The 121,896-nt window shown below is 39.6% G+C and overlaps 1 protein-coding gene across 13 annotated transcripts; it reads right to left on the bottom strand.

The window, feature by feature from the left end:
- Positions 1-3,599: 3,599 nt before the first annotated feature.
- CAPRIN2 (caprin family member 2) lies at positions 3,600-47,241 on the bottom strand. 13 transcript variants are annotated; one of them, XM_055395528.2, is made up of 19 exons: positions 47,049-47,241; positions 45,677-45,942; positions 43,634-43,696; positions 35,806-35,892; positions 30,373-30,611; positions 29,093-29,175; positions 26,907-27,074; positions 25,943-25,986; positions 24,378-25,055; positions 21,472-21,594; positions 20,199-20,280; positions 17,094-17,149; positions 14,751-14,855; positions 13,318-13,464; positions 10,432-10,600; positions 8,738-8,920; positions 7,905-8,005; positions 5,643-5,706; positions 3,600-4,522 (listed from the first exon to the last, which is right to left on the bottom strand). In XM_055395528.2, exons 2-19 carry the CDS (start codon positions 45,926-45,928, stop codon positions 3,954-3,956), a joined length of 3,213 nt encoding a protein of 1,070 aa, XP_055251503.1. In that variant the 5' UTR covers positions 45,929-45,942; positions 47,049-47,241; the 3' UTR covers positions 3,600-3,953. The 13 variants fall into 13 exon arrangements, with proteins under 13 accessions (XP_055251503.1, XP_055251504.1, XP_055251498.1 ...); XM_055395529.2 differs by having other exon boundaries at positions 8,738-8,860; XM_055395523.2 differs by having other exon boundaries at positions 3,600-4,519; positions 47,049-47,181.
- Between the last annotated feature and the right edge of the window lie 74,655 nt (positions 47,242-121,896).

The following is a 121,896-nucleotide window of genomic DNA, read 5'->3' as shown; positions in this document are numbered from 1 at the left end:
ACAAAAGATGAGAAGATTAAATAACTGGCCCAATGAGGTTTACCTTTGGAATAGTCAGATTTCCAGATACAGATCAGGAAAACAGAAGTGTGATAGAAATCAGAGAAAGAACTCAGAGATTTGCTCTCAGCAGATGAAATGGATAAAACTGTTACTGATGTGTCTGAGCATTCATCTTTGTATCCCCTGAGTCAGGTACAAATCAGATAAGCCAGCTATTTGAAAGACTAAATTAATCACTTATTTCAAAGCATAAGGCCCTTGAAATAAAATGAATAAAATAATAATGCTTACAAAACTTACAATTAGTGAACCTAAGGCTTCCTGATATTGAAAATGGGTAACTATTTTATCATCTGGCATTCAGCGTCTTGCTGTAGTAGCAAGTGAGCTGTCCCTATCAGTTTGTCAACACTCGCCAAAATCTAAAAAGTGAGGATTAAAGGTATTGACCTATCATTGAAGTGGCAATTAAAAATACCCCTGAGATACATTAGCAAGTGGAGGACCTGGAGAGACAACTCAAAAATCTTTCATCAAAATAAAGTGTCTGTCATGGGAGCAGAGTGGAATTCATGTGAAAAAACCTTTAGTCTACATGCCAAAAATTATTACACCTTATAAAACACATAAAGTATCATCACAAAGATCACAACAGAACATCAGTCAATAAGAAAGAAACTTTGCAAACAGGGAAGATTAAAGTATAAAAACACAGTATGTGATGTCAAAGCACTGTAAAATTGTAGCTATCACAGAGTTTGTGTATGTGCGCAAGCACGCTCAGGCAGTCATGTCGCTCTTTGCTACCCCCTAGACTGCAGCCCTGGAGAAGGAAACAGCAACCCACTCCAGTATTCTTGCCTGGAGAATCCCAGGGACGGGGGAGCCTGGTGGGCTGCCGTCCATGGGGTCGCACAGAGTCGGACACAACTGAAGTGACTTAGCAGACTGTAGCCCATCAGGCTTCTCTGTCCATGGAAGTCTCCAGGCAAGAATACTGGAGTGGGTAGCCATTCCCCTCTTGAGGGGATCTTCCCAACCAGGGATTGAACCCATGTTTCCTGCATTGCAGGCGGATTCTTTACCATTGAGCCTCCAGGGTGGAGTTTAGAAAGTTTCAATTTAAAAATGGAATGGGTGACAAGATACTTGGTATAGGAGATAAGTGAGCAAACCTCTCAAAAATATTTCCTTCTTTAAATACCTGCATTTACTCCCTAAATAACTTTAGAGGAGATAGGAGTCAGTTGCTCACAATTCTTAAGGGAAAATTCATTTAACAAAAGACTAAAAGATTTAAAGTGGAAAAAAAACTCAAGAGGCAAACTTTTAGAAAATCTATAGAAAATAGAAAAACCACCTCCCCTATCTCTATCTCCAGTAAGACAAGTAACAATCTATATATTCAGAGCTATATTGTAACTTTATGGAATGCCTTTCCACCTCAGTCATACCAACAAGATCCTCTCAGTAAAATATAAATTCCTTATACAAGGTCCCTAAATGTGCTTTTTCATATCTATGGATCCCCATCATCTCTTGCAAAGGTATCTAAAATCTGCTTATGTACATCTTTCTGTAAAGACATCTGGACTTTTACTAAAAGATTCCAGAAGAACTGTATCTTCAAAAGTTACAGTGTTTCAGAATGAAAGATCTTGTCCATTCATTCCTTAAGTCTACTGCTACTGCTGCTGCTAAGTCGCTTCAGTCGTGTCCGACTCTGTGCGACCCCATAGACGGCAGCCCACCAGGCTCCCCCGTCCCTGGGATTCTCCAGGCAAGAACAATGGAGTGGGTTGCCATTTCCTTCTCCAATGCATGAAAGAAAAAGGGAAAGTGAAGTCACTCAGCCGTGTCCGACTCTTCACAACCCCATGGACTGCAGCCTACTAGGCTCCTCCACCCATGGGATTTTCCAGGCAAGAGTACTGGAGTGGGGTGCCATAAGAACTGTTAATTTTCTAGTTCATTATCTTTACACTTAGAAAAATAGTATTTCATTTAAAATACTCTCCTAAAACATGAGTTTCATGAGGGGATACCCTAGGTAATGAATCTCTTCTTGTTGGACACGTACCTTAAAAAATATAAAGTCATTCACAATATTTTAAATAAACATTGCCTGGGTGCAGGATAAACGACTAAACTGAAGACCCTAGTGCAGCAGAAAATAGTGGCTAAAAAGGACTGAGAAAGGCCTCACTGAACTTGATCAACAGCTGTTATTAAACATCAAGTTTTCCACTCAATCAATCATATTTCTGCTTTCCTATGCAGGGGCTTTCCTCATAGCTCAGTTGGTAAAGAACCCACTTGCAATGCAGAAGACCCCGGGTTGATTCCTGGGTTGGGAAGATCCACTGGAGATGGAATAGGCTACCCACTCCAGTATTCTTGGGCTTTCCTTGTGGCTTTCCTATATATTTTTCAGTTTGTGTTCTGGACGTAAAAGCCATGAACCAACTGGAATACTGGTATCTCTAACTCACAAAGTACATCATGTGTTGAAAAGTTCTGTTAAATAATGAATCACACTACATCCTCTATCTTGAGAGCACTATACTAACATTTACCACCACATAGGATTTAATTGCTAAACCCACACCTAGCTCAAAAATTAACCATAATTTAATGCTCTTACACCATCTTCCTGAGATTATTTAACAACAGAGTGAGTGGAGGATCAGAACAAGAACTTTCCAGCTCAGCCAGTGACTTGCTTGGTTGCAGAGAAAGAATGCCCTTTCTCTGACCCTTAATAAATCCTAGCATATGCAATCAAAATGTTTATTTTAAAATACTATTCTTTAAAGTCACTGAGAAACATTATCAAGTTCCTATTAGTGAGAAGCATTTACAAACAAATTAAGACCTGTGATGATGTATGTCCAGATGGACACTAAACTCTGGCTATACTGCATGCAAGACAGTATATACACACGCAGAACCCGAAAGTTTTCAGAATGAGAAAAACACAATTACAGCATCTAACATTTATTAAAGGCTTAAGTGTCAGTTACTGTGTTAAGTCTTTTAGATGCATTAAACTGTTTATCTGAACTTCACAACTGCCCTATGAGGCTGATCTATCATGCCCATTTTACATCTTGGGAAATGGTCTTTTAAAAAAATCTTAAGATGTATAACTTGCCCAAGATCAGTTACTGCCTGACCACAGACCTATGTGTGCTTTTTGATGACTAAATATTTTACCTACTAAAATTAAGAATCCACTAAAAGGCATAAGCCTTATTGACAGTGGACCAGTAGTATTATCTATGTATCTCCTGCTCTATTTTGTATTCATATGGTAGGAACTTGAAGATAGCTAAATAAAGGGTAACACACTACTACAAAATAGCTTCAAGGAGAACATGTGATTTGGCAGTGGAAAACAGATGAAATATTTTGATGAATGATATGTATATTAACAGAAAAGTAACTCAAAGGAGCTCTCATAAATAAAAGGCTTATTTTAAAATAAACAATATGAACCCATGAAGATTCCCATCCAAGACTTTCCAGTGATGAACACTAAAAACTAAACATCTTACCTCTTAACTAAATGTTTAATCAAATAAGAACACCAAAGGTGCAGGTAACTTTTTTATTGAGGCACAACAAGGCATTATAATTTGCCTAAACGTGAGGCAGTTAGTTTAGTAAGCTGAACATTAATACAGTTAAGGATTAAGTGCAAACAATATACATTCACAGCTTGACTAGCGAGGCTACATCACAATTTATAAAGTGCCAGATTAGTGCTAATTGTCATTCAGCTTGAAATTTTTCACCATGAGGAGGAAAACAAAAAGTAAGGACCTCCTCCTCCTTCTAGGGATGAAAACATCTTCCTTAACCAATCAGTCACAAGGACAAGAACTACTTTTCCTTATTCCCACTAATTAGAACACCATATCCTTTCATTGTCGATTTTGTACTGACTTTCAATCTTGGTAAAGCAGATAGCCTGAAAATGTAGAATATTTCCAGCTACTTCCATAAATTGCTCCTCTGTGCAAACGTAACCATATCTGGTCTCCCTGGAAGAGCTGAAGAATTGCGTGATTACTAGCAGTTTCGTGGTCTGGAGCACCATCATTGGCATAGGCAGATACCAAGACCTCTTCATTCTTCATGAGGTTGACATACAGTGGCACATTCACTGCCAACTTTAGCATATGAAAAATGAAAACATAAGTGCCATTCACTGGGCAATTAAATCTACCAAGCTGAAGATCAAAAGTTTCTCCCAAGTTGTTCAAAAGAAGATCAAACACAATAGGTTGGTCTAAAGTCCCAGGGGCGAGATTAGAGGTTCTGGCTGCTGAGAAGGCAACGCGCATCTGCTGAGGCAGGGGGTACACGTGTACTGGCAGTATGGTGGCTGCTGGGTTTGTCACTGGCACATCCACAGGGGTCATGCTACGGGAGTCTCCTTGTCCAGAGTCACCACTGTTAAAGGTTTCGTTGTCTCTTTCTGGGCTGCTCACCTGAGAAGAATCACTCCACCCTGCTGTTTTATTAGCAACAGTGAGTTTCTCATAATGAAGCAGTTAGCTTTGAACACAATATTTAACATTAGTCGGCTACTGAAACACAGATAAAAATGCATTTTATAGTAAGTTTTTTAAAAAGCAATAAAGTAGAGCTACAGTATACTTCTCTAGATTTCTCTGACAATAGGTTTGTATACTACTATTCTAAAGTCAGAAAGGATCTAGATGATTTTGTCCAGTATCTTTATTTTTTAATATTAAGAAAATGAGGCCCCTAAAAGGTTGGATAACTTAACACTAGTTACAGCTGGCAAAGTGTAAAACCCAGATGTGAATGAACACTCTATCTTTTGCCCATATTTCTGAGTTATTAATTCCTCAGTGATAAATCTCCAAGTTATCTAACAGAGAAGGACTCAAGAAAACTGAGATTACATAAAAGCAGCAACTTTTGGAACTAGACATTGAAACATTTTGTTATGGTACTAAGTTCCATAATAAATGCTTATTCTTTATTTCTAAGTTAATGTGATTTCATAAAATGTTTTCAGTATTGTACAAAAACACTGCTCAGATAGAAGGCAAAGATAATGTGAATAGTGGCTACTTTCTTAAAGGAAAAAGCTTCCTTTTTCTTGTGACAAAGTTAATCTTCATTCTTGATTTTCTCAGTTACACTGAATCTTTTAATTGTACCTTCACATTTTAAGTATTAAAGTATCCTGCTTTTGTTCAAGTCATGGTGTCTTAATCATTGTTTATTCCTATCTATCAATGTACTAAGGGGCACTAGAGTATCTAGGAGTGCCCATTATTCCACAACCACCATCCTGAAAATCACCCAAAACTATACCAAGTCGGTATAGAGAATATGCACCTAAGGTTAAATTATGCTCTGGTGTCAAACAAATTTAAAACATACACAACACCCATATACACTTAAAAGTGACAAATGATCTCCACAGCCTTTCTAGTAGTCCAATATATCTCCCTTGGGTCTTCAGTACTACATTTAAGCAAACCAAAAACCTCAAAAGATAAATGTTGAAAACAACATACTTTGGGGAGAACTTGACAGAGAATAAAGAAAGATCTAGAGGTACGTTTTGGGTAAATAAATTCCTCAATTATCCTTACCTCTCGAATTTGCCCGAGGACCACCAGATGTCCCTCCTCGCTTGTAACACTGCTGGAAATTATCCTAAAATGAACACATAATATTTACCTCAGCAAAAAAAATGCAAAATAGTTATTACTAGCAAATAAATCTGTAAGACTAAGTCCTCTGAGCCTTTGATCTGGCCTTCTCCAACAACCAACCAAAGGGGCTCAGATGACACCAAGAAAAACAAAACAAGGGTCAGAGTAACATATATCTTCATCTGTTAATTAACCTGACAGGCTAGATATGTTAACACTTGCAAAAACAAGAAAGTGTTTAGATAACACTACATAGAAGACACAATGCTAGGTTATGAAGGAAATTCAGAAATATGACCTGGTCCTCTGTGCCTCATCTCAATACAAAAGGACATAATAAAGCAAAAATACAGACTAATTCAGTCTATTTATAAACCAAAGGGTGATGACAACTATTAACTCTGTTAAGGGTTTTGTTTTGACAGGGAAATTGGTAAAAATTATAACACATGAACATATTACTTCCTGGAATCCTTACCAAAAAATGTCCAAAACACAACATTTCAATCTGACTCCCAAGTATGGCAAAAGCCCCCGTACAAGTCATAAAAAGAATAATTAACAATGTCATTAATTATTAACGTGTAATAAAAAGTTTCAATAGGACAAGAACATACACAATAAAAATAATAATATTCCTACCCCAAACTCCTCATCCTCTTCCCAAGAACACTACTTTCATTGATATCATATGTTTCCTCAATAAGAAACTGAAAACAGCACCAAAAAATACTAGAATACTGGTACTGAGAACAGATGTGCTATTATTGAAGTTTGTTTTAGTCAACATATTCTCTTCACACACAGTATTGACAATCAAGTAATAATAGTTAGCATTTGAATCCTTGATACATGCGTGGCATTTTCATACAAAGCACTTATGTCTATCACTCCATTTAATCCCCAGACTCTCTCAGAGTAATCCTCAACACTTTAGATATAAGTAACTCAAACTGATGAGTCTCCATCTAAAAGATTAGGAACTATGGAGAAGGAAATGGCAATCCACTCCAGTACTCTTGCCTGGAAAATCCCACAGATGGAGAAGCCTGGTAGGCTACAGTCCATGGGATCACAAAGAGTCGGACACAACTGAGTGACTTAAAAAAAAAAAAAAGATAAGGAACTAGAGCTCAAAAAGTTTACATAACATGTCAAAGGTCACACAACGAGGGGAGTGGTGAGATCCGGGGTCAAACCCAAGTCATTCACGTGACATGGTGTGTTCTCCAAAGTGTGTTCTTCAATACTGCTTCTGTACAGACATCTATCTTACGTTATGTAACTATAAGCGCTTCAAGCACAGATCCTTTGTATATTAACAACAGAACTCAATAAAATACCAGATATATAATTGAAGACTTGTAAAGCTTCAAAACTTAAAATGCTAATGTAGTATAAATTCACATCCAGATATGATCAGAGATAGGGAGTTTCCAAGGACAGTTAAAGTGGAAAGTTTAACATCTTCCTATCAATTTTTTACCACATACAGTAAAGAATATCTGAACTATTCAAATAAAGAATTAATAAAAAAATTAAACTTTTAATAAAAAGGATTTTCCTAAACTTGATATCTAGAAAAGTTAAACTGAAGGCAATATAGTAAAGCCTATGGGCTATGGAGTTAAGAAACTTGCGAAAAATATCTACCATTTATTCGCTGAGTGAACTTATACAAGTTACTTGTTTCTGAACTCCAGTTTCCCTTATACAGTGGTGAAGTAAATGAGTTAATGCAAATTTAATCAAGTCCTTAACACATCCTGGGCTTCCCTGGTGGCTCACACGGTAAACAATCTGCCTGCAGTGGAGAAGGCCCAGGTTCAATCCCTGAGTCGGGACGATCCCCCGGAGGAAGAAATGGCTATCCACTCTTGGACAGTGGAGATCTTGCCTGGAGAATCCCATGGATGGAGGAGCCTAGCAGGCTACAGTCCATGGGGTCACAAAGAGTAAGACACAACTGAGCAACTAACACACTTAAGACCTCCTAACATGTAACAGGCAGTTGTCTGTTCCATGTAACAGGCAGTTGTCATGCATCCTTCTTGGGTTATTAGAAAAGCTCCCAACTCAACTCTCCATAGTAATAAAAGTGCCATTACAAAACAAATTATGACTCTGCTATAGGTTAATCACTAGCTTCACATCAACTGTACTTCACATCAATTGTTCAATTATGACAATTATTCTTACCCTTTGGGAATAAGGTGTTCCAGGATACTCTCTAGCTTGGAACTGTAGCTGGCTATAATTTCCATTGGAAATTGAAGGAGGTCCTCTATAAGTATCAAAACCTAGTAAATAAACAACTTACATTAAAATTATGGCCAAAATTACACTAATCTTTTAAATAGCCTGTTCTATACCACTTAAAAAGTTAAACTGATCTTATAAAGCCATCACTAGATTTATGCCTTCTTTAAGCAAACTCTTTAATATTATTTCCACAATAAAACACACATTTATAAAAATATCACAGGCTTCAAATAAGCCAACTGTAGAATTTTACTATTGCTGGAATACAGATGGGGTTGGGAAAGGATGGTGGTTAAAGCCTTGGTCTAGCATACTTTTGCTAATATCATGCAGTGACTAGAATACTTGGAACCATATCTAACTTAAAAGAGTATCACTATTATACTCTCAAAATTATCATCTGTGGTATACTCTGACAAAAAAACTAGGAAATGGGGATTGTCTTAACTATAACATGTTTTGAGCCAGCCAGGTCAGTTAACAAAAGAAAGAAATTATTCAAATATGAAAACCAAAATTAATTCCTGGAAAAAACAAAATGTTCAACCTTTTACTTCAGTAAGTCACAGGATCAATCTGTTTTTCATACAAAAAGTTCCTCTGTTATAGACAAAAGATATATTAGAAATACTCTATTTTGCAGAAATAAGGAATTTTCTACTACATTATAAACAGAAACAACAAAAATGAACAAGGTAAAGTAAAAACAACTTGAGTCAAGTAAATATATAGACAAAATAATTCAGTATAATTATTTATTCAGAGCATACCTTTATAACCACCAGGGGACCGATACGAATTGGTTAGTAATCTCCCACCACGAGTACATCCTCTAACAGATCCCCGGCTATTGACAAATGGTTGAGAGGGTCTGGGAAATACATTCGTCTGTGCTGGGTAAAAGGCAAGGCTACCATTGCTTACTTGAATAGTTCCATCAGGAAAACTTGCTGCTTAAGGAAACAGTTTTAGAGTCCAAGAGTTAAACGGTAATAAAAATTTAATATTCTTTATACTTAGAAGTCAGTGTAGAGCAAACCTTTAATACAACTTTCTCCCTTTTTAAAAAAAATAGGTGCCATAGATATGCATGTGTATATATAGAGATGTTTAAGTAATAAAATATTATTCAGCCCTAGAAAGAAAATTCTGACACACTCTACAATGTAACATGGATAAATCTTGAAGATATTATGGTAAAAGGAATAGGTCAGTTACAAAAGAACAGATATTGTATGATTCCATTTATATCAGATAAGTATTTAGAGCAAATTCAGAGTAGAATGCTGGCTGCCAAGGTTAGGAGGAACGGGAAATGGGGAGTTAGCGTTAAATAGAGAAGATGAAAATTTTCTAGAGATGAATGGTGGTGTTGGCCACACAACAACTTGGATTAAGTTTAATGCCATAAAACCTATACACTTAAAAATGTTTAAAATGATGAATTTTATGTTATGTATATTTTTACCACGAAGGAATAAAAAAGGCTAAATATTTCACCTTATGGAGAAAATGAAAGTGAACTTTTATTAACACTTTAATTGAAAAGGCATATAACAATATCCTTTACGTACATCGCCTGTCCTATGTTTTCACAGCACAGGTGAGAACAGAAGGAGGTCATCTGTGGCTAGGTCCAAGCATTTACATTCACCACCTCTTGCAATTAACCAAGTACTCAGAATGCTCAATTCGTTTGCTCAGGCTTAAGTTTTAGAAAACCCAACAGGGGTCTGAAATACCAACATTAAAAATCTACAAATGCTTCTTATGATTGGGAAATGACTACAAAGTCACCTGCTCTTTCATGTACCTATAGCATGAAAGACCAAAAGGGCCTCCCATCTCTAAGCAAAGAGTGGAATAAGCATAATAAGTTAAATATATATCTTCACATTAATCAATGCTCTATTTCAAGAGAGAAAAAAAGAGAAATGGTCAGACAGCCATCTGTCTGTGACAACACAGAGTTAACAATGATTTCAAAACCTTCATAAAAGCAGCTGGATAGTGCCTTATGCACCTCTACCACTGCTGATAGTAATCAAAGCAATCACATTTAAAAATTGAAGCTCCAAGATTAAATCAGCCACCTAAGTTCTACCTCCACAAAAGTTAAAAGTAACAAGTGAACTTAACTAAAGAGAGGAAAAGGCATTAAGCATTTCTCAGCACTTGAACAGGAGAAAAGATAATGCTTACTAGTCAGGATTCTCCAGGCAAGAACACCGGAGTGGGTTGCCATTTCCTTCTCCAATGTGTGAAAGTGAAAAGTGAAAGTGAAGTCGCTCAGTCATGTCTGACCCTCAGCGACCCCATGGACTGCAGCCCACCAGGCTCCTCCATCCATGGGATTTTCTAGGCAAGAACTAGTCAGGAAAGAACCACTCAAATGTCACTACAGACTTGCTTTCCATTTAATTAGCTCTCATCTAAGTCTTCAAAATATACACAAAGATCTTACCAGTCTCTTGAGAAAGGACAGTTTGTTCTACGTGGATAGCTGGCAGTTGGCACTGGGGTGGTGTTTGTGTACTTGCTGTAGTAAAACTTTGATTGTAGCCAGGTGAATAAGGGGATTCTTTTATTTCTTGTTCTTTCCGTGGAGGCAGAGGTGCATTAACATTAAATACCTTAAAAGACAAGAGTACACTGAGTCATTTGCAAAGTTTCATAGAAAATAATGAAGGATGACATTTGGCAAAACTCTGCAACATTCAAAAACTTCTGTCTGATGGGCGAAGGACTTGAACAGACATTTCTTCAAAGACAATAAATGGCCAATAAGCATATGAAAAGATGCCCAACATCATTAGCCATTAGACAAAAAAATAATCAAAACCACAATGAGATACCACTTCATACCCGTTAGGACAACTATTACTTAAACATAAAACAAAAAACAGAAAATCTAAGTATAACTGAGGGTGGGGTAAAATTACAATCCTCATGAAATGCTGATGGGAAGGTAAAGTGGTACAGCCGACTGTAGAAAACCGTATGGTGGTTCTTCAAAAAGCTAAATGTAGAATTAACGTATGATCCAGCAATTCCACTTCTAGGCATACACCCCAAGAACGGAAAGCAGAGATTCAAAGAGATATGTGTACACCTATGTGCATAGCATTATTCATAAGAGCTAAAAGGTGAAACAACCAAGTGTCCATCAGCAGATGACTAGTAAACAGAATGTGATATATGCATATGATGGAATGTTATTTCATAATAAAAAAGAATGAAATTCTGATCCATGCTACAACAGGGATGGATGAACCTTGAAAATACTATGCTAACTGAAAAGCCAGGTAGAAAAAGGACAAATATCATGAGTCCACTTATATGATGTACCTAAGAATAGGCAAACTCATAGAGACAAAGCAGAATAGAAGTTACCAGGGGCTAAGGAGAAGAAGGGGATAATGAAAAAGTTCTGAACAAAAACAGTGGTGATGGCTATACAACACTGTGGATGTACTTAATGCCACTGAATTACACATTTTAAAATGGTTAAAACAGTAAATTTTATGCACATTTTACCACAGTAAAAAAAAAAATTCCTATTTGATTTCCGACAGAAGTTAAATCAAGTACAAAAACTAACTCTCCTGATACTACATTATCATAATGCTGCTTACTGAAAATGAAAACTTCATAGGGGAAGAGGGTACTTTTTCAGAAACTGAGGATGAATGAAAATATCTGCCATTGACTGAATTTCTACCACGTGGCAGGACAATGATTTGACCAGACTCTGGTCACTGAGTATAATAAAGCACTTTTGTTACTCTCGAGCCCCCTTATCCTGCTCCATTTTTCCTCAATACACATAACATATGATATAATATATATTTGAGTATTTTTCTCTCTAGCCCTCCCACCTCCATAATAAAGTATAAGCTTCTTAAGCACAAAGACCCATCTATTCTCCATTGTTAAAACCCAGGCATTGTTGAACAGTGCCTGGCTTTGTAACTACCTGTTTGTTGAATAATAAATCAGTAAATGAACAAATAAGAACCAGCTTGTACTGAATAGGAACCAAACAGGTAGAGAAGACAGACCGGGGTGAGCAAAAGAGGTATTTGTGATAAGAATGTACAGGGCAAGTCCAGGGGACTAGTCTGGCAAGTTATACCAGGCTTCAAAAGTTACTGAGTGTCAGGTAAAGGACATTCAATTTCATTTAATAAAGGAACAATATTTGCTTTTAATTAGGAATAAGAAAAACTTAATAAAACCAATGTAGCTTGTTTTTTTGTGTGTGGATTTTTTTGTTTTTACTAAAAAAACAGTACTGTGTAGGATGGGTTGACAGGCATAGAGGGAAAGCAAGAACACTGAGCTTTTCTAGGTGGCCAAGCAGGGAGTAATAAGATTAGTGAATTCATGTGTCTGAATTCACCAGCCCACCTCCCTGCCTTGTGTCTGCTTCCCACTGCCATTCCACAGGCCCCATCTCACCACTGTCACTCAAAAGGACGTGAAGTGGGACATTAAGCATCATCAGGAAGAGTACTTATTGGCTAAGACTTTGTGTTCTTCTAAATAAAAGTTTTATATTTATTCTAGGTTTAGAGAATAAATATACAAACAGTTGTAACACAATCTTAAAAAGTTTTAAACTACAACTTGTAGAAAGAAAGAAAGAAAGTAAAGTCGCTCAGTCATGTCCAACTTTTCGCAACTCCACGGACAGTAGCCTGCACCAGGCTCCTCTGTCCATGGGATTTTCTAGGCAAGAGTACTGGAGTGGGTTGCATTTCCTTCTCCAGGGAATCTTCCTAACCCAGGGATCGAACCCGGGTCTCCCGCTTTGTAGACAGATGCTTTACCATCTGAGCCACCAGGGAAGTAGATTGTAATTCAAAATACCATACAAATCTTGAACAATTCTCCAAAACCCAGCATGAGATGAATGAAGATGAAATCAAATGAAAGTTTCAACAGTAATAGAACACACAAGTATGTGTCCTATATTTCAGGGTATTGATATCGTGGAATACCAGAACTGTGATATTAGTAACTGTTAGTATTATTAAGCTATTTATAGAAAATTATGTTTCTCACTTACATTTCATTTCTTTAATATGGGTCTCTTAAGCTTTGCCTAACACTAATTTTCAGAAGGGTAAATGCCCTGACAAAATAGTCATTCAAAATTATTGAGGCTTTGGATTTAATACTCTTCACTCCACAAACAATATTTCCATTGAACAAATGCAAATTCTATCAGTCCAAATAAGAGTAATAGAAAAGGCAAATTTTTTCACATAAGTACCCAATATTAAAGAAACAGTAGTTTTTTAAATGGAATAATGAACTGCAATCATCATTCATGTTTTATACTCACTGTCTGCATGGCTTGAAAGGGTGCTGTGTTAATGGTTACTGAACTACTACTTGCTGGAGGTGACTGGAAGCCCTGTTCAGAGCCCTTTGACATGGGAGGATTTGGAGAAGCTAGTGAAGACGGTTGCTTGCTTGGGGAAACTGCTGCCTAGGGAGGAGAAATGCAGTATCAGCCAATCACCTGCCATACAACAAGCAGTTAACTTAAACTAAACCCCAGGATGGCATAAGTCAGCAAGTCCTATAGGATGACATTTGGACATAGGAATGCAAAAGAACAGCTTCTGCTTACAATTTCAAATCTCAATTGCTGAGCATGCACACTAGTATTTGCTTTGCACAGCTTGCTGACTAAGTGAGAATCTTACTATTAATCAGTCTAAGAGACGAGGAGTTGAACTTTTTATGAGGACCCAGTCCCTTTCAAACACTGTAATGATATTTTCTAGTTCAGAATCTAATATTACTCCAAACTTATACAGAAGAATTAGGCTTAAGAAAAACCCTGGGTGAGTTGCTTGGTCAGTGTTAACTTTTTTCTATTTCAAAGTCTTACTAGTGGATTCCTTAGTCAGCTCCCTTTAAAAAGAAAACCAAACCTGAGCTAATATAAATAACTCTTAACTAAGGGAATTAGCAACTCCTTGATACAACAGATTATAAAGCCAAATACTTAAAAGATAGGAAAAAACAATCCCAGTGAGGTAATGAAGCAAACAGGTGTGACTCATTAGGTGGCAAACACTTAATTTAAATTTAGACCAAATCAACATTATAAAAACTATTTTCTTATATAATGAATACATTTTCTTATGTAATAGTTAACCAAGAAATAATAATAAAACCTGAGTTGCTAAATTAATAAAAAAAAAAATCTACCTATCATGTTATATCTATCTCAAGGATTTGCTCAAACACAGTAAAAACTATCAAAAGCACAAACATAATACTATCAAAATGCTTTCACAAAATTAGCCGAAAAGAGAATGGAACTCATTCTGATTGAGTCAATGATAATATTAACACTATAAAGTTACTGAGTCTTCAGTTATATGTATAAAAGATTTTTCTCCTAAGGAGTCCTTCAATATAAATATAATGAGAAACTTGAACTAATCGCTAATCCTACCCCTACCTAGAAATTTTCATCCTTCTGACATTAGCATTTCGGATATAATTTATTGTATCTGAAAAGGCAATACATTTGCCTTTTCAGTCTATTTAATACACTATTAAGTCTATTTATATGGTAAAGTCACAATAAAGTTAAAGTTACCTGTGTAAGTTCCAGGACTACAACATCAATAGAAAGCAAACATTAGTAAAGTACAAATGTTCAGTCGTTAAGTTGATCGTGCCTATAATTCACACGTTAAGCTGGTTCTGCTATTCTCTAAGTCAGAAATGAAATTAAGACAATTGGTCTCTTATTACCTCAGGAGTCTCTGAGGTCATAAACTCTGTTTCAGATCCTGAAGAAGCCTGATCAGTAGTAACCAAGCAAGCATTTGAGCTACAAGTAACTGGAGAAGCAGCAGCCTAGACACAGGAAGATATAAAACATTGTAAAAGGCACAATTTGTTCACTTTATATTACATGGGCCCTGACCTTCCTAACACATTACTCTCACTGAATACTCAGCAGTGCCAATTGCTATGCTTAACACTTTTAACACATATTAATATATTTACTCCTAACAATAACCCTGTGCAATAGGTACAACTATTCCCATTTTATTCATAATCAGGCAGAAGCAAAGAAAGTTAAATAATTTACCCAAGATCACTCTAAAATTAAGGGGTAGAGTTGAGATTCAAAGCCAAGCAGCCAGCTACACTGCCTTTCCAGGCCTAGTCACCAAAGCTACACATCTAATCCCATCCTCATTTATCAAGATTCTTGGCCCTGGAAATCTGGGGCCAGATTTTCCATCAGGCACTCAACAGCAAGCTCCCTGGGCAATGAGCCCAGGGTACATTCACGCTCTGAGCACGGGTCTGCCAGAATCATGACACCTATCTTTTACTCTGAGTGCTCTCAGTGTCTTATAGGAGTAGGAAGAAGTATAAATAAAAAGGATAGGCTCTACACAAATCACAATGGCACCAATATCCTAACAAAAATCAAAGCTAATATGTATAAAATAAAAGTTGGGAGAAGGCACTTAGGAACTAAGTCTGACAACTGTAACTGATAAAAAAAGCTATGAGAGCAGATAGGAAGGAATTCTATGGCATAACAGGTATTGAAATATAACAGAAATCCATAAAATTCTAGCAATCACAAGGTCCGAAGTGTCAGTGAATCCACTCCTTTTATCTAAATGCTTCAGTTCAGTTCTCAGAAGCCCAAGTAATAAATGGGTTACCCAAGGCTAACAGAGCAGTTATGTTTCAGTCATCTCCAAGAGTTCATCATGATATGCTGCTTCTTGGGAAGGAGATGGGGACCATGTTTAAAAAGTCTCATGGAAAAGGTCTTATGAAAAAAATTTTGAAATCCTTTACAGCATTTTATATATTTAAATAGGTATAATTTAGATCTGACCAAACTATTATAAAACAGGAGTGTTTTTAAACCTAGGCCTTGCTTCTGGCCTCCTCTTTAAAACAATGAGACAACCACCCAAAATAAATGCTATTGGCTGTTGTAGGAACACAACTTAGTCAGCTGCCAAAAAATTCACAGATACTAAGTTAAGGCAATTTAGCGCACCTGATAGTTAAGCTTTAAGAGACTTTGAATCTTAGTTAAGAAGTTAACAAAAAAGATAAGAAGCATTCTTTACATTAGTATTTATTGGGAAGTTATGGCAGTTTTTGCTTCCAAGTTATTGCTCTTTAAATAGACCATCTAGAGTTCATTTTAAGTATTTCTGAGTAAGCATGATGATGGAGGCCAGTGGTTCCAAAAAATCAACATGCAGATTCACCCAAGAAGCAGACTAAAAACATAGATGAATAGATAACACCCCTGGAAATGCCAACCTTACAGGTCTAAGGTGGTACCTAACAATATAGTCCTCTCTCAGTACCCACAGGGACTGGTTCCAGGACTCGCTGTGATACCAAAATTCGGAGATGCTCAGACCCTACAGTCGACCCTCCGTACCTGTGGTCCCGCACTTTCAGATTAAACCAACATCAGATATGTAGCACTGTATGGATTTAGCGGGAGAAAAAAACACATACAAGAGGACCTGAGCAGGTTAAACTCATATTGTTCAAGGGTCGACTGTATGTATTTTTATTAAAGTGACCAAATAATTCTGATGCAGTCACCCCAGAGGCATGCCTCTGAGAACAATTAGACTAGACTATTGGTTTATCAAAAAAAAAAAAAAAACTCATTGACTGAAAGCCTCATACAGAATCTAATAGCTAGAACAGATAACATGGAATTCTTTAGCTAAAGCAGGCAGTGGGGTGAGGGACTAACCATGAATTAAGAAAAATTCGTTTCTTTCTTTAGACTCTTTACTATGCCAATAATACTAAGTGACTTAGGTGGCTTAAACAGCAAAGTAAGATTCCCAAAGTATCTCTGAATTCTCTAGGCTTGCTCTTTCCTTACTAAAATTTCCTTCTTTGTTGACTTGCCCATGTTCAGTAGGGAATTTTTTGAGGACCAGTTTTACTTGATCTAAAAAACGAGATATCCTTAAAACATTTTCAATAATTTAGTTAGGAATATTAGAATCAGTGAGTCTGACCGTTCATACCAAAGCAAGAGTTTCTCCTGAAAGAGTAAATGAAAGATGAATCTGGAGAAGTTACCTGTAATGGCTCTTGAAGAAAATCACTTTGATTGGATAGATTCTGTTCTGTAGATGCTGTAGAGAGTGAAATCAACAGTAAACTACTAAGGGAAAGAAAAGTTTATGCATACCAACTGGATGGAAACTGAAGTTTATATTTTATAAAACCAAGCAGTATCTAGAACTGGGTCTCAAGTCCTTCTATTAGAGCTTTAAAAAGTCAGAGAGGATTATAAAGGAAAAGGATCCTAGTTCCATCCATGATAGTTAATAATGTTTTATGGTTAGACGGACAAAAGCAGCATTTCAAGGCTTCCAAAAGAAAAGAACTGACTTTTTAAAAACCAGCAACTGTAATCTGGAAGATAAAATCTGAGCTATCATGAGTAGTAACTGGCTGATACACATCAAATTACAAGTTTCAAAATAAGTCCTTGCGGGAGTCATCTGTCTCTTCATTTTTCTCTTTGATCATGTAAATTAAATATACTTTCCAATTACATAGTTTCAGTTTGGTTTATTCTTGTTAATGTCTATTACTTTTATTAATTACTCTCTCTTCCTTCTCCTTACCCGACCCAGGAATTACTGCACCACTCTTCTGGTTGGTGTATACTGCTTACTACGGCTGAACTATGGCTTTGATTATGTCATTCCACTCCTAAGATAAACTAATGCAGAACAAAAAGCTTGAAGTCTGAAGTGTCAGACCAGATTCAGATTAACCAGTGTTAGTGCAGTGTTAATCAGTTCAGTCAGTTCATTTCAGTCACTCAGTTGTGTCCAACTCTGCAACCCCATGAACTACAGCACACCAGTCCTCCCTGTCCATCACCAACTCCCGGACTTTACTCAAACTCATATCCATTGAGTTGGTAATGCCATCCAACCATCACATCCTCTGTTATCCCCTTCTCCTCCCACCTTGAATCTTTCCCAGCAAAAGGGTCTTTTCCAATGAGTCACTTCTTCACATCAGGTGGCCAAAGTACTGAAGTTTCAACACCAGTCCTTCCAATGAATATTCAGGACTGATTTCCTTTAGGATGGACTGATTGGATCTCCTTGCAGTCCAAGGGACTCTCAAGAGTCTTTTCCAACACCACAGTTCAAAAGCATCAATTCTTCTGCGCTCAGCTTTCTCTATAGTCCAACTCTCACATCCATATATGACTACTGGAAAAATCATTGCCTTGACTAGATGGACCTTTGTGGGCCAAGTAATGTCTCTGATTTTTAATATGCTGTCTCGCTTGGTCATAACTTTTCTTCCAAGGAGTAAGCATCTTTTAATTTCATGGCTGTAATCACCATCTGCGATTCTGGAGCCCAAAAAAACAATGACTGTCACTGTTTTCATTGTTTCCCCATCTATTTGCCATGAAGTGATGGGACCAGATGCCATGATCCAAGTTGAATGTTTTAGCTTTAAGCCAACTTTTTCACTCTCCTCTTTCACTTTTATCAAGAGGCTCTTTAGTTCTTCTTCGCTTTCTGCCACAAGGGTGGTGTCATCTGCATATCTGAGGTTATTGATATTTCTCCCAGCAATCTTGATTCCAGCTTGTGCTTCATCCAGCCCAGTGTTTCTCATGATGTACTCTGCATAGAAGTTAAATAAGCAGGGTGACAATATACAGCCTTGACATACTCCTTTCCCTATTTGGAACCAGTCTGTTTTTTCATGTCCAGTTCTTTTTTTTTTAATTGGAGGCTAATTACTTTATAATATTGTATTTGTTTTCCCATACATTGACATGAATTCGCCCCAGGTGTACATGTGTTCCCCATCTTGAACCCCCCTCCCACCTCCCTCCCCATACCATCCCTCTGGGTCATCCCAGTGCACCAGCCCCGAGCATCCTGTATCATACATCAAACCTGGACTGGCGATTCGTTTCACATATGATAATATACATGGTTCAATGCCATTCTCCCAAATCATCCCACCCTCACCCTCTCCCACAGAGTCCCAAAGACTGTTCTATACATCTGTGTCTCTTTTGCTGTCTCGTATACAGGGTTATCGTTACCATCTAAATTCCATATATATGCGTTAGTATACTATATTGGTATTTTTCTTTCTGGCTTACTTCACTCTGTATAATAGGTTCCAGTCTCATCCACCTCATTAGAACTGATTCAAATGTATTCTTTTTAATGGCTGAGTAATACTCCATTGTGTATATGTACCACAGCTTTCTTATCCATTCGTCTGCAGATGGACATCTAGGTTGCTTCCATGTCCTGGTTATTATAAACAGTGCTGCGATCAACATTGGAGTACTTGTGTTTCTTTCAATTCTGGTTTCCTCGGTGTGTATGCCCAGGAGTGCGATTGCTGGGTCGTATGGCCGTTCTATTTCCAGTTTTTTACGGAATCTCCACAATGTTCTCCATAGTGGTTGTACTAGTTTGCATTCCCACCAACAGTGTAAGAGGGTTCCCTTTTCTCCACACCCTCTCCAGCATTTATTGCTTGTAGACTTTTGGATAGCATCCATTCTGACTGGCGTGAAGTGGTACATGTCCAGTTCTAACTGTTGCTTCCTAAGCTGCATACAGATTTCTCAGGAGGCAGGTCAGGTGGTCTGGTATTCCCATCTCTAAGAATTTTCCACAGTTTGTGGTGATCCACACAGTCAAAGGCTTTGGCATAGTCAATAAAGCAGAAATAGATGTTTTTCTGGAACTCTTGCTTTTTCAATGATCCAATGGATGTTGGCAATTTGATCTCTGGTTCCTCTGCCTTTTCTAAATCCAGCTTGAACATCTGGAAGTTCACAGTTCACATACAGTTGAAACCTGGCTTGGAGAATTTTGAGCATTACTAGTGTGTGAGATGAGTGCAAATATGCGGTAGTTTAAGCATTCCTTGGCATTGCCTTTCTTTGGGACTGGAATGAAAACTGACCTTTTCCAGTTCTGTGTTAATCAGCGTTAAGCAGTGTTAAGCAGTGCACTAAATACCACTGATATAATTTCACTCACAGGATGCAAAAGCCTCAACACTAGATGTACAGAGTTGAAAGGAGTCAAGCAAGTCAAGAGTAAAATTATTTATAAAAGAAACAATTGGAACAAACAGCTGTAGGTATAATAAGTCTTAAGAATGAGGACATACCTACTGGGCTACCTGAGGTAGCTGAAGGCGGCTGTGATGATGGAATTGCACTTGAAGGTTTGTCAAAATCCAGAATAGATTCCTAAAGATAAAATTTTAAATAGTGAGTGGAAACAAAGATCACCGTTTGTTTGTAAACCTATTACCATTAAATTATTTATGATATTGTCATAAACCTCAGCTTATTAGCTATAGGAATTTATCTAATAACTATCTTAAGATGTTAATAACTTAAGTCTTTTAGGAGAAGAAATTAAAAGTAAATCTAAAGTAACTGTCAAACCTTAAGACTATCAAGTATTAAAACTCTAATAATAATTCTAAGGCCAAGTTAGGAAAACTCCTCACTTGAAGGTTTAAACATAAACATTAATCCTAGCATAGACTGAACCCTCATTTTTATTATAACCAATGAGAAGTTCTAATTATTTTATCTCAACCACTAAACTAACTCATGCTTTTAGATACTTTCATGACAAGAAGCCATTCTCTTCTCCCATGTGCCTATCTTGGTTATCCTGGAAATATTTCCAACGTTTTGAGTACTTAACTTACACACTTGTAGTGATCATTTTAGGTCCTTTATTTATCATCAAATAATCTGAAGAAGTAAGCAATTCCCTCACTTAATAAAAAAGTAGAAGGTTGGGAGTTTGTCAGATTATATAACTGGTAATTGGCAGAAGTGGATTTACATGCAGGTCTAACTCCAAAGCAAGATCTTTTTACAATTAACACATAAAAATCTCTATTTGCCTACTTCCAAGCTCAATAATATCACAATATTTTGAAATTCTGCACATGTTTATATAACACAATTTAACATTTAACTATTGACTTAACTCAAGTTTACAATCTTATACAAATGAAATATAAACTCTTTGAGGGCAATGAATGTCATGATTATTTACACACAATGGCATCTATCAAATACCAAGCATAGTACACGTTCTCACAGTCTGAGTAGAAACTACTGAAGAGCTACAGCAGCAATATCATTTGAGCACTTTAAGCTTCTTACATGTTTAATTCATTTCATTACTCACAACAAACAGGAACAGGAACTATTATCCTCATTATTTTTTCAAAAAAGAAAAACTGAGGCAGAAAGTTAAGTAACTTCCCTAAACTCTCAGAGCAAGTGGCAGAGCCAAGATTTGTACTCATTCTGAACACCAGAATCTATGCTCTTAACAACTTCATTTAATGCTTCAGATCAGAAGCTAGTAGCCCCATAACTAGCATTTAAGATTCACTTAATAATGACTCATACTTGCATAAAGTTACAAGTTCCTTGAATCTGGGTCATCAGATCCTGCAGTTTCTCTTTCCTCAATACTGGATCCTTTGGAAGGGTAGAGGAAGAACCTACAGGCTGATGCATAGGCTTAGGCACCTACAAGATAAACCCATAATGTGTAAGAGTGAAGTTCAAATTCAACAGCTTGATTCAGGAAACTTAGCTTATCACTGCATCTTAATGTAATCAAAACACATAGCAGTGTTCATTTATAGGTTTATCTCAGGTAAAGAATTTCCACATAAATGCCTCTTCTAAGTAATTTCAACAAACTTTAAATGTTTCCCCCTTCAGTACAACTTTAATGGGAACTATTGCTAAACATCATCTTTTTAAAAGGAAGGCCGATAACAGCAGAACTTCCTTGATAAAAAGTTCTTTCATTGTGGACATCGACCTTACGTCCTCCACAAGATGCCACTGCCTACAATATAAAACATCTCAATGGCCTTTTTCCAAGGAAAAAAGTTACTATCACATTAAATATATATCCCATTTTTAATATATATCTGATTTCAGAAACATTAAGGTATAAAAATGTATACACATATATCCTAGAGTTTAGGAAATACAATGTTATATTTTGTTATAAAGTAAGTATACTTTGGTGGGGCTACTGATGTTTAGAATGTGGTCCCCCTCCAGCTAAACTTCTTAAGATTGCTGAAACAGACCTCATGTTTATGGTTATTTCTTACAGGTATCAGCAAACCGATCCTTACCAGCTCCTCCTCTCCACCTTCTAATTCACTAAGAAATCACACAGCTAAGCTACATCAACAGCATCATAAAAATAATAGTTAATAGACCCTAAGGAAATATATGAAAGGCTCTTTTAGGAGAAAAGTATGAACTCTGGTGATTTATTTCATGTATCTAGTCTTTTGGCTTTGAACTCTTTTTTGCCCTTGACTGTACTTAGTCATATTAAAGACAATGGAGATTGCAATACAGATAGAGGCAAATACAGTGTTTATACAGACACACATCCTCACAGTCACTGAGAGACCCTATAACTTCAATATGATGTCGTCTGTGCCATAAGGTACAATAAATGAGTTCTGACCTTTACAATTAAACACTCTTGATTTTAAATACTATTCAACAAACAGCAGGGTATCAATATTTCGTATGGTCAAGGCTCAGCACTGTTATACCTACTAGAATTTTTAACTGTGTTTTTTGAGCAACTTTATCGAAGTATTAAATGTGGTTTATAAATATAAATTTCCCAAAATATTGATAGCTATCATGTCAAAATTACTATCATATGATATCTTGTTAATGAAATAGGCTATTAATCTTCTGCAGGGTCAGGATGAAGCTAAAATTACATTAGCACTTAAAGAGGAAGAAAGGAAAATAAAAGGAGACAAGTAACACTAAAATTCTCTTCCCAAGAGGTAGAATTGAGGCAGGCGTAATTTATAAAATGCAATGATCTGAATTCCCTAAACAAAATGTTTTCTGCCCCCTCACTTTTTAAGTGAAGTATAGTTGATTTATGATAATACAGTATCATGTTAGTTTCAGGTGTACATCACGGTGATTCCGTTTTATATATATGTATGTATGTGCATTCTTTTTCAGAGTCTATTCCTTTATAGGTTATTAAAAACTATTGAGTACAGTTCCCTGTGCAACATAGAAAAATATTCCTCAAACTGTTAAAGGACCAAAGATATATGGTCCTCAATACACCTGGGTTCGATCCCTGGGTGAGGAAGATCCCCTGGAGAAGGAAATTGCAACCCACTCCAGCATTCTTGCCTTGGGAAACCCCATGGACAGAGGAGCCTAACAGACTAGTCCATGGGTCACAAGAGGTCGGACACGACTGAGCAACTAACACTTTCACTTCTGGCTGAAATGTCACGGAAGTTCAGGAACACTATGAGATGGACTTGGAGAACACCAGGAGGGTAATGAGTTCACACTTCTTAGCAAACAAGGTGATAACAAGTCTTCAAAAAGTCTGCATTGAAATAGTGGTTCAGTTCAGTTCAGCTGCTCAGTCGTGTCCGATTCTTTGCAATCTCATGAGTCACAGCACGCCAGACCTCCCTGTCCATCACCAACTCCCGGAGTTCACTCAAACTCATGTCCGTCAAGTCGGTGATGTCATCCAGCCATCTCATTCTCTGTCATCCCCTTCTCCAAATAACTTTTAATAAAAGACAAGATTAACTAGCACTGTGTCTAAGGATTATTCATTATAAGCCTTATATTATTGGCATGGGTTATTTAACAAAATGAGGCCTCATATTTGAATCAAATCTCATACTCCAAAACCTAATTACAGAATGCTAAACACCTATACTTTTCATCTGCAGAAAATTTTTATTTTGAAACAGAAACAGACAACTAATCCAACTCTCTCCCCAACCACTAATCTTCAGAAACAGGACATGAAAAATTCCCATTTCTTCTCCTGTTCATTTGTTCCTTATTCAAAGAGGACAGGCTAACTGAATGACTACAAGTCAGTGAAAGAGAAGGAAGAGAATACAGAAAAATGTAGCTTGCATCAGAAAAAGGTCTCCCACCTTTTGATATGCATTTACATATCTCACTTCACATTATAGTCTTCTCTGAACTATCATTATTTTGATGTCATATCATGTCATTAAAACCTGAGCATTAAAACATTATTTTCTAATTGTAGAAATTTCACTTCAGGTTAGGCACAAAAGACAGACTAAACCTGCTTCCAATCTTCTAGGAAAAACAAACTATGCATTAAAGGGTTAAGTGAAATACTTTATATATTAACATGGGTTATACTGATTTTTTTCTAAAGAGAAATTTTAAATTATCACTATCACAAATCTCTATTTATGCATACAATGACAGGAACAGACTGATACAAATCAACTCACATCTTTGGGTTCTGTATTAAACTTCCTGGGAAGGAGCTGGTCATTTGGTATGAGGCTTGCTGCAGCTACTCCCCAGGACTTTGGAGAAATCTGTGATTGTGGTGTTAAAGGGTGTTTCTGACTCTCAACATTGTTTTCCCAGGATTTTGGAGTCTCTGGATGCCTTGAATCCTGTTCTTCACACGTGGGAGAGGTCCATGACTTGGTGATGTCCTGGTCACTCTGCACAGATGGTGTCCAAGACTTTGGCGTTTGCTTCTTTAGCTCCTGTTCTTTCTGTGGTTGAACTGGCCAAGGCTTCAGTGTTTCCTGCTTCTTCTGTTCCTCTTGAATGTATCCTGCTTTGGATTTGGAAGCTTCCTGCTTCCACTGGCCAGGAGTTGGTTTGGTTTTGGAGACGTCCTGTTTCTTCTGCTCTTCCTGCAGAGTGGACCTGAGTTTTGGAATCTCTTGTTTCCTCTGTTCTAAGGAAACCGCAGGCTTTGATACCTCCTGGTGCTTTACAGAAGACTCCCAGGACTTGAAGGTTTCCTGTTTCTTCTCCTGCCCATCTGGTTCGGTAAGCATATCCCAACATTTGGGGAGATTTGGTTTTCTAGCATAATCTGTTTCCCAAGATTGCTCTTCATCTTGTTTACTTGAATAATCTACTTCTGTCATGTAGCGTCTGTTAAGAAACTAAACCAGAGGGAAAACATGTTCAAGTCAGTCTGTAGACCTTGGGAGCAGTACTAAACTCCTGTGTCCACTGGTCTGTATGACTGTGCAAACAAGAAATTTCTGTCCTTAACCTACTTGAAGAGAGGCTCCTCCTTTTTGGTCCATTCCTTTCCCCTCAATTAACAGAAAGACAAACTTCAAAAGTAATGATCTACATTTGACTCACCTAGGACTGGTAAGCAGTGCACATCACGGTGCCACATCTGCTTGACTCAGGCTCTTTTACCAAGGTTATTCTGCCTCTGCCACCTTCAGGACCACCTGACTCCCTTAAATGTTAAGGCAGAGGATAGTTCAACTACACAAAGTTATTCTCTTTATACTGAAGCCTTATGTTCCCTGAATTACTAGTCTTTTCTTTATTCCCATTATGTATCAATCATACTGTGATTCTGCTTCTTCCATTATTTTCAGGCTCCATTAATTAAAATGTCACTTCAGAAAGAGGACAAATACCCTCTTCTGTTACCAATATGAGTAAATTCTGGCAAGAGCAAAATCCTACTCATTTTCAAATTCCAGTACAGAAGCCAAAAACAGCAACAGCTAACACTTGTAACTTGTATGCCAGGCCAAAATGTAAGTAACCTAGAATTTAAGTGAACTCCTTCAAACCTCACAATAACTATGTAAGGCAGGCATTATCGTTATCCCCATTTTATGCAGGAGAATAACAGACACAGCTGAGCTAAGTGTCTCACCCAAAGTCACTAAAAAACTAGTAAGCTGCAAGGCCAGGATTCAAGCTTATGCACTCTAGATCCAGAGCCTCCGTTTCTGACCACAACACTATCCGAAAGTCTCAAAACCCAAAGTTGACTGAAAACTGCCTTTTAGTACCTTACCTCTTGTGGCTGTATCTCTGGTTGTGCCAGTTCCATAAGAGACTCTGAGAAAATAAAAGAAATAGTCAATAAATACCAGGTAAACTGTAAGTTTTTAGACTGATTACACTATAATTCATTTAAGAAACAAATTTCAGAAGGGTAACAGAAAAAGGATGGTGCAATTAAGTATATTTATGGAAGAAGTAATTCTCACTATTGGGTGTTGGTCAAAAGCATATGGGCTGAGGCTAGTTGCTCTCCTTACGCAAGACAGTTTTCTAAATTCAAGCTGCAGTTACAAACTGATTTCTGACTGAAAATAGGACTATCTCCCCTTACCCACAAACACCAGCTTCTTTCAAGATAGAGTTATAGCTCTGGTGTCATGGGGTATAAATGAGAAACACTTGAATCTTGCTAGTGGCTACCAGAAAGCTGCTTGGACTACCTCCTTACAAGTAATATTTCTTTCCAGCCTCAACAATCATTAGTAAACGTGTTACTTACTTAAAGTATTTCTTCTCCAAGAAAAGTAGAATTTTGAAAAACGTATTTCTTTAACTGATCTTGGCATTTTTTTCCTTTGATCAGTATGTTAACCTTAAGATTATTTATATTCTTGGCCTACAGTAGAGTATTGAACTCTACTATAACTTACATTTAAACAGTTTTAAATGGAATGATCCTAATAGTTTAACGAAGAGATTCATTCAAATTCCATAAATGCCTCATTTTAACAATATACTCTCTTGTAACAAAGTATAACCTAAAGTTTCTATTGAAATTCACTCTGCCAATCATGGTAGTAAAGCCTAGAGATGTTTCCTAAACCTAAGCTTATCTTGGGACTAGTAAAGATTTCTATGCATGCAAAAAAAAAAAAAAATTAAAACAAAGCAATCATTTTACAATGATCTGACTCATTTGGTTAAGTGTTAAAAATGCAACCACTATAAAGAATTTCAGAGATCACACAACAAACCTGACTCTTTAACAGATTCAGTCTTCAATAATTGTTTTTTCTTCTCCGATTTTATTAGCATTTCTTCCTCCAATGATACCTCTTTTTCCTTAGCATTTTTTGGAACTGGGATACTTTCAAAATAGCCTGAGTTCAGCAACTTAGAGAGTAGATCTTTCATGTGTTTGTCTAACAAAAAGTGACTAAGAGTTAGTTATCACATAGATGAATAGTTCATGGAAAATTATTTGAAATAGAAATCTTAATGTAATTTTATCGTAGGTATGTCATTATAACATTCTACACTGGGGATACTTAAAGAACTGGTCATACTACAAAAAGGATATATGCAGTCCATCATTACCTCATACTGAATGAATATAAATTTTAAAAGTCAAAATCCCAAAGTTTTAGAAAGTCATTTAAGTTTCTCTGGACCTCCATTTCCACTATTTGGAAAATGACTAAAAATCAGAGATTCCAGTTGAAGACTCTAGTATGTCATAAAAAACACATACTTATTCCCTGAGCTGGAAGAAAATAGAATTTTCCCATCCACCCCCAAGACATCACAATAAGCAATTACTCTACCTTCCCCAAGTAACTACAGCTTTGGAGAAGTAAAATAACAGCTCCTCAAACATAATCTTTAGAAAAACCTATCTTGGACAATCTCTAAAGAATGTTTAAAGTACAAAATTCCATGATTAAGATTTTACTCTTGAATTATGCTGTATTTCACTCCTACCACACCACCATATGATAATCAAGAAAAACCTTAAAATGACGTTAAAGATCATAAACAGATCTAAAGTCTATTTCACTTCTGATAGCCACTAAAAACATAATTCCCAAATAAAGCAGAGTTCTCAAACTTGATTTGGGTCTACTATTCCTTTCAGAGGAATACTATGACACAGATTACCTTTCTTTTAAGATCAACTTTGAGGTAAAATTTACAAGAAAAAAAATTCACATTTTAAGTGTACAGTTTTAGCAGGTGTGTAATAGTCACGTTACTTCCACCATAACCATAATATAGACTATTTTAATCCACTCAAAAAGTTCCCTTACTTCTCTTATGTAAACAATCTCTTACCCCTACTCCCTAGCAACGAATGACCCACAATCATTCACATTATGTCTTTTCTAGAATTTCATATAAATGGAACCACACATTATGCACTCATTTTTTGTCTGCACTCATTTTTTCATTCAGCATAATTTATTTTGAGATTCACACATGCTGCTACAGTATCAGTAATTCATTCCTTTTTTACAGCTGAAATGATTTCACTGTATGGATATATCACATTTTGTTTATTAACTATCAGCTCATGTACATCTGGACTGGGTTCAATTTGGGACTGTTCTGAATAAGCTGGTATGAACATTCATGTACAAGCACTTAACTGAATGTATGTTTTCAATTCTCTTGGGTACTAGAAGTGTAACTGATTGGTGATATAGTAAGTATACACAATTTTATAAAAAAAAACCTGACAAACTAGTTTCCAAAGTATTTGTATCACTGTGAATTCTAACCAAGCAATAAATATCTGTGATTTAAATTTGAAAGGACTTAAGAAATTGAGATAGTTATTCATACTCAAATATTTTTAAAAAGGAAGTAACAAAAATGTTTACCAGCTTCCAGTGAGTTTTCATTATCCTAATCTAGTACACAAAATTATGTACTTCATGTACAGACATTTGTACTTGGTCATCTGGTCAAAGCCTACTTACAAAGCCAAAAGGACTCTTTCTCTCCAAATCATTTCCAGATCAGTAGACAACAATGTTTCAATAGACTATGGAGCCAAACCATCCTATTTTCTTAAGCAGGTCTGGTAAATAAGCTTTGATATTAACAATGTGTGGATTTAAGTTTCCTAAACAGAATGGGTACTACCACGCAGACAGAGAACTGAACCCCAAAATGGTCAAGCACTAGTCTATAGCTCTGTTCCCAAATCATAGTGAATTGTCACCTCAAAACTCACCATAGGTTCTATTTTAGTGAGTACAATTAAACAAGAGCTGTTTCTAACAGAACAAAACAAAGCTATCATTCTGCCAGTGAATCCAGTATTGTCAGACATGTAAGTTCTGATGGACTGACAGAGTTTTGGCCCTTGATATCATACTAAACTCCTAGACATAAATTTTAGTATTTACTGCATAAGTCCAGAGTAGAGAAAACTCACATGTCGTTCCTACCACTGCTTTCTCACTACCTTCCAAAAGGTCCCAAAAGTACAAGGATGACTGCTCCATCTGGTCTTCAACACTGACAAGGAAAAGCAGCAGCAGAAAAAGTGGTTTTAGAAGCACATGGAGCAGAACAATTTATAAAATATAACCCATCAACAATTAAGACATTCAATGTTCATTTTGTGTTTTTTACTCTCTGAAAATAAAAAATTGAAATTTTATAAAAGATGACTAAATGCCCATTTATGGACTTCATATATAACCATTTTTCCTTAAAACAACTAAAAGATTTTACCAAATACAGCTATTAAGGAATACACTCAAAAAGAGTTTAAAGCAATCAATATGGTATCATTCATTACCAAGTATACATCCTAGATAAAAGAACAGTGGAATGGAAATATTAAGAGCTACATCAGATTTTAAAGAGGGCGGCTCACTTTTCAAATTAGGTTTCACTTACATTTCAAATATTAAAGTAAGCTTTATCCCCTGGATCTATCAAAGTGAAGTATCAGAAGGAAGAAACCAAATAGATGATAATGATGGAATAGATTATCGGGTAGGAATGAGTAAATAAATAAATATATGGCTATATATAGGTAATTAAAGAGTTTTATAAGGTTTCTTCCTGAACTGATAGGGTAATTTCTAATAACAGTTGAAACTAACTCTGCTTTTGCATGGCTAAACACAACATTGAAACGACCTGAATCTAACAAATCAAAAGCACAGAGCTCTGCTCATTAGCTGATTTACGCCATATTCCATTTAAGCAAAAACAGCAAATAGATAGCTGTAGAAGAAAAAAATTGAGATGCCTCAATTTGCTGGTTTTTTTATTTTAAATTACAAAATTTATTTCTCAGTATTTATTCACAGCAAAAGAAGAACACTAAATAACTCTAACTTTGACAGCTGAGTGATACGGATCAAGTTAAATTTCATTTACCTGCACTTATGTACAGCAGTAAGGAGGCAAAGACTGTCAGGTCATACAACAGTCTGACATAATCACAAAAAAAAAAGTTTAAGAGTATACATAATTAGTATTATGCTTAATACTGGTATAAGGCTAAACTATCAGACATTTTAAAGATCAGTGTTACAATAAAGAAGTAGGTTAATGATTCCATTCAAATTCACTTTCCTACTAGACAGTCTATCAACCTTGTGAGAGCCTGGACAGCCAATGTTTCCAATGCTGAATATATACACTGAAAAGCTAAAGTGTCATGTGTCTTGTTTTAGGAAAACATTTTTATTAACTTACCTCAGACTTTCATTTCTTTCAGGACAGGTCAGTTTTGAAAATTTAATGAGGTAGTCAAGTTCTTTTAAAGGCAAATACACTGCACCATTCAAGCCCCCTTTGAAGTCTTTCTGTACATGTTCCTGCATCAGGTTCTGTAACACATACTGAACTTGAAGTATAGTGCGAAGCTTTTTCTTCTCAGCCTCAAGTTTTAGCATGTGCTCCCTTCTCTGGGCTTTCTTCTGCGCTTTAAGTAGCTGTTAAAACAAATGTTAATTAAAGCGAGCAACTCTCCACAATCCATATTAGCAATCTATAGTCTGTGCTGTGCGTGTGCTGCTCAGTAGCTTCAGTTATGTCCAGCCCTTGGCAACCCATGGACTGTAGCCCACCAGGCTCCTCAGTCCATGGGATTTTCCCAGGAAGAAGACTAGAGTGGGTTGCTATTTCCTACTCCAGCGAATCTTCCTGACCCAGGGATTGAACCCACATCTCTTGTGTCTCCTGCCTTGGCAGGTGGATTCTTTACCACTGTGCTACCTGGAAAGCCTTCCATTAAGTCTACAAAAGTCTAATCCCAAAGAGTTGATACTGGATGATAAATCTCTAACACTGACTGTGAAACTGACAAAATCACTGGGTACTAAGCTGATTTGTCTCAGTGCAATAGAGCTGAGGAAGTCCAAATACGTGACTCCCAACTTCAGGCTGAGTCCAGTACCTCTATTATCATCATGATGAGAAGCAAAATATCTATCATTAATGTCCATATGATCCCAAGGTTTTACTTTTCCATATCACGTATACCAAGCCTTTTTAGGCTAAATATTTTAAGAAAATGCTTCAGTTTAATTTTGGGGTTGTTTCTTTAATCTCATTTTCCAGGGGAAGTATATTTAAACTAAAGTGGCTAATTTTCAACCAACCAAAAATGACTGGCTAAAACATGAAGAACTGAAAACCAAACAGAAATAAAATGTCTTACAAATGCCAGAAAAACAGCCACAGCACATAGGGATTTTTTAAGCAAAATTGAGAGATATTTTCAAACGTTGTCAGTCTGGATAGAGCTGTATCTTCCAATATTTAGTTGACAAAATACATATGGAAAATTAGCAGAATGTAAGTTTTCCCTCAAATGAATATGTGTGTATGTATAGAATGAGTCGCTTAGAGTCTACTCGAAAGCTCACAACTATAAAACTTTAAAGTCTGACATAATATGTGGGTCCCCAAAGTGACTGCTCATTTATAAAACACCAATAATAAAAAGTACCATCTATTTCCTCTGAGAAACCTAAACAGTCTTTTCTCCCCATAATTGTTTTTCTGTCTGTAATGCTTCCATCATACTGGATATTCTCCAAGGTATGAAAATTAAGAGAACAGAAAAAAAATCTTTCCGATTTTTCCTATAAATGAATTAAAGTACTTTGATTCAGCATCAATATTCAAAACTCTACAAAAAAGATGTTCATAAATCCTAATCAACTAAGATGGTGGTAAAAAAAAAAACCCTCACGAAAAAGATTCATTATGGCATTATTAATTCCTTTCTACAGGGTACGAACACCAACTGTGACTTGCACTGCTACCAGGGATAAGAGACAACGGGTGAAGATAAAACACTGAGAGTGAGAAACGGACTGGCTGGGGGTTATGGGAACAAGGGAATTTTCTCCAGGATGGCAAAGGCTCAGCAAAGTTTTTTCCAAGACCTCAATATGGACTTTTTCCAAGACCTCAATATGGACCTCAATAGCACTTATCAAACTCAGTTTCTGCTTGAGACGGGGAAAGACAAAAGAGGTAGTAATTCTAGCTTGCCAAGACAGTGGGATTCCCTTGGACACAAACTCATGATGTTATAAGAAAACACAAAGGTGCTGAGAACATTTCGGGACTGTATCACATGATTACCTCAGATCTCTCTTTAGCCACCTCCCAGGGTTGGATTAGGTGTTCTTATCTCTCAGGTCACACTGAACCTCCCCTATCAAAGTATCTATTGCATTAAATGTTTATCTTTCTCTTGCACTGCATCCCCCTTAGGCTTCAGCTCCATGATGACAGGGACTCTATCTCTGTTGTTCACCAGTATATCACTAGGATCCAATGTAGACTCTGACATGTGACAGGACCTCAGATATTTATCAATTTAATCAAGTAAGAAATATGTTGTCTTCCAGATCTCCTAGGAAGAAAAGCTGTGACAAATCTAGACAATGTATTAAAAAGCAGAGACAGAACTTTGCCGACAAAGGCCCATATAGTCAAAGGTATGGTTTTTCCAATAGTCATGTACAGATGTGGGAGAAGGAAATGGCAACCCACTTCAGTACCCTTGCCTGGAGAATCCCCATGGACAGAGGAGCCTGGGAGGCTACAGTCCATGAGGTCACAAGAGTCAGGCACAACTTAGTGAGTAAACTACCACCATGTTCAGATGTGAGAGTTAGACCATAAAGAAGGCTGACATCAAAGAATTTTTGCTTTTGAACTGTGGTACTGGAGAAGACTCTCGAGATTCCCTTGGACAGCAAGATCAAACCAGTCAATCCTAAAGAAAATCAACCCTGAATACTCATTGGAAGGACTGATGGTGAAGCTGAAGTTCCAGTACTTTGGCCATCTGATGTGAAGAGCTGACTCACTGGAAAAGACCCTGATGCTGGGAAAGACTGAGGACAAGAGAAAGGGATGACAGAGAATGAGATGGTTGGATGGCATCGACTCAGTGGACATGAGTTTGAACAAACTCTGGGAGATAGTGAAGGACAGGGGAGCCTGGCATGCTGTAGTCCACAGGGTCAAAAAGAGTCAGAATGACTTAGCAGCTGAACGACAACCAGGTCATAATCAGATATCATGCAAACCACTAACAACAGCCTATTTCTCCTTATTTATGTGGAAACTAGTAAGTCAGGTTACTTATCATCTTTCAGTTGAGGACTGGTTAAAAAGAAATGAAGTAAATTATTATCAACCAATAGTACCAAACCATAAAATTTATTTTCTGAACCATGACTCTGAATGATAAATCCCCATCAAAGGACAAAGCTCACATCAAAAAAACAAAGAGATGTGGACTGAATAGGAAGGCTCCCAACTCGAATTTGAAGGGAAAGAAGAAAATGTTACACAAACTGCAAACAGGCTATCTCATAGAAGATAACAAAAGAAAGATTTCATTAAAAAAAAAAAAAAAATCCCCCAACAGGCTGAAAGGTACTTCATTATAAAAATAAGTGAAACTCCATAGTATCTGGCACATGGATGATGTAAAACAAGATTTAAATCTAAAAAGAACATCATACACTGAAAAAAATACCCGGGTAGAAAATTAAAATTCGATAGGGTTAACTCTCAGAAAAGAGTTAACAGAAATTATTAAGTATTATAGAAATATACTTCTAACCTCCAACCAGAAGGTAAACATAAAGATCTTTTTTTCAGCACAATGGACTAAAACTAAATAAACTCACATATTGGGAGAGGGATAAATCAATCACATGTATCAGAAAAAAAAAAACGACTTAAAAACACTGTACTGAAAATAGCCTAGAGGAATAAAAAGTTTTTAAAATAATAAAATAGTCTAGAGGAACTTACCTGGCATCCGAGTGGTTAAGACTGCACCCTTCCAATGCAGGGGGCATGGGTTTCATCCCTGATTGGGGAACTAAGATCCCACATGGTATAGCCAAAAAAATAAATATAATAAAATAGCCTAGAAATACTTAACAGATGTGGAACCAACAGAAAGTATTAAAATTAAGTAATGAAAAAGTGAACATGAGTTACAGTGCCCTATGGATAAGAAAGCTAATATCATCTTCAGTTCAGTCACTCAGTTGTGTCCGACTCTTTGTGACCCCATGGACTGCAGCACGCCAGGCTTCCCCGTCTTTCATCAACTCCCATAGCTATTCAAACTCATGTCCATCGAGTCAGTGATGCCAACCAACCATCTCATCCTCTGTAGTTCCCTTTTCCTCCTGCCTTCAATCTTGCCCAGCATCAAGGTCTTTTCCAATGAGTCAGTTCTTCACATCACGTAGCCAAAGTACTGGAGTTTCAGCTTCAGCATCAGTCCTTCCAATGAACAGTCAGGACTGATTTCCTTTAGGATGGACTGGCTGGATCTCCTTGCAGTCCAAGGGACTCTCAACAATCTTCTCCAACACCACAGCTCAACAGAATCAATTCTTCAGCGCTCACCTTTATGGTCCAACTCTCACATCCATACGTGACTACTTGAAAAACCATAGCTTGGACTAGACAGACCTTTGTTGGCAAAGTAATGTTTCTACTTTTTAATATGCTGTCTAGATTGGTCACAGCCAAGGAGCAAGCATCTTTTAATTTTATGGCTACAGTCACCACCTGCAATGATTTTGGAGCCCCCAAAAATAAAGTCTCTGTTTCCATTATTTCCCCATCTATTTGCCATGAAGTGATGCGACTGGATGCCATGAAATATCTAATATCATGATATCAGATGCCAGGAAATCTAATATCATCTTAGACTTGCATTAACAGAAGTATTCAGAAAACAGAAGGAAGTATCTCTATACCAGGCTATTTTAGATTTCACACTACCTTTGAAAAGTCAGACATCCAGAAGATAGCAACTCAGAATTATATAATACAAGGATTAAGATGGTAGATGCAGTCAACTTCAGAATAATATTTTGTGTTTTTTTGCTTGTTTTTGATCCCAGGGAAATGGAGAAGAGAATTTTAATTCACTGTACAAAAAAGTATCCAAAAAGTAGAAAAGCCTATGAGACATTATCCCTACCCCAGAATGAATTCACCAAAATATTTCCTCAGTTGTTAGAACAGGATCTCTAAAGGTCCATCTTTCTAAAATGAAGACTCTAAAACAATGAAGAATACCTATTAATGAAAGCTTAAGATTTCATATTAATTACTGGTTAAATTTATAGGAGAAAAAAACTGAATTCCCAATATAGAGTAATTCAAACTATATCGGTGAGACCACACTTAACTCTTTTTAAATTATGAACCATAAATTTTCCTGGTAATAACTGTCATGCTCTCAAGAAGGATCTACCAATACTATGTTTCATAATATGTCAAATAATGCTAAACACACAAGCCAATATTATATAAATTTTCAAGCCCATATTGTAAAATGCTTTATAAATGAATCTGTCAAAAAGTTTTCATTCCACTTCTCAGTGATTTCTATAATTCCATAGTGAAATAATATACATTTGATAATGAATACTTTATTCACAATGTCTCATATTCAGATAACATTTGTATTGAGTCCTTCAGTAGCTATCCTCCACCCCACCTCCCAGTACAAAAAATCAGCAGGAATTGGATGAACAATAACCAAGCACCATTATCAGACACTAACATTTTCTTCAAGATCAGTAGTTAAGCTGGTTTTAAGAAAAGCAAAAAAAACATACTCACATCTTGGCTCAGTCCAGAAAAGGTTTTCTGAAGCTCCTTGGCAAATTCTAAGTTATGTAGCACTTCTTCATATTTCTCAACTGCTTCCTACCAAGCCAGATAAGAAAACATCAATTCTGTGAATTTCCAAGTACAAATATGTCAAAATAAGTGCTCCTTGATAACAGCAGAAGAGATTTAACACTTTAGGAACTAGCCATTTACCACACATGGGCTTCCCAGGTGGCAGGGTAGTAAAGAATCCACCTGCCAATGCAGAAGACACAAGAGATGCAGGCTTAATCCCTGGGTCAGGAAGATTCCCTGGAGAAAGAAATGGCAACCCACTCCAGTATTCTTGCCTGGAAAGTTCCAAGGACAGAGAAACCAGGCAGGCTTCAGCCCATGAGGTTGCAAAGATTCAGACACAACTAAGCACATATTTACTATACATACTCAAAAAAGTAAGGAGAAAGTATTTAGTAGAAGTTACATAAAGTTAAATTCAAAAATTCAATTTTTATGCTAGAAATCTGAACCATAATAGTAATAATGAAGTTGACTATCCATAAAAGTCTAAGGTCAGAGAGGCCTGAGGGTTTCAAAAGCACTAAACCAACAGGATTCTTCTGTCAATATTCATTCACTACACAAATATATTACACAAGTAGCACAGTGAGAGTCACAGATGAAGCAACCTCAAGGAATTTACACTATGGTAGGAAAAACTTGTAAATAATTACCTATAACAACAAACTATTATAACAGAAATACTGCAAATTTGGAGGGCATGCCATGTGGCTTGCCAGATCTCAATTCCCTGACCAGGGACTGAACCTGGGCCCTTGGCAGTGAAAGCAAAGTCACAAACACTGGACCACTAGGGAATTCCCTGTAAATTTAAAGAGGCAAATTTTTCTTTGCAATTTCACAGATGAAGAAAGTAAATAATTAGAGAAGGGGCAGGTTTCTATGGACTTTACTTGAAATCTACATGGAAGAACAAAGGTCCAATATGAATCAGAACAAGATGGGGAACTCGTCTAATCAGATAAAGATATATACAAAGGCTCTACAGTTAAAATAGTGTAATATTCCACTTCTGAATATCTATCCAAAAGAAATGAAAGCATATACCCACCTAAAGACTTGTAGACAAATTTATACTGCACATTATTTATTACGGCTCCAAATAAAAACAAATATCCAGCAACTGGTAAATGGATAAGCAAAATGTGTTATAACCATATAAAAGAATTCTGGCTAGCAACAAAAAGAAATGAATTACTGATACATGCTATAACATGCATGAACCTCAAAAACATAATGGCAAGTCAAAGAAGATAGATACAAGACTTTATTTTCTATGCAATATTCAGAAAAGACAAATTTACAGAGACAGAAAGCAAACAAAAGCACAAAAGAGAACTTGAAAGGGTTATGGAAATGTTCTACAACTCGCTGCTAGGACTTCCCTGGTTGTCCAGTAGGTAAAACCCCATGTTCCCAATGCAGGGGCCAGGTTTGATCCCTGGTTGGGTAACTAGATCCCTCATGTATGCCACAACTAAGAAACCCACTTGCTGCAACAAAGTTCCCACAAGTCGCAACTAAGACTCAGTGGAGCCAAAAAAAATAATAAATATTTTTTAAAGTAAATAAAACTCAATTGTTGTAATAGTTGCATAACTGCTGCTGCTGCTGCTGCTAAGTCACTTCCGTCATATCCGTCTCTCTGCAACCTCAATAGACGGCAGCCCACTAGGCTCCCCCATCCCTGGGATTCTCCAGGCAAGAACAATGGAGTGGGTTGCCATTTCCTTCTCCAATGCATGAAAGTGAAAAGTGAAAGTGAAATCGCTCAGTCGAGTCTGACTCTTAGCAACCCCATGGACTGTAGCCCACCAGGCTCCTCCATCCATGGGATTTTCCAGGCAAGAGTACTGGAGTGGGGTGCCATTGCCTTCTCCGTGCATAACTCTACAAACTTACCATAAATTATTGAATTGTGCAGTTACAAGGAGTTAATGTTATATTTACAATACCTCAAGAAAGCTGTTTTTAAAATAATCTGATACTATTAAGTCTTTGTGAAGGTATAAAGCAACCGAACTCCTGTGTACTATAACAGAACATAGTTTTAACATAAATTGGTACAATAATTTAGGAAACTAATTTGGCATTTTTACTGTGAAGTTAACTATGGGTATACCCTACAGCCCAATGATAAGTATACACCCTGAAGAAATCTTACACCTGTATCTTACTAATAACTTTAAGACCAATCAAAGTAATTAAGAGCAAACAATGCAAACATCCATCTTTTATAGACTACTATCCAGTAGAGAAAAGCAAATGAAATATAACTACTTGCCTCAATGTAAAAATCTTCAATGTAATGAATGAAAAAAGATAAGCTGCAGAATATACAGTATAACTTTTAGTAAGTTTCAAAAAAAAAGTAACCCTAACAGATTTAAGGACAGTAAGTTCTCTTCAAACATTAGGAAGGGAATGAATGGGGGAAGTTCAAAGTCAGGTTACAGGAAGGTGCTCAGGGAAGGTGCTTCGACAGTATTCCTAATATACTCTGAGCTAAGCAGTGGGTTCTGACACTTGCTTTCTTAAGTGCTGTAACTTACATGCAATATTTTGTATGAACTACATATTTCTTAATAAAACAGGCAGTTCAAAGATTAGAACCAAGAATGTACAGGTAACATAACCATAGTAAACAGTCCTCAAAGGGATGTGAAACTATAAAGGAATACCCCTTTGTGTGTGTGTGTGTGCATGCACTCAGTCATGTCCAACTCTTCATGATCCTGTGGACTATAGCCCGCCACCAGGCAATTTTCCAGGCAAGAACACTGGCGTGGGCTGCCATTTCCTTCTCCAATAGCCCCTCGTATCTGCTCCAAAATAATATTAACTCAACTTCCCATCATTACATGCGAACCCACCCTTTCTTTCTCTCCTTTTTTATACAGCGAAGGAGATATCCTTCCACCTGTGCCCTGGACCCTATTCAATTCTGCATTCACAGGAGACCTTAATCTATGATTCTCTCTTTAATGTCTTAAGCCTCTCCCTCTCGGTTGATGCTGAAACCAGCACTGAAGTTCAAGTCTCCCCCAACCTAAACAAGAAAAATAAAAAGTGCTTTTCTGACAACCACTTCCTTCAAGTCTCAGACAAATTTCAAATGTCTACACAGTCTCCATTTCCTCTTCAGCCCTTATAAACCTGGATTGTTTTCACCATTCCACCAGAACTGTCCTGGCTCGATGCTGGGAAAGATTGAGGGCAGGAGAAGGGGACGACAGAGGATGAGATGGTTGGATGGCATCACTGACTCAATGGACATGGGTTTGGGTGGACTCCAGGAGTTGGTGATGGACAGGGAGGCCTGGCGTGCTGAGGTTCATGAGGTCGCAAAGAGTCAGACATGACTGAGCAACTGAACTGAACTGAATGTCAGTGATGTCAGTCCCATCCTTTAAACCTGTGGATCTTGTATAGTTCTCATTTTGGTTAACTTCTCAGAAGATTTCAACACAGAGGCACCCTCCTGGTCTACAAACAACTCGTTTTTTATAACACTAAACTTCCATTTTCCCCCCATTCCTCCAGCTTCTCATTTACCAGCAATTTTCCCATTAACTGTTGTCATCTCAGTTTTCAAGCACTTATAAAGACAATAGAACCTACATTACAGAAATGTGCAATTTAAATGAACACTTTTAAATGATTTAAAAGTATTGTGGAAACAGACACCATATTAAAAAAAAAAGATGAATAGGTAGAGCACAGAGGATTTTTAAGGCAGTGAAACTATTCTGTATGTTATGATGACAGTATACGTGCCATTATATATTTGTCAAAACCGACAGAATGTACAATACCAAGGGTTGAACCGTAATGTAAGCTATGAACTTTGAGTGATGATGCTGTGTCAACGTAGGTTCAGTTTTAACAAATGGACCACTCTGGTAAGGAACGCTGATGGTGGGAAAGGCTGTGCATGTGTGGGGTCAAGGAACTCTCTCCACTTTCTCCTCAAATTTACTGTGAATCTAAAGCTGCCAAAAAAAAAAGACCCCAAAAGTACCAATATTAAGCTAAGCTGTATACAGGCTTAAAGAAACTCTGGACAGATACAAAACAATCTATCAGAATCATTATTTTATAAATGAGTACTGAACAGGGGAAGGACAGGGTGAAAGAAAAAACATCTTTTTTAACATTTCCTAATTTATAAACTATGTGAATTACTTCCAATTTTAAAAAATTAAACTTAAGGGCTTTTTAATTAAGTACTATACTACTGACAACAGGTCTCTGAGGGCTCAGATTATAGATTTTTTTTCCTTCTGAATTATCTGCATTTTCTAAATTTCTGCCTGAAGTATATATTCCTTGTAGGAGATGTTATTTCTCAAAAGAACCGCTAACTATATACTTAATCACATCTAAGTCAGTTCAGTTCAGTCGCTTAGTCGTGTCCGACTCTTTGCAACCCCATGAACCACAGCACGCCAGGCCTCCCTGTCCATCACCAACTCCCGGAGTTCATTCAAACTCATGTCCATCGAGTCGGTGATGCCATCCAGCCATCTCATTCTCTGTCGTCCCCGTCTCCTCCTACCCCCAATCCCTCCCAGCATCAGACTCTTTTCACATCTAAAAACCTAATATTCAATCATTTTATATTTATTAAATCTGTATGTAATATTTAAATAACTACCATACGCAATAAACCATTCTAGTACTAGGAAAACAGCAGTAAGCAGACAAAATCTCTAACAGAACTTACACTTCAAGGGAAGAAGAGATAAAACTTCAGTTTGTCAGAAAAAGCACTTTTATTAAGAAAATTAAAGCAAGGAAAGGAGCAAAGGAATATTATCAGGACAGGTCTTACTGAGATGACCTTCAAAGAAAAAGCTGAAGGAGGTTGGGAATGGAGCCATTTAGACATCTAGGGAAAAAGCACCCCAGGCAGTAAGAAGAGCACAGCGAAACTGTGAAGTAGCAGTGTGGCTGCGATATGTGAGGACTAGAAGAAGGCCTGTGTTGCTGGGGTGAAGCCAGCAAGAGAGAAGTGTAGGAAATGCAATAAAAATGTAAAAGGAGTAGGCAACATAATTTATTTGTAGGGCCTTACAGGCCATTCTGAGGTTCACTGGTGGCTCAGATGGTAAAGAATCCACCTGCAATACAGGAGACCCGGGTTCAATCCCTGGGTTGGGAAGATCCCCTGGAGAAGGAAATGGCTACCCACTCCAGTATTCTTGCCTGGAGAATCCCATGAACAGAGGAGCCTGGCAGGCTACAGTCGATGTGGTCGCACAGAGTCGGACAAGAATGAGCGACTAACACTTTACTATATATCACAGGACATTCCGCACCATGATGGGAACCAATGGGGGGGACTTCTGAGCAGAGGACTGACATCTGACTTGTTTTTGAACAGAACTACAGAGGGGTGCTGGAGAAGACTCTTGAGAGTCCCTTGTACTGCAAGGAGATCCAACCAGTCCATTCTAAAGGAGATCAATCCTGGGTGTTCACTGGAAGGACTGATGCTAAAGCTGAAACTGCAATACTTTGGCCACCTCATGTGACAAGTTGACTCACTGGAAAAGACTCTGATGCTGGGAAAGGTTGGGGGCAGGAGGAGAAGGGGACGACAGAGAATGAGATGGTTGGATGGCATCACCGACTCTGTGGACATGAGTTTGAGTGAACTCCGGTAGTTCGTGATGGACAGGGAGGCCTGGCGTGCTGTGATTCATGGGGTGGCAGAGAGTCGGACACGACTGAGCAACTGAACTGAACTGAACAGAGGCTACTGGGGTTTCCCAGGTGGCTCAGTGGTAAAAAACCTGCCTGCCAATGCAGGAGATATGGGTTCGATCCCTGGGTCAGGAAGATCCCCTGGAGAAGGAAATGGCAACCTCCTCCAGTTTTTTTTGCCTGGAGAACCCCGGGGACAGAGGAGCCTGGCTGGCTAGAAACCATGGGGTCGCAAAGAATCAGACACGACTGAGTGAACAGGCAGGCACACACACTGAGGCTACTATGTTAAGAACAGACTTGGAGGGAGAACAGAAACAGAAAACCCTGTAAGGAAGCTGTTACAGTAATGCAGATGAAAGGTGATGTGGTGTGCAACAGGAAGGCAGAGGCAGAATTTATAAGAAATGGTCTGTTTCTGAATTTATTTTGAAGGAGGAATTGACCACACACTTGCTGATGGGCTGGATACGAGGTGTGAGGAGGAAAATAAGAAATTCTCCAAGGTTTTGAGTGATACCATCCTTCTCGTAAATCAGGCTGTTAACTGATATAGTGAAGGTTAAAGGAGAACAGGTTTTGCAGAGCAAAATGAAGTAAAAGGCAACTGGACATAGGAATCTAGAGTTCAGAGAACTGCTCCATTGACAATATTAATTTGGAGTTTGTCAGGTATCACTCAAGCAATCAAAGTTAATACTATAGAAGCAACATATAGTAGCTTGTGTAACTCAGACTAGTGAGATTAAAGTTTACCTGGTTGGAGCTCCTCAACATTTCTTAGAGAGCTACCATAAGAATCACCAGCCTCCCCATTCCCATCCCCTATGTTTCCCCAAAGACAAAAACATGTAATAGAACACTTTCTCCAAAGATGTTTAGACAGAGGTTTCACCACTTTAAAAGTTAGTGAACATACAATGACTACTTAAAAACAAAACCGTGTTGAAATGCTGAATGTCCAGCTAGGTCCTTTCACCAGCCATCTGAGCACATCATTCTCAGAACTTGACAATTCAAATCTGTGTCTCAGCAAAACAGTAATTCATCACATCACAAAAATTCTAGGTCAGTGAAGAAAAGCCAACATGGCAAGGAAAAAGTTCTTGAATACCAGTACCTGCGATTCACAACCAAAACGCTAAATAACATAAAAGACAATAGATCCACATGCTAGATCAAATAACTTTTAGATTAATTTTGTGCTGTCTTAGCCAGAAAGTGTGATCAGATCAAAAAGGCAAACATCAATAAAGTGTTTTTAAATTTTTCCATATTGTAAAAACTCTCCTTCATCCCATTAGACGAAACTTGCAATTACTAGGTATACCACAGGCAACATAAAAAGTATTTTTAACTGTCATAAACAGTAAATATTTAAAGGCCCTATATCTATCAGATAAACATGCCTCCTAAGAAGGAACATAGCAATACAGGATAGAAAAGCAGGGAGATATAATCAAAGGAATTAAGGAGAAGCAACTAGAGAAAACTAAGGCAAGCTGTAGTAGTTACCCTTTTACATTTTAGAGCAGAGAGATGTCAGGTTTAGAGTATGTGAGTAAATAGTAGAAAGCTAGGTGATTCCCTGTTCTCCTTCAGTTCACTCTAGAGAAAGTGTAATGAAATCCATACATTAACTCTGTGATTATCTACATCTTCACTGTTATTTGACAACACACACCCCCATCCATATACTATCTACTAGTGCAAAAGTAAAGTCAAAGATATAAGACCTGATAGGTGAAGACAAAGTCTTTGGAAAAACCCAGTGGACTCTCACTCTTCCTCTTGACCCTATCAAATCTTTCAGTTCAGTTCAGTTTAGTTGCTCAGTCATGTCCAACTCTTTGCAACCCCATGAACCGCAGCACGCCAGGCCTCCCTGTCCATCACCAACTCCTGGAGTCCACCCAAACCCATGTCCATTCAGTCAGTGATGCCATCCAACCATCTTATCCCCTTCTCCTCCTGCTCTTTGGTCTCCCCAAAATTCATCTAGAGTTTTACTAAGAAAATAAGTCTGACCAAAGGATCATAAACCACTTACCAACTGGTCTGGATTAAGATGCTCTCCATTTTTCAGGCGATCTTTGTAATCTTCCAGTTTGAGCTGCAAAAGAGAAACTTGTATCTACCACAATCTGATACAAAATTCTGAAACAAACTAAATACCAGACTGTTTCTCATGAAAACAAAGTTTTTGTAGTAAACTACCAATCTATAAGAATAACATTTTAGTACAAGATAAGAGGCAATTGTAGATGAATTCCAGTCAGGGAAAAAAAATATTGCACACAATCAACGTAGTCTGGAATTACAAAAGTTAAGTGGTAATAAACCCTTTTTCTCTTAATGGCCTCTGTAACTAGGTTACATGACACATCGGGATTTAACAAATAAATCATATGCCCCTAACCCAATGGTGCTCAATCAGGGGCAATTTTGTCCCCCAAGGACACATGACAATGTCTGGAGGTATCTCTGGCTATCACACCTCGGGGGATGGAGGAAGTGGGTGCCACTGGCATCCTGTGGGTAGAGGCCAGGCCACTATAGAATGCTACAATGCATCCTACAGTGCAAAGGACAGCCCCCCACAACAAACAACTATCCAGCACAAAATGGCAATAGTGTTTGTGAGGCTAAGAAGTCCTGCTTAAATGGTTACCTGTTGAATTGTGTGAGCATTTGTCCAGTGAAACTTCCTAATGGAAGTACAGAAATGTAACATTTTTTTCTAGAATTATAGTAGCCTCAACGTGAAGCCATTTTTCATTTAAAAAACTCTGATATTTAAGTAAATAAATGACAAATTGCATTTATTGTCCAAATAATGACATGACCCTTTATGGTATTCTAAAAGCAATTTTAGACACCTTCTAATGTTTGCTTTATAGTTTTAAAATACTTTCTCAGAAGCTTGAAATAAATGTATGAGTACTGACCAGACTGGTATTCAAAATTAAAGAGGTACTATAGTTCACCTGAAGAGTATAATTATACATATATGACACATATATATGTAGTTCCTCCACCTGGTAAAACATTAATGAGTCTATCAAAAGATCCCGCTTAGAGGAGATCTTGTTTTGACTCTAACTTCCCACAGTGGCAGAGGATTTGTGCTGATCCAGGCACACTCACCCTATTATGCTCATGATCAACTGCATGCATTCAAAAGACAACTGGTGAGAACTACGGCTACAGAGAAGCTACCAGTAACTGGCCCTTCTTCACTATCTTCCTAGAGTGTGTGGGGGTGGGGGTGGCAGGGAGGGAAATGGGAACGAAAAGGAACAGGGTCAACCAAACTCTTGAAAATCTCTTCACCCTCCTCCATCAAAAGCAACTTTCCTAGATTTAACTAGGTCTTGGCACAGAAATATTCAAAAGTTCCTCGGTCCAGATAGTAACTCACCTACTATCATAAGCAAAAGAGAATCATGACACAACAAAGCTACGTGCAGTACCATTTCACAGGCTACATGACTCAGGAAATGAGGAATGATCTGGATCTTTACATCAGCATTTACTGTCACATCAGGCTGGTTACAACCTGCGTATCTTTACAAGGCTCTCTACAATGCTTTCACGAACCAATCTGAAACAATCACCTAGCAACACAAAAATTAGTGCTAAAACATCTTCTGGCTCTGCCATCGTTAAAGCTTCCAATGACTGCAGCAGTTATACTGCAATATCAAATGCTGCAGAAAGTCACAAGGAAAACAAGCTAAAAAAAAAATACTATTCATTTATGAAAAGAAATATTAATACTACATGCAAGGAATTAATCTAACCTAAAGTAGCTACCTCTTCAATTATTTCAACAGTAGCATACTTAATAATTTTACTATGAAGAATATTTTTATTCAGTTATTCTGGCAAATCAAATATAAAGTGTTTAATACAGTCAGTATTCAGCCCACTTGTACATTTTCAGCCAGCTAAATCTCAAGGTTACTTAAATATTCAGGAAAGAAATCTTTAGGAAGAATACCTATGAGCCCTGATAGAAAGTAAAAATGCAAGTTCCTTAACTCTAATTTGACATGGAGTATATACAGGGCTGGGTGGGGGAAAAAGTTACCTTCTTTTTCTCGATGTTTCTTATTTTGTGTTTAAGGCATATGAGTCCATTATCAATATACGTCTCATATGCTTGGGAAGGAGAGGCAGCAGAGCTGAGAGCAGACTGCAAGGGGCTCATCGCCCTCTGGCTTTCCCCATGCTGACTGTGGTTCACTTGGGGCTTGGCTGACTTCATTGTCCTCTGTTTTCCCTCCTCTGAATGGCCTGAAGGTGACTGGTAACCAAAAGGAGATGAAGAGAGTTGCACCATTGAAACTGATGAGGCTGAAGGAGGGAAGGGGAAAAAAAAGTTAGGAATAAAACTAAATTACTAGAGGCTTTAAATTCCCTGAAAAGCCTAGACCCACGCCCCACAAAATTCTCTGCCACAGAAGTGAGCTCAAAACTTAATGTTGATTTAAATACTGTACTTTCATTTCACTACCTTGAAGGCAGTTCGTGCCAAGCACTGGCGCCTTTGCGTAGGCAAAAATCTACAATATGGGGGATGTTTCCAGAAATTCAATTTCCCACATAGGGAGGAAGAACTGCTAATCAAACAGTGGCTTCAGAGCTGAGGGCGACCCACATTCTGAATAATTTCTATGGTCAAGTGATGACACACACAAAAAATAAGCCTTCCCCATCCGGACAAGGCAGCCAGCCATTCGAAACTCTTCACATTATCGCTCACCACCAGCCCCAACCCTAATCACTAACCACCACATTTAAAAGAAAATCCCAAACACACACAATTCTTTCAGAGCTCTCTTTCACTAAGTGCGGAGAAACTTCTTGAACAAGAATGCTAACTTCCCTTTGATTGCTCTGGGGCCTACAAGGCAAGCTCGTCACTACTGGACACTGGAGCGAGGTACTCTCAAGCTGCGACCTCTTCGAGTTGGTGTTCCGTTTTGTTGAAACTAACCTATAACCACTCACAAGTCAACCGGTTTAAGGGTGCATCCTGGCGAGTCTTACACCGCCCCGACCGTGGCCCTCGCTCCCCCTTCAGCCCCACGCATCGGCGCTATTCTCCCCACTCCCCTTGAGGAGCATCCCCAGAGCAAGGGCAAAACAGGCCCCAGGCCCCCGCAAGGCCCGCGCCAGAGGCGCTTCCACGAGGCGGGCCCTCGGCCCCCGGAGGGCAGCGACCCCCGCCCTCCCACAGTCGTCCGGACGCCGAAGCAGCGGTCCGGAGCCACTTCTGCAGGTGCCTCTAGGAGGCCGATCTGCGGTAAGACGCACGGGCCACCTGCCCTCCAGGGCCGCGCCCCAAGGATGCCGAGCCGTCCCGCACTCCAGGCAGCGGACGCCCAACCCGGCCCACCCTCGCTGGCCGGTCATTTGCCCCCGCCGCGCCGACTCAGGCAGCCGCAGCCTGGCTTCACCTCCGCAGGCCGCCGAGGCCGCTGCCGCCGCCGCTGCCGCAGCCCGGGCCCGCCTTCGAAAGCCGGCGGGAGCCAGGAGAGCTGCGGAGGTGGACTGGCGCCACCCCGCACTCGCGTCTCCTCCTCCCGCCTCCTCCCGCTCCCCTCCCTGTCCCCGCAGGCGGCGTCTGCGGCACCGGGCGCACCGCCGACTCAGCCGCTCCGGCCCAGGCCCGCCCTCCACGCCGTGGGGGGCCTTTATAGGTGCGCCCCGCCCCCACGCGCGCGCCCCGCCCCCTTCCGGCGCCGGGCCCCGCCGTCGGAGGCGGGGGGCGCTTGCGCCGGGCCCAGCTGCGGCGAGAAGTCGTCGCGAGAGGGCGCGTTCTCCCCGCGATTGCGCAGACTGTGGGCCACCAGGTGGACCCGCTGAGTTGTCGAGAGCCGGCCGGCCGGCCGCGAACTCCGCAGCTTTACGCGACCTTGCTGATTGCTGCCAGTAACTCTTGGAGTGACCTTGAGCAGGTGATTTGGATCACTCGAAAAGCGCAGAGAGCCCTTTGTGGAATTGCCAGTTAAACCGAACTTGAGGCTTTGGTGGTTTAGGCGGGCAGTCTTGAAGTGCAGGCGTGCCTCTGCCCCTCACCTCCAGATACCATCCTTCACTGTCCGAGGGAGACAATCACCGTCTCTGCCGAAAGGACTCATAGGAGCAGAATACTCCAAACCAGCATTGCCATAAAAACGGATTGGGTGACTCCGCAACCTTCAGTAATAAGATTTGGTTTATTTAGGCTGTGTCATTTGTTACTTTGAAACATTAATTCGTTGGCACTCAGAGAAAAAGCTAATAAAAATCTTGGTACAGTTGCATCAAATTAAGAGAAAAGGTTGGAAATACATCACTGTTTCTGAAGAAAGGGATGGTGTTTCTCATACCGAAAGAGGAAAAGAAAGAAAAAACCCTGATATACCTACCGTGCGTCTATTACACCAAAAAGAAATGTTTTAGGTCCTGTACCTGGGAGTCGGATAAAAGTTATTTAGACTAGCAAAAGAAGAACACTGAAAAATCAGAAGTATAATCAAGGAAACAAAACTCCAACTTAAAAAATGTTGGGGAAACTCAACACGAAAATTATCATGCTGTTTAACATTTCTTGATACAGGATTTTGCCACTTGTGGCATTCTTTTCAGTCTATGTTGCATTTTAGCTTTGAATCTCTGAATCCCACATGCGACCTTGAGGGTCGGACAAATAATAGGTTGTCCATTTGTTTCATTGTTTATAACCAGAGATAGAACAAAGCTGTTGAATGTCAGGGGAGGAAGACTAAGCCTCCATCCTTAGGAAAGCAAAAAACAATGAACAAAGGTAAAAACGTGTGAAGGACACACTTTTGTATCATTGAGTAGAAACAAAGTTACAGCTCAGGTTTATGGCTGTGGTTCCGTTCAGTTCAGTCGCTCAGACGTGTCCGACTCTTTGTGACCCCATGAATCGCAGAACGCCAGGCCTCCCTGTCCATCACCAACTCCTGGAGTTCACTGAAACTCATTTCCATCGAGTCGGTGATGTCATCCAGCCATCTCATTCTCTGTTGTCCCCGTCTCCTCCTGCCCCCAATCCCTCCCAGCATCAGAGTCTTTTCCAGTGAGTCCACTCTTCACATGAGGTGGCCAAAGTATTGGAGTTTCAGCTTTAGCATCAGTCCTTCCAATGAACACCCAGGACTGATCTTCAGAATGGACTGGTTGGATCTCCTTGCAGTCCAAGGGACTCTCAAAAGAGTATTCTCCAACACCACAGTTCAAAAGCATCAATTCTTAGGCTATCAGCTTTCTTCACAGTCCAACTCTCACATCCATACATGACCACTGGAAAAACCATAGCCTTGACTAGACAGACCTTTGTTGGCAAAGTAATGTCTCTGCTTTTTAATATGCTATCTAGGTTGGTCATAACTTTGGTAGCCTGAACTAATAGTGAATCTAAGAATGAACAGTATTTCTGACATACTAATCATTAAATGTTTGTCTTCTAATTGACCAAGAATAAACTATCCTTCGGGTCATATAGATCTGGCCATGGATCCTAAATATTCCACTAAATGTAATAATTCTGAATAAATCTATACCATTTTGTTTCAAAACGATTCAGAAAATGAATCAAGACTGCAAAAGCAAAAATAGATTTCAAGTCTGGTAAGGTACAGTCTGTATAAGCACAGCATAACATTTGTAGGAGATTGTACCTAATAGATAATGTTGTGGTGATATTTTCTGAAAAAAATGGAAAAGGTGATTCAGAAAAAAAGCTTTTCTACTAGAAAAGATCTTTAAAGCCAGTGAGTCCGGTTTATTTTGAAGTACATGCCCCCTCAATTTTTGTTAGCGATTTTCTTTGTTTTCCCCTCCCCACTCCCTATTTTCTACACCTTTATTTGCGTTGCAAACAATGAGCAGTATTTTTGGAAAGCCACCTCCAAGATCACCAATGAATTACTGTGTTTCAAATATGATTTTTAAAGTTGTTTCAAATCCATAAAGGAAGAACACATCCATTCAACAAATACATATTTTTATGTTAGCTAAACCAAGTATTTGTTGGTCAATATGTCTTGGGTTATGTGTTAGGGATATATTGGTGAGTGAGAGATATAGCCACTGACCTCATGGATCTGTGTGGGAATTCAATAAAAGCTGCAGGAATAAGTAGCAAAAACAATCAACTCAAAATAGATTAACAAAAATACTAAAGACATAATGGATCATTTGATTTCTGTAAAAACCGGTCAAACTTTATATTCCTTGAAAATGTGAAGATTTTAAATATGCATTGTCTGGTGAACATATGGTTCCTACAAGAATGGTTATGCTCTGCATGAGTGCTCACTCAGTCATGTCCAACTCTTTGCAAGCCCATGGACTGTAGTCCATGGGGCTCTTTTGTCCATGGGATTCTCCAAGGCAAGAATAGCGGAGTGGGTTGCCATTTCTTCCTCCAGAGGGTCTTCGCACCCCAGGGATCAAACCTGCATCTTCTACGTCTCCTACATTGGCCAGCAGATTTATCACTGAGCCATCTGAGGTTATGCTGTAGTCTCTTAAAATTTATGTAGCTTCATGTTCTTGAAACTGGAAAGATTAATTCACCAAAGGATGTTGAAGCTCCTAGCATATGAGTGGAGATAGAAGAAATTATCCTAGATTTTTTGTTATGGGTGATAGAAATCTGCCTCTCTGTGGCTCTATAAGGCTTTCTAAAGTGTTGCCACAAAGAGAATGAGAAAATAAATAAATAGCTAAGAAAGATTCTCATGGAACAGATAGCATAATAAAGTTGTTTTAAAGTATTGTATTTTCACATATCAATGTATCATCAAAGGAATTTATTGAACAAGACATCCTAAAATAGTCATCTTTTGACGCAGTAACCCTTTACTTTAGAAATCTCTCCTATAGAAATAATCAGACAGGCAGACAATAATTTATATATCAAAATGCTACTCACAGATTTTTTTAAGTGATTAAAAATTATGAACAAAAAACGAGGCATTCAAACTAGTTCAGTTCAGTTCAGTTCAGTCTCTCAGTCATGTCTGACTCCCTGCGACACCAGGAACCGCAGCACACCAAGCCTCCCTGTCCATCACCAACTTCCGGAGTCCATTCCAAACCCATGTCCATTGAGTCAATGATGCCATCCAACCATCTCATCCTCTGTCATCCCCTTCTCCTCCTGCCCTCAATCTTTCGGCATCAGAGTCCTTTCCAATGAGTCGGCTCTTCACATCAGGTGGCCAAAGTATTGGAGTTTCAGCCTCAACATCAGTCCTTCCATTGAACACCCAGGACTGATCTCCTTTAGGATGGACTGGTTGGATCTCCTTGCAGTCCAAGGGACTCTCAAGAGCCCTTTCCAACACCACTGTTCAAAAACATCAACTCTTCGGCACTCAGATTTCTTTATAGTCCAACTCTCACATCCATACATGACCACTGGAAAAACCATAGCCTTGACTAGACAGACCTTGGTTGGCAAAGTAATGTCTCTGCTTTTTAAAATGCCATCTAGGTTGGTCATAACTTTCCTTCCAAGGAGCAAGTGTCTTTTAATTTCATTGCTACAATCACCATCTGCAGTGATTTGGGAGCCCAGAAAAATAAAGTCAGCCACTGTTTCCACTGTTTCCCCATCTATTTCCCATGAACTGATGGGACCAGATGCCATGATCTTAGTTTTCTGAATGCTGAGCTTCAAGTCAACTTTTTCACTCTCCTCTTTCACTTTCATCAAGAGGCTCTTTAGTTCTTCTTCCCTTTTTGCCATAAGGTGGTATCATCTGCATATCTGAGGTTATTGATATTTCTCCCAGCAATCTTGATTCCAGCTTGTGCTTCTTCCAGCCCAGCGTTCCTCATGATGTACTCTGCATAGAAGTTAAATAAGCAGGGTGACAATATACAGCCTTGACGTACTCCTTTTCCTATTTGGAACCAGTCTGTTGTTCCATGTCCAGTTCTAACTGTTGCTTCCTGACCTGCATACAGGTTTCTCAAGAGGCAGGTAAGGTGGTCTAGTATTCCCATCTCTTGAAGAATTTTCCACAGTGTATTGTGATCCACACAAAGGCTTTGGCATAGTCAATAAAGCAGAAATAGATGTTTTTCTGGAACTCTCTTGTTTTTTCCATGATCCAGCGGATGCTGGCAATTTGATCTCTGGTTCCTATGCCTTTTCCAAATCCAGCTTGAACATCTGGAAGCTCATGGTTCATGTATTGCTGAAGCCTGTCTTGGAGAATTTTGAGCATTACTAGCGTGTGAGATGAGTGCAACTGTGCGGTAGTTTGAGCATTCTTTGGCATTGCCTTTCTTTGGGATTGGAATGAAGACTGACCTTTTCCAGTCCTGTGGCCACTGCTGAGTTTTCCAAATTTGCTGGCATATTGAGTGCAGCACTTTTACAGTGTCATCTTTCACGAATTGAAATAGCTCAACTGGAATTCCATCACCTCCACTAGCTTTGTTCGAAGTCATGCTTCCTAAGGCCCACTTGACTTCACATTCCAAGATGTCTGGCTCTAGGTGAGTGATCACACCATCGTTATTATCTGGGTTGTGAAGCTCTTTTTTGTATAGTTCTGTGTATTCTTGCCACCTCTTCTTAATATTTTCTGCTTCTGTTACGTCCCTACCATTTCTGTCCTTTATTGAGCCCATCTTTGCATGAAATGTTCCCTTGGAATCTCTAATTTTCTTGAAGAGATCTCTAGTCTTTCCCATTCTATTGTTTTCCTCTATTTCTTTGTACTGATTGCTGAGAAAGGCTTCCTCTTCTCTCCTTGCTATTCTTTGGAACTCTGCATTCAAATGGGTACATCTTTCCTTTTCTCCTTTGCTTTTCAATTCTCTTCTTTTCACAGCTATTTGTAAGGTCTCCTCAGACAGCCATTTTGCTTTTTTGAATTTCTTTTTCTTGGGAATGGTCTTGATTCCTGTCTCCTGTACAGTGTCACAAACCTCCATCCATTAGTTCATCAGGCACTCTGTCTATCAGATCTAGTCCCTTAAATCTATTTCTCACGTCCACTATATAGTCATAATAGAGAAGGAAATGGCAACCCACTCCAGTATTCTTCCCTGAAGAATCCCATGGACAGAGAAGCCTGGTGGGCTACAGTCTACGGGGTCGCAAAGAGTTGGAGATGATTGAGTGACTTCACTTTCACTTTCACTATATAGTCATAAGGGATTTGATTTAGGTCATACCTGAATGGTCTAGTGGGTTTCTCCACTTTCTTCAATTTCAGTCTGATTTTGGCAATAAGGTGTTCATGATCTGAGCCACAGTCAGCTCCTGGTCTTATTTTTTCTGACTGTATAGAACTTCTCCATCTTTGGCTGCGAAGAATATAATCAATCTGATTTCGGTGTTGACCATCTGGTGATGTCCATGTGTAGAGTCTTCTCTTGTGTTATTGGAAGAGGGTGTTTGCTATGACCAGTGTGTTCTCTTGGCAGAACTCTACTAGCCATTGCCCTGCTTCATTTTGTACTCCAAGGCCAAATTTGCCTGTTACTCCAGGTATCTCTTGACTTCCTACTTTTGCATTCTAGTCCTGTATGATGAAAAGGACATCTTTTTTGGATGTTAGTTCTAGAAGATCTTGTAGGTCTTCATAGAACCATTCAACTTTGACTTCTTCCACATTACTGGTTGTGGCATAGACTTGGGTTACTATGATATTGAATGGTTTGCCTTGGAAACAGACAGAGATCATTCTGTCATTTTAGACATTGCACCCAAGTACTGCATTTTGGCTCTTTTGTTGACCATGAGGGCTACTCCATTTCTTCCAAGGGATTCGTGCCCACTGTAGCAGGTATAATGGTGATCTGAGTTAAATTTTCCTGTTCCAGTCCGTTATAGTTCACTTATTCCTAAAATGTCAATGTTTACTCTTGCCATCTCCTGTTCAACCACTTCCAATTTACCTTGATTCATGGACCTTACATTCCAGGTTCTTTTTTTTTTTTTTTTGAATCTTTATTTTTATTTTTTTTTTAAATGAGGCTTTTAATTAATGTTTGACAGAGCTGATTCAAGTTGAACAGACTTAATTTCTTTAAACAAACTTACTTATACTCCAGAGTCCTTTAAAAACTTAATAGCATTTATACATTGAAGGTATCTGAGTTTCTTGTAACTAGCACTTCAAATGCAACAAGCATTTGAAGCAATAAGCATTTGACCCAACAAGTAAAACTTTCTACAGTTCATAACTTTTATAAATAAAATAAATTAAATGTACAGTGAATAAGTTCTCTGAAATATTCCAATATTTCTGCAGGTTTAGTAACATCGTAAAATACATTTCAACTAAAATTCACAAATCTAAAAACCTGTTAGGCATTTTTAGGCATTTTAAGTTGGAAATGAAGGCCAATGTTACATCGTAATATGCCAATTACAAATAGTACTTCAAATAGCAAATACTACAGTTTGTCCCAAACTTTAAAAACTATTCATGAACTCAACACTGAACTATTGATGGCTATGAGAACTGTTTCCTAGCCTTTTTGAAAATTTCAACCCATTTACGTTTAAGGTAATTATTGATAAGTACGATCCCGTAGCCATTTTCTTTATTGCTTTGGGTTCAAGTTTATACACTCTTTCTGTGTTTCCTGTCTATAGAAGATCCTTTAGCATTTGTTGGGGAGCTGGTTTGGTGATGCTGAATTCCCTCAGCTTTTGCTTGTCTGTAAAGCTTTTGATTTCTCCTTCATATTTGAATGAGATCCTTGCTGGGTATAGTAATCTGGGCTGTAGGGTATTTTCTTTCATCACTTTAAGTATGTCTTGCCACTCCCTTCTGGCCTGAAGAGTTTCTGTTGAAAGATCAGCTGTTATCCTTATGGGAATCCCCTTATGTGTTATTTGCTGCTTTTCCCTTGCTGCTTTTAATATTTGTTCTTTGTGTTTGATCTTTGTTAATTTGATTAATATGTGTCTTGGAGAATTTCGCCTTGGGTTTATCCTGTTGGGGACTCTCTGGGTTTCTTGGACTTGGGTGATTATTTCTTTCCCTATTTTAGGGAAGTTTTCACCTATTATCTCCTCAAGTATTCTCTCATGGTCTTTCTTTTTGTCTTCTTCTTCTGGGACTCCTATGATTCAAATGTTGGAGCGTTTAACATTGTCCCAGAGGTCTCTAATATTGTTCTCATTTCTTTTAATTCGTTTTTCTTTTTTCCTCTCTGTTTCATTTATTTCTACAATTCTATCTTCTAGTTCGCTTATCCTGTCTTCTGCCTCTGTTATTCTACTGTTTGTTCCCTCCAGAGTGTTTCTGATCTCATCTATTGCATTATTCATTGTATATTGACTCTTTTTTATTTCTTCTAAGTCCTAATTAAATCTTTCTTCCATCTTCTCAATCCTTTTCTCCAGTTTATTTATCTGTAACTCCATTTTGCTTTCAAGATTTTGAATCATTTTCACCATCAAAATTTGAAATTCTTTATCAGGTAAATTCCCTATATCTTCTTCTTTTGTTTGTGTTGGTGGGCAATTATCTTGTTCCTTTACTTGCTGGGTATTTCTCTGCCTCTTCATCTTGCTTGTATTGCTTTGCTTGGGGTGGCCTTTCCCTCTTCTTGCAGTTTGTGGAGTTCTCTTTATTATGTAGTTTCTTCGCTGTGTGTGGGGTTGGCCGGGTGACTTGTCCGGGTTCCCTGGTTAGGGAAGCATGTGTCAGTGTTCTGGTGGGTGGAGCTGGATTTCTTCTCTCTCCTTTAGAAGACAATGGGCTGCTTTTCTGGGAGCCTGATGTCCTCTGCCAGTATTCAGAAGTTGTTTTGTGGACTTTATTCCGCGTTCAAATGTTCTTTTGATGAATTTGTGGGGGAGAGAGTGGTCTCGCCGTCTTATCCCTCCGCCATCTTGTTCCTTCCTCCCCAGAACACTGGATTCTTATATTCCACTTGGTCGTGGAGTATCTCTTCCTAGCTGCTCCAGCAAGGTGCAGCCACTGTACCTTACCTTGGACGAGGGGTATCTCCTCAAGGCCACCCCTCCTGCTTTGAATGTGGATCAGCTCCTCTCGGCCCTCCGGTACCCAAGCAGCCACAGCCTCCTGGACGTGGTACAGCTCCTCTCGACCACCGCCCTAACCCTGGGTGCAGGGCAGCTCCTCTCAGCCACGATTCTGCACGTGGTCGGTTGCGCCAGAGCCGGGCATCTCTCGCGTCTGCGCTGCCAGAGCCGGGTGTCTCTCGCGTCTCACATTCCAGGTTCTTATGCAATACTGTTCTTTACAGCATCGGATCATACTTCCATCACCAGTCACATCAACAACTGGGTGTTGCTTTTGCTTTGGCTCTGTCTCTTCGTTGTTTCTGGAGTTATTTCTCTGCTCTTCTCCAGTAGCATATTGGGCACCTACTGACCTGGGGAGTTCATCTTTCAGTGTCGTATCTCCTGGACACTCACAGGCAAGTCTGGGTCAGTCTCTTGTGTGGTCACTGCTCCTTTCTCCTGGTGTGCACAAGGTTTTGTTTGTGCCCTGCAAGAGTCTGTTTCGCCAGTCCTGTGTAAGTTCTGTAATCAAATCTCCCTGGCCACCAAAGTCAGCTCCCTGGGGGTTCTCAGTCTCTTTGTCAGATACCTAGATTGGGAAAACTGTTGTGGGTCCTAGAACTTTCTTAGCAGTGTAAGAATTTATTTGGTATAATTGTTCTGAAATTTGTGGGTCATCTGCTAGGTGGCTCTATAGTGGGATTAATGGCGACCTCCTCCAAGAGGGCTTATGCCACCTGCTGTGTGACGCAGATCTGCTGCACCCAGAGTCCCTTCCCCTGTGGCAGGCCACTGCTGACCTGTGTCTCTGCAGGAGACACTCAGACACTCAAAGGATGGTCTGGCCCAGTCTGTGTGTCTCTGGGTCCTGGTGCACACAAGTTTTATTTGGGCCCTCTAAGCATCTCTGGTGGGTGTGGGGTTTGAGTCTAAATGCAACTTTGCCCCTCCTACCATCTTTCTGGGGCTTTTCCTTTGCCCTTGGATGTCCTCTTATGTTGGGATCCAACATTCTCCTGTCAATGGTTGTTCAGCAGCAAGTTGTACTTTTGGAGTTCTTGCAGGAGATGAGCACACGTCCTTCTACTCCACCATCTCGTGCAGCCCCTTAAAAGGATCATACACCATAGTCAAGTTGGACTCATTCCACGGTCACAAAGCCAGTTCCACATAAACAAATCAATCAATGTAATACACCACAGTGATGAAAAGAAATACGAAAACCACACAATTTGCATCAAGAGATGCAAAAAAAAAGAAAATTGTTTTATATAATTCGACATCCATTGATAATAAAAACAACTCTTCACCAAAGGGGATATAGAGAGAACATAGTAAAGGCCTTTTATAACAAACCCACAGCCAACATATTACTCAATAGTGAAAAGCTGAAGTCTTCTCATTATATTCAGGAACATGGCAAGGATACCCATTCTCACCACTCTATTCCACATAGTATTGGAGGCCCTAGCCACAACAATAAAACAAGAAAAAGAAATAAGTGGTATCCAGGTGGAAAGGGAATAGGTAAAACTGTCCCTATTTGTAGATGACAATATACCCTATGTAGAGAACCCTGAAGTCTTCATACAAAAACTATTAAAACTAATAAATGCATCCAGTAAGGTAGCAGGATACAAAGTTAATATACAGAAATTTGTTGCATTTCTTTACATTAACAATGAAATATCAGAAAAGGTAACAAGCAAACAAACAAAAAAACCCTATTTAAAATCACACACAAAAATACTTAGGAATAAACTTAACCAAGGAGTTAATACACTGCAAATTATAAAACATTGATAAAGGAAATTGAAGATGATTCAAAGAAATGGAAAGATATACCATGCTCTTCAATTGGAAGAATGAATATCATTATGTGGTCATACTACACAGAGCAGTGTACAGATTTAATGCAATCCCTATGAAAATACTCATGACATTTTCCACAGAACTAGAACAAATAATCCTAAAATTTATATGGAACCACAAAAGACCCAAAACTGTCAAACAATCCTCAGGAAAAAGAGCAAAGCAGGAGGGATAACTTTCTCCCAGAATTCAAACTACACTGAAAAGCCACTGTAATTAAAACAGTATGGTTTTGGCACAAAAATAGATGTATAGACCAGTGAAAGAGAACAGAGAGCCCTGAGAATGTGAAACCTACACACCTACAGCCAATTAATCTAAAACAAAGGAGATGAGAATATACTATGAAAAATTCTCTAGCAAATGATATTGGGAAAGCTGGACAGCTGTATGTAAATCAATGATACAAGAACACTCTATCACACCATACACAACTCAAAATGATTTAAAAACCTAAATATAAGACTTGACACCATAAAACTCTCAGAAGACAAAACAATCAAAACTTTCTCAGACAGAAATTGTAGCAATATTTTCTTTGATTTGTCTCCCAGGCAAAAGAAATAAAAGCAAAAATATACAAATGGGATCTAATCAAACTTAAAAGATTTTTCTACAAATAACAGATGCTGAAGGAGGTGTGGAGAAAAGGGAACCCTCGTACCTGTTGGTGGGAATGTAAATTGATTTAGCCACTATATATATATATAGTCCCTTGGGCACTTCACAGGTGGCCTAGTGGTAAAGAACTGACCTGCCAATGCAGGAAATGTAAGAGATCCTGGTTTGATCCCTGGGTCAGGAAGATCACCTGGAGAAGGGCATGGCAACCCACTCCAGTATTCTTACCTGGAGAATCCCATGGACAGAGGAGCCTGATGGGCTACAGTCCGTAATATCACAGAGTCGGACATGATTGAAGAGACTTAGTACACATGCATATATAGTCCCTTGGACAGCAAGGAGATCAAACCAGTCAATCCTAAAGGAAATCAACCCTGAATATTCATTGGAAGGACTGAGGCTGAAGCTGAAGCTCCAATACTTTGACCACCATTAATGCAAAGAGCCAACTGATTGGAAAAGACCCTGATGCTCGGAAAGATTGAAGGCAAAAGGAGAAGAGGGTGGCAGAGAATGAGATGGTTAAATAGCATCACCAATTCAATGGACATGAATCTGAGCAAACTCCAGGAGACAGTGAAAGACAGGGAAGCCTAGCATGCTAGAATCCATGGGGTTGCAGAGTCAGACACTACTTAATGACTAAGCAACAACAACAAAGCCACTATGGAAAATAGAATGGAAGTTCCTTAAAAAACTAAAAGCAGAGTTTCTATCTGATACATCAATCCCACTCCCAGACAAAACTCTTAAATGGAAAAGATACATGCACCTGTATGTTCATAGCAGCAGCAGCATTTATGATAGCTGAGACATGGAAACAACTGAAATGTCATGGACAGATAAATGGATAAAGAAAATGTGAGTGTATATATATATATATATGTATGCATATATATATACATATAATGGAATATTACAGTAGCAAATGGCAACCCACTCCAGTATTCTTGCCTGGAAATTTCCAGGGACAGAGGAGCCTGGCAGGCTACAGTCCATGGGGTCACACATGACTGAGTGTGTGCACGTGCACACACACACACACGGAATGTTACTCAGATATAAAAAAGAATGAAATAATACCTTTTGCAGCAATATGAATGAACCTAGAGATTATCATGCTAAGTGAAGTAAGTCAGAAAGAGAAAGACAAATACCATATGGTATCACTTATATGTGGAATCTAAAATATGACCAAATTAACACATCTACTAAACAGAAATAGATTCTCAGATATAGAGAACAAACTTGTGGTTGCCGAGGTGGAGGGGAGATATGGGAGGAATGGACTGGGAGCCTGGGATTAGTAGATTCAAATTCTTATATATAGGATGGAAAACAATCAGGTCCTACAGTATAGCACAGGGAACTATATTCAATATCCTGTGATAAAACAAAATGGAAAAGAATATGGAAAGAATGTTGAGATACATATGTAACTGAATCACTTTGCTATACAGCAGAAATCAACAGAACATTGTAAATTAACTATAAGAAAACTGTTTAATATAAATAAAACTTTTGTATATCAAAAGAAACCATCAACACAACAAAAAGACAACCTAAGGACAAGGAGAAAATATTTGCAAAAGATGCAACTAGAAAAGAGTTAATACCCAAAATATACAGACAGCTCATACAAACCAATATCAAAACACAAACTGTAAGAATGGGTTAGCATAAGAATGGCCATCTTAGAGGCCAGAAAAACCATTTTTACTGAGTATGTGACTTGAGGGAAGAAGAACTAGATAAAACCTGGGAGACAAGTTAATCTTGAATACCAAGAATGTGGGCGGCTTCAACACTGAAAATTAGGTAAACAGGTCTGATAAACTTATCTCCTTAAGACCCCAGGAGAGAGATATGCACAGCTGTGTGTGTGTAAAGAAAATTCCTGTGAGTTAGGTAATTTAGAAATATCATGATTTGAAAATGCTATATAACCCTTGGCTCTGAGTGCTCAGGGTCCTTGTTGAAACCCGCTGCGTTGGGTGGACACTTGGACCCCAGCTAGCTGGAAATAAACCTCGCTGTGTGTCTTGCATTATCGTGAGTGTCCTCTGTTCCTTTGAGGGAAGGGCGACTCCGGACTCTAACATTTGGGGGCTCATCCAGGATCCCAAGACCCCTCCTCAAAGAGACAGACAACCTCCGATACCGAGGTTTGCACAAAAGCCGCGGCAGGAGGTTTGGCCACCTCCTAGAGGAGAGGACTGAAACAGGTCCTCGACCAGAGACTGAAACAGGTCTGCCTAGTCCCAACTGAGAATTCTCGTGGAAGGGAAGAAGCCGGTTACGGCCCTGGAGGCTCCATTACTGGAAGTCGTGGGAGACATCCCCAACGAAGGGGTGCCTGAACGACGTCCACAGTGGACGCCGTTTGGAACCCTAGGTAAGGGTCCTGAGTGTTGTGTGAATGAGACGGCGCCTGTGAATGTGGTGTGGCAGACCGGCCAGTGGGTGTTGAAAAGCTCGGTTCAAATTTGTGTGTTTGCTGGAATTGTATCCCTTGTCTTTTTCTGGCTCTGCAAGGTCTGTTCAGGGGCGAATTGATCGCCGTAGCCAGCGTAAGGCCGAGGCCCAGCATTCGCGCTGGAAGGCAGCTGGCTCTGCGGGAGAGAGGAGGTCTCTCCCTATCCGGAATCTGGTGGGCAGTGGACGCCCTTCGGTAAGGTTACTTTAAACTGCAGGAAGCCTCAGAGGTCTCAGAGACCTAGTAGTGTGTTTTCGGCCGACGTTTGTCTGTCCTCCGTTTGTCGTGTTATCGTGTGTGCCGGCACTGTCTCTGTCTCTCTCCTGTGTCTTTTCTCTCCCGTAATCTATTCTGTGGTCATGGGTCAAGGAAGCTCTACCCCGCTCTCCCTCATGATGGATCATTTCTCTGACTTTAAATCTAAGGTGCGAGACTTGTCTCTGCTAGTGAAGAGGAATAAGCTGGTGACGCTCTGTTCCTCGGAGTGGCCCACTTTTAATGTCAGGTGGCCGAGAGAGGGAACCTTCAGCCTGCCCACCATCCGGCTGCTGGGGGAAGGTTCTCACGCCCGGCCCTTCCGGCCACCCGGACCAGATGCCCTATATCCTGGTCTGGCAAGATCTGGTGGAAAACCCACCAGCATGGATAAAGCCTTTTGTTTCTATCCTTTTCACCCATAATCCCACCTGGGATGACTGTCAGTAGCTGTTACAGGTGCTCTTCACCACGGAAGAATGGGAGCGGATTCTATCGGAAGCTCGGAAATATGTCCCGGGTGTGGACAGGAGGCCCACCATGCAGGTGAACCTAATTGATGAGGGATTTCCATTGACCCGGCCCCAGTGGGACTTTGAGCGCGCAGAAGGTAGGGAGCATCTCCGAGTGTACCGCTAGACTCTTATGGCAGGCCTCCGAGCAGCTGCCCGGAGACCAAGGAATTTGGCTAAGATAAAGTTGTTCAGGGATTGGTTTTGGCTATGGAGATTAAATGAAAATTACGCTGTGAATACAATCCCCAGAGCTCGGGTCAAGTAAAAAGGATGAATCGGACCCTAAAAGAAACATTGGCAAAATTGGCAATAGAGACTAGCGGGGACTGGGTGACTCTCCTTCCTTATGCCCTTTTATTGTTTATGGGGTCCCTCCGCCGACCCCCTATAGAATCAGTCCAGCTGTTTTTATAAACTAGTAAATTTTATATTGTAATATCTAATTCATGACTAAAGACTCGCACTGTGTCTGTCTTAATATGTCTTGGTATGTCTTTGTCTCTGAGTAATATTTTTGAAGTTAATTTGTAAATGAGCTCTATTTAATTGGCTTTAAAAAGGGTAAGCGCTTACAAATCAAACAATTCTAAATTAAATAATAAATTCCAGGTTCATGTAAACTGGAAAATATTCAGTATTAAATACCTGATATTAATGTTTGTTGATCTATCTAATATAGACATGTCTAAGAGTCATCAACATTAAGCATATTCTCACTGTACCTAGGTTTAAGTTAAATGTTGTTATATTGTTATATCTGTTACAAGTTTGTCGACAAAGAAATTACCTTGAGTGAAAAAAAAAAAAAACTTCTAAAAAATGTAAATGAGACATGAGCTTTTAGATAAACTCTATTAAGATTAAAAATGTCTGTCTAAAACAGTTTCTCTAGATTTTGGTAACCTGAATTTCTAAGGTTGTGCTAAATTAAGTAACAAAAGTTTATTGAATAGCTAGGTCATTTCCAAATAAAATAAGATTCTGAAACATTCACTACTGAATACTAACTTACAGAAAAACTAAAGATTTTAGACTATTAATAAATAATGTTTGATGCCATCCTGAGATGTTTGCTAAAATTTTTTAAGTTATCACTGGTATTTATGTTCACCAATCTATAGAATGCTAATATAAAGGTCAATTCTTGGTTGCTTAAGGGAAGTAAGATGTGTGTGTTCAGTAAAGAAGGTATGAAAAATGAAGTTACATTTTATAGAGGAAAAAGGTAGTAGGTCTAACTTACAGTTGGCTGTTCCAGGATGGGAGAACAAATGGGTACAGAAAGTGATAAAAAGGTTTTGTGGAAAGTGGACCCCAAGGAAAGAGTTTTGTGTATAAACAAAGGTTTTTTTGAGATATTAAACTGCATTTGACAATAGATTTAAGTTCATTTGCCTCTTAAATGGTCTGTTCCATATTTGCCTCTGAAATCCTATATTGTTACTATGGCTGAGTGAATAGCTATTGTTTCACAGTGACCTATAATCCCATCTGACTGAGTGCTCTAAACCTTTCTGATATTTGTTGACAAAACTTCCTAAATCAATCTGATGAAGCACTTTTGGCTTCTAGCTGACTTTGGGATGCTTCAGAGGGCCCCTGAAACATCCCAAAGGGAGATATTACACTAATTGGATTCAACTTCCATGTTAAATTACATGGGAAGTATTCTCAAGTGAATAATAAGTCTCGGGTATATTGTATGGTAAATGTTACTAATACAGATATCCTAGAAACAATTTATATATAAATTCTGATATATTCAGGTAAAATGTTGCCTTAATTCTGATTACTATCTTAAAGTGTTGTCACAGCACTAACCAAGTTTGTTGTGAAAATGCTTCCTCTTCCAGAAGATTTATAAAAAGGACTTTTGGATAAATACAAGTTTCTGAACTGGGTAAGAAATTAAAAGATTCTAGTGAGAAACCTGATGACTATACAAAGGTTCACAAAAGGACCGAATAAACTGGCAAATATGCTTATAACTTTTATGGTTTCTGAAAAATTACTGGTTTGTGTTTTCCAGATCTTAGGAAACCTTCCCCTCAAACTAATTGTGACTTAACAGTAATTTGGTAAAATGGTATTTAATAGACAAATTGAAGCATTTAACATTTTTCTCTGTCTGACCCCTTCAGAGACTGGAAACTCTTAGGCTTCCAGTAACTTTATCAGATAAACTAAGAAGGTTATATCACTAACAGGTACAGAAATCTCAGTTTTGGAGACCTTAAGAAAGGGAGGAATTCACTCACATCTGTTAGGCAAAATCTGTGATAAGTCTTTGAGATGACTTTCTCTAGCCCTGAAAGGTTTTAAAGTTAAGTTTGAGACTCCATAAAAGTTTCAGCAAAGCAAAAAAAAAAAGAAAAGTCTATGGTTATATAAATAATCAGGTCAAGTGTATTGAAAACAGATCTATTTTGTAAACAAGTCTTAATTTGGTTATATTTGATAAAAATGAGGGTGATTTTAGGGAGAAAAAGATGTTTCAATGAATGTTGAATCCCAGTTTGTTAATGGAAGTCTGTATCTACTAAGACTCATTTCCTGAATGATCTTGGCTGTTATGTGATATTAATATGGGATTTGGTTGAGTTCTTGAAGAGCACTCTAGGTTTGTTTCTGAAGCTTGTCTCAGTGATCTATCTTTGGATGAAGATCAGATGCCTCATGACCTGCAACCAGGACTAGAAAAAGACATAATTTAAGGGACTGTCTCCAACCTGGATGGAAGGACTTTTTTCAGAAGAAACTACACTACACCAGGATGAGAAGACGACGACATCAGAGGTAGACAGCTTGCCCAAGATGCTGGACCTGATTCGTATGATCATTTATAATGTTTTCTTGACTTCTTAGACTTCTGCATATAAATCAAATGCTTTTCTACCATAGGACTGATCCTATGCTAGTTTTAGAAATTAATCCAATTGTCGGGTTTGTAGATATGTAAAAGCTCATTCTGCTTATACAAAAACTCTGTTAGACTTGTGCCATCCTAATGTCCTTAAACCATGGCAACAGTCTGCTTCTAAATTGGAAAATGAAAAACAATAGCTGGAAATCAGAGTCAGGGCTATGGGATATCCAAGATGGCTGCTTGGCTTTTCCCAGAGCCCTGACAAACCTCATTTTCTATTTGATGGGTTAAAGCCTTCCTGACTACAGGGTTAATGCCTCCATAATGAAAAATCATGGAATATTAAGTTTTGTAAATTGTTAAATTAAGTTTCTAGTTTTGTTAATTAAGGTCTAGTGTTTACTAAGACTCACTGCTGAGACAATTCCTTGTTATGTGATACTGCTAAAAGATTTAATTAAGTTATTAAAAAGGACACTCTAGGTTAGTTTCTAAGGCTTATCTCAGTAACCAATCTTCAGATAAAGGTCAGATGCTCCATAATGTACAACCAGGAGATTAACACCAGGCTATAGTCATTCAACAAATGAAGTCAGGTGACTTGGGGTATACCAGGCTTTATCTAAGAAAAGTTCTTGACTTATAATTCTTATTTTACTCTTAACTGCTGGCTATGGCTATATTATTTTCTGTGTCACTTGTTTCACTGAGCCTGTGATATAATGCTGATATGCAGTTCCATATGAGATCAATAATTGTAATAATGTGACTCTGGGTATGGGAAAAAGCAACAAGAGGAAATATTTTCCTGGACCAGGAGGCTAGTAAGACAGTGGTCCAGAGACTTTTGCTACTTGCAAGGCCTGGTCCAATTTTAGCACACTGAGTGGCCCATCACTTCCCTAGACCTGGGAATGAGCCTTCCCAGCATCGCGGGACACAATGGCCATGAAATGGTGTCACATGGTCAGATATGTGGCTATGAAGGGACCCTGCTGACTGGAAGTTGGTACTTGCCAGCTGCCTCTACAAAGATTACATCATGACCATTGCAAGCTGCTGACCTTCAACACCCCCTGAAAGAAGTTCAGGGTGAAAATCAGGAATGAGGCACTCTGTGCTCTGAAAAAACTGGCAGAACAGGCCTTCAGATAGTCAGATCTTTTCAGAAAAAGGTTTTATGAGTTCCAATTCTTGCATCCTCTCATACCTAGAAAAACACTGACGTCATTAATGGTGACATCTGCTTTGGCTATTAAAAAAAATTTTTTTTTTACATTAAAACTCAAAATAGAGTAGTTATGGTTCAGACATCCTGGGAAATAACTATTTCCCAGATATCCTGAAAAATGATATTATGGGTGTGATTTCAGATTAGACGCTGTGACCTAATGTAGAACTTAATGCTCCTGTAATGCATTTTTGCTTCTGTACTTTGCTTGCTGCTTGTAAAACCAAAGTTACTCCATTTTAAGATAAGTTTGTTTTTAAGTAAAGATTCCTAAAATTGTTTTTGAGGAAGGATGTATAATGATCCCTGGATCAAACTCTACCCATGGAGGAAGATTCCTCCGTTTGGACAACAGAAAAGGGGGAATGTAAGAATGGGTTAGCATAAGAACGGCCATCTTGGAGGCCGGGAAAACCATTTTTACTGAGTATGTGACTTGAGGGAAGAAGAACTAGATAAAACCTGGGAGACAAGTTAATCTTGAATACCAAGAATGTGGGTGGCTTTGACACTGAAAATTAGGTAAACAGGTCTGATAAACTTATCTCCTTAAGACCCCAGGAGAGAGATATGCACAGCTGTGTGTGTGTAAAGAAAATTCCTGTGAGTTAGGTTTAGAAATATCATGATTTGAAAATGCTATATAACCCTTGGCTCTGAGTGCTCGGGGTCCTTGTTGAAACCCGCTGCGTTGGGTGGACACTTGGACCCCAGCTAGCTGGAAATAAACCTCGCTGTGTGTCTTGCATTATCGTGAGTGTCCTCTGTTCCTTTGAGGGAAGGGCAACTCCGGACTCTAACAAAACAACCCAATTAAAAAATGGGCAGAAGACTTAAATAGAAGTTTCTCCAAAGAAAACAGACAGATGGTCAATAGGCATATGAAAAGATGCTCAACATCTCCAAAGATTAAAGAAATGCAAATCAAAACCACAATGAATGATTACCTCATGCTGGTCAGATGGCTATCATCAAAAAGTCAACAAATAACAAATGCTTGTAGAGAAAAGGAAACCCCTCTATGCTATTGGGAATGCAAATTGGTACAACCACTATGGAAAACAGTATGGAGTTTCCTTAAAAAATGAAAAATAGAGCTACCATATGATCCAGCAATCCAACTCCTGGGCATATATCCAGAAAAGTTGAAAACCCTAATTTAGAATAATACATATACCCCAGAATTCATAGCGTTATCATTTACAGTATCTATGACATGGAATACATCATGCGAAATGCTGGGCTGGATATATCATAACCTGGAATCAAGATTACTGGAAGAAATATCAATAGCTTCAGATATGCAAATGATACCACTCTAATGCCAGAAAGTGAAGAGGAACTGAAGAGCCACTTGATGAGGACAAAAGAGGAGAATGAAAAGGTTGGTTTAAAACTTAACATCCAAAAAACTAAGATCATGGCATCTGGTCCCACCACTTAATGGCAAAGAGAAAGGGGAAAAGTGGAAGCAGAGAAAAATTTTATTTTCCTGTTGTCAGGACCAGCCCAACAATGAACCAACCTGAGGGAGCCATGCCACAGAAGAATAAAGAAAAAGAAGACTCAGAAATAAAGTGGGAATCAGGGGACTGATGCCATTCACAGGCCAAAGCCCAGATCCTAATCCTTGCAATACTTTGGCCACCTGATGCAAAGAGCTGACTCATTGGAAAAGACCCTGATGCTGGGAAAGATTGAAGGCAGGAGAAGGGGAAGACAGAGAATGAGATGGTAGGATGGTGTCACCAACTCAATGGACATGGGTTTGGGTGGACTCCGGAAGCTGATGATGGACAGGGAGGCCTGGCATGCTGTGGTTCACGGGGTAGCAGAGTCAGACACCACTGAGCAACTGAACTGAACTAAACTAATCCTTGCATGCCTTTTATTGTTAACTTCTACTTCCTTGTTCATGCTCTAGAGATATCTGTTCTTTACAATCTCAGATCGGGGTAAAGATATACAATGCACTGTCCTCAATGTCAAACCTTCAGGCCTTTCATGACTTTGTTTAGCCTTTCAGCTAGTGACACCCTTTCTCAGCAACTCCCTCAAGGCTCTGGTTACGGGAACAATCACTAATGGTTTTCCATCAGTAGTATCAGTACTTTAACATCTTGCTTTCAAGATGTCTTTCCACAAGGAATAGTTAGGGAGTTTGGGGTTAACATGTACATGCTGCTGTATTTAAAAGAGATAACCAATAAGGACCTAGTGTATAGTACAGGGAACTCTGCTCAATATTGTGTAACAACCTAATTGGGAAAAGAATTTGAAAAAGAATAGATTCATGTGTATGTATAACTGAAATTTTGTTGTGCTACTGAAACTAACACAACACTGTTAATTAACTCTTGTTTGTTGTTCAGTTGCTCAGTCGTGTTGGACTGTTTGTGATCCCATGGACTGCAGCATCCCAGGCTTCCCTGTCCTTCTTCCCGGAGATTGTTCGAACTCATCTCCATTGAGTCGGTGATACCATCCAACCATCTAATCCTCTGTTGCCCCCTTCTTCTCCTGCCCTCAATCTTTCACAGAGAGTTTTTATTCATCAGGCAAAACTGAGGACTTCAAGCCTGGGACACAGCATCTCAGACTGCTCTGAGATACTGCTCCAAAGAAATAAGGGAGAAGCCAGGATCCCATGGCTCAGCAGTAAAGAATATCCCTGCAACGCAAGAGACACAGGAGATGCAGGTTCAATCCCTGGGTCAGGAAGATCCCCTGGAGGAGAAAACAGCAACCCACTCCAGTATTCTTGCCTGGAAAATTCCATGGACAGAGGAGTCTAGGGGTCTATAATCCATAGGATCATGAAAAGTCACACACAGCTGAACACACACACACACAGGATACATGAGTTTTTGTGAGAAATACCAGGTAATTGGAACATCAAAAATTATTGTTAATTAAAGAAAACAAGATCTCTCAAGTTAAGGAATTTAGTTCTTTTCTCTATGTCTCTGTGTCTCTATATCTGTTTTGCAAATAAGGTCATCTATACCATCTCCAAAATCACTGCAGATGCTGATTGCAGCCATGAAATTAAAAGACGCTTGCTCCTTGGAAGGAAAGTTATGACCAACCTTGATAGTATATTAAGAAGCAGAGACATTACTTTGCCAACCAAGGTCCGTCTAGTCAAGGCAATGGTTTTTCCTGTGGTCATGTATGGATGTGAGAGTTGGACTGTGAAGAAAGCTGATCGCCGAAGAATTGATGCTTTTGAACTGTGGTGCTGGAGAAGACTCTTGAGAGTCCCTTGGACTGCAAGGAGATCCAACCAGTCCATTCTAAAGGAGATCAATCCTGGGTGTTCATTGGAGGGACTGATGCTAAAGCTGAAACTCCAATACTTTGGCCACCTCATGCGATGAGTTGACTCACTGGAAAAGACTCTGATGCTGGGAAAGGTTGGGGGCGGGAGGAGAAGGGGATGACAGAGAATGAGATGGCTGGATGGCATCACCAACTCTGTGGACATGAGTTTGAGTGAACTCTGGGAGTTGGTGATGGACAGGGAGGCCTGGCGTGCTGTGATCCATGGGGTCGCGGAGAGTCGGACACGACTGAGCGACTGAACTGAACTGAACTGATACCATTTCCAGGTTCCAGATATTTGTGTTAATATATGATACTTGTTTTTCTCTTTCTGATTTACTTCACTTTGTATGACAGTCTCTAGGTCCATCCATGTCTCTACAAAGACATAGAGATGGCCAAAAAACACATGAAAAATGCTCAGCATCACTAATTATTAGATAAATGCAAATCAAATCTATAATGAGGTATCACCTCACACCTGTCAGAATGGCCATCTTTAAAAAAATCTATGAACAATAAATGCCGGAAAGGTTGTAGAGAAAGGGAACCCTCTTGTATTGTTGGTGTGAGTGTAAATTGGTACAACCACTATGAAGAACAGTATGGAGGTTCCTTAAAAGATTAAAAATAAAACTACCATATGACCCAGCAATCCCACTTCTGGGCATAGATCTGGAGAAAACCACAATTCCAAAAGACACATGTACCCCCAATGTTCATTGCAGCACCGTTTATGGTAACCAAGACATGGAAGAAACCTAAATGTCCAGCAGCAGAGGAATAGATAAAGAAGATGTGGTACATATATACAATGGAATATTACTCGGCCATAAAAAAGGAATGAAATTGGGTCATTTGTAGAGATGTGGGCATCCTGTTTCTATCCTACATTCCCTCAAGGTTTGGAGTGGCTATAATGTGATGGTTTGAGGGCTGCAAATTTTGTTACTAACATGGCAGGCTATATTTTTCAGTCACACCCCCCACGCACACACAAGGGGCAGTTTTCACCCATGACTTTTCAGGTCCTTCTTCCCTTGGGTAGGACAATCTGAGACTGGTATGTGGCGTTGTCTCTCAGAGTTTTTCCACATGATAGCTAGTTCAATAGTGTACCTTTCATTACTTTCCTCTCTTTGTCTGTGCCACTTCTCTGCTTCCCTTTCCAGTGTTCCCTCCCAGGTGCCCAACTAAAAGTATTTTCTTTGAATTCTTTTTGTCTGGAATTAAAATCAGGCAAAATTGGGTTGAGTAAGCTCTACATTCACCTCCAAATAATGGAGCTGCTTCTTGTTATTTGGTCTGAATGTCCCTATATCTGTTTCAGACTCATCGCAACGTTGACATTTTTTCAGTCTCTTGGAAACGAACTTCTTTGAAACCATGCATCTTTAACTAAAGCTTTAAAGGAGATGACTGATCCTAAAACTGAAGCTCCAATACTTTGACCACCTGATGCGAAGAACCGACTCACTGGGAAAGACCCTACTGCTGGGAAAGATTGAAGGCAGGAGGAGAAGAGGATGACAGAGGATGAGATGGTTGGATGGCATCATCAATTCAATGGACATGTGTTTGAGCAAACTCCAGGAGATAAGAGCAGGGAAGCCTGGCATGCTACAGTCCACGGAGTCACAGAATCGGACACTACTGAACTACTGAACAGCAAAACAAATTGCAGTACTGGAGTAGGGATATTCCACCCTCTGAGACCGTTGCTTTTGCTATTCCTATCTACCACTTGCAATATTAACCTTACCGATTTCAAAAATACCTTCTAGAGATGCAGGAAGACCACCTCTTCTTCATAGCAAACTGTGCTTTGTTGGTTTGTTTGTCAAAAGCAATATCTGAAGGTGAGAGATAGAGGATAGGAAATGGGAGTTATAGAGAAAGTATGTACTGTGTGCATCATGACATCTACAATGGCATAGCAGAACTAAGAACTAAGAACTGTGCAGGCACAGGCCTAATTCTGGCTCTTTCAATGACAGTGTTTGTTAACTTGGGCAAACTTACTTATCTGTGAACAGTCATATAATAAATTATCAGCAAGTACTGTTAACTCTCGGAGAAGGCAATGGCAAGCCACTCCAGTACTCTTGCCTAGAAAATCCCATGGATGGAGGAGCCTGGTAGGCTGCAGTCTGTGGGGTCGCTAAGGGTCGGACACGACTGAGCGACTTCACTTTCACCTTTCACTTTCACACATTGGAGAAGGAAATGGCAACCCACTCCGGTGTTCTTGCCTGGAGAATCCCAGGGACGGGGGAGCCTGGTGGGCTTCCGTCTATGGGGTCACACAGAGTCGGACACGACTGAAGTGACTTGGCAGCAGCAGCAGCAACTGTTAACTCTGCCCCCTGTGTATATCTCAATCTACCCACTTCTTTCTATATGTTCTATCACCTAAGCCAGACCACTAATTTCCTATCTAGAGTTTAGCAACAGCTTCCTCTGGCTTTCTTGTTTCTCTGCTGGCCCCACTACAATTTATCCGAGATACTGAAGCAGAGGAATATGTAAGAATTTAAATTTGATGCAATCCCCTGTTCAAAGATCCTAATGGTTTTCCACCTGACTTAGAAAAAATATCCATACTTATCACGACCCTCTTGATATTAACCTCCCCCCGCCAAACCTCTCTTACTTTGTTGTGGCTGGCAGAGTCTGAGGTGGCCCCCATGACCCCTTCCTCTGGTATTCACACCTTGTGTAATCTTCTCCCGTTGAATAGATGGGGCCTGGACATGTTTTTACTCAATAGAATGCAGCAAAGGTGATGGAGTGCTACTTCACCAATAACATTTCATAAGATTGCAACCCATCTTACAAGGAGACTCTCTCTCCCTTGCTAGCTTTGAGGAAGCAAGCAGCCATGTAGGAAAAGCTCACATGACAAGAAACTGAGGGCAGCCTCCAGCTGACAGCCAGCAAGAAATCAAGGCCCTTTGTCCAACAGCCTAAAAGGAACTGAGTTCTATCAACAACTTCATGAGCTTGGAGGTCAGTCCTCAGATGAGCCTCAGATGAGAACCCAGCCCTCACCATGACACCTGGTCTGCAGCTTTGCAGAAGACCCAGCAAAACTGAGCCTGGATTTCTGATTCACAGAAACTGTGTCATTTTAAGCTGATAAATATGCAATAGTATTGTTAATGCAACAATAGATAATTCTTGTCTTCCACCACACTCCTCCTCATCCTCTATAATCTACCAACACTGAGCCTTCTTGCTGCTGCCCCATATGTCAAGGTTATTCCCTCCTAAGGGCCCTTACACTCACCATGCTGTCTGTCTAGGAGGCTCTTAACCCAACTCTTCCCTTAGTGGACTTTATCTTGCCATTCAGGTCTCAACTGTGGTGTTCATTTTTATCTACCTAACTAAGTAGCAACCCTGACATTAGCGCATTCAGTCAGTTCAGTTCAGTCGCTCAGTCATATCCAACTCTCCGCGACCCCATGAATCACAGCACGCCAGGCCTCCCTGTCCAACACCAACCTTTCCCAGCATCAGAATCTTTTCCAGTGAGTCAACTCGTTGCATGAGGTGGCCAAAGTATTGCAGTTTTAGCTTTAGCATCAGTCCTTCCAATGAACACCCAGGATTGATCTCCCTTAGAATGGACTGGTTGGATCTCCTTGCAGTACATTATACAGTTTTAGTTTTCTGCATAAAGCTTTTTACTACCAGTAAAAATTTATTTAGTTTCCTTACCTTATTGTTGTGTTAGTAGCTCAGTCATGTCTGACTCTCTGCAACCCTGTGGACTGTAGCCCACCAGACTCCTCAGTCCATGGGATTCTCCAGGCAGGACTACTAGAGCTATTCACGACCAAGGATTTTGTCTATCTTGTATGCCTGGAACCTAAAAACAGTGCCCAACAACATTCCGTAAACACTTGTTACCACTGAATGAGCACTGGGCAATATTTAAGCTTCATCCAGTGATAAAATGATCTCAGGTCCATAAAAGGGCATATGCAAAGTTGTTCATTGTAACTGTATTTGTGGCACAGTGAGTGGGGGATAATTTGGATGTCCATCACTGGGAGGATTGATTAGTAAAATACGGTAGATGCATACGTGGAGCACTGTGCAGCAATTAGAAGCAACAGATCAGATATACACACTGAAATACGGTTGGACTGAAAACATAGCACCCAAGACTTGGATATATAAGATGCACATTTTTATAAATAAAAATACACATTTTATAAGAACAATACAAAAAGAACCACGTTAAAGTTAAATAGATTAGAATTCTTTCATATAGGAGGGGAAGGAAATACAAGTGGGAATGAGGGTTGCTGCTGCCGCTAAGTCACTTCAGTCGTGTCCAACTCTGTGCGACCCCATAGACAGCAGCCCACCAGGCTCCCCCGTCCCTGGGATTCTCCAGGCAAGAACACTGGAGTGGGAATGAGGGTAAGAGGGCATAAATGAAACAAGAGAAGGACCTTTCTCAAACTACTGATGGAGTCTAGAAAATGTCCTAGAATTGGGCTGTATGATTAATTCAGTCTTCTGCACCTGCTAACGCCAAACAAAACCATGTGGTTCAGAGATCATAGGAGATGTCAGAAAGTATCACTAATATGAGTGTTGGATTAAATACTAGAAGGTGACCTCCCTCCTGACCAACACTAGAAGACTCTCACCATTCCCTCATTCTCCTTATGGAATCAAGCATCTAAGTGCTTCCAGATTTTCTCTCAAATAGTCTCCACCTCTTTTAGGTTTCCTTTACCGTTAGACTCAAGTTCAATTGTCATGATACAGTCACTTCACAAGTCTGTGCCCTTTTCTTAGAAAGTATATAATATCTGATTACCTCTCTTTCTGTGATGTACAGCTATTAGTGATCAATGCTGTAGTCTTTAACATCAAGAAAGGTCTCTTTAGTCTTTGATTATCTCAGGCTAATTTTCTAGTATATTCCTAAGGAAGAGTGCGTGGAAACAATATTCTCTGAGTTTTTAAATGTTCATAGTAGTTTGCCTATAGCCTTTAGGGTTAAAAATAAGCTTGGCAGGATATGAATCTTTGGCACACGTTTTCTTTGCTTAACACACAATGAATTTCCAAACTTCTGTGTTCCAGCTTATAACTTTTCTCTACCTGGAATGTCTTTCTCACTTGTCATCTGTCAAACTCTATTCAGCCAACTGGGCTTTCTACTACTAGAAAAGCATTCCTATCTCCTCCTGACCGAGTTAAGTTCTGTTTTCAATAGTGCAACTTTAGGAACTTCCCTGATGGTCCAGGGTCTAAGACTCAGCACTTGCAGTGCAGGGGCCCAGGTTCGATCCCTGGTCAGGGAGCAAGATTCCACATGCCACCACTAAGAGTTTGCATGCTACAACTAAGGATTCCACATGCCACAAGAAAGACCCAGAATAGCCAAATAAATAAGCATTTTTTTAAAAAATATTGAAACTTTATACATTTCTCTCTTATACCACTCAACATGGTATACATAACTACAACTTACTAAGTACTTCCTGTGTGCCAGGCACAGTTGCAGTGGACTAATTACATGTAGTGCACTATATACACAGTTGTACATGTGTGTGCTTGCTCTGGAATGTAAAACTGCCTAATATTTGTGTTTGCCTACCAAACTAGGAAAACAAAAGAAATGTATGTTTTACTATTTCTCTGGTGGCCTCATTTAATTTTCAATCACTATACCATCCCTAAACTTTCATCCAGTTGCCTCTATCTCAGTACATGCCAGCACCTTGGGTACCTCAGAGTTCGTTTTCCTGAAGACACCTCTCTTAAAGCTTCCTAAGCTGCTTCAGTCTGGGCTGCAGGCTCTCAGGTGCTGATATCAGAGGTTTATCTTCACGGTCACCTGGGAATTCCCTTTGCCTCTCTTTTTTGTTATGGATTTCCTATTTTCTGGATCTTATCCATTTTCTTCAGTTAGTTTCCTGTAACTAAACTGCTGCTGCTGCTAAGTCACATCAGTTGTATCCGACTCTGTGTGACCCCATAGACGGAAGCCCACCAGGCTCCCCCGTCCCTGGGATTCTCCAGGCAAGAACACTGGAGTGGGTTGCCATTTCCCTAGAGATTAAAACTTACTCTATCCTCATATGTGATTGATAGAGTGCCTAGTTTTTAAAAAGTTTTTAATTGGGGGATAATTGGTTTACAACATTGTGTTGTTTTTGCCATACTACATTAATCAGCCATAGGTATACAAATGTCCCCTCCCTCTTGAACCTCCCTCCCAACTCCCACTCCTCTAGGTTGTCACAAGCCCCTGACTTGAGCTTCTTGAACTGCTATGGAGAACAGTATGGAGATTCCTTTAAAAATTAGGAATAGAACTATCATATTACCCAACAATCCCACTGCTGGGCATATATTCTGAGAAAACCATAATTGAAAGAGACACATGTACCCCAATATTCATGGTAATACTATTTACAACAGCTGGGGCGTGGAAGCAACCTAGATGTCCATCAACAGATGAATGGATAAAGAAGTTGTGGTACATATATGCAATGGAATATTACTCAGCCATAAAAAGAATAAATTTGAGTCAGTCCTAATGAGGTGGATGAAGCTAGAGCCTGTTATACAGAGTGAAGTAAGTCAGAAAGAGAAAAATATCTCAATGTATATATATAGAATCTAGAAAGATGGACCTGATGAGTCCATCAGGTTGCTGCAGGGCAGCAACGGAGTGCCTACTTTTTAATTCCAGGCTGATGATTTTTTTCTGCCCAAATATTGAAGACAATGTTCTACTGTCTTCCAGTTTTCGGTGCTGTTGTTGAGTAGCCAGTGCCATGATGATTTTGAATCCTTTACGGGTGATATTGTTTTAAACCTGAAAGCTTTTCTGATTCTCTTTTTATCCCAGGGTCCTGAAATTTCTAAGTGAAGTGGCCTAGTGGACTCAGTGGACCCCACCAATCAGACACTCAATTGTGAGAAATTTTTTAAATTATTTCTCCAATAACTGCCTCCTCTCTACTTGCTTTTTCTCTCTCCATGGAATGCTTATCATTCAGGTGTTCTGTCTCTTGGGCTGATTTTCTAATTTTCTTCTATTTGCTTTCCTAATTTTCATCGCTTTGTCTTTTTGTTCTATTTTCAGAGACATTTCCTCACCTTTAATTTATGATCTTACTTTTTAAAAAGTTTTTAAGTCAATCATTTTATATTTCTTAAAATGCAATTATGAAAAAAATAAATACCGGCACCTAGTATAGTGCCACACATGGCACTAGGTGCTGAGTACAAAGTTCTTGAAAAATAAATGTATTTCAACCCCCAACCTGGCTCTTGAAGTTAAAACATCAAAATAGCTACAGTAGCTTTTTCCCATTTTTCTTGCTTTCTCCCACTCTGGGATTGGTTGGCCTGAGCACTCTCCTGTTTGCCCAATGAAACTGAGGAAATCAAGGACTTGTGCTCACAACCAAGTGAAAGAATGCCACATCTGTTAAGATGAAGAGAAACGCAGATAATCCAGACTTTAAAGTTTGATATAGCAGATACTTCTAAACCTTAATCGTCATAGACCAAGAGAAGGCAGAGAAACCAGAAAGCTGTCCCTTCCCCAGGTTTGGCAGTGAAGACACTGAAATGAACCAGGCATGTTAATCTGAACTATATTTAAATGTTTTTTATTCTTTAAGAAAAAAAAGCAACTGGCAATAGGCTTCATGAATTTCTCATTGCCCTCTTTCTCCTAGAAATAATTACTACTATTTATTTTTTTAAAAGAGATTTTTTGATGTGGACTATTTTCAAAACATCTTTATCGAATTTGTTATAATATTGCTTCTGTTTTATGTTTTTTGTCTGCAAAACATGTGAGATTTTAGCTCCCTGACCAGGGAATTGAACCCTTGCCCCCTGAATTGGAAAGCGAAGTCTTAACCACTGGTCCTCTAGGCAAATACCTACTGTTTAGTTTTTAAAGTACTTTTGAATTAATAACTTGATTTTCCATGTTGTTTATATAGACTAATTTTTTCTAAGCCAACATATTTAAAAGTATCAACTATTCAGATAAGCTTATTTGTATGGTAAAACTGAAAAACAAACTGATAACTATTCTGTTATAATATGATAAAATAGCAAGTGATAAAAATAATATGATTTGTAGGTCTCAGTTTTGTTTTTTTTTTTATTCTTCTATTTTCTCAGTTTCCTCAAAATTCTTTTCTGTTTGCTTTTATCTCTAGACTTATTCATACAGAAGACTTTCCTCAAACATTTGGCAATTCTTACTGATTCATTTATGGTTAAGTGTGAGGCTCTAAAACCCAATAAGAAGACCTAAGTGGGGAAATAGAAAGTACTGATTTGTTCATTTCACTGCAGAATGACGGGCAGGAACCAAGCCATCTGCTAAGGGACACAGCCTCCCAAATGTGTTAGCATCTCTAGGTCTTTTCCCCTGGAATGGTCACTTTCCCCAGGGGAAACTCTCCCACTAGTTTCTTACCTCGGTGAGTCTCAATTCTGGCAGCCAAGTTTTTAAAGAGGCTTTAGAATCTTACTTCACAAGATACTGATTTCAATTTAATCCCCTTGCTTTCCACAGAGCTCCCTTTTCTTCCTTTATGCCTGAACTTGGAGCTCCTAATTCAATGCCCTTCCATTTTCTGTTGGGGCAAGTTATTTGGCTGCCTGGGGTGTAAAAAGGGATACAAGAGCCTAACTGTTTCCTTTACAGAATTTCAGTTTTTCTGTCTTCAGCCCCACCCCTCACCCCTGCCTTCAGAGATAACTGGCACCACACCTCTGAGATGTTCCAGGCTGCTAAAGCAAGGTTTTGCATCTTGGCTTCTCTCCTGCAGGCATTATGGTTCAGATTTCCCTGGTCTGCCAGATCTGCTGGTCTTGCCCATCTGCCTTTTGGCTTCCAAAACTGGACTGACATCTTTCAACTGCTCTTCTACATCCTACTGTTACCTCCCTCGTGGTCTCCTCTTTCTTACAGGTTTATGTCTTTTTTAATCCCTTAAATACCATCTGGTTGGAGATTCAGGAAGGAACAGAGGTAAATGCAAAGTATCCAATCCTCTGGGCTGAGCAAGAATACTGTTCTTTGAACCTCTCTGTTAGGCTGCTTCTGTGTATGTGCGTGTATTCTCAGTCACTCCTCATGTCCAACTCTTTGCAACCCATGTACTATGCTAACTCCATCAGGCTCCTCTGTCCTTGGGATTTCCCAGGCACGGATACTGGAGTGAGTTACCATGCCCTCCTCCAGGTGATCTTCCTTACCCTGGGATCGAACCCATTTCTCTTGTGTCTCCTACACTGGCAGGCGGATTCTTTACACCACCTGGAAGTCCCTCCTCTATGTATAGCCTGCATAACTACCCTCTACATAGATTATGATTTTTGTTGAAGCAGTGACCTGAAAATAAAAATATTTCCCACACTCCTCGGAAAAGATTAAATGTTCTGTAGCTGTGGCAATAAGCAACCCCCAGAACCAGTTCTAAACGACATTAATGAAACAATGGCAACTTGCCTAAATGAACACTTTTGAAAGTTAGCCAGAAAGAGCCCTGTGCTTTTGAAAGCCAGCCAGTCCACACCATTATCTAAGCAAGCAGGTTTTCACAGCTAGCATCAACCCACTCCTGCCCCCGAAAGTACACCAGTCCCTCAACTCCACTTCCCAAACCCTGTATAAAATCAGCTCTTTGCTTTGCTGGAAGAGACTGTGCTTCAGTAAGTATTACATTTGGTTTTTTGTTTAGATATTGAACGGTAGTCTTTTCCTTCAGCAGATCTCAGTAACTATCACCATGCCTGGCACATGGGAGGTGCCCTGCAGACAGATAAGGGAATGTGCCAAGGGCAACTGTGTCTGAAATAAAAAGACCTGAGGTATTTGCAGGGCTTCCCTAGTGGCTCAATGGTAAAGAATCTGCCTGCAATGTGGGAGACCTGGGTTTGATCCCTGGGTTGGGAAGATCCCCTGGAGAAGGAAATGGCAACATGCTCCAATATTCTGGCCTGGAAAATTCCATGGACATAAAGGCCTGACGGGCTGCAGTCCATAAGCTTGCAATGAGACATGAATGAGCCACTGAGCACCCATGCACGAGCTGTTTGCTCTAGTGAGCCCTGTGGCAAGGCTAAAGCCTGTACAAAATACACTCAACATTCATTCATCAAGGTAAATTTAAGGGTACCTGAGATGTAAGGGATATAAGTATCTGGATCCAGAAACAAGTGTTTCCTGCAACCTTTGATTCAGTGAAGTTTACAGTGTGTAGCCTGAACATTATTCATTATTCAGTTCAGTTCAGTTCAGTCGCTCAGTCGTGTCCGACTCTTTGTGACCCCATGAATCACAGCATGCCAGGCCTCCCTGTCCATCACCAACTCCCGGAGTTCACTCAAACTCATGTCCATCGAGTCAGTGATGCCATCCAGCCATCTCATTCTCTGTCGTCCCCTTCTCCTCCCGCCCCCAATCCTTCCCAGCATCAGAGTCTTTTCCAGTGAGTCAACTCGTCGCATGAGGTGGCCAAAGTATTGGAGTTTCAGCTTTAGCATCAGTCCCTCCAATGAACACCCAGGATTGATCTCCTTTAGAATGGACTGGTTGGATCTCCTTGCAGTCCAAGGGACTCTCAAGAGTCTTCTCTAGCACCACAGTTCAAAAGCATCAATTCTTCGGTGATCAGCTTTCTTCACAGTCCAACTCTCACATCCATACATGACCACTGGAAAAACCATAGCCTTGACTAGATAGACATTTGTTGGCAAAGTAATGTCTCTGCTTTTTAATATGCTATCTAGATTGGTCATAACTTTCCTTCCAAAGAGTAAGTGTCTTTTAATTTCATGGCTGCAATCAGCATCTGCAGTGATTTAGAGCCCAAAAAAATAAAGTCTGACACTGTTTCCACTGTTTCCCCATCTATTTGCCATGAAGTGATGGGACCAGATTCCATGATCTTAGTTTTCTGAATGTTGAGCTTTTAGCCAACTTTTTCACTCTCCTCGTTCACTTTCATCAAGAGGCTTTTTAGTTCCTCTTCACTTTCTGCCATAAGGGTGGTGTCATCTGCATATCTGAGGTTACTGATATTTCTCCTGGCAGTCTTGATTCCAGCTTGTGCTTCTTCCAGTGAAGTTTACTGTGTGTAGCCTGAACAATGGGTACAACCAGTTAATAAGTGAAGTTTGTTTGTTTTGTTTTGCATTGTTTTACTACTCCATATTTTCAAGTGTTTCTTCATTCTAGGGAGAGTCTTCCCTCAACAGAGATCACCTTTACAGTATCAAAATTTATTTTAACAGATATACAAATATACTCTATATAGAACATGTATATTATAATGTGTGAAACGAATCACCAGTCCAGGTTTGATGCGTGATACAGGATGCTCGGGGCTGGTGCACTGGGATGAAGCAGAGGGATGGGATGGGGAGGGAGGTGGGAGGGGGGTTCAAGATGCGGAACACATGTACACCCGGGACAGATTCATGTCAATGTATGGCAAAACCAATACAATAATGTAAAGTAATTAGCCTCCAATTAAAATAAATAAATTTTAAAAAAAGAACTTATTATTGTAGGACTGAAGGTTCTCCAAATAACACTTACCACTGGGAGGACATGTGAACTTTGGAACTGAACTCTTCTTCTTGTTGTTCAGTTGCTCAGTCATGTCCAACTCTTTGGGACTCCATGGATTGCAGCAAGTCAGACTTCCCTATCCTTCACTCTGTCCTGGAGCTTGCTCAAACTCATGTCCATTGAGTCGGTGATGCCATCCAATCATCTCATGCTCTGTCGTCCTCCTCCTGCCCTCAGTCTTTCCCAGCATCAGGGTCTTTTCCAATGAGTTGGCTCTTCACATTTGGTGGCCAAAGTATCGAGCTCCAACTTTAGCATCAGTTCTTCTAATGAATATTCAGGGTTGATTTCCTTTAGGATTGACTGCTTTGATCTCCTTGCTGTCCAAGGAACTCTCAAGAGTCTTCTCCAACACCACAGTTCAAAAGCATCAATTCTTTGGTGTTCAGCCTTCTTTATGGTTCAACTCTCACATCCATACATGATTACTGGAAAAACCACAGCTTTGACTATATGGACCTTTGTCATCAAAGTGATGTCTCTTCTTTTTAATATGCTGTCTAGGTTTGTCACAGTTTCTCTTCCAAAGAGCAAGCATCTTTTAATTTCAAGGCTGCAGTCACTGTCTGCAGTGATTTTGGAGCCCAAGAAAATAAAGTCTCTCACTGTTTCCATTTTTCCCCCATCTATTTGCCATGAAGTGATGGAACCAAAGGCCATGACTCTAGTTTTTTGACTGTTGAGTTTTAAGCCAGCTTTTCCATTCTCCTCTTTCATCATCATCAAGAGGCTTTTAAGTTCCTCTTCTCTTTCTGCCATTAGAGTGGTATCATCTGCATATCTGAGGTTAGTAATATTTCTTGTGTCAATCTTGATTCCAGCTTGTACTTCATCCAGCCCAAAATTTCACAAGATGTATTCTGGGCTTCCCTGGTGACTCAGATGGTAAAGAATCTGCCTGCAATGCTGGAGACCTGGGTTCAATCCCTGGGTCAGGAAGGTCCCCTGGAGAAGGGATTGGCAAGCACTCCAGTATTCTTGCCTGGAGAATTCCATGGACAGAGAAACCTGGTGGGCTACAGTCCATAAGGTCATAAAGAATCAGACACAACTGAACAACTAAACTTTTCACACTTTCACTCTGCATATAAGTTAAATAAGCAAGGTGACAATATATGGCCTTGGAACTCCTAGCAGTCAGAATTCACTGGCCTCAGATTCCTGACAAGATGAAGCAGAAGTTTCTTCCAGGAGCAGGCTTAGAGGAACAGAAAGGAAGCAATGACCAGCACAAGAATCGCATTCCCAGAGCCCCTACACCAGGCTCCAATGCTGCAGAAAGTGGGGGAGAAGTCCCTCCTGCTATAGTTTCTGCCACCACAGCCCTTCAGTTCCCTTTTCCTTGATATCCATTCCTGTTCCACCTTTGTTGGAGCTGCAGGTCCCAGCTCTGGAGTGGTGGCCCTTCCCTCATAAGGCAACCAGAGCCCTGGGCCATCTGGGCCTCTGTGCCCCCAGACCCTGACAGCCCTGTGCCTTCATTCCAGGCTCCTGGCTCACTCCCCATGGTTGTGGCACAGGGATGGTCCTTCTCCAGGGATGGAGCTTGGCACCTTGTTTTTTGCTCTTCTTCCAGTTAACAGGTTTTGGAAGTCTTGGTAGTACTAGAAACTGCTGATCTGACCACCAGTGAAGGAAGTGTTCACAGTCATTGGGAGGACCTCTGCCCACTCGTGAGGTCCCTGAAGCCTCAGACCGAAGGTGCTTCCTGCGAAGGTGAACGCACTTCTCAGAAGGTGTTCCTGACACCTTAGAGGTCAGTGAAGGAAGTTTGGAGGAGGAAGTGTAGGTTAATTTGGGGAAAATGGGATCTCCTCTTCCTCTGTCCTTCGACAGACTTTCAGACATGGAAGGAAAAGACCCGTGGGGTCAGTCACCATCTATATAGGGATGATTCCCAAAGCTTCCTCAGCTTAAATCTCTCACCTGACTCCTGATTCATAAATCCAAATGCTTGCTAAATAGCTGCCACAGAGGCCCCCAAAGCCAATAGGTCTGACCTTGACTTCTGCCCACACTCGACACTACTCTTCCCGGTAACTTATTTTCTTTCTCAGGCATAGATAGGAAGCCTGCCAGTAATCCTTAACTTCTCTTGACTAGCTGTCCCCACCCCTAACACACACAAACACACACATACACACACAGGGTAAATCTGCAAAACCTGTCTCTTTAATATCATACAGTTCAGTTCATTTCAGTCGCTCAGTCGTGTCCGACTCTTTGCAGCCCCATGAATCACAGCACGCCAGGCCTCCCTGTCCATCACCAACTCAATTCCATTCCTTATTTTTTCTCTTCTCCACTCACTCACTAGTTTACACCATCATCACCTCTCATCTAGCTTATGGCAGCTCTCAAACTAGCCTTCTTACCTTCATTCTTGCCCCATCCTACATTTAAAATCTTTCAATGGCTCCCTGCTGCTGTTTTCATAAGGCCCAGAGTTAATGAGAAATCTCACAGGACCCTGCAGAGAGGGCCCTATGCATCTCTGCTGCTCCTTATTCTCCCAACAGAATATTGTCCTCCAGCCATGCTAAATGATTCCCTGGACTGGCCAAGCTCTCCCTCATTTGGGGGAATTTTTACACATTGGACCTCTGGCCTGAAGAATTTCCCCTCCTCTCTTTTTTTCTGGCTCACTCACAATCAAGCTTAAGTCTCAACTGAGGCATTCCCTACTCTGTAGCATCTTCTTGGCTCTTTGGTAGAAATGTAAATTGGTGCAGCCACCATGGAAAACATTAGAAAGGTTACTCAAAAAAATTAAAAATAGAATTTCCATATGATCCTGCAATCCTACTCCTGGGCAAATATCTAGACAAAATTATAATTCAAAAAGATACACACACCACAATGTTCATAGCAGCACTATTTACAATAACAAAGACAGAAACAACTTAAATGTCCATCAACTGATGAACTGATAAAGAAGATGTGGCATAAAAGGAAATCAGCCCTGAATATTCATTGCAGGGGCTGTTGCTAAAGCTGAAGTTCCAATACTTTGGCCACCTGATGCAAAGAGCCAACTCATTGGAAAAGACTGATTCTGGGAAAGATTGAAGGCAAAAGGAGGAAGGGCAGCAGAGGAAAAGATGGTTAGAGAACATCACCGACTCAATGAACATGAATCTGAGCAAAATCTGGGAGGTAGTGGAGGACAGAAGAGCCTCGTGTGCTATAGTTCATGATGTCACAAAGAGTCGAACACAACTTAGCAACTGAACAACAGCTATATATATATAGCTCAGTCATGAATATATGAATATATATATTCATATATATATGAATATTACTCAGACATAAAAAGAATGAAACAGTGCTATTTGCAGCAACATAGATGGACCTAGAGCTTATCATACTAGCGAAGTAAGTCAAAAAGAGAAAGACAAATACATATGATATCACTTTGATGTGGAATCTAAAATATAACTCAAGTGAACTTATCTAGGAGACAGAAACAGCCTTGAAGACATAGAGAAATGACTTGTGGTTGCCAAAAGGGAGAGGTGTAGGGGATGGAAGGATTGGGAGTTCGGTACAGGCAGATGAAAACTATTACATATGGAATGGATAAACAACATCTTACTGTATAGCACAGAGATAATAATATTTATTATCCTGTGATAAACCATAATAGAAAATAATGTGAAAAAATTATACACATATATTTTTGTGGTGGTGGTGGTCATGGTGGTTGTGGTTTGGTCACTAAGTCGTGTCAGACTCTTTGCAACCCCATGGACTGTAACCCACCAGGCTCCTCTGTCCATGGGATTTCCTAGGCAAGAATACTAGAGTGGGTTGCCATTTCCTTCTTCAAGGGATCTTCCTGACCCAGGGATCAAACCTGCATCTCCTCCATTGGCAGGTGGATTTTTTACCACTGACTCACCAGGAAAGCCCCTATAATAGGTATGTATATGCGTATGTATATAATATATATAAAATCACTTTGCTGTGCAATAGAAATTAACACAGCATTGTAAATCAACTATACTTCAATAAAGTAAAATTTTTTGAAAGAAAATAAAGAAAGGTCCCAAAACACCCTGACTTGATGCTGCTTTTATCTCAACACACTACACAAAAATTCCCCCTTTTCCGTGTTTGTCTGTCCCACCAAACTGAACTCCTGGAAGGTAACAATGACATCTGGTTCAACATTTTATCCCCAGCAATGGCTCATTAACTTATATGCAGAGTACATCATGAGAAATGCTGAACTGGATGAAGCAAAAGCTGGAATCAAGATTGCCAGAAGAAATATCAATAACCTCACATGTGCAGATGACACCCACTCATGGTAGAAAGCAAAGAAATACTAAACAGCCTCTTGATGAAAATGAAAGAGGAGAGTGAAAAAGTTGGCTTAAAGCTCAACATTCAGAAAACTAAGATCATGGCATCTGGTCCCATCACTTAATGGCAAATAGATGGGGAAACAGTGAGAAACTTTATTTTGGGGGGCTCCAAAATCACTGCAGATGGTGACTGCAGCCATGAAATTAAAAGACACTTGCTCCTTGGAAGAAAAGTTGTGACCAACCTAGACAGCATATTAAAAAGCAGAGACATTACTTTGCCCACAAAGGTCTGTCTAATCAAAGCTATGGTTTTTCCAGTAGTCATGTATGGATGTGAGAGTTGGACTATAAAGAAAGCTGAACACCGAAGAATTGATGCTTTTGAACTGTGGTGCTGGAGAAGATTCTTGAGAGTTCCTTGGACTGCAAGGAGATCCAACCAGTTCATCCTAAAGCAAATCAGCCCTGAATATTCATTGGAAGGACTGATGCTAAAGCTGAAACTTCAATACTTTGGCTACCTGATGTGAAGAATTGACTCATTGGAAAAGATCCTGAGGTTGTGAAAGATTGAAGGCAGGAGGAGAAGGGGACAACAGAGGATGAGATGGCTGGATGGCAACACCAACTCAATCAACATGAGTTTGAGAAAACTCCGGGAGCTGGCGATGGACAGGGAGGCCTGGCGTGCTGCAGTCCATGGGATCACAAAGAGTCGGACACAACTGAGCAACTGAACTGAACTAAGCTGAATACTTTTTACAACTTGGATGAACCTTGAAAACATTATGCTAAGAAAGAAACTAGACACAAAGGTCACGTATTGAATGATTCTTTTAATATGATATATCCAGAATAGGCAAATCCACAAGATATAAAAAGTATATTAGTGGTTATCAGGGGATTAGAGGAGGACACAGTGATTACTTAATGGTATAGGTGTTTTGAAGGGGTGAAAAAAAAGTACTGAAACTAGAGAGAAGTGGTAGTTACACAACGTGGTAAATACACTAAATGCCACTGACTTGTACCCTTTATAATGGTCAATTCTGTAATAGGTGAAATATACCTCAACAAAAAAATAAATACATAAAACAATGCTAGACATTACCTCTGCTTAAGAGATGAATTACTTTTTGCAAACTTACAAGCAAGACTCAATGGACCTGGGTTTGGGTGAAATCCGGGAGTTGGTTATGGACAGGGAGGCCTGGCGTGCTGTGGTTCATGGTGTCGCAAAGAATCGGACACAACTGAGCAACTGAACTGAACTGAACTGAAGCAGTTCTGTCCTCATTTATTTATCTTGGCAACGAAACAGAGGTTTGTCTGCAGTTTACAGCCAAACTTGTAGTATGAACAAGAATCTGCTTCAAAGAGGCAATGTGTTCTTTCTTTATAACCTCTCTTGAGGCAAAAGTTATATGGGCTGTAGTAACATTCAGTTGTAATTCTAGCATTTGAATTACATGGAGGAGCAGGTCTGATGAGTTCCTCTTCAACAGGTTTCTATTCAAGAATTGCATTAAAAAACAAAAAGAGTAATTTCTGGATAAGGAAATTTCTCTTAGGAATTTGGCAAAACTTCATCTGTTCTTATCACATTTTGCAACATAAATTATTTTTTTTAAAGAAGTGACCAAACACATCTTATTGTATATTATCTTATGGCTGATTTCTCCAGACTCAGTGATCTTCATATTTTTTCCTGAGTAACTTTAGATCCGCAGATCTCACCCCTGCCCCAAGCATTTCTCCTGCCCAAAGAAATACTGCCTAGACCTCTGAAGAGTGGAAGCTGGAGATATTTGCAAGGATTTCCTGAAATGTTAGTTAGCTTTGCTGCATCCCAAACCACTCCAAATCTCAGTGGCTTAAAATAACACTGAGTTATTCAGTTCACAATTCTGGTGGGTCAGCAATTTGGGCTCAGCAGGCAGTCATTCCACGGTCCTATTCATGAATTTGTAGTCAGTTGCTGGGTGTGCAGACAGCTGGCTGGTCTGCTGGAGTCTTACTGGTCCGAAGTGGCCTCACTTGCATGTCTGACAGGTGTCTGGCTCTTGGCTGGGGCAACTTGGTTCTTCTCCATGTGATCTCTTTTCTTTCACCAGGCTAACTCAGGCTTGTTCACATGGTAGCAGTGTTCAGAATTCACCCAGTGTCACTTTCATCACATTCTTTTGGTCAAAGAAAGTCATGAAGCTGGCCCAGATTCAAGGGGATTGGGGAGGAAATAGATACCACTCCTTGGTGGGAGGCGAATGGTGACCATTTTTGCAATCTATTATAACTGAAGTCACTCTTCCTGCCATAGGAACCCACTACCCCCCATAGTAGTTTCCCCTGGACCCCCACCTGGCTTTGACAGCCTCCAGACGTGAGGCCCATTTAGTCACTGATCCTTTGTGATCATGCATGCCCTTGCATTAGTCGTGTTCTGGATCCCTCTCCTATTTTATTCCATATGTATTCAGTGTCAGAAAATCCTCACAGTTTCTGATCCTCTGAGAATTGTTGAGCTGGCTGTGTACATCTATAGCTAGTGCAACCATATGACTTATCCTCTCAATTAGGACTTCTGAGGATGAAATGGGGCACCATGGATAATTGTTCTAGTTCAGCAAACATAACCTGAGACGTCCCTATTTAAAGCCCTAGTGGCTGGAAGCATGAGCTTTTTTACTCACGTTGCTTGGGTCTGAATACCAGCTCTGGCAATTATTCTTCAGTTACTTACACTCTTAATAACAATTTTTTCATCTATTAAATGAAGTTTATAACACTACTTACTTAACAGGGTTTTTTTATGAGGTTTAAATGAGTCAACATATATGAAGTAATTAGCCATTACTATTATATTATTTCTAAGCTCTGCAAAACATAAGAGGATTGTCTCTTTCATTTAATGTTATATACACATATGCTAAACTTATTTCAGAAATCTTTTTATCTATCAGTTTAGGAAACATTAATCAAAGACTTAAAAAAAGAATTTACCTAAAAATTCTTTTAGTATTAAATATTCTGATCATTTCCAGCTTTTTCCTATTTAAATGATAAGACGAGAAACTTCACTGTGGATAAATATTTTTACTATAAATTATTTTCTTATATTAGTTCTAGAAGTAAAATGTTATTTATTTTTTGGCTTCACTGAGTCTTTGTTGCTGCCTGCAGGCTTTCTCTAGATGCGGTGAGCAGGGTGCAGGATATGGTACACAGGCTTCTCATGGTGACTTCTCTCATTGCAGAGCACAGGCTCTAGGACATACAGGCTTTAACAGCTGTGGTACACAGGTTTAGTTGCTCTGCAGCATGTGGAATCTTGGTTCCTGGACCAGGGATTGAATCCATGTCCCCTGCATTGGCAGGTGGATTCTTAACCACTGAACCACCAGAGAAATTCCTAACATGTTTTATTAAAGAGTATGAATAGTTTAAGGATCTTGGCATATAGTGCCATACTGTTTTCCCAAAGGATTATGTCACATTTTTATGGACAATATCAGGATATATTAGCTTTAATACAACCTCACTGAGTATTATCAGTGAAAAATAAAATTTCCCAATTTGTTGTACCCTTTTTTAAAACATAGATGTAACAAACTTGTTTTCTGATTTCCCAGCCCCCAGACATCAAAAGCAAAAAATTAGGAGCAAGATGAAGAATACTGAAAAAGATACTTGGACATGTTTTCTGATTAGCTTGAGAGTAAGGGGAAAGACAAAAACTTAGAATACAAGAAAAAAATCCTAGACATCTGATTATTTACTATGCAAATGTGTCTTCAGTCTTCAATAATCCATGATATCATTGATTGTTGTAGGATACACAATTAATGTTCATTATAATAACACTAGATGACCAAGAAAAATCCAGAATATACTGAACAAAATTCATTTTAGAGTAATTTTCATTAAAAGTGAAAAAGAAAACTTTTATGCTAAAAGAGGATATCTATTGCAAGGTTTTATTTATTTTTAGGCCTTGAGTTACTGTGAAGAGTCATATGGCTTTGCTGAAAGTGAAGTGAGAAATAGGGAGGATGTGAACTCCATATTCAGGAGTCAAAACAGAAGATAGAAGGCCCTGGGCCTGGACAGAAGGCTTTTTTTTTTAATCAGGACTTCTGCCACTTCCCTGTGTTGGTTATTGTTTGTAATCCCCTTTCCATTTTCCCTGAAAACAAAAGGACCTCTCTCTACATATCATCTTACCAAGCAGCAAGGAAGTGGGATGAGGAAGCATATTTCGCTCCACACTTCTCCAGACACTCTCAGAGGGAAGAGAAGGAGAGAGTGACTGGCTACCTACTAGGGAGAGAAAGTCCCTCTAGTTCCTTAGCTCTGCAGCAAAGAAAGAAAGAACTTCAGCATCTATCTCAGTCTGGAGAAAAGGCCAAGATCCTCTGAATTTGTCCCCTTGTGGACTTGTTAAAACCGAGATTGTTGGGCTTCCCTTGTGATCCAGTGATTAAGAATCCACCCTGCAATGCAAGGGCAATTTCCATCCCTGGTCCAGGAAGATCGCAGGTGCCTTGTGGCAACTAAGCCTGTGCGTCACAACTACTGAGCCCAGGCTCTAGAATCTGTGAGCCCAAACTACTGAGCCCTTGCACCCTAGAGCCTGTGCTCTGCAACAACACAAGCCACTGCAATGAGAAGCTTGTGCACCGCAACTGGAGGGCAGCCCCAGCTCACCATTGCTAGAGAAAAGCCGTTATGAAGAAATTAACTGACAACACGGCATCAGTCAAGCTCTCCTGCCCTGCTCTCTCACAGCCTCATACCTTATGTTCTATAAACAAAGATATCGCTGACCTTGGTAGCACTGTGCCTGCGTGCCCGCTTGGCCATGGGCCACTTTTGTCTGTCTTAGTGTATCAGTAGTCTTTGAAGATTCCTGGTTGCTGCTGCCCGGAGAGAATAAACATGTCTGCAGTCCCCATGGCTCCTCAAGTCTTCTTCCAGCTTCCCTGGTCGCGCCTTATCTACCCAGGTTCAGTGAACAGTGTGAGCAGCAAGACAGCCATCCAGCAACAAAGACCCAGCAAAGCCAAAACTAAAAATAAATAAATTATCTTGGAAAAAACCACTGATTGTTATCTCCAAAGTCTATGATTTATAATAAATCTGAATGGGGTTGAGAATTTGTATTCCTAACACGTTCCCAGGTGATGCTGATGATATAGGTCCTGGGACCAGACTTTGACAATCTCTGCAGGAACAGTTCCCAGTTCTGATAAATCATTAAAATCACCTGGGAGGTTAAAAATAAAAATAAAAGCAGATTCCCAGGGGGCTGGTGCCAGAACCTACAAATGAGACCCTTAAGGTTTGGCACCGTGTCTGTTCGTTTGTTTGATAAAGCTCCCCATTAGATCTTGGTGTGCGGCACATGTGGTGTTCCACAACCCCAGGGTACCTAGAAGAATGCTAGGCTCTCAGTCAGGGTTTTTTAAAACCTTGCCAGATAGAGGAAGAAATGGCAGCCCACTCCGGTATTCTTGCCTGGAGAATTCCATGGACAGAGGAGCCTGACCAGCTACAGTCCACAGGGTCGCAATGAGTCAGACATGACTGAAGCAACTGAGCATGCATGCCTGCCTGATAGACTGATTTTGACCTAGAGAGCACTTCCAGCAGTTAAATAGAAATCCTTTTGTATGCTAATTTCACTTGAGTCATGATGACAGTATCTTTGGAGAATACCTGTATTGGCTTCTTGTGAGTTAGTCACTCAGTCATGTCCCACTCTTTGTGACCCCGTGAACTGTAGCCCACCAGGCTCCTCTGTCCGTGGGATTCTCTAGGCAAGAATACTGGAATGGGTTGCCATTCCCTTCTCCAAAATAAGAGTAAGCTATTCTCTGACCGGGAATTGACTTCCTAGGCACATAAAATTGAGCACTTTTGTAAAGGAAGTTCTCACAATTCTAATAGACAAATAAAAGTGCTCTGACACAGCCTTGTAAATCATCAGAATATTTCCATGGCAACAACATGACAACTTTTTAAATGCCCAAATGGAGCTATTGTGAGCCTCTTTCAGATAGATCCCTTAGAAAGAGTTGTCTTTTATTAGAATATCCTAGCACTAAATTGGTAGCCCATACACTATTCAAAATTCAGTAGGTTAGATTTTCTCAAGCAACATTTCTTTCTTTCCTGATATTTTCTATAGGCTGCTGTTTACAACATACTTTTCTTGGTAATCATCTAAATACTCAGCAGAAGCTGAAAATAGAACAGTTACTGTTCCCATTGTTTTAAAGTCATTTATAAATAAGAAGCAGGGTTGCCACTTCAATGATCTTCTCAAATCATAAACTAGAGAATGGTTAATGTGGATCTAACCAATGTGGATTAGATCTACTCAATCTAATGTGGATTGGTTAGTGTGGATTGTGCAATTTCATCTTTTCTTTATTTTTAACCCACTTTTTTTTAGTTCTACTGAAGTATATTTGATTTATGATGTTGTGTTAATTTCTCTGTATAGCAAAAAGACTCAGTTATATGTATATCTTTTTATATTCTTTTCCATTATGGTCTTATCATGGAATATTGAATATAGTTCCCTTTGCTATACAATAGGACTTTGTTATTTTCATCTTTTCTTCATGTGTGTGAGGGCCTATATTGGTTCTGGGTCAGATTTCTTGCTAATGACTTCTAAATTTTGTCCAACCAATTTAGCTGAAGTAGAACATCAGGATTTGGCTTGTTATAGATTAGCAAAAGTGTAGAAAAAAGTGGGTTGGGAGCTTAACAGAATTGTGGTTCATTGGGAGAAGTTGGTTACTGTATAATCTGTAGACTGAGTACTGAACTCATTTCTGAAATTAGATAAAAGCAAGCTATTAATGACCCAGATGGAAAAACATGCCCCATATTCATTAATAATATGCAAAACAGAATTTTATCATTCTACGTGTTATGACAAAGAACACAAAAGCAATGTGAAGATTAACTTAATTGGAAATATTGTAAAATTATTTTCATCATCATATGTTAAATTAAGGAATTGCTAAAATTAATAGAGAAAGCCAGAATAGTTAGCCTGGTTAGAATTTATGCATATGCTTTACAAATTGCTTATTTTCTAGTTCTGTCACAACACTTAATATTGGTACATTTAATAGGAAGACCATGAAAGCTGAAATATGTGACAGTTAAGTAGATGGTTCAAGGAAGACTACAGGTTGTTCATAAACTGCTCAAAATAATATATCTTTTGTATCTGGAAAGCTAAAAAATATACATTCCCCAGGATCTAGTATTTTCCCCAGCACATAGTTTGCAGTTAGTATTTGTGGAAGGAAGAAAGGAAGGTCGGGGGGAGAAAGGAAGGAAAAAATACAGAAGAAAAGCTTTAACTCTATTTTTCTTTAACTCCTTGGCACTGGAGGAGTCTGGGTACTATACAGAAACAAACTGGGAATCAGTTGTGATTCTTTTTCTCAAATTAGTCATCTTCTAAATATCTTTTGCCAGACCAATCCTCTTCCAAGAAGTCCAGATGCCACCTGTCACTTATACTGACATTGGTGTGCTGTATGTATGTGTGTGTGTGTGTGTATATATACGTATATATGTACATACATACACAAGGTGGAATATTATTCAGCAATAACAAAGAAAGAAATCCTGCCACTTGTGACAACATGGATGGACCTTGAGGGCATTATGCTAAGTGAAATAGAGAAAAATAAATCTCATTTATATGTGAAATCTAAAAATAAAAATAAAAGAACAATGTTTCTTTTACCAAAGCTGAGAAGTGGGGGCTGCTGCTGCTGCTAAGTCACTTCAGTCGTGTCCGACTCTGTGTGACCCCATAGACGGAAGCCCACCAGGCTCCCCCGTCCCTGGGATTCTCCAGGCAAGAACACTGGAGTGGGTTGCCATTTCCTTCTCCAATGTGTGAAAGTGAAAAGTGAAAGTGAAGTCGCTCAGTCGTGTCCGACCCTTAGCGACCCCACGGACTGCAGCCTACCAGGCTCCTGCATCCATGGGATTTTCTAGGCAAGAGTACTGGAGTGGGGGCAAGTGGCGTCAAATAGGCAAAAGTGATCAAAAGTTACAAAATTCCATAAAGTCTTGGGGATGTAATGTACAGCATAACAACTATAGTTAACAATTCCGTTCCATTCCATCGCTCAGTCGTGTCCGACTCTATGCGAACCCGTGGACTGTAGCCTACCAGGCTTCTCGGTCCACGGGATTCTCCAGGCAAGAATACTGGAGTGGGTTACCGTTTCCTCCTCCAGGGGATCTTCCCGACCCAGGGATCGAACCCGGGTCTCCGGCATTGGAGGCAGAAGCTTTAACCTCTGAGCCACCAGGGAAGCCCAATACTGTATTGTATATTTGGAAGTTACTGATTGAGATCTTCAAAATTCTCACCGTAAGAAAAAAACTTGCCACTATGTATGTGTGTGTTATTCGCTCAGTCGTGTCCAACTGTTTGTGACTCCATGGACCATAGCCTGCCATGCTCCTCTGTCCATGGAATTTTCCAGGCAAAGATAATGGAGTGGGTTGCCATTTCTTTCTCCAGGGGCAACTATGTATGGTGATGGATATTAACGAGACTTACTGTGGTGATCATTCCACAAAATACACATATAATTTTACACGTTAATTATATCTCAACTTTTTAAAAAGCAGCATAAAAGAAAAGAATACACATGCTAAAGCCAGACAGCCTAGGTTCAATTTTCTGTATCCTACTGACTTTAGCTATCTGACCCTGGAAAAGTTACCTGACTGCTTGGCGCTTACTTGCCTGTGAAATGAACACAGTAATAGCATATTTATCTTAAGGTCTCTTATGAGGACTAAATGAATTAAGATGTGTAAAGCATTTGGAAGAGTGTCTACCTGCCTGTGGTAGGCAGCTTCTGACATCGCTCCCAGTGGTCCCCAACTCTTGGTATTCAACCCTTGTGTTAATTCCTTCACGTTGAGTGGGTCAGACCTAATGACTTGCTTCTAGAACCAAATAGAATATGACCACGATGATGAACTATCACTTCTGTGATTAAGTTACAAAACATTGACTTCTGTCTTGCTAGCACTCCCTCTTCTGAAACTCTCACAGATGAAGTCAGATCTCATCTTGTGAGATGCTCTGTGGAGAGGCCCAGGCAGCAAGGAACTGAAGGAGGCCTCTAGCTAGGAGTCTGTGAGGAAATAAAGTCTCGGGCCAACAACTTGCAAGAAAATGAACTCTGCCAGCAACCACCAGGACCCAGGGAAGAAGATCCTTCCCAAATGAGTCCTGAGACACCTGTAACTGTGTGGGTCCCAGAGCCAGAAAAGCCAGCTAGCCACTCCAGATTCCTGGCCCACAGATACTGCAAGAAAATAGTGTTTCAGGCCCTATGTTTGGGGGTAATTTGTTATCCGCAATAGATAACTAATACAATACTCAAGCACTCGATAAATGTAAGCTAATAATAGACACAAAACTTTACAGTGTGAAAGCTGTAGTTATGTGAAAAAATTGGATGGACAGGAATGCACTTTGGAGGCTGAACCAAAGAATTTACTGAACAATTGGATGAAGAAATCAGAGGCACTGAGGATGGCTCATAGGTGTTTAGCTTGAGCCGCCAGAAAGACGGGGCAAGAAAATGTAAAAAGTTAGAGTCAGGATTTCCCCTCCAGCTTGGGCTTGAAAGACTGAGATGCCGCCCTGCAACAGATGCCAGCAGCGCTGCGGCTGAATTGCTCTTGGATCTGGTTGACAAAGGTCTCTGATAAATAGAAGCATCTGAAAAAAAAAAAAAAAGAACTAACAATAACAAAAAACAAGACTTGGAGCCTAACATTTAAAAGAAAAAGTGGAGTTCCGAACTTTACTCACTTAAGTGTTATGAGTCCTGGGTGGAGAATCGGGGTGGGGGCTGGGACCCTGTCCTGGCTGACTGCCTGCCTCTCTGTGTTTTACAGCCAATGGGCTCTCAGCTGCCTCCAACTGGCTTACAGCAGTTAGGCTTGCCACCTGGCCTCCATTATTTCAGCTCCCCATTGTCCCCATTACAATCAGTGAGCCCATTCTGTAACAGCATCTCCTACCAGCAGCCCAGAGCTTCTCCCCAAGGACCTGCTTTATTTCTAAGGTAAACGGAGCGTCCTCTGGGTTCCCGCGGAAAGTAGTGGCTGGTGAGGTTTCAGGCCATCTCTGGACATTTTGATTTCTTCTTTCACTATTTTCCATAGCAGTGCTTCCAGTTCTAATATCTTACTTCATGTAAGCTAAAGCATACTTTTCCCCCCACCAAATGTCTGAGGCAAACTTGCAATGTATTAGCGCCATCTCCTGGCATCCTTGCCAAGGTGTAAGTCCCGTACCATGAGAGAACACTCAAACAAAACAAACTCCCTTTTCCAATATTACGTTCTGTGCCCCTTGATTCAGTACCCTCAGAATCCAGCCCCACACATACAACTCCCAATTTCTGAGAGTACATGCTGACCGGCTCCCGTAGTCACTTCACTTCAGGGGACAGTCCCTTTCTCCCTTAGCAGGCCCAGCACTTCTCTGGATGAGTTATGATTAACTTGACCCTAGTTATGGGTCTGATGGCCACAGAGGAGGTAGAGATACAACCTGAGCAGGACATGAGGTTACTTTTTAAATTTTATTAATTTTTTAATTGAAGGATAATTGCTTTACAGAATTTTGTTGTTTTCTGTCAAACTTCAACATGAATCAGCCATAGGTATACATATATCCCCTCCCTTTTGAACTTTCCTCCCATCTCCCTCCCCATCCCACCCCTCTAGAGCCCCTGTTTAGAGCTTGCATTATCTGCAAATAAATAAGAGGCACTAGTCTTAAGTCGGAGAAGGCAATGGCAAGCCACTCCAGTACTCTTGCCTAGAAAATCCCATGGATGGAGGAGCCTGGTTGGCTGTAGTTCGTGGGGTCGCTAAGGGTCGGACACGACTGAGCGACTTCACTTTCACTTTTCACTTTCACATATTGGAGAAGGAAATGGCAACCCACTCCAGTGTTCTTGCCTGGAGAATCCCAGGGATGGGGGACCCTGGTGGGCTTCTGTCTATGGGGTCACACAGAGTCGGACACGACTGAAGTGACGCAGCAGCAGCAGCAGCCTTAAGTAGGGAGGAATGAATCATTTCTGCAGGTCCAGAGGGTCCAGAGGGTCCAGAGGAATCATGGAGTTTTTACTGCACAACCCAGATGTCCCCACCCAAAGCCTCAGGCTCTCACTCCTTCCAAATCAGGGTCCTAACCTAGAAACAGCAGACCAGCTCGAGCTGAGAATTTAACATTCTCTGGAATTCTGCTACTCTTACAATTTAGAAGTCTTCAGTTTACTCCTCCCAGGCTGCAGAAGATGGGAATCCATTTATATACAGAAAGGAAGCACTCTGGCTTCACATTGCACCACATACTGGTGAGTAATCATCCTCAGTCTTTCATTGCCTCTCTCTAAAACATCTATGGCCATCTACTTTCAAACAAGTCAGGTAATTTTCAAAATTCTTACATTTGCTTAATTTCCCCCAAAACTCTCAAACCCCTGAGATATTGCACCTGCCAGTGGATTTTGCTTCCCATCAGCATCCATTTCCGTTTATCACTTGTAAAATTTTAGCAATAGCACTGGAACTGCCTGCCTGGGGCTATTAATGTTCCTCTCACCAACAGCAATGGGGTCTTTATCTCAGCCAGCCAGGGCCAGCAACAAAATCTCACTTTAGGAGCACATCCAGAACCAACTGTCATTGGCTGGGTTTCCCAGGAAACAGACCGAGAAACAGGTTTTTGAGCAGAGTTGAACGGAGAACCCTGGCAGAAGTAGCACCTGTGAGTGGTGAGGGTAGACAGATCGGGCAGGTAAGTCGAACTGCAGTGTGGCTGCAACTGAGGTCACAGAAGATCCCGAGAGGAGTTCTGAAGCTGGGATGGCCCTTCTGTTTTATCCCAAATTGAGGCAAAGTGAACAAGTCTTTGTCCCCCTCATGAACCAGTTATTAGATGTGCACTGTCCCTGGGAAGAGAGCATAACCTTGGGCAGAGTGTCTTTCTTCGGTTGAGAAAAGGTTCTAGCTGAGAGGCATTAGCCAAAACTCTCCCAGCAACTAGAAAAATAGAAGTAACCCTGCCCTGAAGGAGAGTTTGGGAATCTGAACGCACGCACAGCATCCACAGCACTTTGTGACCTTGGGCACAGCACTTCACTTGTTGAGACTGTTTTCTGATCTGCAAAACAGAGGAATGATGACTACCTTACAGGATACCCAAAAGAGCGAATGAAAAAACAAGTATTAATACATTCAATTTGGAACTGTGTTAACAAGGTTATTATTTTTAGTCTGAATTCTGTAGCAATCTCATCACCATCTTTCTGCTGTGTCCCACACTCACTTTTTATCTCAAGGGCAGTCCGTATTACACTTTTCAACCGAGATTTTTGTCTTTGAAAGTCAATTTTATTGTTTATCCGAAAAGTTGCGATTATGGTGTTGAGACACGGATAATTAATTATGTGTGTCTTTGGATTATTTTCCATCATAAACTTCTAAAATAGACCCTGTAATAATAAAAATCTATTAGTTTACAGTCTGGGATTATAGAGAATAAAATTTGAAACCACTCTAAAAAAATTTTACCAGTTCAAGAGAAATTCCGAAATGAATTATGCTATTTAAAATAATTATCACTAGGGGGAGCTAGTTACAAATAAATACTTTTACACAGCTTCAATTTCTGAGTTTAAATATTTCAGATGTGTACTTAACTGGAGAAGGGAATGGCAAACCACTGCAGTATTCTCGTCTCCAGAACCCCATAAACAGTGTGAAAAGGCAAAAATATATGACACCAGAAGATGAGTCCCCTAGATTGGTAGGTGTCCAATATGATCAAGAGAAGAGTACAGCAGAGGATGAGATGATTAGATAGCATCACTGCCTCAATTGACATAAGTTTGAGCAAACTCCAGAAGGCAGTGAAGGACAGGGAAGCCTTGTATGCTCCAGTTAACAGAGTCACAGAATCAGACACGACCTGGCAACTGAGCAACAACAATATTTAATTGTGAAGGGCTTCCTAGGTGGTGCTAGCAGTAAAGAACACCCCTGCAAATGCAGGAGCCGTAAGAGACTTGAGTTCGATTCCTGGGTGGGGAAGATCCCTGGGAGGAGGGCATGGCAACCCGCTCCAGTATTCTTGCCTGGAGAATCCTATGGACTGAGAAGCCTGGTGGGCTACAGTCCATAGGGTCACAAAGAGTTAGTCAGACATGGCTTAGCACACACACATACTTTTGTTGTGTATCTAAATCTTTCTGGTCGATATGGGTATGTTTTTAAAGCTCAGATAATTTCAATTGAAAATAGAAGATTAGACCTTAAAATTAGGGACTTCCCTTCCCTTAGTAGTCCAGTGGCTAAGACTCCATGCTCCCAGTGAAGGGTGCCTGGGTTCCATCCCTGGACAGGGACCTAGATCAGTTATGCCACAACTAAAGATCCCGTATGATCCCCAAGCCACAACTTAAGAGTCCACATGCCATGGTGCAGCCATGCAGGAAAGGAAGCAGAGCTCATGTTAATGCTCTAGGCTGTGCCTCCATCTAAGTGGGCCCAGAGTTCATATAGATGGTGGGAGGCATGTACAGGTCACCGCAGTAACTGGCTAGTGACTCCCTGGCAGCAATAAGCGACGTTCACCCCCAGGCACTACCACTGTGGAGACTGAAGGGCTCAACAAATGGGGTCATGCCTCTTTTCTCTCAGACAAGACGATCACCTGGCCGCCTCCTTCTCATAGATTCTATGACCTTCACCTGAACCTTTCTCCTACCATCAGATTCAGATATGCTGCTTACTTTGTGCTCTCAGTAAATCAAACAGCTGTTTCAGTTACATTTCTGCTTTGAATCATGGCTCCAACATATTAGCTGTAGCACAAATTAACTGATGCCAAAAATTATCCGTTTACCTAAGGCGGAGGCTTTCACTTTACACATTTCATTAAGCCATAATGGCTTAGAAATTTTATTCTCAAAACCAACTGGTTTAATGTGAGTCAAGAGGAAGAAGTATCAAGTAAGTGAAATGAATGTCTCAAAATCAGTGATTTCTATTAGTTTTCCTAAAATCCTTCTGTGGCATAATTTTGAAAAATTATTTTCGGGGAGGAAGAGAACAAAAAAGAGTCGCTCCACTTTTGAAAATGTAAATGAAGAGAGAAAGAGAACTGTGGTTTGCTTACCCAGGGCTTTGTTTTTTTAAGTAAAACAATGTTGAGTCAAAGAAGAAAACAAATATAGCATCAAACTCTTTGCAAAATAACAGAAAACTGAAGAAAATATTCAGTTATCAAAGCTGAATGTCTCAAGAAGCTTTCCAAGATCAGTTTTTTCCAAGCTCAGTTTTTTTTGCAGTTGAATTATTTCAAACTTTCCAGAGTTTAACAAAGATACACAAAATTATGAAAATGAATTTATTGGCCAAACTTAGTTTGCGCAGCGGAATTCATTTGCATTCCTGTGTGTCTGTCCTCTTTCTTTGCTGACTCCTGGAAGTCTACAACTCTCAGCAGACAGCTATAACTCCTGATTGGACTTTTTATTTCTTTGGTTCTTAGAAAGTTAGAATGTTTTTTCTGCCCAGCTCCACAGACTTCTGACCTTGATGAAATTTTGCCTTCTTTCATACTGTTCTGTGAAATGTCACCCAACTTTTAAACAGTTTTGAATGGTATCTGATTGCATTCTGGAAAGTTCTGTGGCTTTGATAGACCATGAGGTCATGCTACTAAGGTCATTCTACTAACTAGTCCTTCCAGTTATTAAAACATTATAGACCACATTAATTAAAACAGAGTGATAGTGACACAGGAAGAGCTTTTCAGTGAAATAGAGAGCATAGAAACAGCACAAGATCTTTAAAAAACTTAATTTATCATAATCATTGATTGATAGAAAAGAGGAAAACTGTTCTATTTATTTCATAAAATTGTTTTAAAATTAGCTATTTAGTGATACAAAAATAAAACCACTATAAATTCTAAATGAACTGAGGACCAAAATGTAAAACAAAATCAAAAACTATAACATAGGGGAGGCTATTTCATATAGTGGGGGCAGGAGCAATGTGGGGCAGGGGTCCCCAGCCTCTGGGATCTAATTCCTGATGATCTGAGATGGAGCTGATATAATAATAGTAGAAATAAAGTGCACAATAAGTGTAATATGCTTGAATTATCCTGAAACCATTCCCCTCCTTCTGGTCTGTGGAAAAACTGTCTTCCATGAAACTGGGCCCTGGTGCCAAAAAAGTTGGGAATTGCAGATTTTAAAAAACTAGCATAAATATTTGTCTTCTCTTTGAATGGAATAGGACTTTCTAGGCTTAAACACTAAAGAAAATATCACAGTCCAATGACTGTATAAAAATTTAAAGCGTATACATATCATTAAACATAAAACCATAAAAAGAATAACCAGTTGAAAATGTGACGAGCATAAACTGGTTAATATCCTTTATAGAGTTCATACAAATTGTAAGAAAAACACTAAGACCTCAATAGGAAATTGATCAAAATATATATAAAGAGGTTTCCAAGAAGAAGAAATACAAATAGAAAAGAAACATGAGGGACTTCCCTAGTGGTCCAGTGGCTAAGAATCCACCTCGCGATGCAGGAGATGCAGGTTCAATCCCTGGTCAGGGAACTAAGATCCCACATGTCAAGCAACTAAGCCCACATGCCACAACTACTGAGCCCTCCCACCACAAGAGGGGGTCCAGACGATGCAACAAAAGTTCCTGCATGACTCAATGACGATCCCGCATGCTTCAACTAAGTGAGCTATGAACTTTGAGTGGTTATGAAGTATCAATATAGATTTATCAGTTGTAAAACTGCACCACTCCGATGAGATTTGTTGATAATGGTCTAAGTTATGTGTGTGTAGGGGGGGATATATGAGAAATCTCTATACCTTTTTCTCATTTTGCTGTGAACCTAAAACTGCTCAAAAAATTTGTCTAAAAAGAAAACTGCGAAAAAATATTAACCTCACTAGAGAGTAAATGAAAGCAAAATTTTTCAGTGGAAAAATACCTGCTTTTTCTATGAAATTAAAAAAGATTGATTACTCAGTGATTACAAAGTTGAATATTCAGTGGTGATGAAGGTACCATTATGTAATTACTCTCACATACTTCTGATGGGAGTTGATCAATATACCATTTATGGAAAGCCATTTAACACTATCAAACATGTTTAAATATTCTACCTTTTAATCCAGTTTGTCTATATATTACTGATCTACTGCTACATAACAAAATACCCCCAAATTTAACAGCTTATGGGACAATAACTTTTCTTTATTGAAATGTATTTGACATATAATATTGTATAAATTTAAGATGCGTGTGTGTGCGCGCTAAGTCACTTCAGTCATATCCAACTCTGTGCGACCCCATGGACGGTAACCCTCCTCTGTCCATGGGATTCTCCAGCAAGATACTGGAGTGGGTTGCCATGTCCTCCTCCCAGAAATCTTCCCTACCCAGGTATCGAACCCACGTCTCTTACAGCTCCTGCATTGGCAGGGGTGTTCTTTACCACTAGCACCACCTGGGAAGCCCCACATTTAAGGTGTACAACATATTAATTTTATGCATTTACATATTGTAGTGTGATTGAAGCAATAAACGTTTCCATCACATGACATAATTATCATTTTCTTTAGTGCTTGGAATAATTAGGTTCTAGCCTTTTAGCAAGCTTGATGATTATAATAGACTAATGTTGTCTATATTCACTATAGACAATACATTTATCATCTCACATAGTTTCTTCAGGTCAGGAATCTGGGAACAGCTTGGATTAGATGGTTCTGGGTCAAGGTTTTTCAAGCTGTTGGGCACAGCTTTAGTCATCTGGGGCTGCATGATCTGCTTCCAGGACAACTCATTCACATAGCAGTTGGCATGAGGCCTCGGTTCCTCAGCGTATCTTCATAATGCTCTTCTTCATGGAGATGCTGAAGTGTCTTTACAGTGTGTCCATTGTCCTTTGCCAGAGAGAGTGGTCAAACAGAGAGAGACAGGGAAGAACCCATGATGATTTTTGTGACCTAGCCTCAGAAGTCACAATTCATCATGTTTGCAATATTTTGCTGGTTAAACCAAAAAGCTCTGTGTATTTAGTGTGAGGTTGGGAATGTGGAGGTCTTAGACAAGGACCAGAATACCAGAAGAGGGGGATCACTGGGGACCAAAATGGGGGCTGGTCACCGGAGTCTACTTGTAGGAATCTAGTTTAATCAAATCATCTGAAATGCAATAAAATTGTATGTATTAATATATTCATTGAAATGATATTTATAATCAAACAGTTTGGAAACAAAATTCAACAGTGAAACTGGATAAGTATACTATGGCATATCTATCCAGTGGACTATATTCAATCATATGTTCATTAAATGGGCTTCCCAGGTGGCACTAGTGATAAAGAGCCTGTGTGCCAATGCAGGAGACATAAGACATGGGTTGAATCCCTAGGTCAGAAAGATCCTCTGGAGGAGGCCATGGCAACCCAGTCTAGCATTCTTGCCTGGAGAATAACCATGAACAGAGGAGCCTGGTGGGCCACAGTCCATAGGGTCGCAAACAATTGAACATGACTGAAGCAATAGCACACAAGCATGATCTTTAAATGTTTAAATTATTTTGGAAAGTGCTTATGCCCTGGTGTTATATGATAAAAGTGGTTTACAGTATTCAACACTTAGGGAAATCCCTGGTGGTCCAGTGATTAGGACTTGGCACTTTCACTGCTACAGGCCTGGGTTTTGATCCCTGGTCTGAGAACTAAGATCCCAGAAGCCATGTGGCATCGCCAAAAAAAAAAAAATGAGCATTTATAATGTACTAGACACTGTTCTCAGGGAAGGCAATGGCCACCCACTCCAGTACTCTTGCCTGGAAAATCCCATGGTTGGAGGAGCCTGGTAGGCTGCAATTCATGGGGTTGCTAAGAGTCGGACACGACTGAGCAACTTCACTTTCACTTTTTACTTTCATGCATCGGAGAAGGAAATGGCAACCCACTCCAGTACTCTTGCCTGGAGAATCCCAGGGACAGGGGAGCCTGGTGGGCTGCTGTCTATGGGGTTGCACAGAGTTGGACACGACTGAAGCGATTTAGCAGCAGCGGCAGCAGACCCTGTTCTAAGTGCTTTGAGTGTATCAATTCACTTAATCCTCAAAATACCCCTACAAAATAGGTCACTAATATTATTCCATATTACAGCTAAGGAAATAGCTTCCCTAGTGGCTCAGATGGTAAAGAATCTGGCTGCAGTGCAGGAGAACAGGGTTCGATCCCTGGGTAGGGAAGATACCCTAAAGGAGAAAATGGCAAACTGCTCCAGTATTCTTGCCTGGAGAATTCCATGGATAGAAAAGCCTGGTGGGCTATAGTCCATAGGGTCACAAAAAGTCAGACACAGCTGAGTAATTAACACACACAGTGAGTTACAGTGAAAATAAATTGCCCAGATTACCCAACTAGAAAGTAGAGGATCCAGAATTCAAACCTAATATTCTGACAATGTTAACCACTATACTATATTGCCTCATATATAGTATCATCATAGCATTATAGTGCGTGTGTGCATGCTAAGTTGCTTCAGTCGTATTTGACTCTCTGTGACCCTATGGACTGTAGCCCGCCAGGCTTCTCTGTCCATGGGATTCTCCAGGCAATATTACTGGAGTGGGTTGCCATGCTCACCTCCAGGGGATCTTCCCCACCCAGGGACTGAACCCATGTCTCCTGTGGCTCCTGCATTGCAGGCAGATTCTTTACTGCTGAGCTACTGGGGAAGCCCCATATATTATAGTAAATATATATAATTTTCATATTTATGTGTATATTATATGTATAGAAAAAATTGAGAAGAAAATGCTAAAATAGTATTTAAATAGTAAAATAGTATTAAAATAGTAAAATAAAATGCCTCCCCAGTGGCTCAGTGGTAAAGAATTCACCTGCAAAGCGAGAGTCACAGGAGACCCAAGTTCAGCTCCTGGGTTGGAGAAGATCCCTTAGAGGAGGAAATGGCAACTCACTCCAGTAATCTTGCCTGGGAAACCCCATGGACAGAGGAGCCTGGCAGGCTACATTCTAAAGGGTTGCTAAGGGTTGAACAAAACTGAGTGACTGAGCAGAGGGCACCTCTAGATTATGAAATTGTGAATGATTGTTCACTTTATTATTCATACTTTCCCTCATTTTCAAATTTTTCTAAAATGGGTACATATTATGCAGATCATCAGAAATAATCCTTTTAAGAAACTATTCATGCGGTTGGGAACTGTGTCTAGATTCTAGTGACAAGAAAGCAAAATTTAAAAATTCATTCATCTAGGAAGAGCGTTACCAAAGTTATTTCATTTTCAGTCCAACATACTGCAAAGCCAATTTGTGGAAGGTGAAATGTTAGACTGTGTTCTTGTATTATGTACACAAGTATAAAAAGAATGACAACAAAGTTTTAGAGTGTTTTGTAGAGTTTACAGAGCTCATTCACATAGCTATTCATTTGATAAACCATTGTGCTTCTGCAATTAACACCCTTCCCAGCTATTTATATCACTCTTGAGATGTTTAGAAAAAAGGCTCTTTGTTAATTGGAACTGAACGCAGCCAAATTCTTCCTGGGTGTGTGATTGTACAACATGCACTGAGGAAAGCAACCAATTGTATATGTGCACACCCCAGGCAGAATTTGTTTAAGAGAACTGAAATATATTTGAATTTTAATCTTTTCCTTCTCCAACTAGTGTGTTGTTTTTAAAGCTTTATTACACAACCATGAAAATACCAAGTTTAAACCTGCTGATGGGAAGTGAGTAATCTGCTCAGTGCTTAAAGGCACACACATACTTTCAGGTCCATAGGGTCACACTGCAAGATTCTGAGCTTTCATGCTCAGTTGAATTAGACAGCTTATGGTTGAATTTCCCTCGCTAAGTATCTTAGCTACTCAGTTGTCCTCACTGGAACTTTGTTGAAGGGTATACTTTCATTATTTCTTGCCAAAGTTTAAAGCATAGCATCTTATTGCAAAAACGAAATAATTTTCCCATGAGAGGAAAATAACTACCTTAGCACCTATTATGTATCTTCCACTCTACTTATTTAAAAAAAAAATAAAAGGTATTTCCAGGTAAGTAAAATGTTTTATTTTGAATCTAAATGACCAAGCATCGTTGTATAATCAAGGAAAAAAAGGAAAGTTTGACGTTTTCCCAAGGGTTGAAGGAATGGTTATGTGCATAGAAATAAAGGAAAGAGGAGTGACTTAGACTGCAGATCTAATGTCTTCAAAACAAAGGGGACAGCTGACAAGGTGCCTGGTTGATGTAATGGAAAAACCAACAATTCAGGTTTCAAAGGAGATTTTTGTTTTTATGCTTGAACTGTCTAGTTTGTCTTATTTAACTACATAACCACCAGCTTTTACCCTTTATGTTAAAAAGTGACCAGGTAAATATGTCTTCTCAGGTAAGGGAAACAAAAGCAAAAATTTTTAAATAGGATTGATTACATCAAACTTTTGCACAGCGAAGGAAACAATCAAGAAAATTTTAAAAAATCAGTCTGTAGACAGAGAGAAGATATTTGCAAATGATAAGGAATTAATAATAAAAATATAAAGAACTCACAATTTAATAGCAAAAAATCCCAAACAATCTGACTAAAAAAAGGACAGAGGATCCGAATTGACATTTTTCCAAAGAAGACATACAGATGGCTAACACGTACATGAAAAGGTATACAACATCACTAATTATCAGGGAAATGCAAATCAAAACAGCCATGGGATATCACCTCACACATGTCAGATTGGCTATTATCAAAAAGACAAGGAATAATAAATGCTGGTGAGGCTGTGGAAAAGAGGCAACCCTCATGCACTGTTGGTAGGAATATAAATTTGTCCAGCCACAATGAAAACAGCATAAAGTTTCCTCAAAAAAATAAAAATAGAACTGCCATGAAAGTGAAAGTGTTACTTGCTCAGTCGTGTCTAACTATGTGACTCCATAGACTGTAGCCCTCCAGGCTCCCCTGTCCCTGGGATTTTTCAGGCAAGAATACTGGAGTGTTTAGCCATTTCCTTCTCCAGGGGATCTTCCTGACTCAGGGATAGAACCCAGGTCTCCCACAATGCAGGCAGATTCTTTACCACCTAAGCCAGCAAGGAAGCCCAGAACTACCATCAGTTCAGTTCAGTCATTCAGTCATCTCTGACTCTTTGCAACCCCGTGGACTGCAGCATGCCAGGCTTCTCTGTCCATCTCCAACTCCCAGAGCTTGCTCAAATTCATTTCTATTGTGTCGGTGATGTCATATGATCCAGCAATCCCACTTATCAGTATTCTTCTGAAGAAAACAAAAACAATGTTTTTTTCAAAATATTAATTTGAAAAAATATATGCAGTCCTATGTTCATAGCAGCATTAATCATAATAGCCAAGATATGGATGCAAAGTCAATGTCCATCAATAGATTAATAGATAAATCGTGTTATATACACAATGGAATATTTGGGTTTAGTCACTAAGTCAGGTCTGACTCTTGTGACTCCATGGACTGTAGCCTGCCATACTCCTCTGTCCATGGGATTCTCCAAGCAGGAATACTGGAGTGGGTTGCCATTTCCTTCTCCAGGGGATCTTCCCGACCCAGGGATCGAACCTGGGTCTCCTGCATTGAAAGTGAAAGTGAAGTCGCTCAACTGTGTCCAGCTCTTTGCAACCCCATGGACTGTAACCTACCAGACTCCTCTCTCCATGGGATTTTCAAGGCAAGAGTACTGGAGTGGGTTGCCATCTCTTCTCCTGCATTGCAGGCATATCATTCCATTATATGGACTATTGCTGCTGCTGCTGCTAAGTCACTTCAGTCGTGTCCGACTCTGTGTGACCCCATAGACGGAAGCCCACCAGGCTCCCCCGTCTCTGGGATTCTCCAGGCAAGAACACTGGAGTGGGTTGCCATTTCCTTCTCCAATGTGTGAAAGAGAAAAGTGAAAGTGAAGTTGCTCAGTCGTGTCCGACCCCTAGTGACCCCATGGACTGCAGCCCACCACTCAACCATAAAACATGAATAAAATCTTGCCACTTGCCACAACATGGATGGACCTAGGAGGTATTATGCTAAGTTAAATAATTCAGACAAAGACAAATATTATATAATTTCATTTATATGTGGAATTTTTTTTAAATTAGAAAACATAATAAACAGAAACAGATTTGTAGATACAGGGAACAAACAGATGGTTGCCAGAGGCGAGGAGGGTTGAGGTGGGCAAATAAGTGAAAAAGATTAAGAGATACAGACTTCCAATTACAAAATAAATAAGCCTCAGAGATATAATGTATAGCACAGTGAATATAGTCAATAATGTAATAACTTTGTGTGGTGATACATGGTAGCTAGACATGTTGTGGTGATCATTTTGTGACACACAAAATTCACTAGGTTGTACACCTGAAACTAATATAACATTGTAAGTCATTTCATTTATACTTCAACTTTAAAAGTGATCAGGTATGATAGTATGGTAGGGAAGGCACCACGTACCCCAGAATATGTCCAGTTGGGCTACACTATTTTGACCCTCTGCAAAAAAAACTGTCATGTGCTTCACCTTACTTTCAAACCATGGTAGTACACGGAGGGGGAAATGGCCATGAATTCATGATGGCAGCAATGTCCATCAAGATATAGAGTCTATTTCCCCACATCCTGAACCTGGACTGGTCTTGTGACTTGCTTTGTAACATGGAACATAAACAAATAAGAGGAAGCAGAAGTTTGAAAAGCAATTATGCACTGGGGCTGACCCTCTATTGTAGCTTTTGGAAATAAGCTGCTAAATAGAGCTGAGATTTCCCCTCCATTTTAATATCTGTTGAGTTCAACCTTTCTGGTAAAACTATTGATTTAATTAAAATGCTATTTTTTTATAGGAAGTATTTATATATATAAGCTGACAAGCAATTATGCAAGGAGATTTATGAAAGCCATGAAAATGAATATATTCTTGTCTATGTCCTTAGGAAAATTAATAAGACAATAGCCTTAAAAATACACAGTAGGGTCCTAGCTTAACAAAAATTAGGTTGCATTGTAACAGTTATTTATAACTGTTGTCAGTTGTCTGGATCTTAGAAAATGTATCCATGTATCTATCTCAGTGTTTGGAACACAGCTGGTGCTCGAGAAATAGTTCTTGAATAAATGAATGAATGGACATGAATGTACAAATGGTAAGTGTAAATGGCTATTGTATCCTCTGACTTGGAACAAGAAAGAAACTTGATGTGCTTTGTGATGATTCATTTTATGTGCAAATTGGTTAAGCCATTGTACCCGTTTATTCAGTTAAACACTGATCTAAGTGAAAGTATTTTTTAGATAAGTAACATTGACAATTAGTTGACTTTAAATACTGGAGATTATCCTTGATAATCTGGATGGGCCTCATCTAATCAATAGAAAGGCCTTATGAGCAAAACTGAGACGGAAAGAGACAGACATCCACAACTGGTGAATCTATAAGAATATATATATTTGTGTACATAGAAGTTTATTATACTTCAGTTCAGTTCAGTTCAGTTCAGTCGCTCAGTCGTGTCCGACTCTCCGCGACCCCATGAATCACAGCACGCCAGGCCTCCCTGTCCATCACCAACTCCCGGAGTTCACTCAAACTCATGTCCACAGAGTCGGTGATGCCATCCAGCCATCTCATTCTCCGTCGTCCCCTTCTCCTCCCGCCCCCAACCTTTCCCAGCATCAGAGTCTTTTCCAGTGAATCAACTCGTCGCATGAGGTGGCCAAAGTATTGCAGTTTCAGCTTTAGCATCAGTCCCTCCAATGAACATCCAGGATTGATCTCCTCTAGAATGGACTGGTTGGATCTCCTTGCAGTATAAGGGACTCTCAAGAGTCTTCTCCAACACCACAGTTCAAAAGCATCGATTCTTCGGCGGTCAGCCTTCTTCACAGTCCAACTCTCACATCCATACATGACCACGGGAAAAACCATTGCCTTGACTAGACGGACCTTGGTTGGCAAAGTAATGTCTCTGCTTTTTAATATACTATCAAGGTTGGTCATAACTTTCCTTCCAAGGAGCAAGCGTCTTTTAATTTCATAGCTGCAATCAGCATCTGCAGTGATTTTGGAGCCCAAAAAAACAAAGTCTGACACTGTTTCCACTGTTTTTCCATCTATTTCCCATGAAGTGATGGGACCAGATGCCATGATCTTCATTTTCTGAATGTTGAGCTTCAAGCCAACCTTTTCACTCTCCTCTTTCACTTTCCTCAAGAGGCTTTTGAGTTCCTCTTCACTTTCTGCCATAAGGGTAGTGTCATCTGCATATCTGAGGTTATTGATATTCCTCCCAGCAATCTTGATTCCAGCTTGTGCTTCTTCCAGCCCAGCGTTCCTCATGATGTACTCTGCATATAAGTTAAATAAGCAAGGTGACAATATACAACCTTGACGTACACCTTTTCCTATTTGGAACCAGTCTGTTGTTCCATGTCCAGTTCTAACAGTTGCTTCCTGACCTGCATACAGGTTTCTCAAGAGGCAGGTCAGGTGGTCTGGGATTCCCATCTCTTTCAGAATGTTATTATACTTACTTCAACTTTATGATGGTGTAAAATTTTTTTCAAAAAACAGATTGTTTAAAGGCTAAAGGAAGGTAAATGGAGTAAAAATGGTCAAGTTCTCATATTGTCTCAGTTCAGTTCAGTTCAGTCGCTCAGTTGTGTCCGACTCTGCGACCCCATGAATCACAGCACGCCAGGCCTCCCTGTCCATCACCAACTCCCGGAGTTCACTCAAACTCATGTCCATCAAGTTGGTGATGCCATCCAGACATCTCATTCTCTGTCGTCCCCTTCTCCTCCCACCCCTAATCCCTCCTAGCATCAGAGTCTTTTCCAGTGAGTCAACTCTTCGCATGAGGTGGCCAAAGTATTGGAGTTTCAGCTTTAGCATCAGTCCTTCCAATGAACGCCCAGGATTGATCTCTTCTAGAACGGACTGGTTGGATCTCCTTGCCATCCAAGGGACTCTCATATTGTCTGGGAAGCAGCAAAAGTACTTATTTATATTAAAAGTTTGATTGATCAAGGATTCATGTTTAATCTCGAGTAACCACTAAAAGAGTTGTTGTTCAGTCGCTTAGTCATGTCTCATTTTTTTACGACCACACAGACTGTAGCCTGCCATGTTCCTCTGTCCATGTAATTTTTCCAGGCAAGAATACTGGAGTGGGTTGCTATTTGCATCTCCAAGGAGCCTTCCCAATCCAGGGATCTTGGCAGGTGGATTCTTTAACAGAAAAGAATAGTAAAAGAATAACTAACAAGCTAATGCAAGCAAGTAACAACCTAACAGGGCGAGTAGGGACAGCAATGGAATAGTAAAAAATAATTACTCCAAAAGAAAGCATAGAAAGTGAGGGAATAAGGAGGATAGCATACATGGAATAAAATAAGAAAGTAAAGTGACGAGTTAACTCACTGGAAGAGTCTGATGCTAGGGGGGATTGGGGGTAGGAGGAGACGGGGACGACAGAGAATGAGATGGCTGGATGGCATCACCGACTCAATGGACATGAGTTTGAGTGAACTCCGGGAGTTGGTGATGGACAGGGAGGCCTGGCGTGCTGTGATTCATGGGGTCGCAAAGAGTCGGACATGACTGAGTGACTGAACTGAACTGAACTGAAAGGGTAAAATGATAGATCTAAATCCAAATATATAGTATTTATAGTAAATGTAAAGAGACTAAAAGAGAAGAGTTGTCAGACTGGATTTCAAAATGATTCTGTGTTCATAATGAAAGTATGACATTTACCAGAAAATGTCTCTGTTGACATTTGCACTATGATGGAAAAAGCAACGGTGGGGAAATCAGCTGGAACCATAGCCCAAGTCAAGGCAGTGAAACTAAACTGTACTGATAACTATTGTTCTCTTCACTGACAGGTACTCACACACACACAAAAAAAGTTCCATTTAAGAATGTCCTTGATGAAGCATTAAACATTGCTAATTTTATAAATCTAATTCTCAAAGACAGTTTTTTTTTTCATACAGAAAAAATCTTAGCAGTCTTCTCCTCCTGTCCAACTCCCATATACAAATCACCTCTTCAGGACTCTAAGAAGTGGTCAGTTAATTTTGGCTTGAATGTTGCAAGGGATGGGGACTGCATTCCTTACAAGAGAGTTTATTGAGAGGCCATCAGTTCCCATTGTCCCGTCCTTGACCAGCCTCTCTAGTTCCCCCAGAGAATAGAGGCTCATCTCTCTGCAAAGCAAACTGTGCATCTTTGACCGTGCTAGTGGCAACATTTTGGCAACATTCTAAATGACTTTGATTAACACAGTTGAAGATTTCCTAAGAGTTATAAACCAGATAATATTGAAAGAGCCAGGAGTGTATTGTGTTTAAAATATGTTTTTTGTGTGTGTATATTTCAGTTAACCTTATAATAACCACATAAAAATCTATAAACTACTATGGCTCACTCCACAATTTATACATGCACATATATTTTAACACACTGTCTAAATTTATTTTTAGAAACTATAACATGCATATCAACAAGGGTAAGAATTGTAGAAAATACAATTAGATACACAACAATAACTGTCCTTAAGAAGCTTAGAGTGCTATGCTTTTTCTGTAGACTCATGATAACTTTTACTCTCCCATTGCTCTTTGACTAAGAAATAAACTGACTTTGCTTTTCTGATCAGTAACAGTCATGGCAAGGAAGAACTAGCATCTTACAGAAATGCATTCAAACAAAAAAGGGGCAAGAATAAAACAGATGACACTGTTTAGACTGACATGATGGGACAATGCCAGCAATATTTGATATTAGTCACAAGACTCAAGAAGCCAAAACTGTACCTGATAGTCTCTAAGGTTATATTTTTGGAAAGATATTTTTGACAAAATTTTATCCAACTATGTACCAAAGATGTTCAGGGCAAAAACCTGCCTAACCATGTTCTCTGATGGATCTTACTCATAAAGTGTGATCCACCATAAAAAGGAACAGACTTTAACGCCTACGTTCATGGCAATCAAACAGTGGACTTTGCCTTGCTCATTTTCTGTTAGATTTACCAAAAAGCACAAAAGGTTTCTAAAATATCTGATAGCCAACTCCATACATCAGTATCCAGCAAGTGCTTCCAATCTGGATAATGTTGGGAATCATGACACAGAAAATAGTTTTTAAATGACTTCAAATATATTGCCCTGTAATTTTCTTTCTTTTTTTTTTTTTGGTTAGTGTCTTTTTCTGGTTTTGGAATCATGGTGATGGTGGCTTCAGAGAATAATTTGTAAGTGTTCCCTCCTCCTCAATATTTTGGTATGGTTTGAGAAGGATAAGTTCTTTGTATGTTTGGTAGAATTCCCCAGTGAAGCCATCTGGTCCTGGACTTTAGTTTGCAGAGATTTTTTAAAATTGTGGATTCTATTTCACTTCTAGTGATTGGTTTGTTCAAATTATCTCTTTCTTCTTGATTTAATTTTGGCAGGATATATATTTCTAGAAACTTGTCCATTTCTTATAGTTTGTCCAATTTGTTGGCATATACCTGATTAAGAAGAGGTAGCAAGAATACAAAGAAGAACTGTACAAAAAAGGTCTTGATGACCCAGATAACCACGATGGTGTGGTCACTCATCTAAAGCCAGACATCCTGGAGTGTGAAGTCTAGTGGGCCTTAGGAAACATTACCACCTTAGTAGAAGTGATGGAAGTCCAGTTGAGCTGTTTCAAATCCTAAAATATGATGCTGTTAAAGTGCTGCACTCTATATGTCAGCAAGTTTGGAAAATTCAACAGTCGTCACAGGACTGGAAAAGGTCAGTTTTTACCCCAATTCCAAAGAAGGAAAGTGCTAAGGAATGTTCAGACTATCGGACAATTGTGCTCACTTCCCATGCTAATAAGGTTATGCTTAATATCCTTTAAGCTAGGCTTCAGGAGTACTTGAATTGAGATCGTCCAGATGTACAAGCAGGATTTAGAAAAGGCAGAGGAAGCAAATATCAACAACATTCATTGGATCATAGAGAAAGGAAGGGAATTTGAGAAAAACATCTACTTCTGTTTCATTGACTATGCGAAAGCCTTTGTGTGAATCACAACAAACTGTGGAAAATTCTTCAAGAAATGGGAATACCAGCTTTGTTGTGTCTTTTGTTGTAACAAAGTAATGCATGTGTGCAGTTTAAAAGGTCCCAATATTAATACTAAAAGGTTATAAAAAAATACTGCCATATACATCACACAGACCAATCTCACTCTAAAGAGGCAACTGCATTAAATAGTTTTAGCTGTTTCCTCTGACATTTACCTGTATGTTTCTTTTAAATAATATATGTATATGTTGTTGTTTAGTATATAACTACATCTTAATACTTTTAATTATCTTTTGACTTACTGTGGTAGATGACATTTTCAGGTTTCATATAACCCCTTTACCCTCCCATCTGCCCATATATTTGTATTATACTTGTTAATAAAATCCATATTCAGTGTTTTCAAAAAAAAAAGAAATGGGAATACCAGACCATCTTACCTGTCTGCTGAGAAACCTGTATGTGGGTCAAAAAGCAACAGTTAGAACTGAACATGGAACAACAGACTGGTTCAAAATTGGAAACGGAGTATGGCAAGGCTGTATACTGTCACCCTGTTTTTTTAACTTATATACAGAGTGCTGTTGACATGCTTAGTTGCTCAGTCATGTCCAACTCTTTGCAACTCCGTGAACTGTAGCCCACCAGGATCCTCTGTCCATGGGAATTCTCCGGGCAGAGTACATCATGAAAAATGCTGGATGAGTTATAAGCTGGAGTCAAGACTGCCGGGAGAAATACCACCAACCTCAGATACCACTCTAATGGCAGAAAGTGAAGAGGAACTAAAGAGCCTCTTGCTGAGGGTGAAGGAGGAGAGCGAAAAAGCTGGCTTAAAACTCAATATTAAGAAAACTAAGATCAGGGCATCTGATCCCATCACTTCATGGCAAATAGAAGGGGGAAACTGGCAGCAGTGACAGATTTTATTTTCTTGGGCTCCAAAATCACCGTGGATGATGACTGCAGCTGTGAAATTAGAATGCTCTTGCTCCTTGGAAGGAAGACTATGGCAGACCTAGACAGTGTATTGAAAAGCAGAGACATCGCTTTGCCGACAAAGTTCCGAATAGTCAGAGCTAAGATTTTTCCAGTAGTCAGATACAGACATGAGAGCTGGACCATAAAGAACGCTCAATTCTGAAGAAGTGATGTTTTCAAATTGTGGTGCTGGAGAAGACTGTTGAGAATCCCTTGGACTGCAAGGAAATCAAACCAGTCAATCCTAAGAGAAATCAACCCTGAATACCCATTGGAAGGACTGATGCTGAAGCTGAAGCACCAATACTTTGGCCACCGGATGCAAAGAGCAGACTCATTGGAAAAGACCCTGATGCTGGGAAAGACTGAAGGCAAAAGGAGAAGAGGGCAACAGAGGATGAGATGGTTAGATGGCATCACTGATTCAGTGGACATGACCTTGGGCGAACTCTGAGAGGAGGTGAAGGACAGGGAGACCTGATGTGCTGCAGTCCACGGGGATCACAAAGAGTCAGACACAACTGAGCAACTGAACAATAACAAGTGTTTGTAGTATTCTCCTGTTTTTTTTTTTTTTTTTGTATTTATGGTGTATAAGTTATAATTCTCCTCTTTCATTTCTTATTTTGTTTATTTGGGTACTCTTTCTCTTCTTCTTGGTGAGTCTAGCTAGAGGTTTCTCAATTTTGTTTTTCCTTTCAAAAACCAGCTGTTGGTTTTCTTGATCTTTTCTATTGTTTTTATCTCCATATTATTTATTTCCTCTCTGATCACTATGATTTCCTCCTTTCTGCTGACTTTGGGCTTTGTTTTTTCTTCTTTTTTAAAATCATTTCAGGTGGTAGATTAGATTATTTTTCTGAGTTTTTCTTTTTTCTTGAGGAAGACCTGTATCACTATTAACTTCTTTCTTAGAACTGCTTTTGCTGCATCCCATAGATTTTGTAAGGCTGCGTTTTCATTTTGTTGTTTGTCTTGAGGTATTTTCTTCATTTTTTTAATCTATTTTTTAAAGGTATTTTCTTATTTCTTCTTTGATTTCATCATGACCCCCTGTTCTTCTGGTAGCATGTTGTTCAGTCTCCAACTGTTTGTGAGTTTACCATTTTTCTTCCTATGGTTAATTTCTAGTTTTATACCATTGTGGTCAGAAAATATGCTTGAAATAATTTCTATCCTCTTATACTTGTTGAGGCTAATTTGTGACTTAGAATGTGGTTTAACCTAGAGAATGGTCCACATGAACTTCAAAAGAATGTGTATTCTGGGTTTATTTGGATGTAACATCCTACAGATATCCATTAAGTCCAACAGGTCTATTGTGTCATTTAGAATCTCTGTTGCCTTATTGATTTTTCTGTCTGAAAGATTTGTCCATTGCTGTTAGTGGGGTGTCAAAGTCTCCTGCTATTAATATATTCCTGTCAACTTTTCTCTTTATGTCTGTTAGTATTTGTGTTATATGCTTCAGTTCAGTTCAGTCGCTCAGTCGTGTCCAACTCTCCGTGACTCCATGAATCACAGCACGCCAGGCCTCCCTGTCCATCACCAACTCCCGGAGTTCACTCAAACTCATGTCCACAGAGTCGGTGATGCCATCCAGCCATCTCATTCTCGGTCGTCCCCTTCTCCTCCTGCCCCCAACCTTTCCCAGCATCTTAGGTGCTCCTATATTTGGTGAATATATGTTAATGAACATAAATGTAGTAACCCCTTGTATTGGTCCTCATTATTATGTAGTGCCTTTCTCTTTCTTTATGAACTTTGTTATAGAATCTCTTTTGTGTGGGTCACAAAGAGGCAGACACAACTTATCAACTAAGTACACATGCAAAGAAATAGAAAGATATACCATGCTCCTTCAGTTGGAAGAATTAGGACCATACTACCAAAAGCAATCTACAAATTTAATCTAAGTTTTAAGATTTAATTTAATAGATCCTTGTCAAAGTACCTGTGACATTTTCCACAAAATTCCGTTGTAGCTCAATTGGTAAAGAATCTGCCTACAATGCAGGAGACCCAGGCTCAATCCCTGGGTCAAGAAGATCCCCTGGAGAAGGAAATGGCAACCCACTCCAGTATTCTTGCCTGAGAATCCCATGGACAGAGGAGCCTGGCAGGCTACAGTCCATGGGGTTGCAAGAGTTGGACACGACTGAGTGTCTAAACCACCGCCACCACCAGAACAAATTATCCTCAAATTTATATAAAACCATAAAAGACCCAGAATTTCCAAAACAATCATGAGGTAAAAGAACAAAGCTGGAGGCATAACCCTTCCTGACTTCTAACTATGCTGCAAAGCTAAAATAATCAAAATAGCATGGTATTGGCACAAAAAGAGACACATAGATCAATGGAACAGAGTAGAGAGCCCAGAAATAAACCCACACACCTACAGACAATTTACAACAAAGGAGGCAAGAATATACAATGGTGATAACACAGTCGAGTAAGTGGCATTGAAAAAACTGGACAGCTACATGTAAATCAATGATATAGGAACACTCTCACACTACATACAGCAACAAACTCATATGGCTGAAAGATCTAAATATAAGACATGACACCATAAAACTCCTAGAAGATAGATAATATAGCCAAAACATTCTGAGACATAAACTACAGCAATATTTTCTTAGATCAGTCTCCCAAGGCAAAAGAAATAAAAGTGAAGTAAATAAATGGAACCTAATTAAATTAAAAAACTTGCACAAGCAAAAGGAACCATCATCAAAACAAAAAGACGACCCAAATTATGGGAGAAAATACTTGCAAACAATGTGACCAACAGGGGATTAATTTCCAAAATATAAAAACAGCTTATACAACTCAAAGTCAAAAAACAAAAACAAAAGGCAGACGACTTAGGCAGAAGATCTAAGTAGGTATTTCTCCAAAGAAGACACAGTGCTGGCCCAGTAGACACAAGCAAAGATGCTCACCATCACTAATTATTAGAGAAATACAAGTCAAAGCTACAATGAGGTATCACCTCACACTGGTCAGAATGGCTATCACCAAAAGGTCTACAAACAGTAAATGCTGGAGAGGATGTGGAGAAAAGGGCATCCTCCTATACAGTTCATGGGAATATAAATTGTTACACTATTAAAAACCAGTGGCAACAAAAATAAAAAACCAAAACTAGAACAACCATATGATCTAGCAATCCTAGTCCTGGGCATATATCTGAAGAAAAACATGGTCCAAAAATAGACATGCACCCCAGTGTTCATTGAAGTGCTATTTACAATAGCCAAGACATGGAAGCAACCTAAATGTCCATCGACAGATGAATGGATAAAGAAGATATAGTAGGAACATACAAAGGAATATTACTCACTCATTAAAAAGAATGAAACCGTGCTTTTTGCAGCACCATGAATGAACCTGGAGATTATTACTCTAAGTAAGTCAGACAGAGAAAGATAAATATCATATGATGTTACTATATGCAGAATCTAAAAAAATGATACAAATGAAGTTACAAAACAGAAACAGACTCACAGACTTAGAGAATGAACTTATAGTTCCTATGGGAGAAGGGTAGTAAGGAGGGATAGATTGGGAATTTGGGATTGATATGTACATATTACTATATTTAAAACACATAACCAACAAAGACCTACTTATAGCACAGGGAACTTTTCTTAAGACTCTGTAATAACCTAAATTGGGAAAGAATTTGAAAAAGAATAGATACATGTATATATATATGTAACTGAATCACTTTGCTGTACACTTGAAACTAACACAACATTGTTAATCAACTATAATCCAATATAAATTTTTAAAAAAGAATTTTCTTAAAAACAGAACTTTTAAATGCTGACAAAGAATTCTTATGAGACAGGGATGGAGCAGGTGAGTGGTTAAAGAATATGACATGTAACATTGTTTAAATATTAAATAAAAATATGTCCTCAAAATCTGTTATCTTCACTTCATGCACATCTTATCGTCTTCTCTTTAATTTCTCTAAGTTTTTTGCCCAACACTAGTCAACATTTTTTTCAATTTTTCTCTTCATAGGACATCAAGCGATAAAACTTTTATTTAAAAAAATCAGTACATATGTAATCTTATATTTATATGCCAATAGAAAAGGCTGGTGGAAACTGAATCAAGAATAAATGAGAAAATAGTGGTGATAAAAAATACAAACTAATTTTAAAATCAATTACATAATGCTAGTAATGTCAAACATTTATTGAGGGCTTACTGTGTGCCAGGCATCGATCAACTAGGATTTATCATGTACTATCACACTTAAGTCTTATAACAAATTCAAACGTGTCAGCTGGGTTTTCTAAGAAGCAGACAGAGTTAGGAAAGATATTGATAAAAGAAAGGAAAGGCAAGATTGGCAGGGAGTCTTCAGACCACACTGCAGATCTGACGTGTTAAAGAGTAAGCAGTCTGGGCTGGACCAGCCTTTGACAACACAGCAGTCTGACAAAGTCTTGGCCATCAGGAACTCTGGAGCAATGTTTCCCTTTAGAGAAGTCTCATCTTGGGCTGAAATGATTACACTGTACCCCACTGAGCTCAGCTATTGACTAGGGGCTACTCCAGAACATCGTGATCTCACCCCAGAATTTGAGGTTGATCTTGAAGGTGCTAACAGTCCTCAGAACTCAAGAGCAAGTCCTTTCTTGAAGCGAGATCTGAGTGCTGTACATCATGACTCTCACAAAGAGGTGGATTTTACAGTCATCCCCATTTTTCAGAAAGAAAAACAAAGCTCAGAAAGTATGTAAATTTCCCAAAGTTGCACAGCTAGTAAACAGCTGGTAGATGTTCCTCTATTTTCCTTGTGGTTGATACGTAAACATTTATTGGAGTTTTTAGAAATGTTCAACTTGCATCTTAAAATGCTTTTTTAAATATTAAGATGTTTGTATTGTTTTTAAACCTCCTAACTATACAAAAAGATTGTCATAGGAAAGTTTTCATTTTAAAAAATAAAATGATGTGGGAGAATACCTTCCAAGCTCCAGAAATATTTAGCTTATTTTCCTTTTCTCTCCAGTTAAAAGGCATTGTTGATTCTAACAATTAAATCTCTGGGCAGCTAGTAGTCAAATGTGCTAAGTTTCAATGTGGATAAAGAATTTAAAACATAGTTTTAAACATCTGAAAGCTGGAATGGCAGCAAAGTGCTCACAGCCCCATAATTACAGTAGCACTCCCCAGTGCTGCCGTAACGATTTTATTGCCAGCACACTGGTCTTTTTACCTCCTTCACTAGGAGAGTGTGAAGGGTAAAAGGAAATTGTCAAGCAGCAGGCAGTCAAGCAGTTATAGGTATCATTTGCCTAATGACATTTTCTAAAACTATTTCTTTATTACCTAGGGACATTATTCCTTCTCCTTCAATTGTCATATTTTTCTGACTGTGAATAAAGCACAGCTTTGGGCCAGTCAGAGAGTCAAGGTGGCCCCAGGCTTCAGAATTCCTAAATTCCTCCAATTTAGCCAATTACTTCACCATAATCTGTTATGGGAGCGAAGGGATTTGTGGAAAAATCTAAGAAGACTAGGAGGCAAAAAGAGGAAGAAAACTGTGTGTGTACCCTTCCATTTCTCATTCCCTAGTGTATTTTGGTTTTGTTTTCATTATTTTTTCAAAATATAGAATCATTCCTTAAATATTATTCTGTAACTTTTTTCTTTACTCAATATCATGAACACCTTTTCACATTAATAAATGTCTACAAATTGGTACATGTGGCTCCAGTCCAATTCATTCAAAGAACACCCCATAGTTGAATATTTAACATCTTTATTTTTTCCTTCCTTTTATTTTTATGTGAAAGATCACAACTTAGTGAATACCCTTGTAGTCAAAGCTTTTTGTAATTTTTGAGATAAAATTCACAGAACAAAACTTGTGTACAATTTTAAAGTGTACAATTCAGAAGTTTTTAGTATAGTCACAAGGTTGTACAAGTATCTAATTCTAAATATTTCTATCACCCCCAAAAAAAACCCCATACTATTAGCAATCACTCCCAACTGCCACCCCAAACCCCATGACAATTGCCAGTCCATTTTCTGTCTCTATGTATTTACCTATCCTGGACATTTTATATAAATGGAATTACACTGTATGTGACCTTTCCTGTCTGACTTCTTTCACTTAGCAAAACGTTTTCAAGATTCAGTTCAGTTCAGTCGCTCAATCGTGTCTGACTCTTTGCGACCCCATGAATCACAGCATGCCAGGCCTCCCTGTCCATCACCAACTCCCAGAGTTCACCCAAACTCATGTCCATCGAGTCGGTGATGCCATCCAGCCATCTCATTCTCTGTCGTCCCCTTCTCCTCCCGCCCCCAATCCTTCCCAGCATCAGAGTCTTTTCCAGTGAGTCAACTCGTCGCATGAGGTGGCCAAAGTATTGCAGTTTCAGCTTTAGCATCAGTCCTTCCAATGAACACCCAGGATTGATCTCTTCTAGAATGGACTGGTTGGATCTCCTTGCAGTCCAAGGGACTCTCAAGAGTCTTCTCCAGCACCACAGTTCAAAAGCATCAATTCTTCGGCGATCAGCCTTCTTCACAGTCCAACTCTCACAGCCATACATGACCACTGGAAAAATCATAGCCTTGACTAGATGGACCTTGGTTGTCAAAGTAATGTCTCTGCTTTTTAATATACTATCTAGGTTGGTCATAACTTTCCTTCCAACGAGTAAGCGTCTTTTAATTTCATGGCTGCAATCAGCATCCACAATGATTTTGGAGCCCCAAAAAATAAAGTCTGACACTGTTTCCACTGTTTCCCCATCTATTTCCCATGAAGTGATGGGACCAGATGCCATGATCTTCATTTTCTGAATGTTGAGCTTCAAGCCAACTTTTTCACTCTCCTCTTTCACTTTCCTCAAGAGGCTTTTGAGTTCCTCTTCACTTTCTGCCATAAGGGTGGTGTCATCTGCATATCTGAGGTTATTGATATTTTTCCCAGCAATCTTGATTCCAGCTCATGCTTCTTCCAGCCCAGCGTTCCTCATGATGTACTCTGCATATAAGTTAAATAAGCAGGGCGACAATATACAACCTTGACGTACTCCTTTTTCTATTTGGAACCAGTCTGTTGTTCCATGTCCAGTTCTGACTGTTGCTTCCTGCCCTGCTTAATCCATGTTATAGCAGGTATCAATACTTCATTTCTTTTTATGACTGAATAATATTCAATCACATGAATATACCACATTTTATGGACATTTAGGTAGTTTCTACATTTTGACATGTTATGAATAGTGATACTATGAATATTACTGTACAAGTTTTTGTGTGGGCATATATTTTCAGTTCTCTTGGGTTTATACCTAGAAGTGAAATTGCTGGATTAGCTTTATTTCACTTTTTTGAGGAACTGCCAACATCTGTTGGATCATAGAAAAAGCAAGGGAATTCCAAAAAAAACATCTATTTTCTGCTTCATTCAGTTCAGTTCAGTTGCCCAGTCGTGTCTGACTCTTTGCAACCCCATGGACTGCAGCACGCCAGGCCTCCCTGTCCATCACCAACTCCCAGAATTTACCCAAACTCATGTTCATTGAATAGGTGATGCCATCCAACCATCTCATCCTCTGTCATCCCCTTCTCTTCCCGCCTTCAATCTTTCCCAGAATCAGGGTCTTATCCAATGAGTCAGTTCTTCACATCAGGTGACCAAAGTATTGGAGTTTCAGCTTCAACATCAGTCCTTCCAATGAACACTCAGGACTGATCTCCTTTAGGATGGACTGGCTGGATGTCCTTGCTGTCCAAGGGACTCTCAAGAGTCTTCTCCAACACCACAATTCATAAGCATCAATTCTTCGGCACTCAGCTTTCTTTATAGTCCAATTCTCACATACATGACTACTGGAAAAACCATGGCCTTGACG

Source organism: Moschus berezovskii, chromosome 6 (assembly GCF_049115385.1).
Source record: "Moschus berezovskii isolate FMDL1 chromosome 6, NW_MosBer_1.0, whole genome shotgun sequence".
Taxonomy (NCBI): Eukaryota; Metazoa; Chordata; class Mammalia; order Artiodactyla; family Moschidae; genus Moschus; species Moschus berezovskii.
The sequence above is the reverse complement of the archived record's forward strand: the minus strand, read 5'-3'. Positions and strand labels throughout refer to the sequence as shown.

Coding starts and splice junctions, on each gene's coding strand:
- CAPRIN2 (XM_055395528.2), bottom strand. CDS start 45,928: ATGGTGCAACTCTCTTCATCTCCTTTTGGTTACCAGTCACCTTCAGGC. Junction 10,601..13,317: donor CCTTTCAAGCCATGCAGACA/GTGAGTATAAAA, acceptor TTGTCTTTTAAG/GTATTTAATGTTAATGCACC. Junction 8,006..8,737: donor GTCCCCTGGTGGTTATAAAG/GTATGCTCTGAA, acceptor TTTATTTACTAG/GTTTTGATACTTATAGAGGA.